This window comes from Gobio gobio, assembly GCF_949357685.1.
Source record: "Gobio gobio genome assembly, chromosome: 10".
NCBI lineage: Eukaryota > Metazoa > Chordata > Actinopteri > Cypriniformes > Gobionidae > Gobio > Gobio gobio.
Genome location: NC_137116.1, coordinates 22,403,397 through 22,547,575, shown reverse-complemented (window position 1 = coordinate 22,547,575; position 144,179 = coordinate 22,403,397). Strand labels below are relative to the sequence as shown.

Genomic DNA, 144,179 nt, shown 5'->3' with positions numbered 1-144,179 from the left:
GCGAGTGATTTGCTCGCATTGTAGAGGGTTAACAGCAGAGATGTATAAAGTACTAGATACACATACTTGAGTAAAAGTACAAGTTCCTTATCAAAAAAGTGACTTGAGTAGAAGTTGAAGTGCTCTTTAAGCACCACACTTAAGTAGAAGTACTAAAGTATTCAAAATTTTTTGTACTTAAGTATTGCAAGTAGTTTATTTTAAAATGTACTACTCAAGTACTGAAAGTAAAAGTACAAGTATTGTGTTATGTAGTTATTAAAGAAAGTAGTCAAAAGTTTGAACATCATATTGTTTTTATTATTTCAAATGATTAAGCTAAAGGACAATCACAATGTTGGTAGGTAATTTTTCTACATATTGTCATATAAATAACCTGAAAATACTGTAGTTCATTAAGATTAAATCTTACTATAACCACTCTTACTAAAAATAAAATGTGGTAAGCACACTTATATTTTCATTTCAAGAGGTGTTCTGAGTAAATGATTTGTTTGCAACACTTTACAATATGGTTTGATTTGTTAACATTACATTAGTTAAAGGTGAACTATGTAGGATTTTTGCAGTTAAATATCCAGAAACCACTAGGCCAGTGTTATATATTTTGTTCAGTTGAGTTCTTAGAATATCCCAAATGTTTCCGACTATTTGTAAATCGTGAGAAAATTGCTATTTTAACCAAGGAACCGGGACGTGTGAGCTATGCGTGTGAGGGAGTCGCCTGTCGATTGCATCATATCTGCGTCACCCTCGGTCTCCGGTTTTATTCAGTTAAACACTTTACTCTCACTGCATTGTGAACAAGTGTCATAGCAGCCGCCGAGCGAACGTCATAACTTCCTTTTCAACACACTCAGATATATCTAATACGATAAACAGAGTTGCGTTACCTCAAACTCATGACTGGAAAAGAGGAAGTGGCGCCAGCAACCGTGTCATAATAAAAGTCCCGCCAGCGACTATGCCATAATAACAGTCCCGCTCTTCAATCGCTCCTGCGGCCTTGCTCCGCTCCACAACACTCGGTCCTGCTCTGCTTCATACTACAGTAATGTTAATAATCGCATCCATGAACATGATTTCTGCCCGAGTCCTATCCTGACTGTTTCCCACCGGCTGTGAGGTGAAGACCACATGTCCCGAGATTCTGCGCTCAAATGTGGCGTCATCAAACTACGCCTTTGTTTTGAACAGGCGACCTCTAGTGGACGGAAAAGTTACATAGTGTAGCTTTAATGTATTAGACTAATAACTATGAACTAAACATGATCAATACATTTTTTACTGTATTTATTAATCTTTGTTAATCTTAGTTAATAAAAATACAGCTCTTCATTGTTTGTATATGTTACTTCACAGTGCACATTAACTATGTAAACAAATAGAGAGCAATTTGAGCACAAGACGCTCGTGTTGGAATGCGTGAATGCGCGTTTGCGGGGCTCTCTCGCGCTCTCTCTCTCTCTCTCTCTCTCTCTCGCGCACTCTCTCTCTCTCTCTCTCTAGGTCAGTCTCAATGTCAAGGATCCTTCCTCTGTAGGACTAGTCCTTCCAAGTCACTTCCTTCAGAGGCTAGGTGAGGCTCCTCTTTAGCATTCGGAGAACAAGTAAATGGAACAGGCTTGCAAGTGCGCGTCAGCCTCATTGTGTCAGTGAAAAGGTCCGTTAGCCATCAATAACGTAATTTGTATAATCAATACGGTTGTGATTTGTACTGGCATTTAAAAGTTAAACTTTACTTATATTTACTACGGTTATAACAAATGTTTGGTAACATAAATACTTACACTTGAAAGTATATTGCCCCGTTAACACTCTGACTCCGTCAACGTCCGATATTTTGTATTTTTTGAACAAGATAGCAAGCTGCGCGCATAGGATTGTGGGTGATTTGAGAACGCTAAGTGCGCGAAGTCTACTCGTATGCATCCTTTCCTGTATATGGCATATTTTTCGAACGAAGGACTCAGACCTTGGTTGAAATTCCGAGGATCCTCGACATTGGAACAGCCCTTCGACGGACGTCGATGACGTAGCTTCTGGCTTCCAAGGATCCTTCCTTGACATTGAGAAACGGTCTCTGTCTCTCTCTCTCTCTCTCTCGCACTCTCTCTCGCACTCTCTCTCGCACTCTCTCTCGCACTCTCTCTCTCTCTCTCTCGCACTCTCGCGCGCGCTCTCTCTCTCTCATGCGCGGTAATGTGGTTTTGGAATGGAATGATTCGTAACATTTTTATAATTGTAACGTAACGATGCAGCACATAAAAAAATATCGGAGTAAAAGTATTAAACTCATCGAAAATATGTACTGAAGTAAAAGTGGAAGTAGGAGAAAAAAATAATACTCTAGTAAAGTACAGATACTGCCTTTTAGTACTTAAGTACAGTAGTGAAGTAGTTCTACTTCGTTACTATACATCTCTGGTTAACAGTTATAATTAAACTGATCAGAATTAACAGCATAACTTGCTTTCTTTTAAGGTCGACTCCACAGGGAAAGATGCACTTATATTCCCGCTGTGGACACAAGGCCATTTTTTGCTATGTGTAAGTTAGGGCTGCACGATTAACCTTTATCGCATCGATATTGAGGTTTTAACTCCCGCAATAACCTAACCTCAGGAGTCGGAGGTTTTTTCCCCCGCCTCTGACATTTGAGTTACAAACCTATTAGCCAATCAAAATGGTCGAATCTCGCGTTCGTGGCTTGCTGGCCAATTAGAAATGGCAATGGAAACAAGGTTGTATGATGCGATGCACCGGGTGTGGCAGGCGGCTTTCTGTCAGCAGCAAAGCAGCTAACACACAATGTGTCGTGTAAGTTACCTCGAATTGTGCCAATAGAAAAAGCTTGTAACTAGGGTAGGTAGATAATAGGTAAATAGGTAGATAATATACTATCTTTACATAAATAGCTACTATTCTCTTAAAACTATAATTTCGTTATTTTTACTAACCCAAATAATGATTCATCCGCTAGTTTGCACGTGAGGGGGAAAAATAGGTTCCTTCCACTTAAGAGTTGAGCTCTTTTTATTTTAATATATCTCTTTACATAAATTCTATTTTCTACTTTTTTTAAAATTACTTCGTTATTTTACTAACCCAGTGTTTTGTATGTGAATGCTGTTTCACGTGAATATTACCACAGGAGTGAAGCACAAAGCTTAGCCTAGAAAGGATATAATGGTCAGAGAGCACTTTTTCATTCTGTTTTGCGATCTGGATCTGGATCACAGTCTCGACTTTCCGTGAATTTTAACAATAGGCCTAGTCCATTTTATCCCAATGGACATGGACATCTAGTTTCTTTTCCCAAATCTTCACTCGCGTCGCACCCATGTTAACAGGGGATTATAAACGTTTCTTCCTTTCGTTTGCTTATAATTAAGTCTATTATTCACATCCTTTACTGTGGTAAAGTATAAAAAACACTGTAGGACGAATACCTTATTACTTCAAATTTTATTTAACACAGTTTGTTATTAAACTTGGTAAGGCGCGTCAAGTTTGGTTTATTTGAATAGCGCATTTCACACACACACACACACACACACACACACACACACACACACACACACACACACGCGCGCGCGCGCCGGTGATTTTAGTTTCGTTTTCTCTGGCAGTGAATAATCAAAGATTGCCTAAATGTCTTGACCCCGTGGAAGATAAAATCCGCTCTTCAGACCTTTTACAACAAGTGTTGCTTTGCAACATCAGTAGAACATATGAAGATGAAGATATTCGAAAAAGTGTCTATCCAGCTTGTGTCCCATTCCTCTCAAAGCGCAGAGCGGTAGGCCTATATGACGCATCTTTGCGGGGAAATAGTATGAATCAAATATTTTTCTAACAAATATTTAATTCTCTTATATTCTTGAGGTTACCATTATTTACTGAAAATCGTTTAAATGTTTTATAGGCTGTGTTGTTTCACTGACGGAAGTGCTTAAATAAACACGCATTATGGATGTTTCAGCCTCAAATGATTTCAAAATGTAGGCTATATATCTGGCATAGACTACAGTATTTAAAATTGCATGTATGCATTAGTTACATTCTCAATTTAATTTACAGAGCAATCCCTGCTAAGTTTTTAGTTTAACTAATACTAGAAGAGGATTTGTGTGTGTCGCACTCACAACAGACTCGCAACGGGGGCGTGGCATCACGATGGTTGCGCTCCATCGTGATGTCGGTCAGCCATCCATCGGCACACAACCCTACTTGTAACTGCGCAGAAATGGCCGAAGGCACTTCTTCGGTGACGGGAGAGGAAGCGGAGCACTTGGTTAACAAGAAGGGTGGTTCAGCTGTTTGGACTTATTTTGGATTCGCGAAGAACGACATGGAGCAAAAGAGTGCTAAATGTAAAATATGTCGACGTGCCGTGGCCAGATCCAGAGGAAACACTACCAATCTATACCAGCATCTTAAAAATGTTGGTGTTTTATAGTAAAAAACCTTTAATGTAGCACTCTGACACAGTTTCTGATTTTGCACTTTCTTATCTTGCAGAAGGCTGGATAAGGTGTTGTTAGGGGCCAAGCACCGAAGGTGCGAAGGCACCTATTGAAACCGTTCCCGTTCTTATTATTATTATTCATCTTCTTCTTCTTCTTCTTCTTCTTCTTCTTCTTCTTCCGCCACGAAGTCTATGGCAGCCCATAGAACCGTATGGTAAAAAGTTGTGAAATTTGGCACACTAATAGAGGACAGTCTGAAATGTCACCGTAGCAAATTTGGAGTCTCAAACTCAATCCCTCTAGCGCCACCATCAGTCCAAAATTTGACTCATGTTTATGCTAATAACTTTTGAACCATAAGGGCTAGAAACAAAATTCTTTTTTCCTCTGATTCCTTGGCTCAAGACGATTCGATTGCACCCTATGACGTCATTTTCCGTCATAAAAATTTTCCCGCCATTTTGAATTTTCCGAAAAACCTACTTTTACGAACTCGTCCTAGACGGTTCATCCGATTTGCACGAAAATTGATCCAGATCATCTTCAGACCATGCTGACAAAAAATCTTGCAAATCAAGTTGATTCGTCAAATCATTTGCGATAAACGCGCAAACAAATTTTACGTAGCGGTTGCAAAAACACTCTTAAGGCAATATCTCCGCAACGCTTTATCGTATTTAAACCAAACTTGGTACATGTCATCACAAGCATGACTTGAGGCAACATACAGCGTTTCGGCGCAGCGCCACCTACTGGTCCGGAGATACGAAAAATTGCTATTTTTGCTTATAACTTCTGAACTGTTTGTCCAAAAATCATAAAAGTGGTCTCGTTACATTCAGGACGTCATGCCGAGTCGTCTGATATTCAATTTTACCATATCGGCCATTTTGGCTGTCGGCCATTTTGAATTTTGTCAAAAAATGCGATATTTTACAAATGCATTAGTATATTGTTACTAAACTCGGTATGTGACTTCCTTGCTATGCCCTGAAGGTACTCAAAAAGTTTTAGGGCAGTGCCACCTTGTGGTCAAAAGATATAACAAACTTGACAAAAATGCTAATAACTTTTGATTAAATTAGCCTAGTATATTGAAACTGGTCATAATAGAGTCATTGGCTCATGCCGATTCAATTGCAACCTATGATGTCATTTTCGGTCATGATAATTTCCCCGCCATTTTTAATTTTCCAAAAAACCTACTTTTACGAACTCGTCCTAGACGGTTTGTCCGATTTGCACGAAAATTGAACCAGATCATCTTCAGACCATGCTGACAAAAAATCTTGCAAATCAAGTTGATTTGTCAAATCGTTTTCGATAAACGCGCACACAAATTTTGCGTAGCGGTTGCAAAAACACTCATAAGCCTATATCTCCACAACGCTTTATCGTATTCAAACCAATCTTGGTACATGTCATCACAAGCATGACCTGAAGCAACATGCAGCGTTTCGGCGCAGCGCCACCTACTGGTCCGGAGATACAAAAAATGGCTATTTTTGCTTATAACTTTTGAACTGTTTGTCCAAAAATCATGTCTTCCGCACCATGCTTTGAAGGTACTCAAAACGTTTTGGGGCAGTGCCACCTTGTGGTCAGAGGTTATAACAAAATTTACAAACATGCTAATAACTTTTGATTAAATTAGCCTAGTTTAATGAAACTGGTCATAATACAGTCATTGGCTCATGCCGAGAACAGAGATACTAATTTTTCCACATTTGGTCAAACATCCTGTCCTCAATGTTCTTATTTGATCAAAACCTACTTTTTCAAACTCATCCTAGACCGTTTGTCCAATTTCCACCAAAATCGAATCGTATCATCTTCAGACTGTGTCAACAAAAAGTTAGGGATTTTTCATCAATAGATGAAACCGTTTTTGTAAACCGCAGCGACGAAGTTGAGCCATCATGCCAAAATTACTCTTGAGGCTGTATCTCTGCAATGCTTTGACATATTGGCATCAAACTTTGCATGTGTCATTGTTCCCTTATTCTGACCACACCACATCAATTTCGTATCTGTGCCACCTATTGGTCAAAAGTGATAAACCATTAACTTACATTATCAGTGACTCAATATATGATATTTCAGTCATTTTGCCTAATCTTCTTAAACTGTATAATTGTTAATTGTTGCAGTTGGTCTGACACTCTCAGACTACAATGCATTTTCAGCCTTTTGCTTAAAATCATCTTAAAACGTGATTAATTGCTCATTGCTCCAGTTGATCTGACACTGCCAGCCATTTTGGCATGTCTTGTCTTCTTCTTTGCGCTTGGCCCCGGTATTGCTGCTTGCAGCTATATTTATTATTCATCTTCTTCTTCTTCTTCTTCCGCCACGAAGTCTATGGCAGCCCATAGAACCGTATGGTAAAAAGTTATGAAATTTGGCTCACTTATAGAGGACGGTCTCAAGTGTCTCCATAGCAAGTTTGGAGTCTCTAACTCAATCCCTCTAGCGCCACCATCAGTCCAAAATGTGACTCATGTTTATGCTAATAACTTTTGAACCATAAGGGCTACAAACAAAATTCTTTTTCCCCCTGATTCCTTGGCTCAAGACGATTCGATTGCACCATATGACGTCATTTTCCGTCATAAAAATTTTCCCGCCATTTTTAATTTTCCGAAAAACCTACTTTTACGAACTCGTCCTAGACGGTTCATCCGATTTGCACGAAAATTGAACCAGATCATCTTCAGACCATGCTGACAAAAAAACTTGCAAATCGAGTTGATTCGTCAAATCATTTGCGATAAACGCGCAAACAAATTTTACGTAGCGGTTGCAAAAACACACTTAAGGCAATATCTCCGCAACGCTTTATTGTATTCAAACCAAACTTGGTACATGTCATCACAAGCATAACTTGAGGCAACATACAGCGTTTCGGCGCAGCGCCACCTACTGGTCCGGAGATACGAAAATTTGTAATTTTTGCTTATAACTTCTGAACTGTTTGTCCAAAAATCATAAAAGTGGTCTCGTTACATTCAGGACGGCATGCCGAGTCGTCTGATATTCAATTTTACCATATCGGCCATTTTGGCTGTCGGCCATTTTGAATTATGTGCTAAAATGCTGTATTTTATGAACACATGAACGGATTGTTACGAAACTCGGTATGGGTCATCAACACGGTGCCCTGAATGAGCCCAAGAAGTTTCGAAACAGCGCCACCTAGTGGAGATTTTTTTTTTTCAAATGCTTATAACTTTAGGTGAGATTGACTTATTTTCATGAGAGTAACTTTTTTTGTCTCCTGAATCCTTGCCGAGTCCAACGATACCAGACTTGCCAGGTTTCGGCGTATTATTTGTGCAGCGTTGTAATTTAGCACTTTAAAAACATTAGCTGATATCTTCGAAACCGCTAGTCCGATCGAGACGAAACCAGCATCAGAAGTTCGAAAACATAGGTCGATAAATATACAATAATGCCCAAATGTCAAAATATTGATAGTAAGGGGGTGTAAAATCCAATCAAAGTCAGGTGTCAGTCATTTTTCATGTGTTTTTTCATATAAATGTCTATAACTCCAAAACCAAATGAGATATTTTCACCAAAATTGATACAGACATGTATGGGCTCACTACGAGGACACGTAAAAAAAATGGTAGGATTGTGCCACTTGGTGGCGCTATAATAGAACAAAACATGAAATTCCCATTGACTACAATGCAGTATTATGATATAAAATGCTATGCTTTACAAATGAATTGGTGTATCATTACGAAACTTGGTATATGCCATCAGCACCATGCCTTTAAGCTGCTTAAACGGTTTCAAAACAGCACCGCATGTGGTCCATTCTTATATTGAAAAGGCCTCTTGAGGCTAAATTTTTGCAATGACATATTGACACATACAATGCATTTTTCATATTAGTCAAGAAGACTTTGTCTTCTCGACTAATATGTTTCATTTAGATTGTTATTATATTTCATTAAGCATGTCAAACACTTTTGTGTTAGTATTGTATATTAATACATGTATAATTAATATTAGTCAGTGTTTGAAATATTTTTTTTTTTACTTGGTAGCATTAGTGCTCCCAATTAAAAATTTAGGAGCACCAGCAAAAATGTAGGATTACCACAACTAACATGTTTATATATATATATTGTGTGTTTGTGTGTGTCTGTGTGTGATGAAAATATAATGTTTATTTTATAAATACCATTTTTTTAATCAATATTCTCACCATTTTTTATGAAGGCCATTCCCCTCTAATGTTATTAAATGCATTTTTATTTTCAATTCTTTAATTTAATCAATACATTAAAAGAATTAGAATAAAAGTGTCTATTAGAATAATTATTAACTATAGGGCTGTTGCCAATCAAATTAAATAATTTACACATGAACATAAACATCCAGTAGGTGGCGGAAGGTGACCATCTTAATGGGTGAGTCATTGAGTCATTTATTCAAACGATTTGTTCAAACGGCTGATTCATTGAATGAGGCAGTTGTTTATGAAAGGGTAATCACTAATGATAAGGTGCTGTCATGACATGCTGCTGTGATTTGTTTCTAACTATTTTTTTCTGCTGAAAAAGAACAAGTACATATTGTGTCTAAAATGTAATTCACTTCATTTGAACTGTTTATTAAACTGTTGTATGAAACTAGTGTTAATTTCGTCAGACGAGACGAGACTAAATATGTTCGTCAACAACCTTTTTTTCCCTGACGAAGACGAGACGATGACGAGACTGCATCAATGTCCAAAAACGCCGACTAAGACTAAATTAACATGCACTATTGTTGACGAAAAAGGACGAGACTAAAATGTTTTGCATAAAATAAAAACTAAGATAAAATCTCTCTTCATTTTCGTCTACAATCGTCTCTACTTTTTCATCATGAGATGAAAATTCAGCAGTTCAAAATATTCCGAAAGAGTTCGCGCTGTTGCTCGAGTAGGCTACAGGTCTCTCTCATTCTCCTCCTGTCATCTAGCTGCGGCGCGCGCGGTCAGTCACGTGGTTCACGGAGCGCTCAATACTTCTGCGCAAGTTACACAACAGCCGCGCAAGTTACACAACAGCTTCACTACACAGGTGTTTGCATCAATTTTTGGTAAACAGTAGCCTACAGCATATAGTGTGCATTAATTATTACGTCAGCCACATTTACAGTATCATTTTATTATGGAGAGTGGTAGTGGAGATGCAACATTGTTAACATTAATGTTAATGTTTTTCTTGTATTTAGCCCTCAGGTATTCTAATTAAGTCACACTTATACTCATTGATGGTCAAATGTGACCGTACATCTTAACAATTTTTTTAAATAAATAGCCTATATTTTAGTTCAATAATATTTATTGAATATTTGGAGGTGATCTTTTGGTTCTAAATACTATTTGTGCAATACTTATGGTCCATTAATGACCACTTAAAACATTTTTCTTCTAATATTTGTATTATTTATATTACAATTAGTGTATTAATCAAGGTTAAAATAGAGAATTCCAATGCAAAGAGGCAAATTAGAGCCATTTTGTGGCTGGAACAATAAAAAGTTTCACTTGTAATGCCTTTACTGGTGCCTGTATGGCTCTTTAATAAATATACATGTAGTCTAGTTGCTCAAAAAAGTATTGCAGATTATAACTGCTTACTTATTTGTTACATTTTAAGATGTTAATAATAGTGAATAGTGAATGCAAGCAAATATAATATAACCCCCAAAAAAGTTTAAAATAGTGCTAAAAGGCAAACTTGTTTTCCTTATATGTACAGTAGGCTATAGGCCTATACATATGTAATTCATACTGAATCAAGATCGAAATCAATATTTGTGCCCATCGTCTCATAAGCTAATGCTGATTTTAGGCATCTACACTGTAAATCATCCAGTTAGCTGTGGTGTTGTGGCACATACATTATGCAGGTTGTATGCAGAGTTTTCCTTTGACTAAAACTAGACTAAAATGACGAGACTTTTAGTAGACTAAAACTTGACTAAGATACCTTGAGTTGTTTTTTGACTAAAACTAGACTAAAATGACGAGACTTTTAGTCGACTAAAACTTGACTAACAAAAAAAGATATCTAAATGACTAAATATGACTAAAACTAACAAGGACATTTGGCACAAGACTAAGACTAAGACTGAATAAAAAATAGGTGACAAAATTAACACTATATGAAACTATCACATTTTCAATCTTTGTGTGTGCTGTTGATTTGTTTTAATTTCTCCTTGAGAGGCTGCACCAGCCTCAACAGGGCAACCTTGTTACCGTCAGTAACATTATAGTAGGCCCTACATACATTATTATCCACTATCACTTACACTAAATTAAATACAATCTGAATCATTATTGCGTTTTGGTTATTCTTTAGTTATGTTTGTTATTCAACAGTTAATCAGACTACTTATGTCTGGTCGGGCAAGTAAAATTCTTTCAGCTCTTTAGATTAGATTCAACTTTATTGTCATTACACAAGTACAAGGCAACGAAATGCAGTTTAGGTCTAACCAGAAGTGCAATAGCAGCAAGTGCAGGATATACAAAGGTTGCATAAGTGCAGGACATGGAAATGTACTGAATATATATAAATATATATAAATAGAGAGATGGTTATTACTATAAACAGAACAGAATTTACAGGTGAATATGTACAGTGAATAAATATACAGATGGCTATATTGCTATAAACAGAATTTACAGGTGAATATGTACTATGAATATAATATACAGATGGCTATTACTATAAACAGAATTTTACAGATAGAGTTATACAATGATATGTTAGGCTAAACGAGGAATATAGCAGTGGATTAAGTTAGTGCAATAAATTATGGACAGAAGCTATCCAAGAAAGTGTAAAAGTGCAGTGGAAAGTGATTGCATATTACAGTTAGAAGTATGGTGCAAAATGCAAATGTAAACAGTAGGTACTGTAAATAACAGTCGGCAGTGCAAATGAGCATAATCCAGTTAAGGTATTTTAGTGCAAAATGCATAAGTAAACAGTTGTTACTGTAATAAACAGTCGGTAGTGCAAATAACAAAGTGAATGTAGGTGTGAGGTAGGAGAGTTAGCAGTTTATGAGGGAAGTGGATCAGCTGGGGTTTGAGTTCAGTAAAGAGACAGCTCTGGGGAAAAAACTGTTCTTAAGTCTGCTGGTCCTGGTCCGGTGGATCCTGAAACGCCTGCCGGAGGGCAGGAGAGAAAACAGTCTGTGGGCTGGGTGAGAGGAGTCCTTGAGGATGCTGCGAGCTCGATGCAGACAGAGTTTCCTCTGGATGTGCTCGATGGCAGGTAGTGGAGTCCCTGTGATGCGCTGGGCAGTTTTCACCACCCGCTGCAGTGCCTTGCGCTCCGCAACAGAGCAGCTCCCATACCATACTGCCACACAGTTGGTCAGGATGCTTTCTATTGGGCAGCGATAGAAGTTCACCAGGATAGCCGAGGAGAGCTGATTCTTCCTCAGTGTCCTCAGGAAGAAGAGGTGCTGGTGAGCCTTCTTGACCAGGCTGGAGGTGTTGGTCGTCCACGACATGTCCGCCGAGATGTGGATTTACATTTTGCGTGCTGCATTTAGCTCTCTGTCATGTGCACAAAGCACAGTGAAAGGAAGTAACTAATTAAACAACCTAAAGCCTGCTTTAAAGTTTAGAGTGTGAAGATGAAGTTGAATTTGTTAATTATAGAATGGTGGTTCAGTCAGTGTATCAGCTCACAGCAGGCACAGTAATTACAATTTGTAGAAATGAAAAAAAAGTTTGCACCACCACAATTATTTGCACTTGCATATTCAACTTGCATATTCAATTTTACCATATCGGCCATTTTGGCTTTCGGCCATTTTGAATTATGTGCTAAAATGCTATATTTTACAAACTCATTAGTCTATCGTTATGAAACTTGGTATGTGTCTTCCGCACCATGCTTTGAAGGTACTCAAAAAGTGTTGGGGCAGTGCCACCTTGTGGTCAAAGGTTATAACAAAATTTACAAAAATGCTAATAACTTTTGATTAAATTAGCTTAGTTTAATGAAACTGGTCATAATACATTTATTGGCTCATACCGATTCAATTGCACCCTATGACGTCATTTTCGGTCATGATAATTTCCCCGCCATTTTTAATTTTCCAAAAAACCTACTTTTGCGAACTCGTCCTAGACGGTTTGTCCGATTTGCACAGAAATTGAACCATATCATCTTCAGACCATGCTGACAAAAAATCTTGCAAATCAAGTTGATTTGTCTAATCGTTTTCGATAAACGCGCACACAAATTTTGCGTAGCGGTTGCAAAAACACTCATAAGGCAATATCTCCGCAATGCTTTATCGTATTCAAACCAATCTTGGTACATGTCATCACAAGCATGACCTGAGGCAACATGCTGCGTTTCGGCGCAGTGCCACCTACTGGTCCGGAGATACAAAGAATGGATATTTTTGCTTTTATCATTTTTTTAACCGTTTGTCCAAAAATCATAAAAGTTGTCTCATTAGATTCAGGACGGCATGCCGAGTCGTCTGATATTCAATTTTACCATATCGGCCATTTTGGCTGTCGGCCATTTTGAATTATGTGCTAAAATACAAACGCATTAGTCTATCGTTATGAAATGTGGTATGTCTTCCGCACCATGCTTTGAAGGTACTCAAAAAGTTTTGGGGCAGTGCCACCTTGTGGTCAAAGGTTATAACAAAATTTACAAAAATGCTAATAACTTTTGATTAAATTAGCCTAGTTTAATGAAACTGGTCATAATACATTTATTGGCTTATGCCGAGAATATAGATACTAATTTTACCATATTTGGTCAAACATACTGTCCTCAATATTCTTATTTGATCAAAACCTACTTTTTCAAACTCATCCTAGACCGTTTGTCCAATTTCTACCAAAATCAAATCGTATCATCTTCAGACTGTGTCAATAAAAAGTTAGGGATTTTGCATCAATAGATGAAACCGTTTTTGTAAACCGCAGCGACGAAGTTGAGGCATGATGCCAAAATGACTCTTGAGGCTGTATCTCTGCAATGCTTTGACATATTGGCATTAAACTTTGCATGTGTCATTGTTCCCTTATTCTGACCACACCACATAAATTTCGTAACTGTGCCACCTATTGGTCAAAAGTGATAAACCATTAACTTATATTATCAGTGACTCTATATATGATATTTCAGCCATTTTGCCTAATCTTCTTAAACTGATAGATACTAATTTTGCCATATTTGGTCAAACATCCTGTCCTCAATGTTCTTATTTGATCAAAATCTACTTTTTCAAACTCATCCTAGACCGTTTGTCCGATTTCCACCAAAATCGAATCGTATCATCTTCAGACTGTGTCAACAAAAAGTTAGGGATTTTGCATCAATAGATGAAACCGTTTTTGTAAACCGCAGCGACGAATTTGAGACATGATGCCAAAATGACTCTTGAGGCTGTATCTCTGCAATGCTTTGACATATTGGTATCAAACTTTGCATGTGTCATTGTTCCCTTATTCTGACCACACCATATCAATTTCGTAACTGCGCCACCTATTGGTCAAAAGTGAAAAACCATCAACTTATATTATCAGTGACTCTATATATGATATTTCAGCCATTTTGCCTAATCTTCTTAAACTGTATAATTGTTCATTGTTGCAGTTGGTCTGACACTGTCAGACTACAATGCATTTTTCAGCCTTTTGCCTAAAATCATCTTAAAACGTGATTAATTGCTCATTGCTCCAGTTGATCTGACACTGCCAGCCATTTTGGCATGTCTTGTCTTCTTCTTTGCGCTTTTCTAATTGTAAATCTAAATCTAATAAGAATTCATTTTCTATTTTTCAGTGTTTAAGATTGTTAAATTTAAAAACAAAATAAATGACCAAGTGGTTAAGTTAATTTCCATTTGTTTTTCTAATTGTAAATCTAAATCTAATAAGAATTCATTTTCTATTTTTCAGTGTTTAAGATTGTTAAATTTAAAAACAAAATAAATGACCAAGTGGTTAAGTTAATTTCCATTATGTCGTCTTTTTCTTTGGTATTTAGGTTCAGGTATTTAATAATCACGAAGCATCAAACAATCTCATTACCTCAATCACTATGTATGTAGTTTATTTAACCCTCTGTATCGTAAAAGTAACAACATATTTTATTCATAATTTTAGGTTTTATGCACTTAAAAGTATCGAACGCAAAAATCGAAAATCGCACAGCAATCGCAATATTTGTCAGAAAAACCGCAATTAGGTTTTTTCTCAAAATCGTGCAGCCCTAGTGTAAGTAATGCATGCTTTCAAAGAAAGTTTTTCAAGCTATACTGTTGATATGGAAAAGAAGCATATGAAGATTTCTTTTTACAACGCTTATTGAAATATTACACATGAAAGGTTTACTCATTGCCAAGAAAATTCTCATAGGTGATGATGCCACTCAAAAGAGGAATACTGTTCCTCGATTCGCTGTTTGCACAGTGGGAACAAGGTTTTGGCTACAAGCCCTACCGAGACATATTGAGGTTACAACACGATGATATATTTCGGCAGTCACGTTCCCCTGACTTGCCCACATTAATACAACTACAATTTTGGCAGTCGTGTTCTTCTGACTTGCCCACGTTTATATACATGTACTCTCGGCAGTCGCGTTCCTTTGACTTGTCAAGGCTGCTTGCACATACTTCATAGTTATAGTACCTCACGTTCAGAGGATGTAAGCATTGTTGGCATTTCATGTTCAACCAATTTCTTAATTTTATTCTGCATTTCTGAAACCGTTTATGTTTCCCAGCTGAATTGTACTGTGTGTATTTGAATTGTAAGTATTCGTAACACTGTCTTGATTTTTATCAGGGCTGTTGCACAAAAGCTCATGCCTGGGCCATGGGAAGAGCAGTCAGGCCTGGATGTTGAGGTAATCATTTGCAATGAAAATGCACAAGAACATTGTATAAGGCTGATAGTCATTGTAAATTCTTCATAATGGGTGTTCTTTCTTCAAGCAGGGGCTACCCCTACAACATTTTGGGATTGACTGTGGAATATTTATGGTTATGGTGAGTTGCCAAGCTCATTTTCAGGATGTTTAGTGATGTCCACACAACATCCATTGTTCATTTTCATTCATCTTGATTAATTTATGCTCATACAAATGGCATGGCAACATAACAGCCTTTCTGCCTTTACAGTATACCTGGTACATAACTATGGAGGCAGCATTTGATTTCACCACCGTAAGTGCAGACTTGGTGTTGACAAAGATGTTTAACGTTAATTGTGGTGAATTACATTACAACTGTTCTTATCTTCAGTCTGACATGCCATATCTGAGGAGTTGGTGGTGCAAGGTTTTGCTGGAGAACCTTGAAATTGAGGGGTATGGTTTGTGAAATGAAAAGTAGTACATTAATAGATAATACTGTCAAAGTGGGAAAGCATGATGAACAAAATTTACAAAAATGCTAATAACTTTTGATTAAATTAGCTTAGTTTAATGAAACTGGTCATAATACATTCATTGGCTCATACCGATTCAATTGCACCCTATGACGTCATTTTCGGTCATGATAATTTCCCCGCCATTTTTAATTTTCCAAAAAACCTACTTTTGCGAACTCGTCCTAGACGGTTTGTCCGATTTGCACAGAAATTGAACCATATCATCTTCAGACCATGCTGACAAAAAATCTTGCAAATCAAGTTGATTTGTCTAATCGTTTTCGATAAACGCGCACACAAATTTTGCGTAGCGGTTGCAAAAACACTCATAAGGCAATATCTCCGCAATGCTTTATCGTATTCAAACCAATCTTGGTACATGTCATCACAAGCATGACCTGAGGCAACATGCAGCGTTTCGGCGCAGTGCCACCTACTGGTCCGGAGATACAAAGAATGGATATTTTTGCTTTTATCATTTTTTTAACCGTTTGTCCAAAAATCATAAAAGTTGTCTCATTAGATTCAGGACGGCATGCCGAGTCGTCTGATATTCAATTTTACCATATCGGCCATTTTGGCTGTCGGCCATTTTGAATTATGTGCTAAAATACAAACGCATTAGTCTATCGTTATGAAATGTGGTATGTCTTCCGCACCATGCTTTGAAGGTACTCAAAAAGTTTTGGGGCAGTGCCACCTTGTGGTCAAAGGTTATAACAAAATTTACAAAAATGCTAATAACTTTTGATTAAATTAGCCTAGTTTAATGAAACTGGTCATAATACATTTATTGGCTTATGCCGAGAATATAGATACTAATTTTACCATATTTGGTCAAACATACTGTCCTCAATATTCTTATTTGATCAAAACCTACTTTTTCAAACTCATCCTAGACCGTTTGTCCAATTTCTACCAAAATCAAATCGTATCATCTTCAGACTGTGTCAATAAAAAGTTAGGGATTTTGCATCAATAGATGAAACCGTTTTTGTAAACCGCAGCGACGAAGTTGAGGCATGATGCCAAAATGACTCTTGAGGCTGTATCTCTGCAATGCTTTGACATATTGGCATTAAACTTTGCATGTGTCATTGTTCCCTTATTCTGACCACACCACATAAATTTCGTAACTGTGCCACCTATTGGTCAAAAGTGATAAACCATTAACTTATATTATCAGTGACTCTATATATGATATTTCAGCCATTTTGCCTAATCTTCTTAAACTGATAGATACTAATTTTGCCATATTTGGTCAAACATCCTGTCCTCAATGTTCTTATTTGATCAAAATCTACTTTTTCAAACTCATCCTAGACCGTTTGTCCGATTTCCACCAAAATCGAATCGTATCATCTTCAGACTGTGTCAACAAAAAGTTAGGGATTTTGCATCAATAGATGAAACCGTTTTTGTAAACCGCAGCGACGAATTTGAGACATGATGCCAAAATGACTCTTGAGGCTGTATCTCTGCAATGCTTTGACATATTGGTATCAAACTTTGCATGTGTCATTGTTCCCTTATTCTGACCACACCATATCAATTTCGTAACTGCGCCACCTATTGGTCAAAAGTGAAAAACCATCAACTTATATTATCAGTGACTCTATATATGATATTTCAGCCATTTTGCCTAATCTTCTTAAACTGTATAATTGTTCATTGTTGCAGTTGGTCTGACACTGTCAGACTACAATGCATTTTTCAGCCTTTTGCCTAAAATCATCTTAAAACGTGATTAATTGCTCATTGCTCCAGTTGATCTGACACTGCCAGCCATTTTGGCATGTCTTGTCTTCTTCTTTGCGCTTGGCCCCGGTATTGCTGCTTGCAGCTATATTTTTTAATTGTCATTGTCATTTATTTTAAAATGTCTGCAATATAACAGTTTCATGTTCAGTAAATTGCAGTGGACTACAGAATTATTTTGTTTTTCTAATTGTAAATCTAAATCTAATAAGAATTCATTTTCTATTTTTCAGTGTTTAAGATTGTTAAATTTAAAAACAAAATAAATGACCAAGTGGTTAAGTTAATTTCCATTTGTTTTTCTAATTGTAAATCTAAATCTAATAAGAATTCATTTTCTATTTTTCAGTGTTTAAGATTGTTAAATTTAAAAACAAAATAAATGACCAAGTGGTTAAGTTAATTTCCATTATGTCGTCTTTTTCTTTGGTATTTAGGTTCAGGTATTTAATAATCACGAAGCATCAAACAATCTCATTACCTCAATCACTATGTATGTAGTTTATTTAACCCTCTGTATCGTAAAAGTAACAACATATTTTATTCATAATTTTAGGTTTTATGCACTTAAAAGTATCGAACGCAAAAATCGAAAATCGCACAGCAATCGCAATATTTGTCAGAAAAACCGCAATTAGGTTTTTTCTCAAAATCGTGCAGCCCTAGTGTAAGTAATGCATGCTTTCAAAGAAAGTTTTTCAAGCTATACTGTTGATATGGAAAAGAAGCATATGAAGATTTCTTTTTACAACGCTTATTGAAATATTACACATGAAAGGTTTACTCATTGCCAAGAAAATTCTCATAGGTGATGATGCCACTCAAAAGAGGAATACTGTTCCTCGATTCGCTGTTTGCACAGTGGGAACAAGGTTTTGGCTACAAGCCCTACCGAGACATATTGAGGTTACAACACGATGATATATTTCGGCAGTCACGTTCCCCTGACTTGCCCACATTAATACAACTACAATTTTGGCAGTCGTGTTCTTCTGACTTGCCCACGTTTATATACATGTACTCTCGGCAGTCGCGTTCCTTTGACTTGTCAAGGCTGCTTGCACATACTTCATAGTTATAGTACCTCACGTTCAGAGGATGTAAGCATTGTTGGCATTTCATGTTCAACCAATTTCTTAATTTTATTCTGCATTTCTGAAACCGTTTATGTTTCCCAGCTGAATTGTACTGTGTGTATTTGAATTGTAAGTATTCGTAACACTGTCTTGATTTTTATCAGGGCTGTTGCACAAAAGCTCATGCCTGGGCCATGGGAAGAGCAGTCAGGCCTGGATGTTGAGGTAATCATTTGCAATGAAAATGCACAAGAACATTGTATAAGGCTGATAGTCATTGTAAATTCTTCATAATGGGTGTTCTTTCTTCAAGCAGGGGCTACCCCTACAACATTTTGGGATTGACTGTGGAATATTTATGGTTATGGTGAGTTGCCAAGCTCATTTTCAGGATGTTTAGTGATGTCCACACAACATCCATTGTTCATTTTCATTCATCTTGATTAATTTATGCTCATACAAATGGCATGGCAACATAACAGCCTTTCTGCCTTTACAGTATACCTGGTACATAACTATGGAGGCAGCATTTGATTTCACCACCGTAAGTGCAGACTTGGTGTTGACAAAGATGTTTAACGTTAATTGTGGTGAATTACATTACAACTGTTCTTATCTTCAGTCTGACATGCCATATCTGAGGAGTTGGTGGTGCAAGGTTTTGCTGGAGAACCTTGAAATTGAGGGGTATGGTTTGTGAAATGAAAAGTAGTACATTAATAGATAATACTGTCAAAGTGGGAAAGCATGATGAACATATTTGGTCAATGTCAATTACAGACATGGTCGAAGATTTGCACATTTTACAGAGGAAGGCAAGAAGATGGGGGATGGGAGTCTGCTGCCTGTCTTTCGTGTCCCTAGGAAAAGGAGACACAGCACTTTGGTAATATTTCAGTAAAAAGTAGTGAAAGTAGCATGTATAAATGTGCAGCTGTTTCTTAAATGATCTGTTTTACTTGTTGAAGGTACCTACACTCCCAGCAAAGATCAAAAGGGTTTCACAGGATGGTGCAGTGGCCACTGACATTTTGCAGGCATGGGTTCATATTCACTTAAATGTTGATGAAATGGCTTGCAATGACTACATATTAAATCATGTTTCAAATCTACAGTTGCCCGATGACATTCTCCAGAGGATCCTTGTCTTCGTAGTTCTAGAAGACGGCTGCTCTGCAATCCTGAGGCTGGCTCTGGCATGCCAGACATTTAACAAAATTGTCAGCCAGGAGCGTTTTCAGCAGGAGGCACACTTCAGATGGCTTGATAGTGAGTTCAATAAATGTGGTTGCCCCATCTTGTTTCTTGTCTAAACAATTAGGCTAGGTTAATCTCACTCTCTTCACAGTTAAAGATTTGTTCATTTATTGTCTGAATTGTGTGACTGTCATTGTCATTTTGATATTGGACAGGTGTAGTGAATTGGGAAAGACTTTCAAAGAGACACCGGCAAAGCTACAGAAAGCCATACACCATCTCTAGATGCAGCCGCCTACAGTGCAGCCAGCTTTACAAAGACTGTGGGTCTGGCTACCAGGGAAATGGACAACGGGGAGTGCTTGTGGGGTTTTACTCCTCAGATGACCACCCTGGCTACTGTAGCTGGGATTGTTTTTTGGACGATGGAGGTCTTGAAGAGTGAAGTGTGTGTGCGTGCAATGTGTCTTATGTAACAATTTGTCTTTTTTTTTTTGTAGTTCGTGTGTCATATATATTACCTTTTCTTTAAAAAAAAAAACAATTAAATTTACTGGAAATTATTCTTCATTTTACTGTGGTTGATGTGTATGTTATTTTGCTGTAAATACAAAATTCTGATTAATTATTTCATTATATAAACAAATTTTACAGTATGGTCCCTTGCAGTTATTGTGTGTTGTCAAAATAATTTAAGATTTTTGGTTGGTTTTTTTTTACATAAAAACAATTAAAACTTAATTTGTGGAAATTATTCTTCATTATTTTACATTGGTTGATTTGTACATGTTATTTTGCTTTAAATAGAACATTCTGAAATGATTTTTATTATAATATTATTAAATATTAAATATATAATATTATATTCTTATAATATTATAAATGTATAATATAAGTCATAAAACGTAAAAGCTTAGTATACCGCTTCGATATTTTGCGTGAAGATTAGGTAATTTATACATTTATAATCGTTTATATCCGCTCGGGCGCAGTGGAGGTGACGTATATGCGCTCCGGCGCAGTGGAGGTGACGTATTTCCGCTATTGAGTGGAGCTCCACTTGCCCCGTAAGTCTGCAGCCAGACCCTATTGGGTAAGTCTGCAGCCAGACCCTATTGGGTAGTTCTCGCCCTATGGTTCTCGCCTACTCTTTCGGTTGTTCTCCAGTACAGTAGGTGGTGACATTGCTCCTAAAGAGTGGATCGCCATTAAACAACAAGAAGAAGAGTTATAGCCTCACGAGGCGTATCTCAGTCCTTCATAGTGTTAACATGGCTACCGTCTGTAACTTCCATGTGGTGTTTTTTTGACCACAGTTGATTGCGCTATTCTTAACATTTTTATCGCTAATTTCATTGTATCAAATTAGCGCTGGTATTTACGTTCTGGTGCCACAATTTACGTACTGTACACAACTTTCAAAGTGACGACCGTACAAACAAGCTGTCGGAATGCAACACGACGACGTAAGTACAGTCTTACATTATATTTTCATTGTATGATATACGAATGTATAGACAAACAGCAAGGGTGAATTGAATTATATTTTACAAAATCTTACCAAAATAATTTCATAGGTGTTGTTTTTGTTTAAGCAGTAAACACCGGTCGTTGTAATTGATAAAGGAATTACCTATGTACATCAATTAGTTTATTTTACGTTTGAATTTAAATTGAATGACCTGTGTTTTAAAGGTTATATGGGATCTTATCGGCAATAAGAGTTTTTGTTCCTACAAAGTTAAGTAAGTATATGTGATTGTGCCTACTAATTGTTTTCTTATATTCATTCCCCAAATTGTAGAAGAATATGACATCTAACTTTTTGATTTGTTGTCGTTGAAGAACGAAAACTCAACAGTTCTGTCGAAATGAATATAACATCACAGGCCTTTGCAATCGGTCTTCATGTCCTCTTGCCAACAGTCAGTATGCTACTGTAAAAGAGGAGAAAGGTAAGCTAATCATTAAAAAAAAAAAAAAAAGCTTTTGCAACCCTGTGGACTTTAAACATCAGCAAAATGTTTGAATATTTTTTTGTGATAATTACAACTCTTCTGTTTCATTAGGCCTGTGTTATCTTTACATGAAAGTTATTGAGAGAGCAGCATTCCCTGCTCGCATGTGGGAGAAGGTATGGGAATCAAAATGAGTAAGAAACATGGATCATTTTATATAATTTGCATTGAAATGTTTATTATGCTCGTGCTACTCTTATTCTGTCTTAGGTGAAACTTGATAGAAACTATGCGAAGGCTTTGGAACAGATTGATGAAAACCTTATCTATTGGCCGCGGTACATCAGACACAAGTGCAAACAGCGTTTGACGAAGATCACACAGTATCTAATTCGAATCCGCAAACTCACACTGAAACGACAGTGAGTACCTTTCTTCAGTTCACACATGCTGCATTGCGCAGTGCTGTGAAGGTTGTGCTAGCTAGTTCCATGTATCATTAAACTGATCTCTTCCGTTTCACATCATATAATTTTAGCTCAAAATAATATTTAATGTCTATTTCTTTGTTCTAAGTAGCCATGTAATAAGGTAGATGACACTACCATTCTAAAGTTTGAAATATCTTAAGATTTTTGTTTGTTTGTTTCTGAAATGTCTCTTCTGCTCACAAGGCTGCATTTATATGATTTAGAATACAGTACAGTAATATTGTGAAATTTAAAATATTTATTGGATTTTAGAATTTTATTTTTTCCTGTTTTGGCAAAGCTGACTTTTCAGCAGCCATGAAATAATTATAATATACTTATTTGGTGTTCAAGAAACATTTCATTTTCAATGTTGAAAATGGTTGTGTTGCTTAGTATTTTTGTGGAAACCATTTTAAAGATTCTTTGAATATAAAGTTTAAAAGAATGGTATTTATTTGTATTCATTTGTCTTTTATTGTCACCTTTGACCAGTATTCATTAAAAAAATGGTTGAGTAATGGTTTATTGCCTATTATCATGGTGCCTTTTTTGTATCCAGGAGAAAACTGGTTCCACTCAGTAGAAAAGTAGAGAGACGAGAAAAGAGAAGGGAGGTGAGTGATTTATTGATGATGCATGCACACCTGATTTGTTTTGAGTGTTTATACAGACTTAGCTGAGTTCTCTGATATTTACTCACTTTTCCTTCTCACCAACAGGAAAAAGCCCTTATTGCTGCTCAGCTGGAAAATGCTATAGAAAAAGAACTGCTAGACCGTCTAAAACAAGGAACAGTACGTGGATCTATGGCACATGCTTTTCCTGCTTTTGTGCCAGATCAGTGATTGCTTTTAAAGTTTCCTTTTTAATTTTAGTATGGAGACATATACAACTTCCCCATCCACGCCTTTGATAAAGCTATGGAAAAACAGGATGAGGAGAGTGAATTGGAATCAGAGGAAGAGGAAGATGATGAGGTATTAACTTTTTTTCCTGTCAGTAGTGTGTTTATGACCTGTATGTATTTTACAGGACAGTGTACACTACTTTTCAAAAGTTTGGGGATGGTGAGATTTTAAAAATGTGTTTGATTTTTTTTTTTTTAAAGTCCCCTATGCTCACCAAGGCTGCATCAAATTATTTTTATAATTTAAAATTACTTGTATATATTTATAATTTATTCCTGTTTTTTTTTTCCTTTCAGGTGTCTGGGACGAGAGAATTTATTGCTGAGGATGAGATTGAAGAGAGTGATCTCAGTGATTTTGAGGTAATATTGATGCTGTAAAACGTTACATAAAAATAAAAACATGATTTAATATCTCAGTGAAATTATTTAAATTCTGATTTATTTTACAGGATATGAACAACCTGAAGGTAAGCAGTGATGAAGAAGAGGAATCCAGTGAGGAAGAGTCAGAAGAAGAGTTTGAGGAAAAGAGCCAGGCCAAAACAAAAGGAAAAGCTCCACTCAAAGGCCCAATCAGGAAAAAACGGGCCTATGTGGAGATAGAATATGAACAAGAGACAGAACCAGCTCAGAAAAGCAAGGCCACATAGAGACTAAACTGATGATCACACCAACAGTAGTAACTCTGCTGCCTCGTAGAACATTTCCAAATCATGGAACTTGATCTTGTATTACATCTGCATTTATTAAAGGGTTAGTTCACCGAAAAATGAAAATTCTGTCATTAATTACTTACCCTCATGTCGTTCGACACCCGTAAGACCTCCGTTCATTTTCGGAACAGAAATGAAGATATTTTAGTTGAAATCTGATGGCTCTGAAAGGCCTCCATTGGCACAATGGCACGGTTCACTCTCAAGACCCTTAAAAGGTACTAAAGACGTTTTTACAAAGTCCATCTCACTACAGTGGTTCTAAAATAACTTTATAAATCGGCGAGAATAGTTTTTGTGTGCAAAAAACCCTAAATAACGACTTACATAGTGATGACGATTTCAAAACAAGGCATCATGAAGCTTCGAAGCGTTATGAATCAATGAGCCGAATCATGATTCGGATCGCGTGTCAAACTGCTGAAATTTGGCGATTCAAACCGCTGATTCATAATGCTTAGAAGCTTCATGATGCCGTGTTTTGAAATCGTCATCACTATGTAAGTCGTTATTTAGTCGTTTTTTTTGCGCACAAAAACTATTCTCCCCGATTTATAAAGTTATTTTAAAACCACTGTAGTGAGATGGACTTTGTAACGACGTCTTTAGTACCTTTTAAGTGTCTTGAGAGTGAACCGTGCCATTGTGCCAATGGAGGCCTTTCAGAGCCATCAGATTTCAACTAAAATATCTTCATTTCTGTTCCGAAGATGAACGGAGGTCTTACGGGTGTCGAACGACATGAGGGTAAGTAATTAATGACAGAATTTTCATTTTTGGGTGAACTAACCCTTTAACAACGTACACTCATCAAAATCTCTAATGTGATGGGATTGTTTGTACTTTGACCTGTTTCATCTGTGCTTATGCATCAGTATTTTTTATGATGTTTTATTGTGTACTTTTGGGTCAACTTTGACCCATATTCATGCAATAATAAACTTTATTTGAAATAGCATAAACAACATTTATATATTTAGTATGTTCCCATTAGAACACCAGCTATAGTCAAACTAACCAGCTATAAAATATATAGCTATAGCTAATTTAATAGATAAAATGTGTGTTGTTTGAATGCATGTTTTATTTGGATCATCTTTTACATCTTGTTCACCCACCAGCAATTACTGCAGGCAGTTTGCTACAACACAAGTATACATATTTTCAAAGCATTTATTGCCAAGAAAAAATTTGTGGAGAAACCCCAAGCAAGACATGTTTTATGTCCAAAAAGTTATAAGTTAGGTGAATATTAACGGGTTGTAATTTCAATGTGTGTGTAGCATCCATCCAGCTGCAAGAGACTTGACTCATAATTTAGTTTTCTCACCAGCGAAGAAGATGAGAAAATATTTAAAATAAAAGTCACTCAGGCCCATGATGTATGAGCAAAATATATTACATCTAAAAGAAACCATTGTTCTCTTTCATAGGTTCACACGACGCTGCGTCACTTTATGTCGTAATGGGAACGCCCTCTGGGTGTGCCGATTGTCTAAAGCCCTTATAGAATCACGGCAATTCATTTGAGAAATCTGAGGAGCAGATGGCGCGCGCCAGTCTAATGTGGCGACGTCGGGGCGGCGCCCGCGCCATCAGCCAATGAATTGCCGTGATTCTATAAGGGCTTCAGACAATTCTATAAGGGCTTCAGACAATCGGCACACCCAGAGGGAGTTCCCATTACGTCATAAAGTGACGCAGCGTCTCGTTCCCTACTCAGAGAACATAGGTTACGCAAATAACCTGAGACGGTTTTTCTTTAAGCCAGAGGTCTTCATCCCTGTTCCTGGAGTCCAACCTACTTCAGCACACCTTGTGTGTTCTCAAGTGATCCTGAAGAGCTTAATTAGCTGCTTAAGGTGTATTTGATTAGTGTTGGAACTAAACTGCAGGGCAGTGGGTCACCAGGAGCAGGGTCAAAGACATCTGTTCTAAGCATTGCAATGCTGGAGAAGAACCATTGTCAGACAAATAGAAAAAAACTTTCCTCCAGCAATATATATAATTCAGCTATTATTCAGTCACAAAACACGTTCCAAATTATGCGAGGAGTTCTATACAATAAACATTCAGATTTGAGTTTTTTTAAATAAAGATGTTTTATTAAATATTGTAAAATATTTGTAATAAAACTGGTTTCAATCTCAGACAGGTTGTTTAAATAGTTTGCCAGACTAGTAAATGGAAGTCTAGAGGTCCAGTAAATGGAAAACCGGTTTAAGGTTGTTCCACATTATTAAGCATCACAGTTCTCATGCAATATGGGAAGAAAATTCTTTCTGAAGATGAAAAGGTGCAATGCATCGAAAAAGGCATGAAATCACCTAATATTTTGTGAAAACTAATAGAGATTGAATTATCAAAAGATTTAGAGTGATTTAGAGCACTAAAGAAAGGCTTTTTAAAGAATCAAATCAAAGAAATGATTTGTATTAAAAGGCCAGCTGTAAAAAAGGCACTGGTGAGCAGCAAACAGGTATTTGAAGATGCTGGTGTCTGGAACCTCAGTCTCCATGCAAGCTGGCAGTCGTGCATAAAGTTGCATTTCTTCTACCCCTAACCAAGGTTCAGAGAAAAGTAGACATAATTAGCAGGATAATTCCCACAATTGATATCACCCCAAAGAGGTTTCTTTTGCATAATCTTCTGACTGCACACCTTGCCATGTCCCACAACTTGGGAACCACTGTTGTAGAAGATATAAAGTCAATATAAAACAGGTAAAATATGTTTTAAAAACGTATCTTATAAACAATGTTGATCATTTAAGATTCTAGAACATGGTGGGACAAGAGCATAACTGTCCAAGGAATCTATCTCCAAAAAATCTATAATAATACTGATGGGAAACAAAGCTGTTACTACGTTCCACATATTTATTCAAGTATTTAATTCAACCAGTCAATTAAAATATTTTACTAAATTATTTTAAATATTAGCAATTATATGCTTTATAATATCTGTAGTGAGAGCAGGGAGCAGGTGGAGGAAAGTCTAGAGAGGTGGAGGTTTGCTCTGGAGAGAAGAGGAATGAAGGTTAGTCACAGCAAGACAGAATACATGTGTGTGAATGAGAGGGAACCAAGTAAAGAAGGGAAGAGGTAAAGAAGGTGTAGGATTCTAAGTGCTTAGGGTCAACAGTCCAGAGCAAGGTGGAGTGTGGAAAAGAGGTGAAGAAGCGTGTGCAGGCAGGTTGGAATGGGTGGAGAAAAGTGTCAGGTCTGTTGTGTGATAGAGTACCAGAAAGAATGAAAGGAAAGGTGTACAGGACAGAAGTGAGACCAGCGAAGTTGTATGGTTTAGAGACAGTTGCACTGAGGAAAAGACAGGAGGAAGAGCAAGAGGTAGCAGAGCTGAAGATGTTGAGGTTCTCTTTGGGAGTGACTAGGATGGATAGGATCAGGAATGAGTACATCAGAGGGACAGCACATGTGAGATGTTTTGGAGACCAAGTTAGAGAGGCCAGGTTGAGATGGTTTGGACATGTTCAGAGGAGGGAGAGTTAATATATCGGTAAAAGGATGCTGAGGTTAGAGCTGCCAGGCAGGAGGCTGATAGGAAGATCAAAGAGGAGGTTTATGATGTAGTGAAGGAGGACATGAAGGTAGTCGGTCTGAGAGAAGAGGATGCAGGGGATAGGGCTAGAGGAGGCAGATGTTTCGCTGTGGCGACCCCTGAATGGAATAGCCGAAAGGAAAAGAAGATGATAATATCATTATGTATTAACTGAAAATGTTTAAATTGGATAATACTCATGCAAAGTTGTTTTGCTATCTAAAACCATTATATATTACATGTGTTTGCCAAACAGTGGACAGTATCAGCCATTTATAGCAAATTTCAAGGATTAAGTTTCCCTCTCATAAAACACATAAAAACCTGGATTTATCTGAAGCAGATCCCAAGTATAGTGGTCATGTGTTGCTCCAAATTGTACTGTCTGCCACACAATTGGGTTCTAGTGTAAATTTGTAGTGGTAAGTTGATTGACAATTACAGTTTTTTCAAAAGTATTCTTTTTTTTTTCCAAGAGGCCCATTCAGTGAAACCATTCACTTATGTACCTAATCTTCAGACCAAGTCTGCAAAACTACAAGCACATTACACGCTTTACACTCAGTTTGTATTTGAAAAACTACCTTTTTGCACAACTCTACATTAGACACCACTCAAAACCAACAGTTCTTGTGTTTCATTTTGGAAACAATGCCATTTAAATAAATTACTGATTATCTACACCCATTGATCATGTGTGAAACACATACATTAATTGATCACTTTGAAATCAAAACTTTTTTGAGAAAGATTAAAAAAATATTTTAACCCCCTTGCATTTCTGGTTATTGTGTAAATATACAGTGCCTTGCAAAAGTATTTACACCCACTGACCTTTTCCACATTTTGACACGTTACAACCACAAAAAAAATGTATTTGTTTAGGTTATAAATCAATATCCCAAGCCTTGAACATCTCACGGAGCACTGTACAATCCATCATCTGAAAAAGGAAAGAGTATGGCACAACTGCAAACCTACCAAGACATGGCCGTCCACCTAAACTGACAGGCCAGGCAAGGAGAGCATTAATCAGAGAAGCAGTCAAGAGGCCCATGGTAACTCTGGAGGAGCTGCAGAGATCCACAGCTCAGTTGAGAGAATCTATTAGTCGTGTACTCCACAAATCTAGCCTTTATGGAAGAGTGGCAAGAAGAAAGCCATTGTTGAAAGAAAGCCATAAGAAGTCCCGTTTGCAGTTTGCGACAAGCCATGTAGGGGACAGCAATCAGATGAGATCAAAATTGACTTTTTGGTCTAAATGCAAAACGCTATGTGTGGAGGAAACCTAACTCTGCACATGTCAAGTCAAGTCAACCTTATTTATATAGCGCTTTTAACAATGCATATTGTTTCAAAGCAGCTTTACAGTGTTAAACAGAAAAATAATGCATCATAATTTTATTCTGCCGTATAGCCATTCTGGAGAAAACGGTGATGTCATCAGTTCATTTTAATTATCATACAGTGACAGTGTGGGCTTTAGATCAGTAATTTAGTTTATATGGTTAATTTAGTTTAATAAATAGTTTTTTTTTGGATATTTAGTTGAAAAATTTAGTGTCCCCAACTGAGCACGCCAAGCCAGAGGCAACAGTGGCAAGGAAACCAAAACCCCATCAGGTGACCTAATGGAGAAAAATAAACCTTGGGAGAACCAGGCTCAGTCGGGGTGCCAGTTCTCCTCTGGCCAATTAACAAACAGCGTATGATTATTATTCTGGCAACTTTACAGGTCAGAGGTCATAATACATCGGAATATTATATTATATCTGATCTGGATACGTCCCGGATCCGGCTGACTGCAGTAAACCTTGGGATAAAACAGAGAGACTATCATTAGCGTAGATGCCATTCTTCTGATGATGTCATGAGTACATCATGTGTTATGGGAAGTGTTCCCGGTTCCGGCTGACCTAGTTAATGCAGCCTAACAATCATTTAATTGAAAAAGGGTTTTATGTGTATGCCACAGTAAAGAGATGTGTTTTTAGTCTAGATTTAAACTGACAGAGTGTGTCTGCTTCCCATACAATGTTAGGAAGACTGTTCCAGAGTTTAGGTGCTAAATAGGAAAAGGACCGCCTGCAGTTGATTTGGATATTCTCGGTATTATCAACTGGCCAGAATTTTGAGACCGCAGTAGACATGATGGAGTATAATATGTTAAGAGCTCGCTCAAGTATTAGGGAGCTAAACCATTTAGTGCTTTGTAAGTAATAAGCAAGATTTTAAAATGTATGCGATGTTTAATAGATTGCCAGTGCAGTGTTGACAGAACTGGGCTAATATGGTCATACTTCCTGGTTCTAGTAAGAACTCGAGCTGCTGCGTTTTGGACCAGCTGGAGTTTATTTATTAAGCGAGCAGGGAAACCACCCAGTAGAGCATTACAATAATCTAACCTTGAGGTCATGAACGCATGAACTAACTGTTCAGCATTTTTCATTGAGAGCATGTGCCGTAATTTAGATATATTTTTAAGATGGGGGAATGCAATTTTACAGATGCTAGAAACGTGGCTTTCAAACGAAAGATTGAAATCAAAGAGCACCCCGAGGTTCCTCACTGATGACGAGGACTTGACAGAGCAGCCATCAAGTGTTAGACAGTATTCTAGGTTACTACTTGTGGAGCTTTTTTTGTCCAATAATTAAAAATTTATTTTTTTCTGAATTGAGTTGCAGGAAATTACTGGTCATCCAATGTTTTATATCAGCTATGCATTCCGTTAATCTTGTGAATTGGTAAGTTTCGTCAGGGCGTGAAGAAATATAGAGCTGAGTATCGTCAGCATAACAATGAAAACTAACACCATGCTTCCTAATGATATCTCCCAGTGGTAGCATGTACAGGGTGAAGAGCAGCGGTCCTGGCACTGAGCCCTGCGGCACTCCATACTGAACTTGTGATTGGTGGGACATCTCTTCATTTACTGCTACAAACTGATAACGGTCACATAGGTATGATTTAAATCATGACAAAGCAATTCAACTAATGCCTACATCATTTTCGAATCTATTCAAAAGAATGTTGTGGTCGATAGTATCAAATGCAGCGCTAAGATCGAGTAACACTAACAGAGAGATACAGCCACGATCGGATGACAAGAGTAAATCATTTGTAACTCTGATGAGAGCAGTCTCAGTACTATGATACGGTCTAAATCCTGACTGGAAATCCTCACAGATACAATTTCTTTCTAAAAAGGAACATAATTGTGAAGACACTGCCTTTTCAAGTATTTTTGACAGAAAGGGTAGATTTGAGATTGGCCTATAATTAACTAATTCTGTAGGAAAAAGTTGCGTTTATTTAATAAGTGGTTTAATAATAGCCAACTTAAAAGTTTTCGGTACATATCCTAATGACAAAGTCAAGTCAAGTCAAGTCAACTTTATTTAAATAGCGCTTTTAACAATGCAGATTGTTTCAAAGCAGCTTTACAGTGTTAAACAGGAAAATAATGCAGCATAATTTTATTCAGCCGTCTAGCCATTCTGGAGAAAAAATGTCATCAGTTCATTTCAATTATCATACAGTGACAGTGTGGGCTTTAGATCAGTAATTAGAGCAGTAATTTAGTTTATATGGTTAATTTAGTTTAATAATTAGATTTATTTGGATATTTAGTTGAAAAATTTAGAAAAATGTTGTATCGCCAACTGAGCACGCCAAGCCAGAGGCAACTGAAGGGTCAAGGGTCAAGCCAAACATCACTCGTCTCTTCATCAGACACATATCCTTCAAGAATGATTTTATGTTCAATATTAAAATAAGAATGAATGATAATCAAGTTATAACAGTGTCCTACATTTGATAAATCAGTTCTCTATATTCAAGGAGTGATTTAGGATATTGTAGTGTTTTAGTTGCTCTGTGCTTTTGAATCCAGACTTTGATATACTTTTCTTTCTTACTAAATAGAATAAATTCACTTCTGAACTAGAGTTAGTATCAGCATGTTTTGGAGAATTGCTTTGTTGATAGTTAGTTAAGATGCTCCCGACCTTGAGGGGCGATAGAAAGTGTCCTGACTCAGTGCATCACAGCGTGGTACGGGAACAGCACCAGTCACGATTCCAAAGCCCTGCAAAGAGTGGTGCGCTTATCCGAGCGCATCTCAGGCTCAGCTCTCCCGTCTCTGCAGGACATCTACACCAAACGCTGCAGAGGTAGAGCTACTAAAATCATCAGAGACATTAATCACCCTGCAAACTCTCACTTCACCCTGCTGCCATCTGGTAAGCGCTTCCGTAGCCTGATGGCAAAGACTGAAAGACTCAGGAGGAGTTTCTTCCCCCAGGCCATCAGACTCCTGAACTCAGTCACGTGACTCACTTCACCCCCGCACACACATAAACATACAGTCTTTTAACATTAACATCCACATACTGCAATTGCACTGCACTTTACGTCCCTATTGTTACTGCGTAACAACCTGTAATAAACCTTGCACATTATACTTCTTTATATATACATATTATATATTTTATGTTAACCACTTATTTTAAGTCTACAGTTTATCTCACTTATCATATCCACATATTTTTTATATTTTTATTTTTATCTTATTTCCTATTTTTATCTTTACTTGATTTATTTATAATTCTACTTATGTTAATACTTTTTATTCTAATTTTATTCTATTTCTATTTAATTTCTTGTAACTGTTATTTGCACTGTCCATGGAGCGGACCTGTTTACATTTCACTGCCAGTTGTATATTGTGTATATAACTGTGTATGTGACAAATAAAACTCTTGAAATCTTGAAATCTTGAAATCTTGATGGAAACTGTTATTCTGTGAAGCTTTGTGTGTGCGTCTCATGATTCTGTGCAGATCCAGTATTGGAGATGGTCCTTTCGGCAGACGATTCTAGACTTGAAGGCGTCTTTTCTATGACCTCCGAGGTCGCTAGGGACTAATCTGGGCCTGGGCGACATCAAGTCTACGCATTTTTAGTGATATATGCTCCTATCTGTCTACGTGTGGAAAGTTGCTTACATTGCATGTTGTTAGAACCAATCAGAATCATTCCACATGACAGTAATGACGTGTCTAGACCTTGAAAACAGTATAACTGTTCAGAAAATTGTATGTACGTTAGACGGAGGCGGGGAGACTGTTAGAGGGAGCGCGGCCTACGAACTCCTCTTGAAGCTGGCTTCTGCTGATGAAACTGCAAACTATTCTTCAGTAAATGTTCTTTAATTAATCTGACTCCTGACTCCTGGTCTTCATTTTTCACTACTGGTCCTGGGTCCTAAGCTGTTACCCCAACACAACAGTGGCAAGGAAACCAAAACCCCATCAGGTGACCTAATGGAGAAAAATAAACCTTGGGAGAAACCAGGCTCAGTTGGGGTGCCAGTTCTCCTCTGACCAATTAACAAACAGCGTATGATTATTGTTCTGGAAACTTTACAGGTCAGAGGTCATAATAGATTGGAATATTCGAAGGATCGGAGGCAACACGCCAGAGACGGATTTATTGAGGATGACATATCGATTTAAGTATTATTCAATTGTAATATTCGAACAATCGGAGTCATTACGCCGGAGACGGGTTTATTGAGGATGACATATCGATTTAAGTATTATTAAATTGTAATATTCGAACAATCAGAGTCATCACGCCGGAGACGGGTTTATTGAGGATGCCGTGTCGACGATGCAATTTCAGGGGAGTCTAATTGACACGGTCTCTGCAGACACTTCAGGGTCCTGTGTTGGTCTTGTCTGGGCGCAGGTCCACCATCTGAACTGGATACGGCCTGGATCCGGCTGACTGCAGTAAACCTCGGGATAAAACAGAGAGACTATCATTAGCGTAGATGCCATTCTTCTGATGATGTAACAAGTACATCAGGTGTTATGGGAAGTGTTCCCGGTTCCGGCTGACCTAGTTAATGCAGCCAAATAATCATTTAATTGAAAAAGTGTTTCATGTGTATGCCATTGTAAAGAGATGTGTTTTTAGTCTAGATTTAAACTGACAGAGTGTGTCTGCTTCCCGTACAATGTTAGGAAGACTGTTCCAGAGTTTAGGTGCTAAATAGGAAAAGGATCGACTGCCTGCAGTTGATTTGGATATTCTCGGTATTATCAATTAGCCAGAATTTTGAGACTGCAGTAGACGTGATGGAGTATAATATGTTAAGAGCTCGCTCAAGTATTGGGGAGCTAAACCATTTAGTGCTTTGTAAGTAATAAGCAAGATTTTAAAATGTATACGATGTTTAATAGGCAGCCAGTGCAGTGTTGACAGAACTGGGCTAATACGGTCATACTTCCTGGTTCTAGTAAGAACTCGAGCTGCTGCGTTTTGGACCAGCTGGAGTTTATTTATTAAGCGAGCAGGGCAACCACCCAGTAGAGCATTACAATAATATAACCTTGAGGTCATGAACGCATTAACTAACTGTTCAGCATTTTGCATTGAGAGCATGTGCCGTAATTTTAAGATGGTAGAATGAAGTTTTACAGATGCTAGAAACGTGGCTTTCAAACGAAAGATTGGTATCAAAGAGCACACACAGGTTCCTCACTGACGACGAGGACTTGACAGAGCAGCCATCAAGTGTTAGACAGTATTCTAGGATACTACTTGTGGAGCTTTTTTGTCCAATAATTAAAAATTCAGTTTTTTCTGAATTGAGTTGCAGGAAATTACTGGTCATCCAATGTTTTATATCAGCTATGCGTTCCGTTAATCTTGTGAATTGATACGTTTCTTCAGGGCATGAAGAAATATAGAGCTGAGTATCGTCAGCATAACAATGAAAACTAACGCCATGCTTCCTAATGATATTTCCCAGTGGTAGCATGTACAGGGTGAAGAGCAGCGGTCCTAGCACTGAGCCCTGCGGTACTCCATACTGAACTTGTGATCGCTGTGACATCTCTTCATTTACTGCTACAAACTGATAACGGTCACATAGGTATGATTTAAACCATGACAAAGCAATTCCACTAAAACCTACATAATTTTCGAGTTTATTCAAAAGAATGTTGTGGTCGATAGTATCAAATGCAGCGCTAAGATCGAGTAACACTAATAGAGAGATACAGCCACGATCGGATAATAAGAGTAAATCATTTGTAACACTGATGAGAGCAGTCTCAGTGCTATGATACGGTCTAAATCCTGACTGGAAATCCTCACAGATACCATTTCTTTCTAAAAAGGAACATAATTGTGAAGACACTGCCTTTTCAAGTATTTTTGACAGAAAGGGTAGATTTGAGATTGGTCTATAATTGACTAATTCTGTAGGGTCAAGTTGCGGTTTTTTAATAAGTGGTTTAATAATAGCCAACTTAAAAGTTTTCAGTACATACAGTCAGGTCCATAAATATTGGGACATCGACACAATCCTCATCTTTTTGGCTCCATACACCACCACAATGGATTTGAAATGAAACGACCAAGATCTGCTTTAACTGCAGACTTACATCCAAATCAGGTGAACGGTGTAGGAATTACAACAGTTTGTATATGTGCCTCTCACTTTTTAAGGGACCAAAAGTAATGGGACAGATTAACAATCATAAATCAAACTTTCACTTTTTAATACTTGGTTGCAAATCCTTTGCAGTCAATTACAGCCTGAAGTCTGGAACGCATAGACATCACCAGACGCTGGGTTTCATCCCTGGTGATGCTCTGCCAGGCCTCTACTGATCCAGTCTTCAGTTCCTGCTTGTTCTTGGGGCATTTTCCCTCCAGTCTTGTCTTCAGCAAGTGAAATGCATGTTCAATCGGATTCAGGTCAGGTGATTGACTTGGCCATTGCATAACATTCCACTTCTTTCCCTTAAAAAACTCTTTGGTTGCTTTCGCAGTATGCTTCGGGTCATTGTCCATGTAACAACAATAAGTTCTGGGGAATAATTAATTCAAATGGTATGAATATTCATGAGTTTATGAATATTATTAGCTTGTTGTACAGAAAAATTAACGTATAACGGAACCTTTAATCATTTAAAAGTAACCTTTATCCAAATTGATTTCTTCATCAATTATCAATCTTACAAACCTTAAGAAACATTGATCTGTTTGATCAGGACAAATAATATCTCTTATGTTTGCACAATTTGTATTACTGAAGTAGTAATACATGAAAATCAAGCTTAAATGGGTAGCTTAGATCTTACGCTTCAGTGACTTCGAGATTTGTGAGCAAAACAATAAGGATTCAGTTTAATGCAATTATTGAGTTTTAATAAAACACTATAGAATACGAAGCTACGAATCACACGGGGGTAAATATGCATATATATAGGAGAAACAAAACGATATGGTACAAACAAGGAACAATCAAACTAACGAATAAAATCAAAGGGAAAAGAATGATGGACAGAGAGAATCCACGAGGGAGAGAGAGATGAGATGGAGAGAGAGAGAGAGAGAGAGAGAGAGAGAGAGAGAGAGAGAGAGAGAGAGAGAGAGAGAGAGAGAGAGAGAGAGAGAGAGAGAGAGACAGACAGACAGTTCAATCACTTCACCAAAACCCTTCAGACATTTATGATTTTGTGAATCAGGATTAATTAAGACAACCTCGTACAAGCAGTTAAAGGTGAAATATAATACTTGCATTAGGCTCTCTCGTGTACGTGTCTGAGTTCGAATCGTCGTGGAAGTTCGCTAAGGAGGTGAGTCCGGAGAATTTCTGTGAAGTTCAGGAAAGTCGCTCCAGAAGTTGCAGGTCCGTCTCTCTCTTTTGGCTTGGGGCCAAAGGGGTCCTTCTCTCAAGGGGAGGGGCCGAAGGCCAGGGTCGTCTTCTCCTCGTAGTGGCAGAGCGCAAGGAGTTAATGATAACTTCTGCATTTATAGATGGACTGGCCGAGCCCGACTTATGGAAAGATCCAATCACGTACGTGGAGAGATCTTCTCGAGAAGGCGCGAGTGTTCCATTGTTCTCTGAACCCCCCTCCTCTGAGTTAATCAATAGGGTGGAAATTCTAAAGCCTCTTTTTCTTTAGAAAGCTGGTATTTCTGAAATTATGCATCAAAATCTGATTTTTGAACCAAATTTGGCCTAGTCATAATTTCGCGATAACAGAGATACTAAGAACGGTCATTCTGTGATTTGCGCGTCCAGATATACAAGATTATCACAGTTACTGGCATACAGGTTTTGATTGGCAACAGTAGACATCCTAGTTATTCTAATACATTGTATAAAGACATGAAATCAACGGATTATATATATTTGAACATTATTAAAACAGTTCTTTAAGTCCCATGTTTTAAGTAACACGTGTTGTGCAAGAATTGTCTTCTTTCAGCGCTCTCCGTGTATGTGTGTTTGCGTGTTCGAACTTCACGTGGTCAACCGCGTGTGTGTGTGTGTGCGCTGAAGTCAGCAAAAGAGTTCTGTGTCTATTGTATTGTTAGCCCGTTGCACACAGGATATGTGTGTTCGTTTGACGAGTCACAAGACTTCCCTGAGGCTGTGAGGTCAAACTATTCAACTCTTGAGCCGTTCATTAACTCTAGATAGCCATTCACATAACGAACCTCTGTTTGGTATGATCTGATCAACCGAGTCATGAGATAATGATGATGAGTCCAAGATTTAGACTTCCTGCCAGCTGCCAATGCTGTTACAGTCCCCCTTTTTGTCGGATGATGTCCGATGGACATTATCGGACAACCCCTCATCACAGTGATCGGATGGCAGGTGAATCGGGACGGTTGGAGAGTAGCTGTTCGTTATGGCTGAGGAGCCAGCTCGATGAGGTTCGCATCTGCTTCTGGCATGGTACCCTCCCTCCGGGGTTTCCATCGGAGACCTCCAGACACGGCTGTCGTGAGTTTGGCTGTAGAGGTTTTCATCTCGTTGAACTTCCTGTACAGGAGAAAGGCTATGCCCAGGGTTAGGGTATTGCCGATGATCATGGAGATACACAGCGCAGTGTCGGCGGCGGTCCAGGTTTGGACAACAGGTGAGGTATTCAGGATAGGCAATCGAGACAATGCTTGGAGGGCTGTGTCGAGGGGAACAATGTCAATGAGCTGAGGCCCCCCTTTTTCAATCCACCGTTCTAGTTCTGGAGCTAGGGTGAAGTTGTGGTCCTTGAAAAAGGCTGGGATTTCTAGCTCTGACCGATACTCTTCACTTGGGAGATGGTACAAAGCCAAATCGTCCAGGTGGAGGATGGCCCCTCGTGGTACTTGGATCCACATGCTCTGGTCCAACAAGTTGATGCGGGTGGCGGTGTCATGCTGGTCGTAGATCAGCATAGCGGTACGCACCGGAGTGTTGACGAGCCACCTGTCACCTACGATCTCTGCCTGCGTCTCGGTGACTTGGGTACGAGGCGTGGCATCGGTAGGGCAGCGGGTGTTGCTGATCATCGGTTGTAGTCCGCAGATTCCTTCGGTGTTGTCTCTGAGGAAGGGCTTGCTAGGGCAGAGGTAGTGAATGTCTTTAGTCAGGGTACACATGTGCAGGTTTGGGGCTAAGTACAGCTGTGTATCGCTGTCGTGGTAGGCGACCACCTCAGGAGTGCGCACCTTAAGGTGTGTGTTACCCTTCCAAAAGCCCACATTGACAATGTCTTTGAGTCGGTAGATTCGGCTCGACTCGATGATGGGTAAGTTAAGAAGGAAACCCATCTCCTTCTGTTCGGGGTCCACATAAAGGGGAATGGCGCTACCCAGAGAGTAGGCCAGGTGTACCTGCAGAGGGTCGGCGGGTGTGTTGATAGCAGACGCCAGCACACTTTGCACCAGGCTTAAGGGTATGAGGTATGGTGGTATTCTACCCATGGCTAAGCTGTCGATGGAGGAGCTTATTTCCCGTAGCATGTCAGTCATTAAGGCTGTTACCAGCTGCGTTTGAGCAAAGTCATTCTGGAAGACTGTAAGCAGCTGTTTCATGGAGTTCACGGTCTGGTTCAACAGGACACTGTGGGTGTTCAGAATTACCACCGTTCCTCTTAATGTCTGGCCGACGGTTTGTAAAGCTGCACTCTGTGTGGTGAGTTGCTCTTTTAGCTGTGGGAGTTCCGTCTGAATTTCAGCCACATGCCGTCTTATCGTGGCTATGTTTACTGCGTTGACACTGGACATGCCAATGTTAAACAGAGTTCCAACGGCGGCGGCGGCTCCGAGCAACGCTCCCAGGAACCGTTTGGAGCGGCGGTTGTGTCCGCCTAACTCCGCTTGGGTGACTGTCATCTTCTCCAGTTGGTTGAGCATGTGCTTGACATCGGCCTCGGCATGGAGGAGAGAGTCTTCTGTCCACCGGGCACCGGCCCAGCTGTACTGGGCTACTGCTTTGGGGTAGTGTGCTCTGTAGACGTTGCGAGGGTCGAGTCGAACGTACACTTTCTGGGTGTGCGTCCGGCAATTGGTGATCAGGAGCCCCGGTTGTTCTCTCAATACAATGCCCGAGGCGGGGCCTGGTGTGATGAGGTCGGGTGGCGGCTGGCCTCTGGTTGACAGGAGGCATAGGAGGATGATCCACAGCCGCATCCTATTACAGGCAGGAGAGTGAGAGAGGTAGGGAGGAGCAGGGGAGAGAGAAAAGGAACAGGTCAGCAAGGTTTGTCCCGGGTTGGATGGGACAGTCTTTTCGCTTCGGTGACGGCGGTTGAGTTCTAGCTTGCATTGGCCCCTCCCTGTCTTTCTATGCTAGTGGCCCCATGTCTCTTAATCTGGTTCCGGTGGACCCATTTGAGAACTGGTTCTCTGGATCCTCGGTTTAACTGGATTTGGTACGCTACTGGGGAGAGTTTGTTCATAATCTCATGGGGTCCCGTCCAGTGAGGCAGAAATTTCTTCGACAGCCGCCGGGGGCCTGTCAAAGGTGGCGGGTTGAAGCTGTAATACAAGACCTTGTCGCCCACATCCAGTTCCTGGTGTGATGCTTTCCGGTCGTAATATGCTTTCTGACCTTCAGCGCTTTTCTGCAGGTGTTGCTGGGCAAACGCGAAGGTTGCTTTTAAGTGTCTATGGAGCTCCTCGAGGTACTGGAATGTGGTGTACGCGGTGACAAGATTGGAGTCTCCGGGTTGGTACAGCAAGTGAAGTGGCAGAGTCATCTGCCGCCCAGTCATGAGCTCGAAGGGGGACACCCTTGTCGATTCCTGCGGGGTAGCTCTGAGAGCCATCAGAACGAGGGGGAGTTTCATATCCCAGTCTTTCTGGTTAGCAGACACATACTTTTTCAACATGGCGACCACCGTTCGGTTCGATCTCTCGACCTGGCCGGACGAGATTGGATGGTGGCTGATGTGAAGTCTAGCCCGTACCCCTAGGCATTTCCAGATCTGTTGCATGATCTCGGCCGTGAAATGGGTGCCTCTGTCTGAGTTGACTTTCAGTGGCAATCCAAACCGGGAGAAGATGTGGTTCATCAGGAGGTATGCTGTGGTTTGGGCGGTGTCATTGGGTGCTGGCAGGCACTCTACCCATTTGGTAAACTGGCACACCACCGTGAGGAAGTACTTGTTGCCTCTTGCGGACCTGGGCAGGGGTCCCACCCAGTCGATTTGTAGGTCTGACCACGGGAACGTGATCCCTCTGCGTTGCAGTGGGGCTCTGTGGTTCGGGTTTGCTGGTTGGAACTGGCAGCAAACCAGGCATTCTCTGACATACTCTGCCACATCTTGTTGCATCCCGGGCCAATATGCCACCTGTTTCAGTGTGTCATACGTGGCTCTGGTGCCGTGGTGTCCAGCACATGGTGTGTCGTGGGCATACATTAGCATGACCCCCCTTTGCGACCGTGGCACCACAAGCCGTGGCGTTGTGCTGTCATCGGGCGCAAACCACAGAATGTTGTCCTGTATACGCAACATGTGTCTGGAGTTATGTAGATGTTTGAGGCTTGAGTCATCAGTGAGCTCAGAGTCAGTGATAGGGTGGCAGGAGGGGTCAGAGAGGTGGTCAAGAATTGTCTTTATTGCAGTGTCAGAGGCTTGCATATCCGCGATGTCGTTGTTGGAAATCTGCGGAGTTAGCGATAGCGGCTGCGAGGCGGGCGTTGTAGCCGGTGCCGGTCGCTTGCTGCGGGTTAGCACTGCAACGTTGGGGCTGGATGTAGGGTTTGGGGGTACCCACATGTTGCCGTGTAGTGCGCCCGTCTTGGCGAGGGCGTCTGTTTGGTCATTCAAGTCTTTGTCGAGACCTGGTAGCTTCGAGTGTGCTTTTACCTTCTTCCAGTACACTGTCAGGTCATGTGTTCTTGTGATGTTGTCACATTCCTGGAACAGGTGTTGGTGTTTGACTGGCTTGTTGTTAGCGGTCTTGAAACCATTCTGTTTCCAGCTTGGAAGGTGGCACACGAAACTGAGTCTGGCATAGTTAGAGTCTGAGCAGATGAGCAGTTCTCTGATGTCATTGGCTGATGCGATCTGTAGGGCTATGAGAATAGCTGCTATCTCTGCATATTGCGATGACTGGGGGCCCAACTTGAAGTGTTGTGGTGGGCACGGCTGATCGTTCACCCACAGCACTCCTGCACCTGCCTTTAGGACGCCGTCGTGGTTGTAGGAGCACCCATCGACGTAGGCCGTGGGCATGCCCTGGCACGCATTCGGTTCAAAGTATCTGTGACAGGTCAGTTGTTGTTGTTGGGGTTCTTGTGCATCCGCTGCAGCAGCAGGCGTGTTATCAGAGCAGTTTTGGCATGCAGCCAGGCCATTGCCCAGTGCAGACTTGTGATTTTGTGCGTACCGTGCCTCAACATTGCGTCCCTGGAGGGCCATTAACCACGTGGTTATACGTGAATTAGTGACAACGCCATCTCGGATGCGTTGGCTGTTGAGGAACATTACGGGCTGGTGGCAAGTCTCAATGATAACTTTCTGTGCCCCAATGTAGTTGGAGAATCGCTGAATGGCCCACACCGTGCAGAACAGAGCTTTTTCACAGTCAGAGAACTTGCACTCTGGTGGGAGAAGCGTTTTGCTGGCATATGCGACCACCTTTTTGTCTTGGTCATGTTGTTGATATAGGCCAGCACTGAGACATTGGTCGGAAAACCCGGCTTCCAGGTAGAATTCCTTCTGTGGATCGGGGTAAGCAAGGCATGGAGCTGTGCATAAATGTCTTTTAAGTGCCGTCATGGCGTATTCTTGAGCGTCTGACCAGACGAAAGGACAGTCTTTCTTCAGCAGGGCTGTTAGAGGTCTAGCAATGTCTGAGTAGTTTTCGATGAACTGTCGGGAGTAATTGCATACCCCTAGAAAACTGCGCAGCTCAGAGACGTTTGTAGGAGGCTTGATGTTTTGAATGGCATGAATACGGTTTGATTGAGGTTCAATGCCTTGGGATCCGATGAGCAGGCCCACGTAGTTGACCTTGGTCCGGCACCACTGTCCTTTGTGGAGGGCGATCTTGGCACCGGCTGCGGACAGTTGGTTCAAAACATAGTCTATTTCATTCAGGTGGTCGGCCACCGTTGTGCTCTTCATGAGAACATCGTCTACATAGATCAGGTTGCCTCTTACTCTGGCGTCTGGGCAGGCTTTGTTCAGAAAGATGTTGAACTCAGCTGGTGAGTTGGCATAGCCGAACGGACACCTGTTGAAGGTGTATTGTCGGTTGCCGAATGTGAATGCTAGCTTGTGTTGGTCTTCTGGGTGCACCGGAATGGTCCAGAATCCAGAGGCCACATCAAGTGTAGAGAAGATTGTGGCTCCCCTGATTCGGGGTATTTCTTGTTCTAGTTGGGTCATAGGCCATCTTGACAACGGTACCTGTTGATTCAATTTCCGATAGTCGACCGTGGGTCTCCAGGCTCCGCTGGGTTTCAGCACAGGCCACAAGGGGCTTGAAAAGGTACTGTTGCAAGGACGGATGACACCTTTTTCAAGCATGGATTCGATGATCTCCTGCACTGGTTCGTGTGAGGCGATGGGAATCTTGTATTGCTTGACAAAAGTGGGAGGCGCGTCAGGGTGCGTTGGGATGCGCACCGTGTGGAGGTTGGTGAGACCGCAGTCTAAAGAGTCTTTGGCAAAGGATTCTTTGAACTTATAAAGGACTTGTTTGAGTCTTTGACGGTCTGTCTCGCTCTGGAGCGCGTCAGCGTCTCGTAGAATTTGCTGCACTTGAGACTCAAAACCTGGGTAAGGTTCCTCCGTATGTGTGTCATCAGTCAGGTTGGTCTTGGGAGGTGTGGCAGGGTCATCAGTCTCACCGACAGGCTGGTGGGAGACTGTGTATACTGCGAGGTGACTGTTCTCAGTCAGCTCCGTTCGGCACACCTGGTCTTTGGTCATTGGCATGACAGACGTGATGGCAATGAATTTGAAGGGTGCGGTGAACAGTGTGTTATCTGTGCTCCCTTCGGGTATCAGTGCAGGTGGAATGGGCCCAATGATGGGTAGTATAAGTTCAAAGTCGTGAAAGTCATGGCTCACTAGCCATCCCAGCCGGTAGGCCTTGGGAATGTTGATGTCAGTTGCTGTGCAGTTGTTGAAGAGGATGTAGACTACACGAGATGACACTTCAGTGAGGGGTGTGGCTTCAAGTGTGAGTCTGAGTTCCACACATTCAGGTGAGGGTTGGAAGAAGCCCAGCGTGTGGTTTAAGGTTTGACCACATCGCATGTTGAGCCGAACAGCGACCCCTTTGGTGTATGCTGGTACCACCGTTCCCTGTTCGTTGACTAGGGTGCAAACCTCAGGGATGGTCTGTCCTGACATGAGGTTGTCATGGCTGATGGAAACATGTGGCTGTAAAGTCAATGGGGCCCATACCACTTCGTTAAACGTGTCCACATGAGCCCGGAGGCGAACCAAAATGTCTGCTCCGATGTAAACATCGTGGGGCGGGTCCGGAAGGACCAGGAAGTAATGGATCAGGCACCGATGATTCCATGTCAAGCGCAGTGCACAGATTCCTCTGGCGGACACCATAGAGGAGGGGTGTGAGTTCAAAGGGAAACGGGTGCGCTTGCTGGCATAAGGCGGGTCTGGTGCGTGTTCCCTGAGTGCATTGAACAGTGAGAGACTAATGGCTGAGTTGTCTGCCCATAATGCTAGAATAGTGTTCGTTGTGGTGATATCATTCAGCTGCAGGTCAGTCATGACCTTGGGGCTGTAGGTATCAGAGTCTATGGTGAGCTGAAATGTGCAGAGTAGCGAACTTGAAGTTTGCTCTGGGTCTGAGACTGTGTTCTCACGGCTGGCTGCAGGAGTTCCCGTGACCTTTGTGACTTGACAGTCTGGTTCTGTTGGGGTTGCCGTGACCTCTGTGACCTGACAGTCTTGCTCAGAAGACCTGTGTGTCTGGAGGGGAAGAGGTTCTCGCACTTGTGCCCAGAATTTCAGCTGTTTGAAGTCCAGTAAAGGTTCGAAACGGTCCAGCAGGTCTTTGCCGATGAGAAACGGATAAGTGTTCATAGGTGACACATAGACAGGATGTACAAGACTCATAGGCCCAACTGTCAGGTGAATGGGAGCTATGGTTTTGAGCTGGATGTCGTCTTGGCTGTACGACTGCACATTCAGCTTACACGTGTGAAGGTTAAGAGTGCGATTCTGTCTCTGTGCTTCAAATTTGAGTTTGTCAAACAGTTGAACGGATATCAACGTTAGGTCGGAACCGGTGTCAACCAGGGCTTCGAGCCTCAGTTCCTTTTCCAAGGTGATGGTTAGGTAGAGTTTTCGAGCCATTCCCTTCTCGATCAGGTTCCCCAAGAGTCTGGGTGTTGGGGCCTGTGTGTTGATCGGTAGGCAGTCGGGATATGTCTCTTGTGTCTCACTGTGAGTGCAGATAACCAGGACAGCACTTTCATGTACCTTGGTGTGCGGAGTGACACTGTCTCGGTCAGGAAGTGTTGCCGTCAGCTGGAGTGAGTGGGTGTTGCTGACGTGTGGGGGTGCAACAGTTAGTTCGAGAGTCTGTGGTTGGGAAACAGTGTTCTGGGTGTTAGGTTCAGTTGCAGAAAGGTCAGGAAGGTTGATTTCAGGCGTCCGGTTCAGTCATGCGGTGTCTGGTTTATCCTTCTTGTCTGTCTTGCGGGGTTTCTTTTGTAGAAACTCCTTCAGTACCTTCAGCAGTTCTGCAGTTTCGGACTCGACCATGCTTTTCTTGTTAGCCGTGGGCTCAGATCCGCTCTTACCAGTACCACGTCGAGAGTGGTCCCTCCGTCGGTTTTCTGGGCTTGGCGTTCTGGGAGAGAGGGTTCGGCTCCTTCTGGGTTGCCGGCCGGCTTCCCATGTGCCCCTCCCCTTTTGGTTGTGGAGGGGGCGAGGCCGGTCCCAGGATCCTCCAGAGCGATCGTTCTGGTACCTTGGATGGGCATTACCACGATCATGCTGCCCTCTGCTGGCTTGTAACGGTGTAGACTCTCTGTTGACGGGTCCGTAACTGTGGTTCTGTTGGGCGCCCTCTAGGGTCAGCTCTGGGCGATGCTCAGAGACAGGGCAAATGGTTGGGTGTTTTACAGTCTTTTCAGAAATAGCCTTTTGCTTGGTGTAAGCCTTGTGAGCTAAGTCTCTTAACTGTTGGGTGGACATGCTGCGTGGACAAACCAGAACTCCCAGATGGTGATTAATCGTGGGGTGAAGGTTTCGGAGGAACAGGGTTCTGAAGCTGAGGTCCTCCTCCATGCCTGGTTCGTTTCGTGCGCCGAAGTAGGTACGTCGCAGTCGATTATAAAAGTTCTGTGGGGTTTCAAGTCGACCTTGCCTGAGGTCCACAGCAGCGATGAGCCCCTGGACTGATTCTGGATCAGAGTATTCACGAATTAAAGCTCGTCGTAGCTGGCCGTAGTCCGCTTTGACAGTCTCTGGTTGGCGGTCTAGAAAGCTACGCACGTCCCGGTTAGACGTGAGTTTGAGTAGGCACAATCTGTCCCAAGTGCTCGCGTTAGCGACAGTTTGCAGGTGAAAGTCTATGTCTTGCAAATAGGCATAAACATCGTGTCCTCCTGTAGGGTCTGGGCTGAAAGTAGGGATATTTCTGGCCAGCTTGTAAAGGTCCTTATGAGCTACGTGGCTGCTGACCCTGACTTCCTGGAAGGGCGTCCCTTCCTCCGCTGCTGGCGGGGGTTCGGGGAGGCTAGCAGGTGACAGTCTGAGCAGTGGGCTGTCACCCCCCTCTTCAGCTCTTGGTTCTTGGCTAGAAGGTGCGGACCAGCTGGTCGGGGGAAACTTTGTGTGGTGCGTTCCCCCTTCCCGGTCACTTTTCAGTTTATAGGAATGTTTCAGTTCTCTGTGAACAAGGTCAAGTTCATCTTTGAGCTCATGTCTTTGCTGGACCAGCTCATTGATCTCGGCTCGGGCAGCCTGCAAGTGGTTTTCGGAGGCTTTGGCTTTAGCATCTCTGTCTTTGAGCGCAGTGTTGGCTCTCTCTAGGAGAGCTTCGCCTCGCCGGAGCTGTTCGTTGAGTTTTTCCCTGGTGTCTTTCTCCGACTGCTCTCTGCGGTCTTTGTCCAGACGCAGATCTTCCAGGGCCTTTTGAAGTCTTTTTACTTCTTTCTCTCGTTCTGTGTCCGTTTCACCCTTTTCCTCGGTCTCTAGAAGTAGCTGGTCTAGATGACGCTGGGTGAGGGCCTGGTTTCTCCGGGCCTCCTCGGCTTGGAGCTTTAGTGTTGCCGCTTCCTGTTCCAGGTCGGTGTGGCTCTTTTCTCTTAGCCGTGCCTGGGCGACAAGGTTGTGGGCGAGGCTCCCGAGGATCTTGGCCAGTTCTTTGTGAGAGTAACTCTGCGTCGGGTCGTGTGCCGTCAGCTTGTCTAGCTCTGTGTCCAGTTCCTCCTGGCTCAGCAGTTGCAGATCACTGGTGTCCTCCGACGGAACAGTGCTCGTCATCGCTTCCAACCATACCGCTAGGTGATCCCAAGGGACAGCGGGACTGGATGAACGGGACATACTGGTTCACTGTGGACGAGAGAAACACAGCACACACACAAAGAGGCCAATGCAAGTTTGTTCTAAGGTTTACGAGCTCTTGTACGGACTATGCCGTCGACAAGAATTTTGGCTAACTGATGTAGACAGTTAGACAGTTAGGCAATTAGGCGGGCCAATTTTTGGATCGGCCTGAAATAGAGGCTTTGACAGGCGATAGCCCTGTGGGTCACCTGGTGACGCCGGCTGCTTGGTTGTCACTCTATTAATTTGCTTTCCTTGGGGTCTCTTGGTGAACTGAAAGAAACAAGATTACGACAGTCCGGACAGTGAAGGTAGGAAAGAACACAGTGAAAACAAACACAAAATGAATTGGTCTGCAATAACAAGGAGAATAAGCGCGAACGCTGGGAGTGTTAGAGAAGCACTAAAGGGGTTAAGCCTGCTACCTTTCGTAAGAGTTTCCGATAGGGCCTACAGCATGTGTGACTATCGGGGTAGGAAACCTAGGAAAAGGGTGCGGCTTAGAGAGGAAAGGTGGGCCAAACGTTTAGGCTATACTCGGGGAGTATCTAATATTTGGCTTATAATGTGGATTTTATTACCTTTAGTTTATCCGGGGCGATTTGAGGTCGCTCAGGTGGAAACCAGTGGCGCAGTCGGCCTTCCGGGCGTTCCCAAACACCCAACTGCCGTGTCCTCGGTCCTTGTTACTCTGTCGCGTTACGCCCACTCAAACAGTTTAGACTTTAAACACGACCTGACAGCACCCACCTGTCAACCGCCAGCCAGCACAGCAAAGTTGGCCCGCTCCCCAGAACCCTCTTTTTCAAGAGTGGCTCCCAATAAAGCCCCGGTTTAGGTACTGGTGCCAGAAATTGCCTTGTGTGTGTCAGCTGAACTGGTTGACTGGCTTTGGAGTGTCAGATTGCTGATGTCGCCACTGCGTGCCGCAACGGCGGACAGAGGTAAAAGAAACCGAGATTCACACACAGCCGGTGCAGGTCACGTCGGTTGGACAACCTTGCTCGTGGAGACCACGTTGAGACGATTCTCAGTTCACCACAGATGCTTGTGAGCCTTACGATAAATACACAAAAGAGGGTAAACAGGCGAAATCAAAATTAATTAAGACTCTATTGTTTACCGGATCAAGTGATTTATGGTTGCAGGCGAAAAGGAAATGCAAAATCCTATATCGAGAGTGATTTAGAAAAAGGCAAAGGTTTCTATCAACTAATGATAAAACAAAAGGCAATTTTGATAATGTTGGTAACTATCAAAATGAACCTAACCCAAATGAGAGGAAGAAAATTAAAATAAAAAAAAAATTTAACTAATAAAAAAAAATTAATTAAATTAAATTAAATAGAAAATTAAAATTAAAATTAAACAAGACAAACTTAATTCAAATTAAATTCAAAACAAGTTTACAATTTAAATTTAAATAAGCCTGTAGGGAGAATGTAAATAAAAGAAAGCAAGTCCAAATAATATCCTATAACAATTTAATGCTAAGTTGGAGTATCATTAATAACCAAAAAAAATTAATAATCAGCAAGGGAAACAGGAATAAGCACTTCACACAGAATTGGAAGAAAGTGGAAAAGAGAGAGAGAGCTGTAAGCTGACTTAGCAGGGTACGGCCACACGGTGGCGTCCTTCCAAGCGGACTGTCAGTAACTTTCATTAATTTCAATTTAAGTTAGAGGAAATTCATTTTTCCTTTTAAACCCAAATTCAAATAAGTGTTTTTAATCAGCGAGAATGAGACCTGGTTGCTGCCTAATGCTTAGTAAAATTGCATAAATGAAAACGTTCCTAACAGTAATCATTAACAATTCACATGCTCAACTTAGGAAGGAAAATTAAGTCTGTCAAGACAAAATTACTAGCGGAGAGTAGAACTATCCGCAAATACCCACGAGATGGCGTTGTTGCGCTCACTCGGGATAAAGCTATGAGGAAGTGTAATTCGAGAGCTGTGAGCTCGCGCCCTCGGGCGTCTAGCACGCGGAGTTGCAACACACGCTCGTGGGGTTGAAGACCAAAAATCATATAATGGCACCCAGAATTAACACACAATGACTTTTAGACCACGGCGGGCCTTTTTGTGCTATAATGGCACAAGAAACATGTGGCTACAGGAATTAACATCTGCTTTGCTTCACATTTAAAAGAACTCCAATAGACATTTATCAAACTGGCTGACGGTCCGTCAGCATTTATGAGTCATGTGTTAGGTCTGGCTTTGGATAGCTACCCCAATGCGAAACCAGGAGTTTTATCGTTTATCTTTAACGATTTAATATTATATTAGGCCTATTATTGAATAGAGGAGACTCGCCCTATTTCAATCTTCCGCTTGAAAGAAGATTTCGTCGTTCAAGTCAAGCGGGACAAAACAATATTACTCATGTACGGACTGAACAGAGATTTCTTTATCTCTGCAGGACATTTAATATTGCTAATTTAGCATCTGTTAATATGCTTTAAACTGAGCTCGGCGTCGTGCCTTAGTGAGTGAGTTTCGCTTTGCGCGATTTGTCTCACAGTTCAAAGAAACGAACGAAAACGCGCGTGCATAATATTAATACCCAAAAATTACACATGAATATGAATATTAATATTGCTCACAAAAACGAAGTTTGAAACTGCCCGTATTCTCCACCACCTGTAACAACAATAAGTTCTGGGGAATAATTAATTCAAATGGTATGAATATTCATGAGTTTATGAATATTATTAGCTTGTTGTACAGAAAAATTAACGTATAACGGAACCTTTAATCATTTAAAAGTAACCTTTATCCAAATTGATTTCTTCATCAATTATCAATCTTACAAACCTTAAGAAACATTGATCTGTTTGATCAGGACAAATAATATCTCTTATGTTTGCACAATTTGTATTACTGAAGTAGTAATACATGAAAATCAAGCTTAAATGGGTAGCTTAGATCTTACGCTTCAGTGACTTCGAGATTTGTGAGCAAAACAATAAGGATTCAGTTTAATGCAATTATTGAGTTTTAATAAAACACTATAGAATACGAAGCTACGAATCACACGGGGGTAAATATGCATATATATAGGAGAAACAAAACGATATGGTACAAACAAGGAACAATCAAACTAACGAATAAAATCAAAGGGAAAAGAATGATGGACAGAGAGAATCCACGAGGGAGAGAGAGATGAGATGGAGAGAGAGAGAGAGAGAGAGAGAGAGAGAGAGAGAGAGAGAGAGAGAGAGAGAGAGAGAGAGAGAGAGAGAGAGAGAGAGAGAGAGAGAGACAGACAGACAGTTCAATCACTTCACCAAAACCCTTCAGACATTTATGATTTTGTGAATCAGGATTAATTAAGACAACCTCGTACAAGCAGTTAAAGGTGAAATATAATACTTGCATTAGGCTCTCTCGTGTACGTGTCTGAGTTCGAATCGTCGTGGAAGTTCGCTAAGGAGGTGAGTCCGGAGAATTTCTGTGAAGTTCAGGAAAGTCGCTCCAGAAGTTGCAGGTCCGTCTCTCTCTTTTGGCTTGGGGCCAAAGGGGTCCTTCTCTCAAGGGGAGGGGCCGAAGGCCAGGGTCGTCTTCTCCTCGTAGTGGCAGAGCGCAAGGAGTTAATGATAACTTCTGCATTTATAGATGGACTGGCCGAGCCCGACTTATGGAAAGATCCAATCACGTACGTGGAGAGATCTTCTCGAGAAGGCGCGAGTGTTCCATTGTTCTCTGAACCCCCCTCCTCTGAGTTAATCAATAGGGTGGAAATTCTAAAGCCTCTTTTTCTTTAGAAAGCTGGTATTTCTGAAATTATGCATCAAAATCTGATTTTTGAACCAAATTTGGCCTAGTCATAATTTCGCGATAACAGAGATACTAAGAACGGTCATTCTGTGATTTGCGCGTCCAGATATACAAGATTATCACAGTTACTGGCATACAGGTTTTGATTGGCAACAGTAGACATCCTAGTTATTCTAATACATTGTATAAAGACATGAAATCAACGGATTATATATATTTGAACATTATTAAAACAGTTCTTTAAGTCCCATGTTTTAAGTAACACGTGTTGTGCAAGAATTGTCTTCTTTCAGCGCTCTCCGTGTATGTGTGTTTGCGTGTTCGAACTTCACGTGGTCAACCGCGTGTGTGTGTGTGTGCGCTGAAGTCAGCAAAAGAGTTCTGTGTCTATTGTATTGTTAGCCCGTTGCACACAGGATATGTGTGTTCGTTTGACGAGTCACAAGACTTCCCTGAGGCTGTGAGGTCAAACTATTCAACTCTTGAGCCGTTCATTAACTCTAGATAGCCATTCACATAACGAACCTCTGTTTGGTATGATCTGATCAACCGAGTCATGAGATAATGATGATGAGTCCAAGATTTAGACTTCCTGCCAGCTGCCAATGCTGTTACATCCATCTGCACTGTGAAGCGCCGTCCAATGAGTTCTGAAGCATTTGGCTGAATATGAGCAGATAATATTGCCCGAAACACTTCAGAATTCATCCTGCCTCTTTTGTCAGCAGTCACATCATCAATAAATACAAGAGAACCAGTTCCATTGGCAGCCATACATGCCCACGCCATGACACTACCACCACCATGCTTCACTGATGAGGTGGTATGCTTTGGATCATGAGCAGTTCCTTTCCTTCTCCATACTCTTCTCTTCCCATCACTCTGGTACAAGTTGATCTTGGTCTCGGTCTCATCGGTCCATAGGATGTTGTTCCAGAACAGTGAAGGCTTTTTTAGATGTTGTTTGGCAAACTCTAATCTGGCCTTCCTGTTTTTGAGGCTCACCAATGGTTTACATCTTGTGGTGAACCCTCTGTATTCACTCTGGTGAAGTCTTCTCTTGATTGTTGACTTTGACACACATACACCTACCTCCTGGAGAGTGTTCTTGATCTGGCCAACTGTTGTGAAGGGTATTTTCTTCACCAGGGAAAGAATTCTTCGGTCATCCACCACAGTTGTTTTCCGTGGTCTTCCGGGTCTTTTGGTGTTGCTAAGCTCACCGGTGCGTTCTTTCATTTTAAGGATGTTCCAAACAGTTGATTAGGCCACACCTAAAGTTTTTCCTATCTCTCTGATGGGTTTGTTTTGTTTTTTCGCATTTCCCTGGCCTAAAGTCTAGTACTGCCACCTTGCTGTGACATCGTGAAACTGCATGATTTGTAAATGATCCGTGGCGGGCCACATATAATACATTTTAATAGACGCGCTGCGGGCCGTTTGAAATTCATCCCCGGGCCGCATTTGGCCCGCGGGCCGGACTTTGGACACCCCTGGCGTAGTCGGTATAGGGTCTGATGTGATACTGTAGTAGACGGCTGCATGGTTAAAATTTTCTTCCTAATATTATCAATCTTACATGTAAAGAAGTTCATAAAGTCATTACTGCTGTGCTGCTTATGCGATCATGTGCTCTTTCCACGAATTACGAAAGACCTCTAGTTTTGTTTTCTTCCAGCTGCGCTCCATTTTTCTGGCTGCAGTTTTAAGGGCCTGAGTGTGCTCGTTGTACCATGGCGTTGGACTATTTTCTTTAATCTTCTTTAAGCGCAGGGGAGCAACTGTGTCTAAAGTACTGGAAAAGAGAGAGTCAATAGTTTCTGTTGCAACATCGAGTTCTTCTAAGCTATCTGGGATGCTGAGGAGATGATACTGATGAGGAAGATTATTTAAAAAGCAATCTTTAGTGGCGGCAGTGATTGTCCTGCCATTTTTGAAGCGAGGGGACGGCTTTGCAGCCTTAGCTAAATTAAGTATACATGATACTAGGTAATGATCTGAGATGTCATCGCTCTGCTGCAGAATTTCAACGGTATCAACATTTATTCCATGTGACAATATTAGGTCTAAAGTATGATTATGACGATGAGTGGGTCCTGACACGTGTTGCCTAACTCTAATAGAGTTTAGAATGTCTTTAAATGCTAATCCCAATGCATCTTTTTCGTTGTCTACATAGATATTAAAATCGACAACAATTAGTACTTTATCTACGGCCAGTACTTACTCTGATAGAAAATCAGCAAATTCTTTGATAAAGTCTGTATTATGCCCTGGTGGCCTGTATACAGTAGCTAACACAAATGTTAAACGGGGTTTATCATGTACACTAAATAACGTTACATAAAGCACCAAAACTTCGAAGGAATTATATTTGAAATTAGACTTCTGAGTAATACTGAAGATATTATTATAAATTACAGCAACCCCTCCCCCTTTACCTTTCAGACGCGGCTCATGTTTATAACAATAATCTTTGGGGGTGGACTCATTTAAAGTAATGTAGTCGTCAGGTTTTAGCCAGGTTTCTGTCAAACACAGCACATCTAAATTATTATCTGTAATGATATCATTAACAATAAGCGCTTTTGGGGAAGGGGATCGAATATTCAGCAACCCAAGCTTTATCAATTGTTCATCTGTATTATATCTGTTGTTTATTTGTTGGACATCAATTAAATGTTTACTGTTGAATGGTTTAGATGTTTTTTTGTATTTACTAATTCGGGGAACAGACACAGTCTCTATATGATAATATCTAGGTGAAAGAGTCTCTATGTGCTGGGATTTATCTGACTCCGGTGACGTGAGACAGCTAGCAGACGGTCGGTTTATCCAGTTTGTCTGCTTCCTGACCTGGGCCCTAGTGAGTCAAGGTTTAGCTCTAAGACTATGTGCCAAATTACTAGAGAGCTGAGCGGAACCACCCCAGGAGGGATGGATGCCATCCTTCTTCAACAGGTCAGGTCTGCCCCAAAAGCTTTTCCAATTGTCTATGAACTGAAGGGTCAAGGGTCAAGCCAAACATCACTTGTCTCTTCATCAGACACATATCCTTCAAGAATGATTTTATGTTCAATATTAAAATAAGAATGAATGCTAATCAAGTTATAACAGTGTCCTACATTTGATAAATCAGTTCTCTATATTCAAGGAGTGATTTTGAATATTGTAGTGTTTTAGTTGCTCTGTGCTTTTGAATCCAGCTTTGATGTCTGTGTCAAGACGTGCTGGCAGGCAGATGTCCTTGGTGTAGTAATAACACTCCAGGGAGTCAAACGAGATCAGCATATGTTAACTATATGTCTTCCTGAGGTGACCCCCCGGGGTCATCCCTGAAACATCTATGGGATTCTTTGGGGACTCTTTTGGGGAGAAATGTACCTCTCTGATACTTTTCTGTCTTTATAGAATAAAGTCACTTCTGTACTAAATGTAGTATCAGCATGTTTTGGAGAAGCTTTGTTGATAGTTAGTTAAGATGTCCCGACCTTGATGGAAACTGTTTTTCTGGGAAACTTTGTGTGTGCGTCTCATGATTCTGTGCAGATCCAGTATTGGAGATGGTCCTTTCGGCAGACGATTCTAGACTTGGAGGCGTCTTTTCTATGACCTCCGAGGTCAATGGGGACTAATCTGGGCCTGGGCGACATCAAGTCTACGCATTTTTAGAGATATATGCTCCTATCTGTCTACGTGTGGAAAGTTGCTTACGTTGCATGTTGTTAGAACCAATCAGAATCATTCCACATGGCAGTAATGACGTGTCTAGACCTTGAAAACAGTATAACTGTTCAGAAAATTGTATGTACGTTAGACGGAGGCGGGGAGACTGTTAGAGGGAGCGCGGCCTACGAACTCCTCTTGAAGCTGGCTTCTGCTGATGAAACTGCAAACTATTCTTCAGTAAATTTTCTTTAATTAATCTGACTCCTGGCCTTCATTTTTCACTACTGGTCCTGGGTCCTAAGCTGTTACCCCAACAGAACCCTATGTTATTTTGTGGACACCTCTTAGACAACCAGCCATTGAGTTATGATAGTCTGCTAACTATCTCATCACTCCTTTTTACAGGGAGCGGTCCAGAACAATAAACAGCCTCTGACATCGTACTAGCGAGTTCACACTCCTCTTTAATGTTAATTTTGGTGATCTCCGACTGGCGAAGTCGAACATCATTAGTGCCGACGTGAATAATAATCTTAGAGAATTTACGATTAGCTTTAGCCAGCACTTTTAAATTTGCTTTGATGTCAGGCGCTCTGGCTTCCGGTAAACATGTGACTATGGTGGCTGGTGTCTCTATTTTCACGTTCTGTGTAATAGAATCGCCAATGACTAGGACACTTTCAACAGGATACTCAGTGGGTGCTTCACTGAGAGGGGAGAACCTGTTTGATGTTCTAACCGGAACGGAAAAGCAATTTTTAGCTCCGCGACTATGCCGTCTCACCGTTACCCAGTTTCCCTGCTGCGGGGGCCCTGCAGCCGGAACCGAAGAATGTACAGAGTTCACTAAGCTATTCGCATCCAAATCAGTGTCTAAAGCTGTAACATCACCCTGAACACACCATCCCCACTGTGAAACATGGTGGTGGCAGCATCATGTTGTGGTGGATGCTTTTCTTTCTGGGGAAGTGACAGGGAAGCTGGTCAGAGTTGATGGGAAGATGGATCGAGCCAAATACAGGGCAATCTTAGATGAAAACCTGTTAGAGTCTGCAAAAGACTTGAGACTGGGGCACAGGTTCACCTTCCAGCAGGACAACGACCAGAGCTACAATGGAATGGTTTAGATCAAAGCATATGGAATGGAATGGTCTAGATCAAAGCATATTCATGTGTTGATCGATTTGCTGATCGATTGCTCCTGTCTGCCTCCTGCTGTGTCTGTTGCTCTGTAGCTCAAGTCTGTAGCTCTGTAGAGCCTTGCTTACGTTTGAATCTTTATTTTGATATTTCCTCTTTCTTCTACTGCTAAATATAACTTACTCATCACCATACATTGTTAAAAAATTGCCTAACACGTTAAATTTGACATCGCTAGCTTTTAATCTAAATCACCGTCACACGTTAGCATTTCACTAGCCTGTTAGCTTGTTATCTCTGCACCCGGGTCTCCCTTTTTCTGAGTTCATAAGTTGGATTAGTAAAAAGTGTCCAGCAAACGATTGTGGTAAGTGGTAAATTGGATTAAACAACAAACAAGGTAAGTCATGTCTTCTCCTGTCATTATCACTTGCACCACATGCTGTATGTTCAGTATAGGCTTCTCCGCTGGCGAACAGGGCTTCACATGTGATAAATGTAAGGAGATAGTTAAGCTGACAGAGAAGATTTCAGAATTAGAAACACGCATCCATACTTTATCTGAGAGTAGTGAGGATGTAACAGCTTTAGACACTGATTTGGATGCAAATAGCTTAGTGAACTCTGTACATTCTTCGGTTCCGGCTGCAGGGCCCTCGCAGCAGGGAAACTGGGTAACAGTGAGGCAGCATAGCCGCAGACCAAAGAACCGCTTTTCCGTTCCGGTTAGAACATCAAACAGGTTCTCCCCTCTCAGTGAAGCACCCACTGAGTATCCTGTTGAAAGTGCCCTAGTCATTGGCGATTCTATTACACGGAATGTGAAGATAGGACACCAGCCACCATAGTCACTTGTTTACCGGGAGCCAGAGCACCTGACATCAAAGCAAATTTAAAAGTGCTGGCTAAAGCTAATTGTAAATTCTCTAAGATTACTATTCATGTCATGAATAGTAATGAATAACAACGTTGAATTCGACATGAATAACGTTCATGTCGGCACTAATGTTCGACTTCGCCAGTCGGAGATCACCAAAATTAACATTAAAGAGGTGTGTGAACTCGCTAGTACGATGTCAGAGGCTGTTTTTTGTTCTGGACCGCTCCCTGTAAAAAGGAGTGATGAGATAGTTAGCAGACTATCATCACTCAATGGCTGGTTGTCTAAGTGGTGTCTGCAAAATAACATAGGGTTCATAGACAATTGGAAAAGTTTTTGGGGCAGACCTGACCTGTTAAAGAAGGATGGCATCCATCCCTCTTGGGGTGGTGCCGCTCTTCTCTCTAGTAATTTGGCACATAGTCTTAGAGCTAAACCTTGACTCACTAGGGCCCAGGTCAGGAAGCAGACAAACTGGCTAAACCGACTGTCTGCTAGCTGTCTCACGTTACCGGAGTCAGATAAATCCCAGCACATAGAGACTCTTTCACCTAGATATTATCATATAGAGACTGTGTCTGTTCCCCGAATTAGTAAATACAAAAAACATCAAAACCATTCAACAGTAAAAATTTAATTGATGTCCAACAAAAAAACAAAAGATATAATACAGATGAACAATTGATAAAGCTTGGGTTGCTGAATATTAGATCCCTTTCCCCAAAAGCGCTTATTATTAATGATATTATTACAGATAATAATCTAGATGTGCTCTGTTTGACAGAAACCTGGCTAAAACCTGACGACTACATTACCTTAAATGAGTCCACCCCCCAAGATTATTGTTATAAACATGAGCCGCGTCTGAAAGGTAAAGGGGGAGGGGTTGCTGTAATTTATAATAATATCTTCAGTATTACTCAGTAGTCTAGTTTTAAAATATAATTCCGTCGAAGTTTTGGTGCTTTATGTAACGCCATGTAGTGTACATGATAAAACCCGTTCAACATTTGTGTTAGCTACTGTATACAGGCCACCAGGGCATAATACAGACTTTATCAAAGAATTTACTGATTTTATATCAGAGTTAGTACTGGCCGTAGATAAAGTACTAATTGCTGGTGATTTTAATATTCATGTAGACAACGGAAAAGACATATTGGGATTAGCATTTGGGTAGTTGACAGATGACCAAGAAAAAGTACTTTTTTTGGAAAACAGAACTTTTAAAGAAAAATTACATATATTTGTGGAGTATGAAAACTGCAGTTTCAGAAAATAGTAGTGGTCACTCATTTTGTCAATGACTTCACATATTTTTTTCACTGAAAAGTACTGTAAATGTGTCCTATGGTGTGACATTTAAAAAGTACTAAGAAATTATATTAAATAACAAAAATACTTGAGACCGAATTGTTCACATTATTAAAACATTATTTTCTTAAAGTGATATTTATTTTAAATGAAAATACTAATTAGAATCATTTTCACCATGAATAGATGAAGTTGATAAACTTTTCCCTACGAATGTCAATAAAACTTTTTCGCCAACCTTAAAAAACTGTTTGAAATTGTACCTATCTAAGAGGAGATATTATTGTAACTCCCCTAATGCCAAACTTGACTCTTTTTTTAAAAGATATTTTAAAATAAGAATATTTTTCTGTTGTTTTATGTTTGTCACACCTTAGAACAAAACGTCACACCAAAGGACAAAATAGTCATTTCATAAAAAGAGTAAGAATATGTAGTGTTTATTGTAACAATTACAAAGGAGGACATTTGTTTTTATTTTTCAACAATATAAACTGTGCAAAACATAGCACACCAAAAGTAACTTTGATACTTATATATACATCAATAAGGAAACATTGATGCATATACACTCACCTAAAGGATTATTGGGAACACCATACTAATACTGTGTTTTACCCCCTTTCGCCTTCAGAACTGGTCAGAAACAATGCTCAGGTAGGCCGTGGCATTTAAACGATGCCCAATTGGCCCTCAGGGGCCTAAAGTGTGCCAAGAAAACATCCCCCAAACCATTACACCACCACCACCAGCCTGCACAGTGGTAACAAGGCATGATGGATCCATGTTCTCATTTTGCTTACGCCAAATTCTGACTCTACCATCTGAATGTCTCAACAGAAATCGAGACTCATCAAACCAGGCAACATTTTTCCAGTCTTCAACTGTCCAATTTTGGTGAGCTTGTGCAAATTGTAGCCTCTTTTTCCTATTTGTAGTGGAGATGAGTGGTACCCGGTGGGGTCTTCTGCTGTTGTAGCCCATCCGCCTCAAGGTTGTGCGTGTTGTGGCTTCACAAATGCTTTGCTGCATACCTCGGTTGTAACGAGTGGTTACTTCAGTCAAAGTTGCTCTTCTATCAGCTTGAATCAGTCGGCCCATTCTCCTCTGACCTCTAGCATCAAGAAGGCATTTTGGCCCACAGGACTGCTGCATACTGGATGTTTTTCCCTTTTCACACCATTCTTTGTAAACCCTAGAAATGGTTGTGCGTGAAAATCCCAGTAACTGAGCAGATTGTGAAATACTCAGACCGGCCCGTCTGGCACCAACAACCATGCCACGCTCAAAATTGCTTAAATCCCCTTTCGTTCCCATTCTGACATTCAGTGTGGAGTTCAGGAGATTGTCTTGACCAGGACCACACCCCTAAATGCATTGAAGCAACTGCCATGTGATTGGTTGATTAGATAATTGCATTAATGAGAAATTGAACAGGTGTTCCTAATAATCCTTTAGGTTAGTGTAGTATCTTTGAGAAATTCAGAACATTTCAAAACAATACTGTACAAATCTTCCTTAATTCAGTTTGTCTCTTCCTTCCTAGTGCTTTAATGTTGAATGTATCCAATTCCCCGAGAGCCTTCTTTTCATGATATCTGTTTAAAATAATGATAGAATATTGATGAATTGATCAACAGAGAAATTAATGTACTGTATACTCAATTATGAACTCATGACCTACTGTGTTTTCCCTACAAATGTAACCACTTACTTGTCAATTTATTATAAAACACAATATAGATTATTATTCTGTAATAACAAGTTTATTATGTAACTATTGTTGAACCTGAACCTCACACAGGTCTATTCTGATACTGAATAATAAGCTGTCATTCAGTCACTCAGCAAAATCCCTAAATTATTTTAAGATGTATATGGCAACATTTCAGTTTGATTTACTTTCTTTGTCGTTCTCTTAGGATCGCCTCCTTTCTCTGTGGATCCTTTTTAATTCGCTCCCTATACTGTCTGGTCCTCTCTTTTGGACTCATCTCTCCCTCAGTTCTTTCTGTTCTAAAAAAAAAAGTTAAGTAGCATTATAAGTAGTAGCACTGTATTTATGTACTTTATATTTGTTTAAAGTTGTTACATTACACATTATAGTTGTTTTAGTAACACTTCAGAACATTTTATGTAGTCTCCAAAAAACGGCAATAAACATTAAAATGTAAGTCATTATTGAATTTAAAATCATCAAAACTGGTCAAAAAAGAATGAAAAGTATGTAAACAAACTTTATCTATTTGCTTTAATAGCTTCTTAAGGAGGTCTTGTCCTTTGGTGTGACATCTGTGTCCTATGGTGTGACAGGCCAAATTGTCACACCAAAGGACATTTCCTGTCACACCAAAGGACATTTGAGCTTTTGTGGCAGTTAATAACAATGCTAATACTAGCTGAACTGTCATTAGCAATTAGCATGATACATTTGCATTAATATTACATAGTCCTGCTGTTAAAAATACAAATTTGAATTAAAAAATGAAATTTAGGGGTGTCACACCAAAGGACAAAAAAAACTTAACAACTTCAGTGGTCTGAAAACATTGTTAAATATTTAAACAATTCTGAGAGAAATACTTACCATGTGCACTGCTCATGGCCTTCATAGGGGTCTTCAGTCACATGACCTTGAATGGGGTCTTTTAACTAAATGTAGTTGTCCATGATATTGGCCAAATTAATATCCGGTTTTTGCATAACACCAAAGGACATTTTTTTCTGTGACAAACTTTATGAAATTCCTACACTTTTAGAAATGTATGTATAGGAAAAGTGATGGCCACTTAGTGAAATAGACACTTACACAATTATGCCAGGAGTGTTCATTAAGATTTTTAAACATTATTTTCTTTATTTATCAAATAAAGATATCAAATAAAATAATGTTGTCTACCGTCACACCATAGGACAATTTTGAGATTTGGCTCAAAGTTGTAAAAAAACTAAAAATAACTTGGGTATTAAAACAACAAATTCATGTAAAACAAGAAAATGTTTAACCATTTACAGTATTCTAAATGATGAAAATGTGAAATAAATTATGTTTTATCTTCTGTGACAGTGAAAAAGCCACGTCACGTCACGTCACGTCACGTCACGTCACGTCAACTACCCATTTAAAGACACTAAACTCTATTGGAGTTAGGCAACACGTGTCAGGAGCCACTCATCGCCATAATCATACTTTAGACCTAATATTGTCACATGGAATAAATGTTGATACTGTGAAATTCTGCAGCAGAGCGATGACATCTCAGATCATTACTTAGTATCATGTATACTTAATTTAGCTAAGGTTGCAAAGCCGCCCCCTCGCTTCAAAAATGGCAGGACAATCACTGCCGCTACTAAAGATTGTTTTTTAAATAATCTTCCTCATCAGTATCATCTCCTCAGCATCCCAGATAGTATAGAAGAACTCGATGTAGCAACAGAAACTATTGACTCTCTCTTTTCCAGTACTTTAGACAAAGTTGCTCCTCTGCGCTTAAAGAAGATTAAAGAAAATAGTCCAATGCCGTGGTACAACGAGCACTCCCGGGCCCTTAAAACAGCAGCCAGAAAAATGGAGCGCAACTGGAAGAAAACAAAATTAGAGGTATTTCGTAATTCGTGGAAAGAGCACATGATCACATACAGAAAGGCCGTAAAACTGTTAGATCTGCTTATTTCTCAACTCTCTTGGAAGAAAACAAACACAACCCAAGGTATTTATTCGATACAGTGGCTAAATTAACCAAAAATAAAGCTTCAACTTCTGATGATTATAAACAGCACAGCAGTAATGACTTTATGAACTTCTTCACATGTAAGATTGATAATATTAGGACATTTTTTTTAACCATGCAGCCGTCTACTACAGTATCACATCAGACAGAGCATTGTAGTGTCACTGAGGAAAAATTACACTCATTCACTGCTATAGGAGAAGAAGAATTGGCTAAACTCGTTAAATCATCAAAATCAACAACATGTATGCTCGACCCTATACCGACTAGGCTATTAAAAGAGATGCTACCAGAGGTCATAGATCCTCTTCTTAATATCATTAATTCATCTTTGCCATTAGGATATGTACCGAAAACTTTTAAATTAGCTATTATTAAACCACTTATTAAAAAAACGCAACTTGATCCTACAGAATTAGTCAATTATAGACCAATCTCAAATCTACCCTTTCTGTCAAAAATACTTGAAAAGGCAGTGTCTTCACAATTATGTTCCTTTTTAGAAAGAAATGGTATCTGTGAGGATTTCCAGTCAGGATTTAGACCGTATCATAGCACTGAGACTGCTCTCATCAGAGTTACAAATGATTTACTCTTATCATCCGATCGTGGCTGTATCTCTCTATTAGTGTTACTCGATCTTAGCGCTGCATTTGATACTATCGACCACAACATTATTTTGAATAGACTCGAAAATTATGTAGGTATTAGTGGAATTGCTTTATCATGGTTTAAATCATACCTATGCGACCGTTATCAGTTTGTAGCAGTAAATGAAGAGATGTCACACCGATCGCAAGTTCAGTATGGAGTACCGCAGGTCTCATTGCTAGGACCGCTACTCTTCACCCTGTACATGCTACTACTGGGAGATATCATTAGGAAGCATGGCGTTAGTTTTCATTGTTATGCTGACGATTCTCAGCTCTATATTTCTTCACGCCCTGAAGAAACTTACCAATTCACAAGATTAACGGAATGCATAGCTGATATAAAACATTGGATGACCGGTAATTTCCTGCAACTCAATTCAGATAAAACTGAATTTTTAATTATTGGACAAAAAAGCTCCACAAGTAGTAACCTAGAATACTGTCTAACACTTGATGGCTGCTCTGTCAAGTCCTCGTCGTCAGTGAGGAACCTGGGTGTGCTCTTTGATACCAATCTTTCGTTTGAAAGCCACGTTTCTAGCATCTGTAAAACTGCTTTCTACCATCTTAAAAATATATCTAAATTACGGCACATGCTCTCAATGCAAAATGCTGAACAGTTAGTTAATGCGTTCATGACCTCAAGGCTAGATTATTGTAATGCTCTACTGGGCGGTTGCCCTGCTCGCTTAATAAATAAACTCCAGCTGGTCCAAAACGCAGCAGCTCGAGTTCTTACTAGAACCAGGAAGTATGACCAAATTAGCCCAGTTCTGTCAACACTGCACTGGCTGCCTATTAAACATCGCATACATTTTAAAATCTTGCTTATTACTTACAAAGCACTAAGTGGTTTAGCTCCCCAATACTTGAGCGAGCTCTTAACATATTATACTCCATCACGTCTACTGCGGTCTCAAAATTCTGGCCAGTTGATAATACCGAGAATATCCAAATCAACTGCAGGCGGTCGATGCTTTTCCTATTTAGCTCCGAAACTCTGGAACAGTCTTCCTAACATTGTACGGGAAGCAGACACACTCTGTCAGTTTAAATCTAGACTAAAAACACATCTCTTTACTGTGGCATACACATAAAACACTTTTTCAATGAAATGCTTGTTAGGCTGCATTAACTAGGTCAGCCGGAACCGGGAACACTTCCCATTACACCTGATGTACTCGTGACATCATCAGAAGAATGGCATCTACGCTAATGCTAGTCTCTCTGTTTTATCCCGAGGTTTACTGCAGTCAGCTGGATCCGGGCCGTATCCAGTTCAGATGGTGGACCTGCGCCCAGAGAAGACCAACACATGACCAACACAGGACCCCGAAGTGTCTGCAGAGACCGTGATTAGACTCTCCCTGAAACTGCCTCATCGACACGGCATCTCAATAAACTCGTCTCCGGCGTGTTGACTCCGATTGTTCGAATATTACAATTTAATAATACTTAAATCGATATGTCATCCTCAATAAACCCGTCTCCGGCGTGTTGCCTCCGATCATTCGAATATTGCACTTTAATAATTATTTAATCAACATCATCCTCAATAAGCCCATCTCCAGCATTTTGCCCCCGGTCCCTCGAATATTCTGATCTATTATGACCTCTGAGCTGTAAAGCTGCCAGAATAATAATAATAATACACTGTTTGTTAATTGGCCAGAGGAGAACTGGCACCCCGACTGAGCCTGGTTTCTCCCAAGGTTTATTTTTCTCCATTAGGTCACCTAATGGAGAAAAAAAAGCGGACCACTTGGAACTACAACTAGCTGGTAATCGTTACGTTCGTGATTGTAGTGTTTTGATTATCACTGAAACCTGGCTTCATCCAAGGATACCCGATGCTAGCATACAGCTAGCAGGTCGCACTCTGCTCCGCTGGGACAGGACTGAGGACTCAGGTAAGAGCAGAGGAGGGGGGCTCTGTATGTATGTGCATGAGAACTGGTGTAATAACGGAACAATGATAGATAAACACTGCTCCCCTGACCTCGAGTACATGTCTGTAAGATGTCGGCCCTTTTTTCTACCGAGAGAGCTAACCGTAGTGATCATCACGGCTCTGTATATTCCACCCGATGCCAATGTGAACACGGCGCTCTCTCTCCTGTTGAACATCATAAATGAACAGCAGCGGGCCCACCCCGACGGTGTTCATATAATTGCAGGAGATTTTAATAAGGCGAACTTGAAGACTGTACTCCCGAAATTTTATCAACATGTCAAGTGTTCTACTAGAGGGGAGAACACTTTGGATCATGTTTACTCCAACATTAAGCATGCGTACAGAGCTACACCGCTCCCCCACCTCGGTCAATCAGACCATCTCTCCCTCTTGCTCTCCCCAGCCTACACCCCCTCAGACGCAGTGCCACGCCCACCATAAAGACTGTTACCATCTGGAGCTAGAAACATTCACAGGAACGGTACTGGACTATGTTAAATTCTGTATCGGAAATGTGACTGTGGACAAAAACATTCGGGTTTTCCCAAACCAGAAACCCTGGATGACCAACCAGGTCCGCAAACTCCTCAGAGCCCGCGATGCTGCCTTCAGGTCTGGTGACAGAGCTCTGTACAGAGCCGCTCGTGCAACCTGAAAAGGGGTATTAAGGAAGCCAAGGTGGACCATAAGAGGAGCATAGAGTCCCACCTGTCTAGCAACAATACACGGGAGGTGTGGCAGGGCATACAAGACATCACAAACTATAGAGGCCGTGATGCGACAACAGGAGACCTGAGTGCGCCGCTGGCAGAGGAGCTAAATTGCTTCTTTGCTCGCTTTGAAACATCAAAACAGCAGCACTCATCTGCTCCAGCCCTGCCCCCATCCCTTCCTGGTCCCTGCACCACTCCACTCTCTGTGAGGGAGCACGATGTCCGACGGATGCTCCTGGCAGTGAACCCCAAGAAGGCTGTTGGCCCAGATGGAGTACCTGGTAAGGTGCTCAGAGCATGTGCTCACCAGCTCGCCCACATCTTTACCAGAATCTTCAACCTCTCCCTGGCCCAAGCAGTCATCCCGTCCTGCCTAAAATCAGCCACAATCATCCCAGTGCTGAAGAAGTCTCCCATCACCAGCCTAAATGATTATCGTCCTGTGGCCCTCACTCCGGTTATCATGAAGTGCTTTGAGAGACTGGTCCTTCGGCACATCAAGGATTATCTCTCCTCAGACTTCGACCCTTATCAGTTTGCATATCGCGCAAATAGATCAACAGAGGATGCCATCGCCGTAGCTCTCCACTCTGCGCTGAGCCACCTAGAGCAGAAACAGAGCTACGTCCGAATGCTCTTTGTGGATTACAGTTCGGCCTTTAACACAATCATTCCGGATATTCTTATCACCAAATTGGTCACTCTTGGCCTCCCCCCCCTCACATGTGCCTGGATAAAGGACTTTCTCACTAACCGGCCCCAGACGGTGAGACTTGGACCCTACCTCTCCTCCACTTGCACGCTGAGCACCGGCTCCCCACAGGGCTGTGTGCTGAGCCCCCTACTGTACTGTCTCTACACCCACGACTGTAGTCCGGCCCACAATAACAACCTCATTGTCAAGTTTGCTGATGACACCACAGTGGTCGGACTCATCTCAAAGGGAAATGAAGTAGCCTATAGAGAGGAGGTCCTGAAGCTGGCAGCCTGGTGTTCAGAGAACAACTTGGCTCTAAACACTAAGAAAACCAAGGAGATCATTGTAGACTTCAGGAAGCATAACATTGATCTGGCTCCCCTTTTCATCAATGGTGAGTGTGTGGAGAGGGTCCACACCTTTCGGTTTCTTTCGGCGTCCTTATCTCCGCTGACATCTCCTGGACAGATAACATCACAGCGATCATTAAGAAAGCTCAACATCGGCTACACTTCCTGAGGGTTCTTAGGAAGTATAACATGGATTCCAATCTGTTGCTGACCTTCTATCGCTCGTCCGTTGAGAGCCTGTTGACATATTGTATCACAGTATGGTACGGCAGTTGCACCGTGGCAGACAGGGAGAGGCTTCAGAGAGTAATAAGAGCAGCACAGAAGATCATTGGCTGCCCTCTCCCCTCCCTGATGGATATTTACACGTCACGCTGCATCAGCAGAGGAAAAACCATCATTAAGGACAGCTCCCACCCTGGTTCTGATCTGTTTAACCTGTTGCCCTCAGGGAGACGTTACAGGTGCATCAGAACAAGGACAAATAGATTCAAGAACAGTTTTTTCCCAAAAGTCATAACCATTCTAAATTTACATATGCACTGACTTCATAGTATAGGTATATAGTGTCTCAGAACTGTGCACCCCCCCCCCCCCCCTCCTGGGCACTACTTATCTTATCTTATCTTATTCTTTACGTACATGTTGACACTGGAAAAAGGAGTGGCTTTTAATCTCATTGTATATGTGTATAGTGACAATAAAAGGCATTCATTCATTCATTCATTCATTCATTCATTCATTCATTCATTCATTCATTCTAATGGGGTTTTGGTTTCCTTGCCACTGTTGCCTCTGGCTTGGCGTGCTCAGTTGGGGACACTAAATTTTTCAACTAAACATCGAAATAAATCTAATTAATAAACTAAATTAACCATTTAAACTAAATTACTGATCTAATTATTGATCTAAAGCCCACACTGTCACTGTATGATAATTGAAATGAACTGATGACATCCGCGTTTTTTCCAGAATGGCTATACAGCTGAATAAAATTATGCTGCATTATTTTCCTGTTTAACACTGTAAAGCTGCTTTGAAACAATCTGCATTGTAAAAAGCGCTTTATAAATAAAGTTGACTTGACTTGTTAGAATTGCCCAGTCAAAGTCCAGACCTAAATCCAATTGAGAATCTGTGGCGAGACTTGCAGCAGTAATTGCACCGAAAGGTGATTCTACAAAATAATGATTTAGAGGGGCTGAATACAAATGCACACCACACTTTTCAGATATTTATTTGTAAAAGATTTTGTACACCATTTATCATTTTCCTTCCACTTCACAATTACATGCCACTTTGTGTAAGTCTATCACATAAAATACATTTTTGTTTGTGGTGGTAACGTGTCAAAATGTGGGATAGTTCAGTGGGTATGAATACCTCCAGTGGGCACTGCATACTGTATATATATATATATATATATATATATATATACATGGGCGTAGATTACGCGGGGGACGGGGGGGACATGTCCCCCGCACTTTTAATAAAACGTACATCCGTCCCCCGCACTTTTACCGGGTCGCACCGGTCCTAGTCGACCTGCTCTGTGCGGGATTCGAACCGGCGTCTAGTCGCACCGCTCTTACTTTTAAACATTTATGATTATAATCATTGTTGAAAACAGCTGTGGAAATCATGATGCATTTTATTTTTCAGGATTTTTTTATTAATAGAAAGTTAAATGAACAGCATTTATTTGTATTGAATAAAGCATGTATAAATCTTTTGTTATATTATAAATGCCACTTGATCAATTTAATGCATGTTTGATGAATAAAAGTATTAATTTCTCTCTTTTTTTATCTTACCACAAATGTTCGAATAGTTTCATGATTTCCACAAAAATGAAGCAGCACAACTGTTTTCAACATTGATAATAATCATAAATGTTTCTTGAGCATCAAATGAACATATTAGAATGATTTTTGAAAGATCATGTGACACTGAAGACTGGAGTAATGATGATAAATTCAGCTTTGATCACAGGAATAAATTACAAAGATTTTTTTCTTTTTTTACTATATATTCACACAGCTGCTTTACATATAATATATGTGATAATACTTCATACTGCATTTTTTATTAAATAAATGCAGCCTTGGTGAGCAGAAGACTTATTTCAAAAACATTTAACAATTGTAATGTTTCCAAACTTTTGATAGGTACTGTATATTTTCTGCCTTATTCAGTGATTTTTTTTTTTTTTTGTACAAAACATAAAATCCAAGGGGACTTAATGCACAAGTTTTTGTAGTACATAAACCAATCATAAAATTGGCATAACATATAGGGAAAACATTATAGATATTAGTGGTTATTGTTCAGCAGTGTATTTTGATATCTTACTGAATTAAAAGCAAGAGATGAGATCAATTAAATCTGTCAATTAGACAAAGGTCAGAAAAAAACTGGTATTACACCTGACATTTCTGTCCCCCTCACTTCTGAAAAGATGGCTACGCCCCTGTATATATATATATATATATATATATGAACATATGTAAATGTGTGTATATACATTTACATACATGGATATACACTCACCTAAAGGATTATTAGGAACACCATACTAATACTGTGTTTGACCCCCTTTCGCCTTCAGAACTGCCTTAATTCTACGTGGCATTGATTCAACAAGGTGCTGAATGCATTCTTTAGAAATGTTGGCCCATATTGATAGGATAGCATCTTGCAGTTGATGGAGATTTGTGGGATGCACATCCAGGGCACGAAGCTTCCGTTCCACCACATCCCAAAGATGCTCTATTGGGTTGAGATCTGGTGACTATGGGGGCCATTTTAGTCCAGTGAACTCATTGTCATGTTCAAGAAACCAATTTGAAATGATTCGAGCTTTGTGACATGGTGCATTATCCTGCTGGAAGTAGCCATCAGAGGATGGGTACATGGTGGTCATAAAGGGATGGACATGGTCAGAAACAATGCTCAGGTAGGCTGTGGCATTTAAACGATGCCCAATTGGCACTAAGGGGCCTAAAGTGTGCCAAGAAAACATCCCCCACACCATTACACTACCACCACCACCACCAGCCTGCACAGTGGTAACAAGGCATGATGGATCCATGTCCTCATTCTGTTTACGCCAAATTCTGACTCTACCATCTGAATGTCTCAACAGAAATTGAGACTCATCAGACCAGGCAACATTTTTCCAGTCTTCAACTGTCCAATTTTGGTGAGCTTGTGCAAATTGTAGCCTCTTTTTCCTATTTGTAGTGGAGATGAGTGGTACCCTGTAGGGTCTTCTGCTTTTGTAGCCCATCCGCCTCAAGGTTGTGCGTGTTGTGGCTTCACAAATGCTTTGCTGCATACCTCGGTTGTAACGAGTGGTTATTTCAGTCAAAGTTGCTCTTCTATCAGCTTGAATCAGTCGGCCCATTCTCCTCTAACCTCTAGCATCAACAAGGCATTTTCGCCCACAGGACTGCCGCATACTGGATGTTTTTCCCTTTTCACACCATTCTTTGTAAACCCTAGAAATGGTTGTGCGTAGGCTTGCTATGATAGTCGGTGTTGCCGGTGTTACCGGTGTCCAGACTCAACACCGGTTACATTACTTGCCCACCGTGGCACCGCCCACCGTCTTTTTGATTTTTTTATAGGCCTAGTAATAAAATAATTTAGTTCAGTTAGAGAACAGACAATACAAATAAAAACTGAACGTATCTGCTTAATAAAGCAGGATCCGACCATGAATCTCGGCAGCTGCAGGAGTCATTCATCAGATTTAAGAGTAAGGAGCTGACTGAGATGATCGCGGAAGATTTGGTTTCAAAGCGAAACGCAAAAGCGTTTGTCATTTGTTTTGTTGTTGTGTTTTTCATAAAAAATAATAGGCTAATGAACCCACAATTCAAGCAACCCGCAGCCGAATTGGTGCTAATTCAAAACCGAAAGTAAAATGTGCACGGCCGCACAGAGCACGCATTGTTTACTTTCGCCTGGCTCCGCAGTGCGAGCCTCCGCGCTACGCTGACTGCGCGCATTTATTTTTGCCACGCGCACCCTCGTGCTCGTCGAGTATAAACAAGGCTTTACGGACGAACTGTTATTCATTCATGGCGTGCATCTCAATCATAGACTGATCAATACTTGATCAGTGCCCTGACTACTGAACTAGGGAACTGATTGAGACGCACCCATGGCCTCACAGAGCGCACATTTACAGACGAGCTGTCATTCACTGTGTGTGCGCACTGGCGCGTTTTCAGTTCAGAGCGGTCGTGTGCATGTTACTTTCGGTTAGATAGAATTAGTGATTTAAAAGCCTCCACCGGTGATACCGGTATTACCGGTGTTGTCACACATAAATTAACCGGTGGGGAAATTTCCTCACCGTCACATCCCTAGTTGTAAGTGAAAATCCCAGTAACTGAGCAGATTGTGAAATACTCAGACCGGCCCGTCTGGCACCAACAACCATGCCACGCTCAAAATAGCTTAAATCACCTTTCTTTCCAATTCTGACATTCAGTTTGGAGTTCAGGAGATTGTCTTGACCAGGACCACACCCCTAAATGCATTGAAGCAACTGCCATGTGATTGGTTGATTAGATAATTGCATTAATGAGAAATTGAACAGGTGTTCCTAATAATCTTTTAGGTGAGTGTATGTGTATGTATATATATATATATATATATATATATATATGTATATATATGTATATATATATATACACACACACGTACTGTACACCACACACACATCAGAAAGTCCATTTTATTTCTAAGGCACTTTATACAATATAGATTGTTTCAAAGCAGCTTCACAATAGTTACAAATTCAAGTTCAGATGCTGTTAAGCAGCTCTAGCAAGCCAATAGCGTCATTATTCAGCTCAAGTCAGTTCATTGTTGATTCAGTTCGGTTCCATAACTGTGTAAAATTCATCAGTTGTGCATACAATGCAGTATATTTGTGCACATGTACATGTAAGTGCTATGACAAACTCCTGCACTCTACTGAACAAGCAAAAGACACAAGATAGTATTTTACATTATTCACATCTGTGTTGAATGGAGCCACAGTTTCATTTAAAAAAACATATAATTATGCAGACATCATAAGCAAGGCATGTGACACCCAATCCCACAACAAAGCACAATGAACAAAGATGTACTTTCAGGTAACCTGCACTAACCAAACAGTAGCCACTGGAATGAATGGGGATGCTAATGGAATGCACTTTCCAGGTCTTTTAGTTAAAATGTAAAATATTAAAGATTAAAATATTGGACACATTAGAATGAATGCATTATTTACAGGTTACCTGAAGGCATTTAGATCAAAAGTATGTGTATTTGGGTGGTTGACGTGACGCTACATTTTTGTGTTCATGGTGACAAATATAAATAAAAATTTATAATATTTCATTCAAATATCTGTTGTTATATACAGTTTAATCTTCCAGAACTAATACATCTAATTAATGAGTATTATAATTCAAATATGTAAATATTTTTTTTTTTAAACATGACATTTGTCCACTGGCGTGACTGTCCGGGGTAGCGTTGCTTATCTTAAAACTACTGTAATTAAATGAAAAATAAGTCTAAATACATTCAAATACTTGAATAGATGTTATACCGGTGTTAACTTAATGAAACTAAAGGTTATAAGTCATAAGGTCCCCATTTAGAATAATTGTGACACATTACATTTTGTCCGCAAAACTGGTGTCCACCTGGTGTGACACCATTCTGTAGATTTAAATGGGCATTCATTTGGGCACCCTATTACTGAGAGGGAGTCTTCTTCAATCCAGGAAGTACAGTAGACCTCACTGGAGCACATGGACTGCCCAGAAGGTAAGTTCTGTTTCAAATATTTTCACAATATTGCTATTTCCGTGCACTGTTGGAAATGGGATCCATTATGCAGTCCTTTGGTGTGACATAATTTAAGTATTGATCTGAAAATTTCCATCAATTTAAATTGATTAACTATTGAAAATAAAGTAAACCTTAACACTCTTAGTCAGGATTGAAGAGTGTCTCTCATATAGCTAGGCCACAAACTGGCCTTTATCTTGAAAATGTCCACTGGTGTGACAGCACTGTCCTATAGTGTGACATGAAATCAGTGTCACACCATTTCCATTTCCAGTGTCTGGTGGAAATGGCTGTTACACCAGTGGACGTAAACATTCTTTGTTCAGTGATGTCCGGTTCGTGAACGAATCGTAACCACAGACTGTTAACAATTGTTTTTAATTAGTAGGCTATTTAAACATTATGATAAACATTTTTTGTAAAAAAAAATCTCTGACTCTGTCAGCCACAACGAACGTGCTGTGTGGGCCCACCTCAAACCAGTGGTACAGGAAATTATAGCAAACTCTGGCCACAAGATTGACACGCTTCATGTGTTGAGTGATGGTCCAGTCACCCAATACAGAAACAAGGCAAACTGTTACCTTTTGAGTAGTGTACCCTACACATGGAGGCTGAAGCGAATCACCTGGAATTACTGCGAGAGAGCCCATGGGAAAGGTGCACCCGATGGAGTTGGGGGATCAGTGAAACGCATGGCAGACAACTATGTCCATGGGGGGCAAGACATACAAAGCCCTAAGGACCTCTATGAGTTCCTAGCCCGAAAAGAGGTCCCAAACATAAAATTCAAATGGATCGATGAGGCAGATATCCAGGTGTTCAACGAGATGTTGCCACCTTCTGTCCCGAAAGTACCTGGCATCTTAAACACGCACCAAATACTTTCCTTCTCTGCTGGAGAGATCTTCTATAGGTCTCTAAGCTGTTTCTGCCGCTACCCAGAGATGTGCGATTGCTTCTCTCCAAGCAAGATGAGGCCAGACAATCGGCCAAAAGATTCAGAGGAACCGCTTGCCTGTGAAGTCCAAGAGACCCAACCTGAGAGTCCCAGAGGTGGAGAGGAAGAGGAGGAAGAGTATGACGACAAGTACACTGTAGGGAAATTCGTCATCGTCCGCTATGACAAGAAGCCATTTGTTGGCCAGATCACACAACTAAATGCTGAGCACATTGAGGTCAATTGCATGGTACAAATTGGCTGGATAACACATTCAAGTGGCCTGCTAGGCGAGACTGCATTATGTACAGCGAGGACCAACTTGTCAGTGTCATCTCTGAGCCAGAGCCCCACCAGCGTGCAGCCCAGCTCACCAAATATGACTGGCTGATGTTCAATGCGGTGTGAAAGGAGGAGGATGAGTCCTTAAACTCTAAAACTACTGTTTTTTTATTTGTTTGTATTTCATGGTGTACTCTGTTGTACAGCACAGTTCCAAAAGAAAATAATCAGTTTACTATGAATTATTATTTGTAAGAACTACAGGATGTTTTGCTGTTTTATATAGGTCAATTCCATTTAATTATTTATTCCATTATTTGTTTACATGTTCATGTTATGTTGCTAAATGTTATGATAGCGCACAGGTTTTTTTTTTTTATAGGAATGTTGGTTTCTTCTTCTTTATTGTACAAAAAACATTTGAGCTTTAAGTTGTAACTTTATTTGAATGATTTTTTATAATTATTTGAACAAAAAATAATAAATGTGACTGTACAAAACCGGGGCATATCTGTACTTTTTGTTGTCCAATGATGTCCTGTGGTGTGACAAAGTGAATTATAAGTGGAAAAGGCACTTAAATGAACAAATTTATGTAAAAGGTGTTGAATAGTATAATAATGATATCATCACTATGCACATATAAGGATGGAATGAAGCTTCATTAGGTTTTATACTAATTATAATTAATATAATCCAGACATTTGGGTAAAGTCCCTATGTGTACATCTTATAGTGGGATAATAACATGATTGTGAATTTTTATTGGCTACTTCTGATGTGGGAATGTAATTAGGACAAATTCATATTTGTCTTATCGTTCACACAATCTCTGAATTAAATATTAACATAAAAAATGTTGTCACACCAGTGGACAATATTTGGGACTACCACACAAAAAAGTCAATAAAATGCAAAATAAATAAGGAATTAGAAAGGGACACATTCAGTTTTTAATTATTCACATATTAAGCAATATAATTAATATAATTAAATTTGACATACATTTTAGATTTTTTTTTTTCCCACTTTGGATTTTAGTTCACGTCAACCACCCATTTACAAATGCATTTACTAAGGACAAAAACCTGTACTTTGAAAGAGATCTGGCTGTGTACAGCAAGAAGTACAGTTTATTCAAAAATGTTATTTAAATGTAACTGAGAAAAGTCTTTGGGGGAAATCAACTTTCAAGTCAGGTTGTTTTAGATATATTTTATTTCTCTCTCAATCAGATTCTACTCAGCCAACTTCACCTATATAAATGGGAAAAGTGGCAAGTAGTCAAACTGCTTATAGACACAGAGGTGCTGCAGTGACTTTCTGGATACACATAAACACAGGGTCAGGGACACAACTGCTGTCTACCTCTCTCAGAAGAGGCTGTAGAAAAAAGGGTGAAAAAGCAAGGAGAAAATAGAAGAGTGGCTTAAACATGTAGAAAATGCATGCAATATGTATCAGTAACAATGTCACATAAAAGCTTTGCAAATTCTAATTAGTCACTTATAAAGAAGATTAGGCTTATAAATCTTCCATTATTATGTGTTAATTTTTTTAATAAAACTTATATAAATTATAAAACAAGCACGGGATGACAGCTTGAGGTTAGTTTCTATAATTCACAAGATTTCACAAAATTAATAAAAAATATTATTACCTGTAGCTTTCCCTTTGTGCAGTGGTTGAGCAGCAGTAAACAGTGGGATGCTTCGGTCATGAGGTGCTCTTTCAGCTGAGTGGGTATTGAGTCTGATGAGACGTCAACCAGAAACCTCAGAAGACTCCGAGTTAGTAAACCTATCCTCTTCTCAATACTAGAGAAATATTGAATAAACATTGTGTTTACATGTTTACTGTGTTTAGTAAAATACATCTGAAATAAGCATACAAGAGAGTGACTATAAATCAGTTCTTAGATTATTCCAATTTCATGTAGTTGAACTGAAGCATTGTGCATGTTTGATGCTTTGGATGGTTACCATGGCCAAGCAATCTGCAGAGTCTTTTGCAGAGCATCCAGGATACTCAGTCTGCATTCCTCCTCAGGAGCATCTGAGACTTCCAAGTATCCTACAATCACCCTCTCCAGCCTTTTCAGGTGACGAATAATTACTATACCCATCCTTTAAGATAACAACATGAAATAATATGTGTGAAAATATAATATAATGACAGACAACTTGGAACAAAAAATTATCTAAAGATGAGCAATATTATCACAACTATGCAAATCTAGTTAAGAATATTCTGAATGTGCAACGTAGTAAATATATCAACATGAAAATTGATTTATACTGTGGAGTGTTATAAGTGAGGAGACGGGAGACAGAGATGCGTCGAGTCAGCTTTACTCTCCACTTCAATAATTGTACAATTCTTCAAAACTGTACAGCGAGATGTAAACAACAGTCACACAACGTTAACCCGGAAGCGCTTAACTAGAAACCCCGCTCCCTTAAAGGTACAGTCTCTCGGTGAATGTCTCTCTCAGTTTACTTGTGGTTCACCACAATACTGCATTTTTCACCCAAAATTTTCTGGACAATTTCACCAAAAGTGGTCCCGGCTATTAGCTAGATTTTAGAAAGGCTTCATTACCTACAACAGTTGCCAAATGTCCATTTGAATATTAAAGGAATAGTTCACCCAAAATGTTCTAAAAAACATTTGGACCTAACCTAGAAAAATCTAATCAAATACGGTAAATGGAAGCTTGCTTGCTTGGCACGCGATAATCAATGAAGTTTTTCTCGTGTCATCAAGCACTTCAGCAAGAACCAATGGTGTTTGTTCTTATGTGTCAAATATGGTATATACATACATACATACATACATACATACATACATACATACATACATACATATATATATATACACATATATACATATATATATATATATATATATATAAACATATACACACACATACATACAGGTGCTGGTCATATAATTAGAATATCATCAAAAAGTTGATTTATTTCACTAATTCCATTCAAAAAGTGAAACTTGTATATTATATCCATTCATTACACAGACTGATATTATTCAAATGTTTATTTCTTTTAATTTTGATGATTAAAACTGACAACTAAGGAAATTCCCAAATTCAGTATCTCAGAAAATTTGAATATTACTTAAAGGGTAACTAAACCCTAAACCAACTTTTTTTAGTTAATGATCTGTAATACTGGGGCTTTATTAATGCTGTTCATTGATTCGAGTAAATGTTTTGACATTTGAGTATAAAGTGTTTTAATTCTATAAAATATGGTGTAAAACCGCCAAAGTGCTGCCCTCTTAAGGTTGAACGGTGGCTACTGCAGTTGAATTTTCCTATTGGACGTTGTGGTACATCGTGACGTAGGATGGTACCTCCAACGGCTCACTATCCGCGCCCCTGGCACGAGCTCACCACGCCCTCAGAAATGTTTCCCCCAATCACACGATGAGAACGGCTTTACTCCAGTATGAACTGTCATATTACATGAAGTGGAAACATTATGAATGAAACTCACTTGACACATGCTTTAACATTGTATTGAAGAAAATACGGTTAAATAATGAAGTTGTCAGTACACGTCAGGCTTTTCTTGCGATTTTATTGCCGCCCGTCATGTGTACAGATAATTTTCATACATGAGACGCGCTTTCAAACCCTGACACGCAAGTGGTTGCCGCGGACGCAGATAGATTAGGTCGGTTCTCTTGCGCGGCTGCTTCACTAGCATCGTCGGCATCGGGAGTTAAAGCAGTTTGAGCAGCGGCTCGCATTGATAAGGCTCCGGGTTTATGTCTACAGACAATCCACCCTCCTCCACTTCAGGTGAAGGTAGGAGAAATGACCGCTCTGTTGCAAAGCTGGCGTCACTCCAGTCATTCTCCATCTTCGCGACTCGCGAGTCTGACAGCTGTCAATCAACCCGTCCCTGCGGGTCTCAGGTGCACACCCTCCGCTCAGCCCCGCCCTCGGTTCGTCCCCTCTGTGTCCGCCGGGCTCTGCCCACTTTTCCAGCATTTTTTGAAAATTGCCAGTGGGTGGAGTTAAGCTCTGAGCAGGGGTTTAGTTACCCTTTAAGACCAATACAAAGAAAGGATTTTTAGACATCTTGGCCAACTGAAAAGTATGAACATGAAAAGTATGAGCATGTACAGCACTCAATACTTAGTCGGGGCTCCTTTTGCTTGAATTACTGCAGCAATGCGGCGTGGCATGGAGTCGATCAGTCTGTGGCACTGCTCAGGTGTTATGAGAGCCCAGGTTGCTCTGATAGTGGCCTTCAGCTCTTCTGCATTGTTGGGTCTGGCATATCGCATCTTCCTCTTCACAATACCCCATAGATTTTTTATGGGGTTAAGCTCAGGCGAGTTTGCAGGCCAATTAAGAACAGGGATACCATGGTCCTTAAACCAGGTACTGGTTGCTTTGGCACTGTGTGCAGGTGCCAAGTCTTTTGGAAAATGAAATCTGCATCTCCATAAAGTTGGTCAGCAGCAGGAAGCATGAAGTGCTCTAAAACTTCCTGGTATATGGATGCGTTGACCTTGGACCTCCAGGGCTCGACATAAGCAATGGCCCGATGGCCCGGGGCCAGTAAAAGAGTATGTCGGGCTAGTTGAATGGCCAATCACTGGCCAGCGCGGGCCAGTGATTGGCCATCCGCAAAGGCAAAACAAACGCCATACCGTCATACAGAATTGCGAAGATGTTGGCTCTCAGTACCTCACCGATGTAGCATGTCGAAGGTAAGTTACTCAACTAGCTAGCTAATATATCACCGTAACTTTGCTCATAAATGATAGATCCAAAGTGCGAGTGCTTGACTTGTGTCATGAGTGAATTTGGGTGTCATTCCAAAGGCTTCGGGCGCTCTGAAACAGACCGAGAGGAGACGAGTAAATTATACTTTCGGTTTCATATGCACGTCAGGGATGGCTGACGCAGAGGTCGAGAGGTACCGACAAGAGATAGTCAGGCTCACCTCCACGCACAGCTTGGGCTCTGGAACCACACTTCTTGAGAGAGGCTGGACTCTCTACCACTCAGGAGTTGCCCATGGTGAGAGGCAGAGGGCTGGAGTGGGTTTGCTTATAGCCCCCCAGCTCAGCCGCCATGTGTTGGAGTTCACCCCGGTGAACGAGAGGGTCGCTTCCCTTCGCCTTCGAGTCGGGGATAGGTCTCTCACTGTCGTTTGTGCCTACGGCCCGAACGGCAGTGCGGAGTACCCGGCCCTCTTGGAGTCGGATGAGGGTGCTGGAAAGTGCACCAACTGGAGACTACATCGTCCTACTGGGGGACTTCAACGCCCACGTGGGCAGTGACAGTGACACCTGGAGGGGCGTGATTGGGAGGAACGGCCCCCCTGATCTGAACCCGAGCGGTGTTCTGTTATTTGACCTTCGGCCATTTGTCTTGGACACTCGGGTGAAGAGAGGGGCGGAGCTGTCAACTGATCACCACCTGGTGGTGAGTTGGATCCGATGGCGGGGGAGGAAGCTGGACAGACTCGGCAGACCCAAACGTACTGTGAGGGTCTGTTGGGAACGTTTGGCCGAGCCCCCTGTCAGAGAGATCTTCAACTCCCACCTCCGGCAGAGCTTCAACCGGATCCCAAGGGAGTCTGGAGATATTGAGTCCGAGTGGACCATGTTCTCCACCTCCATTGTCACTGCAGCCGTAAGGTCTCTGGTGCCTGTTGAGGCGGCAATCCCCGAACCCGGTGGTGGACACCGGAAGTAAGGGATGCCGTCAAGCTGAAGTAGGAGTCCTATCGGGCCTGGATGGCTTGTGGGACTCAGGAGGCAGCTGACAGGTACCGGCAGGCCAAGCGGACTGCAGCCCGGGTAGTCGTGGAGGCAAAAAAAAAAAATCGGGCCTGGGAGGAGTTTGGTGAGGCCATGGAGAAAGACTATCGGTTGGCCTCGAAGAGATTCTGGCAAACCGTTCGACGCCTCAGGAGGGGGAAGCAGTGCCCTACCAACACTGTTTACAGTGGAGATGGGCAGCTGTTGACCTCAACTGGGGATATCGTCGGGCGGTGGAAGGAATACTTCTAGGATCTCCTCAATCCCACCGACATGTCTTCCATTGAGGAAGCAGCGGCTGGGGACTCGGAGGAGGACTCGTCCATCACCAGGGCTAAAGTCATCGAGGAAGTTAAAAAGCTCCTCGGTGGCAAGGCACCGGGGGTGGATGAGATCCGCCCTGAGTACCTCAAGTCTCTGGATGTTGTGGGGCTGTCTTGGCTGACACGCCTCTGCAACATCGCATGGCGGTTGGGGATAGTACCTCTAGGCTGGCAGACCGGGGTGGTGGTCCCTCTTTTCAAGAAGGGGGACCGGAGAGTGTGTTCCAACTATAGGGCATCACACTTCTCAGCCTCCTCGGGAAAGTCTATGCCAGGGTACTAGAGGGAAGAATTCGGCCGATAGTCAAACTTCGGATTCAGGAGGAACAGTGTGGCTTTCGTCCCTGTCGTGGAACACTGGACCAGCTCTATACCCTTTCCAGGGTGCTGGAGGGTTCATGGGAGTTTGCCCAACCAGTCCACAAGTGTTCTGTGGATTTGGAGAAGGCATTCGACTGTGTTCCTCGTGGCATCCTGTGGAGGGTGCTCTGGGAGTATGGGGTCGGTGGCCCCCTGCTTAGGGCTGTTCGGTCCCTGTACGACCTGAGCAAGAGCTTGGTTCGCATTGCCGGCAGTGAGTCAGACCTGTTCCCGGTGCATGTTGGACTCCGGCAGGGCTGCCCTTTGTCACCGGTTCTGTTCATAATTTTTATGGACAGAATTTCTAGGCGCAGCCAAGGGCCGGAGAGTGTCCGGTTTGGGGACCATACGATTTCGTTGCTGCTTTTTGCAGATGATGTTGTCATGTTGGCCTCCTCAGACAAGGACCTTCAGCGTGCACTGGGACGGTTTGCAGCCGAGTATGAAGCGGCTGGGATGAGAATCCTCCAAGTCCGAGGCCATGGTTCTCAGTCGGAAATGGGTGGATTGCCCACTTCAGGTTGGTGGAGAGTTCCTGCCTCAAGTGGAGGAGTTCAGGTATCTTGGGGTCTTGTTCACGAGTGAGGGAAGGATGGAACGGGAGATTGACAGACGGATCAGTGGAGTTTCTGCAGTAATGCAGTCGATGTACCGGTCTGTCGTGGTAAAGAAGGAGCTGAGCTGTAAGGCAAAGCTCTCGATTTACCGGTCAATCTACGTTCCTACTCTCACCTATGGTCATGAGCTGTGGGTCATGACCGAAAGGACAAGATCCTAGATACAGGCGGCCGAAATGAGCTTTCTCCGTAGGGTGGCTGGACGCTCCCTTAGAGATAGGGTGAGAAGCTCGGTCACTCGGGAGGAGCTCAGAGTAGAGCCGTTGCTCCTCCACATCGAGAGGAGCCAGCTGAGGTGGCTCGGGCATCTATTTCGGATGCCTCCTGGACGCCTTCCCAGGGAGGTGTTCCAGGCACGTCCCACCGGGAGGAGGCCCCGGGGAAGACATAGGACACGCTGGAGGGACTATGTCTCCCGGCTGGCCTGGGAACGCCTCGGGGTTCCCCTGGAAGAGCTGGAGGAAGTGGCTAGGGAGAGGGAAGTCTGGGCGTCTATGCTTCGACTGTTGCCCCCGCGACCCGGCCCCGGATAAGCGGATGATGATGGATAGATGGATGGTGTTTTGAGTTAATTAGCTGATTAGAGTGTGGCACCAGGTGTCTTTTAACCTTTTCACAATGTTCTAATTTTCTGAGATACTGAATTTGGGATTTTCCTTAGTTGTCAGTTATAATCATCAAAATTAAAAGAAATAAACATTTGAAATATATCAGTCTGTGTGTAATGAATGTAACATACAAGTTTCACTTTTTGAATGGAATTAGTTAAATAAATCAACTTTTTGATGATATTCTAATTATATGACCAGCACCTGTATATATATCACTGATTCTTGAGATGAGGGACGAAACATGTCCCAAACACAAAAGCCCTATTTATGTTAAAAAGTAAGAATGTCAACACAACAAAAATACTAAAAAAGTTACATCTAAGGGAAATTTGTATACTCAGGACATTTATTGCTTATTCTTTTAAATAATTTCTTTAGTATTCATTTCAAAGCACACTCTATAATAGGAAACACAAGTAATTGACCCTGTTCTCACCATGAGGTCACAATGTAAAACTGTCAAAGTGTTTAAAAATGCAACAATTTAAAAAATACAGTTACATTAAAAGGCAGAAATCTTTAAGATATCAAACCATACAACAAGTAAATATTGAATTTTATTTGCCATTAAAAATTAGCTATAAAAGTTGTGTCCTCACTTTGCGTCAACTCCGTCAGGATATTTTATAATTCTGAATAAATCAGGCAGTGTCATGGCCAGTGATGGGAATAACGGCGTTATAAATAAACGGCGTTAGTAACGGAATTATTTTTTCCAGTAACGAGTAATCAAACAAATTACTGTTTCTCCCGTTACAACGCCGTTAGCGTTACTGAGAAAAAAAATGCGGCGTTACTATAATTGAGCTCACTGAAGCGGTTTTCATCCGAACAGGCTCTGTCAGTCTGACCTGCAACGTGTGTGTGTGTGTGCGTGTGCGCGCGCGCCAGCCATGCGTGTTTTGGTACCATAGACATAACTAATGATGATGATTGGTGGGTGGGAGACAAAGTTGAAGTTGATAGGTTGAGTTCACACCTATTTTTTTACGGTCTATGGTTCACACACACACACACACACACACACACACACACCTATGACGCACACGCATATGCATAGTCAGCGATGGCAAGTCCAACGAATTCAAAGGTAGCTTTCGCTTACTGGAAGTATAAGCGCTACTTTTCCCTCGTTGAGGTGAAAGGTAAGAATGTTTATGTAACGTGCAACTTATGCCCAGGAAGAAAGAGTCTCTCCACGTCGGTGGCAAGTAATTCTAATCTAATGAAGCCTCACATCATCATATGCCGCCACAAAATTAGTGGCTAAAAACCCAGGTGATAACGTGAGCTCCACTACCAAAGGAGTAGTATAGCACTAATAATATTTACACAATATGTTGTGTAAATATTATCAGTGCTGTCACCTACCCCAAAGTTGATAAGGTGTTAAATATTAATTCTGAATTATTCATATAGGTGATTCGGTTCTTTTAATTGTGAATCAATTCCCCCAAAGAGTTATTTGATCCGAATATCCCTTACACTGAGAATAAAACCGGTAAAACATTTAAACTTTAGTCTTAGATCTTTTTAATGATGTATAGTTTGTCAAGGTAATTACTTGCATCGGACAGTAATTTTGAGCTAATTCAGCAAAGAAAGCTTCAGTGCGTCCACGTCCTCCTGCAGGTTATCAGGTTAATCGAATCACATCAAATTTGAATGTGAATCGTCTCGAATCGAATCGTTCTGAATTGGCAAAAATCCTTTCTTGAATCAAAAACCTATGAATCGTGAATCGAATTGATTCGCGGCCTCCCCAAAGATTCACAGCCCTAGTTAGGTCTCATCCTTGGTGGACAGACTCAGAACTTGGTGATCTGTTTCAGTCTCATCCTTGCAGGGCAGACTTAGTACAAGGAGTGTCTGTTGAAAGGGTACCCTTTATCCCCTTCTGATGAGGAGGAGATTAAGGCTCTTCACCTTAGTTTCAGAGAAACAACAGTTTATCTTTCCATAAGATAAAGCAACTCTTCCATAGCCACACTCAACTTAATCACATGTATTGTATGCATCTTATGCACTTTATTCTTTTCTCATTCATTGTAGAAATTGTTTGCATTCATTTAGTAGTTGTGTTAGTTATTCTTGTTTATCTTTTGTAAATAAAATGTATTTTAAAATGTAAAATGTACAATTGTGTCTTCCTTGTGCTGATAGAAGAGTCTCTAGAAGTTAGAAACCTCACCAATCTTTCAGATAAATCAGCTGACCAACTCTCCCCACATTACATTCATTCTAAATGATTGGACAGCCTCCTGTTTGGAGTGTTCTCATTAGGGATGCACCGAATCCAGGATTCGGGTTCGGATTTGGACGAATATTGGGCTTTTTGACGGGGTTCGGTTTCTGCCGAAAAAATATGCTCTAACGTTATAGCTTTATTTGTTCACTCACGGAAACAAATAAAGCTATAATGTTACAGCATATTTTTCTTAACCATGCATCAAAAAACAAACAAACAAAAAAGCGTTAAAAACATTTAAACCGTTTAACTGGTAGTTAGTTACTTTTGTTTAACGGTTAAATGGTCAATAGCATCCCTGCACTGCTGTGGACGTTGTTTACTTCGTTAATGTGTTTACTGTGATAATGGACTGAGGATGGGAGAAAGATTCGGTATTCGGTTTCGGATTCGGCCGAATCTTAACCAGTGGATTCGGTATTCGGCCGAACCCCAAAAATCTGGATTCGGTGCATCCCTAGTTCTCATACAGCCAAGGTAAAAGACCTTGACTAGTGTCCCAAACTAAGAGAGGGGGAAGGTGGTCATCTGATGTACTCATAACCACACCTTAAGTGACGTGTGATCCAAAAATCACAACGTCTGTGGTGACGTGAGTACCAATTACAACCTTACTTAGCGTCCTTGGATGGATGAAAGTAAAATCCCTACACTACCTAAATAATATAGGCCTCACCTCTCAATAAGTAAGACAAGATTTTTGGCATATACACGTCGAAGGTCAAGCTTGTGCTCCATTTCCATGTATGTCAAGACGTGCCGGAGGATATTGTCAAAGCGATTTGGTTTACGTGGTATACCTGAAAAGGTTGGAGGTTTCTCGAGGACTGACAGCAGGTCTACAAGGCAGGGCAGCACAACCTGAAGATAATACACAAAAATATGAGATAACCTAATCTAAAAATGAAAACCACAATCTGCATTCAAGTATGCACATATGAAAGGATCACCTGTATAAGTGCAGCCTCAGATGTGTGTAAGTGATTGAATACAGCATGATAGAGCAACTGAGCTCTGTTAAACTGCCTCAGATCAGCAGCTGGCTAAGGAAGGAGAAAGCCAAATTAACACACATCAAATACTTGAACATCAATTAAAAGAACTACAGTGACTTATGTTCTCCAGGGTTTGATGTCACTTATGAATGTCAGGAGCACATTATTTAAGTGGGAGAAAAGGAGAGGGGACTCAATTGCAGGAAGGTGAAGGTGATTTATTAACAATACAATAAAACAAACACAAATTAACACCCAAGAGGGGGGGGGGGGCAAACCAGAAATACCATAAACACTAGGAGCACGATGGGAAACAGACGACAACAATCCAGCACAAGACTGCATACACAAGGGAATTATAAAGAGCACAAACAAAGCAGGAAATTAGGGAGAACAGGTGGGGCAAATTAACAAATAACCAGATAACAAGATGGGCGGGGTTAGACAATAGACAGGAGACATGACATCACAAGCACATGCACAGAAATGACAATTACAAGACATGTTCTTAACAAAACAAGACAGACATGTGACATTACCCCCTCCTTACGGAGCGGCTACCAGACACTCCACCAGGAAAAAACAACAACACTTAGGATGGAAATGGGAAACGGACAGAACAGGTGGGACAGTTCAGGAAATCCTAGAAGGGAACAGAGAGGGACAGGAGGGAAAAACCAGGGCGGGACGGGAGGGACAGACCAGGGCGGCGCACACAGTTCAGGAGGCCCGGGCGGCGCACACAGTTCAGGAGGCCCGTTCAGGAGGCCCGGGCGGCGCACACAGTTCAGGAGGCCCGGGCGGCGCACACAGTTCAGGAGGTCAGGGCGGCACACACAGTTCAGGAGGTCAGGGCGGCACACACAGTTCAGGAGGCCCGGGCGGCGAACACAGTTCAGGAGGCCCGGGCGGCGAACACAGTTCAGGAGGCCCGGGCGGCGAACACAGTTCAGGAGGCCCGGGCGGCGAACACAGTTCAGGAGGCCCGGGCGGCGAACACAGTTCAGGAGGCCCGGGCGGCACACACAGTTCAGGAGGCCAGGGCGGCGTACACAGTTCAGGAGGCCACCTCTCTGGATTCGAAACGGGAGGTGGAGTCCTCTCTGGGCTCTGTGCAAGGGACGGAGTCCTCTCCGGAATCGCGACGGGAGATGAAGCCCTCCCTGGACCCTTGACAGGAGTAGGAGCCATCTCCGGACGCTGGTCAGTGGCAGGAGCCATCTCCAGATGCTGGTCAGTGGCAGGAGCCATCTCCAGACGCTGGTCAGTGGCAGGAGCCATCTCCAGACGCTGGTCAGTGGCAGGAGCCATCTCCAGACGCTGGTCAGTGGCAGGAGCCATCTCTGGACGCTGGTCAGTGGCAGGGGCCATCTCCGGACGCTGGTCAGTGGCAGGAGCCATCTCCGGACATTGGTCAGTGGCTGGCCACGGCAGGGCAAGGTGTCTGTGCGTCGCGGATAGAGCAAAATGCCTGGGCGGTGCAGGCAGAGCAAGGCCCCTGGGCGGCAAGGGCAAGGCAAGACGCCTGGACGCCGCATTAAGGTCAGCAGTGACCTCGGGACCAGGACTGAAGCCTTCCTCTTCCTGTGCCTACGCGGCCTAGGCGAGGTGGAGACCATTTCCTCCACTTCTCTAGCCGCCTCTGTGGTAGCTGTAGCAGCTTCGGCCTCCCTTGGAGGAGTCACCGCCTCTCGGCAGCCTTCTCTACCTGGCGAGCGAGATACTCCACTGCCGCTTCAAATCCTGTGTCCAGTCCCCTCAAAACATACCAGTCAAACGGCTCATCGAGGGCATAATTAAAAAGGTCCTTGAGAGCCCCATCATTGGGCCTCTACTGAATTCTACCGCAAACTTTCTCAGATCCACCCCTTGTTGATGGAGGGAACATAAGGCCTCAAACTGGAGTATGCGCTGTAGCGGAGGCACGGGACAGTGGATGAGGCGAACCCTTCTTCTGCGGAGTCCTCATAGTTTGCTGGATTGTTATGTGAGAGACGGTTGGGAGAAAAGGAGCGAGCGAGGACTCGATTGCAGGAAGGTGAAGGTGATTTATTAACAATAAAATAAAACAAACACAAATGAACACCCACGAGGGGGGGGGGACAAACCAGATGGGGAAAAGACGACAAAACAACGATCCAGCACGGGACTGCATATACAAGGGAATTATAAAGAGCACAAACAAGGCAGGGAATTAAGGAGGGGGGCAAATTAGGTGGGGCAAATTAATCAATAACCAGATAACAAGATGGGCAGGATTAGACAATAGACAGGATACATGACATCACAAGCACATGCACAGAAATGACAAGTACAAGACATGTGCTTAACAAAACAATACAGACATGTGACAAAGTGACTTAAATTCAGAGACACTACAATATTTGAGGGTATATGATCAGCTGCAGAATGCTCAGTATTTATTGAAATACAAGCATATTTATCATTGACATTGCTCTCCTCTGCCATCAGCTTATTTCATGGAGCTTACTTTAATGCATTCTAGGATTACCTTTTCCATTCATGTCAGCAGTCGCATCCATGTTGCATTTTTATAATACTGCTCTGTAGGCAGATTTAGATTCTGGAACATTTGTTGCACACAAAGACAGTTGTGGTGTCAAAATATTTACCAAAAAAAATTACTTACCACATTGAGAACAATGTGATGCAGGCAGTGCACACCCAATACTTTGTTTTCTGTGCGATAATCATCAGATATAAGCAAAGATGGTGGAAACACCTTCTCCAAATACTCTACTAACCAGGCTGGTCCAACCTGAACCAGCACCCAGGAGAACACATGCTTCACTGCCTGGTTACGCTTCCAGCTCTCCCTGAACAGAATAAAGGACACGCTTGAGTGCATTTAATACCATCGTTACGACTGCTAGGGGTCAGCTGTAACAGGAAAAGGAATAGTCTCTGTTTCTGTTAAATAGTTTTCATCAAATTAGAGGGCTTGACACCATTTTATTTTGTATATCTATAATTTTTTATAACAGTTTTAGTAAATGTAGAGATTAAAAAAAGATTGTTTTGTTTGTTGCCTTGTCTGCCCCTGGCGCTAAACCCTTGTTGAAGAAAATAAAACTAATTTCCCCGGTTTCACAGACAAGGTTTAAAAGATTATTCCCAGACTAAAATACATGTTTGAGCTGTTTTCATTAACATATCTTAAATTAAGTCAGTTCCATTGTTTGGTCTCAATATGCATACCAGTAATGTTTTTTTTCAAGGCATGTTTATAAAAGTTACTTAAAATGTCCTAATTGAACTAAGGCCTAATCCTGGCTTAATCTAAGCCCTGACTGTTAAACCCAAAGACTGTATAAAAAAAATAAAAAATATGGCTAACACACGACTTCACTCTCTTCCATTGTAGTAAAGTGAAGCCACAGCCATGAGAAATTGAGTACCCCCCCCCCCCCTTTTAAGACCCCAGGTGATCCCATTGGTTCAGCAGACTATAAATGGGGAGTATTTTTAGCGCCTGATTAAAATTAATCTAATAAAAGAATTTACATGTCACAGTATATAGTATTTTTTAGGTATTAATTACATTCTACATTATATTATGTATATTACTAGGCAATTAAGTTTTATTAATATTGTGTTTATCAAGTGTAAGAACTTACATTATATTAGGCATGTTTTTTGCTTTCAATATAGTTCCAAGTTTCAAATTATTTACGTCTCTGTGTACTTTAAGTCAACTCAATTCAAGTCAAGTCAACTTTATTTATATAGCGCTTTTAACAATGCAGATTGTTTCAAAGCAGCTTTGCAGTGTTAAACAGGAAAATAATGCAACATAATTTTATTCAGCGGTATAGCCGTTCTGGAGAAAACGGTTATGTCATCAGTTCATTTCAATTATCATACAGTGACAGTGTGGGCTTTAGATCAGTAATTAGATCAGTAATTTAGTTTATATGGTTAATTTAGTTTAATAATTAGATTTATTTGGATATTTAGTTGAAAAATAAACTTTAGATCAGGTATTACCGCCTGGGTGTTAAAGGAGACGCGATTTCTGGGGGGACTCGATTTCTCATGACACCGCCAATGTCCAAATATGGCATGACATCTTGGAGTCTGAGTCTGTGTAGTAGTAGGGATGCACCGGTTGACAGGCCAAAAACCGGAACCTGCCGGTTTTTGCTTCTAGCGCTCGATCGGCAACCGGGCGGTTTACTTTGTATTTTTCTGCCGATTTTTCAGGAAGTGCGCCCACCTGCACATACGCCTATATTGCAATCATTCGCGAACACGAACATGTCACTTGTGTGTTACAAACGGAAACTGGAGAACTGAGGGAAGAGACAAGATACGCTGAAGGGAATGAAGAGCCGCATTCCTGCGCGAGCTGAAGTTGCGCAAGCTTACCTCTCTGCGCCCTGCACAAGCGCAGATAGTGGGCGTTTGTTCAGCTCAGCTTCTCACGAGTTGGATCAGATGAGAACGAAACAGACTAACTTGTAACAAAGCCGAAATACTTCTTTTTGAAGCCTAAAGAAGAACATACATGTACTTTTGAAATGAAATTTCAACTTAATTTGATTTAAAAAGCACCTGCTGTAGCATCTTAGTTTTTTTCGTTGCACTAAACATTATTTGATTTAACATTTTGGAACAATTATATACTTTGGTTTTATTTAATTTCACTGGTAAAGACTTTTTTTCTTTACACTGAATTTAAAAACAAATGCTGATTTAAGTAACATCTTTGTTTGGATTGCAGAATATGCAGTTGTTGCCTTTAATTTCACCTTTGAGCCTTTTAATTTCCAATTCAATTTCTCGTTAATTTCAGATTGCGGACTTGTTTTCATTAGCCAAAAGGCAATTTAGCCTGTTAAATACCAAATAAACATCTTGTTCATGTATACATTCTTTCTTTTATTGTTTAAAAATTATTTTATTTTTTTTAATCGGAAATCGGTATCGGCCAGTTTTCTTGAAAAAAATCAGTATTGGAATCGGCCATGTAAAATCATGATCGGTGCATCACTATGCAGTAGTGAGCGTGAAGTGGATCCGTGGTATCAAGGCCCCGCCCACACTCCTGCAGAATCGGTTAGTACAGTTTACTGCAGAACAGCTCATGTCAGTGTAAAATAAACAGTTATGGAAATGTAAAAATTAAAGTTAAAGCTCCAATCTCCTCCCGAAGATCCCGAAAAAATCCTGTTGGGCTCAGAGAAGTTGTCAATCATCATGTCACACCCCCGTTTTTATAGCATCAAATAATTAAAACCAAACTTTTAATTTTTTTAAACAAAAAACACTTGAACTTACATCAACGCAATAAAAATGACCTAAAAGGACAGAAACCATCTTTGGAAAAAAAATATTTAAAGTGTAATTTGATTGTTTAGTTTGTCTCACAACTCATTAGATTACATGGAGAGGGCAGGGTTTATGACATATACTGCATTCAGCCACCTGGGGGCGATCAAAACATTTTAGCTTCACTTTCTCAGAACTTGTGCAGCACACTCTGGCTGTGTTCCACTCCATTTTTAGACACGCACTCGCAAGTTTATATGGACAGACAGAGATGGGCATAAATACATGGAAATGTATTTAAAATACAAATACAAAATACTGTGTGGAAAAATGTATTTAAATACAAATACAAAATACTGTGTGGAAAATTTTATTTAAATACAAATACAGTATTTTATATTTTGAAAATACACAAAATACATGTGAAATTGGCGATTCAGTGCAGGTATCCCTATTAGGATGAAATCTGTCTGGGCCTATTCATTAATATGTTTTGTTCTAATGTCACAACAAGTCACAATTTTAAGTTTACTGGGTTTAACTTAATTATTTGGTTAGGGTTTAAGAAGTGTACTAAAAAACTTTTTCACATGTGTCCTCAAAATGACCCACAACCTAATCAGTTTATACATGAAAAAATCAATTTATTTCACAAACTTCTCACGAGACAAGTGTTTGACAAATTATTCAGCAAACTACTTCCTCTCATCGCTGCTTTTTGATGGTTTGTAGAACAATTACTCGGAGTCGCCCTCTGTCATTTCACAGAATTATACAACTAAGAACTTGTCATGCATACTTTACTGAGGAGTGCACGCAGTAAGCAAGTTCGCGGCGTAGAGCCATGCGAATTGCAAAAGTATAAACAAGGCTTCAACCAGTGTTGCCAGCAATTTTGTTGGTAGATTTAGCAACTTTTCAGACTACCTTAGCAACTTTTTTTTCTAAAAGCATCTAGCGACAAATTTAGCAATTTTTTTTATTTATTTGGCAACTTTTAGCAACTTCTGGAAAATGACTCTAATCCAAACAACACACGTACAAGCTAGCTCAATAGGCCAAGCAGTTCATTCATAATTCCTTAAGATCGCTGTGGAAATGTGGAAATCGCTGTAAAAAAATGGAAGATCATTTAGGTAGCATATTTACAGAACCCTGTATATGACATGCAGGGAAAAAACTAGTAGGCTAAATCGTGCACACGATTTATAAATCGAGGGAACAAATGAGTAAATCGTGTGGACGGTTTAGAAAATCGAGGGAACAAATTTGTCAATTTTGCACACAATTTACTTTTTTTTTTCTTGTACGTCATGTGTGGGGCTCGATCCGTACATATTGACTAACACATTGCTTTAATTTATTTTACAAACAAATCTAAATTAGCATTTGAAATAATATCTAAGCGTTACATAATGGTGTAGTTTTGCCTTGCGATTAAGTAATGACGTCATAGCACAATGACGTCACAACGTCATTTAGCAACTTTTAGCAACAACTCGATCTGCCTTTAGCAACTTCCCCTGAAAATTAGTTGGCAACAGTGGCTTCAACTGCACAAAGCTAAAGAGAAAGCGGCAACTGTGTGCTGATTCCACCGCTTGGCCTTTAAGTCAAAAGTGTAGGCCTATTTGTCAGCGTTCCACTCCGTCTCGGAGCGCATGCGCAAAAAAACTGCCTGCCAACGTGCAAGTGTGAATTTGAATTTCCTTTCGCGGCAGTTATGATAACACAAATCACATCACACCCAATAACTCTTTCACCCTTGCTTCTTTTTCCACTCCAACATTCCAATTATTCCTGCCCACTAAAAGCTGCACAGATATATTTGCTTACCCCGATAGGCCTATGTAAACGATTTAGAAAAAGTTCCATCGATTCACAATTTGTATCTGCTACGAATCTACAATATGTATTGTCATATGATATCATCACCCATCCCTAACATGCAGTAACGTTAATGCTTCAAACACATTTGACAAGCTATCAACAAGTAGAATTGACCATGACATCCTTATTTCAGAAAAGTTGTTCATGAATGTGCATAAAAACAGCACCCTGATAAAGAGGTTGACTGGCTCAAAGTATTTTGAGTATTTTGAAAATACAAAAATACTCATCTTAAATGTATTTAAATACAAATAACATTTGATTTTTCCAAAGGCTTTAAAATAAAAATTAGTATTTTGTATTTCAAATACATGTATAAGAATAAGAATTCTTAGCTTTCTAATATTTCACACATTAATCAAAATGTTGCACGTGGCGCTATCAGACGATGTTTTCCTTTAATTACCGCGGGGTGTGAAATGCGCTCAAAAAACATTGACTGATTCTCTGACCAGCTGACATAAAGCATACTTTCAATAAACGGGAAACAAATCCTATCCGGTTATGAAGTGTTTGCTGTGTGTTGACATCTTTCGCGATGTTCTAACAGAAGGGATTCACACACAACGCGTCTGGTAGTGTCCGATTCGCCACCTAATGACTCCTTTGAACCGAATCATTTTAACGACTGGTTAGAACAACTGATCAGTCCAACACTGAACTCATGAATCAGTTTAATCATTTACTCAGAACACCTGAAATGAGAACACAAGTGTGCTTACCCACTTTAGCAAGAGTGGATAGTAAGAATTAGCTTTAATCATCCACAGTCTTTCAGCTTATTTATTTGGACAATGTGTAGTAAAATAAATAGCCTAAAATCATTTAGTTTAGACTGGAGTGAGGTGAACCCAGAACAAGTTGTTGTTAGCTAGCTGATAATTTTATGAAATTGTATATGGCAGAAAATTAGGCTATTTGTTCATTTTTTAATACTACTTTTTAATATTGATATGATTATATACCAAAACAATTATCAGTATACAGGGTATATACAGAACTTCTTAAGTTGAATTTAATACCTTTTACTACCTTTTTTAATACCTTCAAAATATTTTTTAATACCAGCGTGACTTCAAGCTGCAACTATAGTAGCGTAAATGAAATATCTTTCCAAATGGAATAACATATTGCATCACAATGTAACGAGGTCATTATAACTTAACATCAACTGCCCACAGAGATGAGAATAGAAATAAAGACAGAAGAGGAAGGAGACATCTTCTTCATAGTTTGTGCAGTGAACAGAGGGAAACGAGAGCAATTTTCACGGCGCAATATAGATTTTTTTCTTTTTCGTTTTAAATCATGAAGGCGAGTCAGTGGATATCACACAAAAACGCAATGTGCGCGAGAGTCGGTGAAGTCTCAAACCTAGTCAATTATTCACTACAGAAAGTGAAAGTAAAATCTGACAAGCTTTCGGCGCATATTCTCACAGAGACAAGAGATATCTCGTTATTTATATAAATCTGCTTTAACATTGCTGATAACGTATAGCCTATAACTGTCTGAATTTATATTCTTAATATTTCTCTTGTGGCCCATATTGTGAAACAAATTAGAAGAGAAGTATAGGCCCATTTCGTGTTAAACAAGTTGTTTTTGAAATAAAGCTGCTCTTACTTTCTGATAATACTGATATTATTGTAGTGTTCTGACATATTATAGACTGATAATCATTTTAATTATAGGCCTATAATTCCTTGTTTAATCGGGCAAAATGTATTTAAATAATGAGGAGTAAGCTAATCTATCTATTCTTTTATTATGCAGCGTCGGTTATGCATTGATGCATTATGAAATTATCACGGGGGCAAATTAAATGTAATATCAATTTAATAATAAAAGTAGGCCTACCCTAATAATAATAATAATAATTTATATACATAAATTGTAAATGCTAAATCCTCTTGTTATCGATAGCAAATGCATTTGATAGGCATTTGATCATTGCATACATTTGATCTCTCTGTTATAGGTTTTTCGCGCATATTTCACTCGTAAAGTGGGCAGACAAGTCGCGCTCGACGATCCGAGCCATGGTGTGAGCACATAAACCGTGAGCTTTGGCTTTACATCGCATGCGATCTACTCGTACAGTGTGAGTAGATAACCTTGCTGAAATCGCACAGTGTATGCCCAGCTTTAAGCAACTTGCATATATCGAAACAGCTCTTCAATGCCATCGCTCAAATATAAAGAGTGGTGTTTAGTTGCAAGGTCTAAACACCACAGCACCTCAGCTCGCAATGTAGCGGTGGTGATAGGGCATAGCTTCTGCTGTCTGACTGACACGCACCTGTTGATGATGCTGCTAGAGTCTAGACTAACGTTACTGCTGGCAGTGGTTTGAATCGGGAGAGCAGTCGGGGTTGAGGGCAAAGCAGTGGAGGTTGGGGTTGTTGATGCATCCGTAGCGCAGAACATTGATATGGGAAGCTGCTCGCTACGTCCGCGCATCCTAGCTTGGTGGCTATTTGATTACATATGCGATTTGACGCCATTCACCCCCACCCAGGTTATATTAATTGTCTTCTTGCAAACGTGGCAATAAGCCTCGCGGCTGTTCCAAACGACTGGCCTAAGCCAGTCTTTAAATCGTGAGTCCTCCAGCCAGAGGTCCGAAAACTTGCATTTCCCCATGCTTTACTTACTGAATGGAAGCAAGCTCGCATTCATGTTTGGCAGCAAGCCAGCCGGGTACCCAGTTTGTTTCAGCGCGCGCGCGAACGAACACCACCTCACATGATATCGTGCAGGTCCTACTCTCAACATATAAATAAATCCACGCAAATTTTAGAAAAAAAAGGCCTGTACTTAACACATTGAAAATGTATCTAAAAAAAATTGGGCTCGAAAATGTAATACCTCGTCAGATGACGTTTACTACTTTTTAATGACCTTAATTTTGGCTTATTTAATTTACTACCTTTTACAACCCCACGGACACCCTGGTATAGTGTAAAAATGAGGAACAAAAACAAACATCAAGGTATCAAAATTAGATAAGCAAAAATTACAAACTTTCTTTGAATTTATTTAAAATGTATTGTCAGTATTGCACTTGCAGATCACGTGGGTAGGGTACTTTTTTACTGTGCGTGTGTGTGTGTGTGTGTGTATGGATGACCATGTCTGTCAGCCACCACCGAAGACCATTTTTGACCCAGGAAAAACCCTGTTTAAGCAGCCATATATCCCACAAATCAACTTGATTGTGACATCACCACAGACACAAGGTGCGTTCCATTCGACCGTCAGTGGACTGCGAAGTCGACTTCACAGGGTATTCCGCCATCTTAAGTGAGATTCCAATCCGAAGGGAGCGAACATGTTCAGTTCGAAGGGCACTGCGAACGGCGTAGGGAAGAAGGGAACATTGGTACATCACTTCACAGGAAGTGCAGAGAGAAAATCACCCAACTGTCATTGCGCGTCGCATCACCAGTCTGAACTAACGATGGAGCAGAGCCGTGTGAAGAGTTTTTAAACGGCTCTCGGGTGGGAGTTTACGTATGCATTTGAATATTCATAGTTATTATTATACAAAACTAGAGTATGAATTATGGCAATGACTGTTGTATTCGCATATTATATTGTATGAATATGTAAACAAATTAAAAGTGTTCAGAAGCAGCTGAGGCCTTTCATTTTTTACTTTATTTATCTCGTTTACTTTGCTGCACGTGGGAAAGAAAGCGCACGGGATGAGAACGCTGCAGTTATTAAAACCATTGATTAAGAACACATTAATACATACAGTGGGGAGAACAAGTATTTGATACACTGCCGATTTTTCAGGTTTGCCCACTTCCAAAGCATGTAGAAGTCTGTATTTTTTTTATCATAGGTACTCTTCAACTGTGAGTAACGGAATCTAAAACAAAAATCCAGAAAATCAAATTGTATGATTTTTAAGTAATTAATTTGCATTTTATTGCATGACATAAGTATTTGATACATCAGAAAAGCAGAACTTAATATTTGGTACAGAAACCTTTGTTTGCAATTACAGAGATCATACGTTTCCTGTAGTTCTTGAGCAGGTTTGCACACACTGCAGTAGGGATTTTGGCCCACTCCTCCATGCAGACCTTCTCCAGATCCTTCTGGTTTCTGGGCTGTCGCTGTGCAATACAGACTTTCAGCTCCCTCCAAAGATTTTCTAATAGATTCAGGTCTGGAGACTGGCTAAGCCACTCCAGGACCTTGAGATGCTTCTTACAGAGTCACTTCTTACTAGTCACAGAGTTGCCCTGGCTGTGTGTTTCGGCTCATTGTCATGCTGGAAGACCCAGCCACGACCCATCTTCAATGCTCTTACTGAGGGAAGGAGCAATGAATGTAAGGATCTTGTTGGCCAAGATCTCACAATACATGGCCCCATCCATCCTCCCCTCAATACGGTGCAGTCGTCCTGTGCCCTTTGCAGAAAAGCATCCCCAAAGAATGATCTTTCCACCTCCATGCTTCACGGTTGGGATGGTGTTCTTGGGGTTGTACTCATCCTTCTTCTTCGTCCAAACACGCCGAGTGGAGTTTAGACCAAAAAGCTCTATTTTTGTCTCATCAGACCACATGACCTTCTCCCATTCCTCCTCTGGATCATCCAGATGGCCATTGGCAAACTTCAGACGGGCCTGGACATGTGCTGGCTTGAGCCGGGGGACCTTGCGTGCACTGCAGGATTTTAATCCATGACGGCGTAGTGTGCTACTAATGGTTTTCTTTGAGAATGTGGTCCCAGCACTCTTCAGGTCATTGACCAGGTCCTGCCATGATCATTGATGCCCCACGAGGTGAGATCTTGGATGGTGCCCCAGACCGGGGGAGATTGACCGTCATCTTGAACTTCTTCCCTTTTCTAATAATTGCGCCAACAGTTGTTGTCTTCTCACCAAGCTGCTTGCCTATTGTCCTGTAGCCCATCCCAGCCTTGTGCAGGTCTACAATTTTATCCCTGATGCCCTTACACAGCTCTCTGGTCTTGGCCATTGTGGAGAGGTTGGAGTCTGTGCAGTTAATACAGGTAATGAGTGGAGAACAGGAGGGCTTCTTAAAGAAAAACTAACAGTTCTCACAGGGTATTCCGCCATCTTAAGTGAGATTCCAATCCGAAGGGAGCGAACATGTTCAGTTCGAAGGGCACTGCGAACGGCGTAGGGAAGAAGGGAACATTGGTACATCACTTCACAGGAAGTGCAGAGAGAAAATCACCCAACTGTCATTGCGCGTCGCATCACCAGTCTGAACTAACGATGGAGCAGAGCCGTGTGAAGAGTTTTTAAACGGCTCTCGGGTGGGAGTTTACGTATGCATTTGAATATTCATAGTTATTATTATACAAAACTAGAGTATGAATTATGGCAATGACTGTTGTATTCGCATATTATATTGTATGAATATGTAAACAAATTAAAAGTGTTCAGAAGCAGCTGAGGCCTTTCATTTTTTACTTTATTTATCTCGTTTACTTTGCTGCACGTGGGAAAGAAAGCGCACGGGATGAGAACGCTGCAGTTATTAAAACCATTGATTAAGAACACATTAATACATACAGTGGGGAGAACAAGTATTTGATACACTGCCGATTTTTCAGGTTTGCCCACTTCCAAAGCATGTAGAAGTCTGTATTTTTTTTATCATAGGTACTCTTCAACTGTGAGTAACGGAATCTAAAACAAAAATCCAGAAAATCAAATTGTATGATTTTTAAGTAATTAATTTGCATTTTATTGCATGACATAAGTATTTGATACATCAGAAAAGCAGAACTTAATATTTGGTACAGAAACCTTTGTTTGCAATTACAGAGATCATACGTTTCCTGTAGTTCTTGAGCAGGTTTGCACACACTGCAGTAGGGATTTTGGCCCACTCCTCCATGCAGACCTTCTCCAGATCCTTCTGGTTTCTGGGCTGTCGCTGTGCAATACAGACTTTCAGCTCCCTCCAAAGATTTTCTAATAGATTCAGGTCTGGAGACTGGCTAAGCCACTCCAGGACCTTGAGATGCTTCTTACAGAGTCACTTCTTACTAGTCACAGAGTTGCCCTGGCTGTGTGTTTCGGCTCATTGTCATGCTGGAAGACCCAGCCACGACCCATCTTCAATGCTCTTACTGAGGGAAGGAGCAATGAATGTAAGGATCTTGTTGGCCAAGATCTCACAATACATGGCCCCATCCATCCTCCCCTCAATACGGTGCAGTCGTCCTGTGCCCTTTGCAGAAAAGCATCCCCAAAGAATGATCTTTCCACCTCCATGCTTCACGGTTGGGATGGTGTTCTTGGGGTTGTACTCATCCTTCTTCTTCGTCCAAACACGCCGAGTGGAGTTTAGACCAAAAAGCTCTATTTTTGTCTCATCAGACCACATGACCTTCTCCCATTCCTCCTCTGGATCATCCAGATGGCCATTGGCAAACTTCAGACGGGCCTGGACATGTGCTGGCTTGAGCCGGGGGACCTTGCGTGCACTGCAGGATTTTAATCCATGACGGCGTAGTGTGCTACTAATGGTTTTCTTTGAGAATGTGGTCCCAGCTCTCTTCAGGTCATTGACCAGGTCCTGCCATGATCATTGATGCCCCACGAGGTGAGATCTTGGATGGTGCCCCAGACCGGGGGAGATTGACCGTCATCTTGAACTTCTTCCCTTTTCTAATAATTGCGCCAACAGTTGTTGTCTTCTCACCAAGCTGCTTGCCTATTGTCCTGTAGCCCATCCCAGCCTTGTGCAGGTCTACAATTTTATCCCTGATGCCCTTACACAGCTCTCTGGTCTTGGCCATTGTGGAGAGGTTGGAGTCTGTGCAGTTAATACAGGTAATGAGTGGAGAACAGGAGGGCTTCTTAAAGAAAAACTAACAGTTCTGTGAGAGCCGGAATTCTTACTGGTTGGTAGGTGATCAAATACTTATGTAATGCAATAAAATGCTAATTAATTATTTAAAAATCATACAATGTGATTTTCTGGATTTTTTAGATTCCGTCTCTCACAGTTGAAGTGTACCTATGATAAAAATTACAGACGTCTACATGCTTTGTAAGTAGGAAAACCTGCAAAATCGGCAGTGTGTCAAATACTTGTTCTCCCCACTGTAGTTACCCAAATCAAAATGTATTTTCATATTGAGCTGTTCATATTCAAAATCATGTTGATTTTTATATTCAGCATCAAATCTGTTTATAGTCAATTAAATATACAAGTATATTACCCCTTTTCCACCAGAATGAACCGGGTGCTAGTTCAGAGCCAGTGCTAGTCCCAGTTCATAGTTGGTTCGACTGAGGAGCCTTCTAAGAACCGTTTGCTTTTCCACATGCTGAGAGCCCCAGAGCCAGGTCTTACGTCACGGTATACGTCTCATCTTTCTCAGCAACGCTAGCGAGGCAGCAGGAAACACTAACACACCAGGCTTGTTCGAGATGCATCGGCGCTGCGCAGACCGATCCACGTATGATATTAAAAAAAAAAAACGCATGAGTGAATCAAAAGCATAAGGAGTCATATGCTCTCGCTGGACTCGTTGTCATACGGCGATCGATCTGCACAGCACCGCTGTGAACAAGCCTTCCATCAATAACGCAAACGTTGCGTTACTATTGATTCACATGGCTTTACTATCCTACATCGGCATCAAAACACAACGAAAACACAGCAAATCCAACGCATTCATGCAGTTTGCCGTAATTTGTATAGACGGAGATTACAAACAAGCAGCAGCTGTTAGCTCCATTAGCTGCTATTTCAAAAATGGCGGATCTCAAGTTTATGTTCGTCTTGTAGACCCCGCCCCCAGCGCCTGACGTAATCGGTTCTTACTTCTAGCCCAGCAATGTTTTGGTGCTACTTAAGAACCCCTTTTCCTGGCTCGGAGCTGGTGCTTTGGGTGTGGAAACACAAAGAACCGATTTGAAACTAGGCTCTGGCGGCAAACTAGCACCAGCACTGCCTTGGTGGAAAAGGGGTACATGTAAACTAATAAAACGAATAGACTAATACAATGTTTTGATGATATTTTTAGATACATACTGTGTTTTTTGTAAATGTATATTTTAGGGGTGTAACGGTACACGTATTCGTATTGAACCGTTTCGGTACAGGGCTTTCGGTACGGTGCGCGCGTGTAACGAAAGGTTATGAATGCAATCTTTAACAGTTAACAGTCGGCTTGTTTAAAACGCGGAACACACTTCAATCCGAGTTCCCACACAAACATATTAAGTATTCAGTCCATTTTATCGCGAAATTCAAACGATAAATGCCGTTTTAATGCTCTATAATGTGACATGACGGATAGACGCGTATCAGTTCAACTTCAAGCAGCAGCGCGCGGCGCGCGAGTGAACGCGATCATCTCTTCTAAAGAATAAACATTAATTAATATCTTAAGGTATGTTGAGGATACATTACAACTTACTGAAACGTATCATATGTTGTGTAATCGCTCCATCTGTGTTTCAACCGTGGAAAGACAATAAAACGGCTTGTAAACAATGTCATGTAGAATCACGTTTAGGCCTACCTAAGTCATCCAGTGTCCACAGCTGTGAGTTCACTAGAGAGATTAACTCTTTCACTGAATACATGCACTATATTAGCCTATATATTTGTTATATTAGCCTATATATATTCATTATATACTACTTAGCCTGTTAGTGATGTCTTGTTTGTTTAATGTATGTTTAAATAAACCGGTAATGAAAATTACAGCCACTAAATGATTATATTTCAACAACGAATTGGAGAAAAAAAAAAAAAATTAGATTTAGAAGTTAATGCAAAAACTGCCTTATGTGAAGCTTAGGAGTATTGATTATTATATCTAAAAATAAATAGCAAATTAATTTAGGCTAATAGTTTGGGCTCTGTTGTTAATCTTTAATAGCAATATGTAAGTAAGGGCTCCCTATATAGTTTACAGTATTATCTTTAAGAAACTTTTAGTTATAACTGAATTCATTTAAGGACAGACACAATTTTTTTTTTCATTAAACCACTGTTGAATAAAAATTAATAAAAAGCAATTTTGTAAAACTGCTGTACCGAATCCGTACCGAACCGTGACTTCAAAACCGAGGTACGTACCGAACCGTCAGTCTTGTGTACCGTTACACCCCTAGTATATTTCTATTATATGGTTTTAAATTGGAAAGTTAAGTAAATTACAATATGTATGTTGCATCATAATCTGCGTGACCCCGCAACCCTCTACGCATACCTTGGCAATAGAATCGCCATTGACTAGAAAAATGTTTTGTTTAGTCGCCAGACTGATATTCTTTATTATATTACACTTATATATATATATATATATATATATATATATATATATATATATACACACACACACACAGGGAGTGCAGAATTATTAGGCACGTTGATTTTCTGATCATATTTTTTTTCCAGGCACATTTGACCAATTCCAAACCACAGTAATCCTAATAACTACTATTAATTTAGTATTTAATAATGTATAAGTGATATATAATTGTTCATGAAGGCTGGAAATGAAAAACACCTTATATTCAGGTGTGCAGAATTATTAGGCATGTTTTCTTTTACAGATAAATTGAGCCAAAAAAGAGATTTAACTCAGACTGAAAAGTCAAAAAGTATTAAATGCCCATGAGAAGGATGCAATACTAATGCAATACTAGACATTGCAGTTAAGGCATGACCATTGGACAGTGAAATGCTCGTTGGGTCAGCAGGGTCAGACAAAAACATGTGGCGGAGAAAAGACACCTGTTAACTGCAAAAGAATTAAGAATTAAGGTGAAGAATTAAGGGTGAAACCATCAGGAACCCTTTAGTCTCCAGCGCCACCATTTTCCAAAGCTGCAACCTACCTGGAGTCTCCAGAAGTGCAAGGTGTCAGGATCTCAGAGACTTCAGTTAGGTAAAGAATCCTAAAAAATGACCCCCACTAGATAAGAATCACAAGCTGAAGTGTTGTAAAATACATGAAGAAGGTTTTTTTATAGGCTTTATGGACAGATAGGTTGAGAATGACTCTTGAAGGACCAGCACCACATCCTCTAGTACCACTGTTTGAAGAATTCATCTTCCAGAATCTGGCAGTACGTTTTGGGAGTTCATTTTAGTCCATCCTGAAGTCCGTTTTGCAGAGATGGACTAAAAATGAACTCCCAAAACGTACTGCCAGATTCTGGAAGATGAATTCTTCAAACAGTGGTACTAGAGGATGTGGTGCTGGTCCTTCAAGAGTCATTCTCAACCTATCTGTCCATAAAGCCTATAAAAAAACCTTCTTCATGTATTTTACAACACTTCAGCTTATGATTCTTATTTAGTGGGGGTCATTTTTTAGGATTCTTTACCTAACTGAAGTCTCTGAGATCCTGACACCTTGCACTTCTGGAGACTCCAGGTAGGTTGCAGCTCTGGAAAATGGTGGCGCTGGAGACTAAAGGGTTCCTGATGGTTTCACCCTTAATTCTTAATTCTTTTGCAGTTAACAGGTGTCTTTTCTTCACCACCTGTTTTTGTCAGATCTTGCTGACCCAACGAGCATTTCACTGTCCAATGGTCATGCCTTAATTGCAATGTCTAGTATTGCATTAGTATTGCATCCTTCTCATGGGCATTTAATACTTTTTGACTTTTCAGTCTGAGTTAAATCTCTTTTTTGGCTCAATTTATCTGTAAAAGAAAACATGCCTAATAATTCTGCACACCTGAATATAAGGTGATTTTCATTTCCAGCCTTCATGAACAATTATATATCACTTATACATTATTAAATACTAAATCAATAGTAGTTATTAGGATTACTGTGGTTTGGAATTGGTCAAATGTGCCTGGAAAAAAAATATGATCAGAAAATCAACGTGCCTAATAATTCTGCACTCCCTGTGTATGTATGTATGTATATATATATGTAGGGCTGGGCAAATTAACGCGGGCAATTAATTTTTTCAGCTTAACGCATTAAAAATATTTTACGCAAATAACCGGCGTCCATTTTTATATCCATTTTTGCCTAGCGTTATATGATCATGCTCCTATTCATGTAAATGCTTCCAAGCGCAACAATACACAAGAGAACGCGCTGTATGTCAATGTCCTGTCTGTGTGTGTGTGTGTGTCTGACAGTGTCCTGTCTGTATGGCTGCGTCCAGGGCCGTGCACAGACCTTTTGAGGGGCATGTGTTGAAACTGAAAAAGGGCACCCCTTTTTTTATTATATATAGGCCTATATATATATATATATATATATATATATATATATATATATATATATATATATATATATATATATATATATATATATATATATATATATATATAGGCTATGATTATTTATTAAGCCTACATACATGGAAGAAATTGTCATATCTTCTTAACACGATTAAATGTTAATAAATCAAGTGTATCATCAGCAATCATGAATCAAATATTATGTTACCTAGGTGACGACGAGGATCACACTAGTCGCTTTGTGTAAGTTCCAGTATGAAACAGCGCAAGTTCCAGTATGAAACAGCGCGGGGCGAACAAAAAACAAATTATATGTTGTTCAGATGTTTTATTACTTATCAATATATTGTTAAAATTTTACAAAAGTCAAACTCAAATGCTATGCAGTTAAGGGGGTTTTGACCAGCGAATGTGTGCAAATGTGCAATTTGTCCGTCATTAAAACGGCGCCGGCGTAACGTTACATTTTTATCAGCAGGTTTCAAACTAGTTTGTTGTAGCTATAATGAGCAGTTGGGCACTCTGTCTTTCCGGTTGTAAAATAAAATACATTTGGCCAAAATCTAATTTTATAAAAGATGAAATGCTACTATGTATGCACAGGCTATTTAAGTGTAGGCAAGTCTACATATGTATTGACTAGCTAGTCTCTACTTTTCAGTCTCAGGTGGTAGGCGGTAGTGGTGGTCCCACCACGTCTTAGTCAGACTCAAATTCAAATAAATAAAATATGAGCCAATAGATATAGTGTTTGTTTAATACTTATTCAAACAACAAGATCTTTATTTACCCTACACTTCGTCCAGCTGCGGTCTGCTGTGCGGCTGCTGCGGAACGTCAGTTCGTTCAGTCGAGAATGATAGAGGGGGCGGAGTTATGGTTAACTGACAGTTTGAGGAAACTCGAATAATATTTACTCAAGCTCTTTTTAAGAACTTTCATTGGCTAAACAATTGTATAACAGACAGACGTGAAGGGTGACCAATAGCATTGATTTATAAAAAAAAAAAATTTTTTTTTTTTTAAAACGCCACCAAAAAAAAAGGGCACTTCGGCATGGGCACAAAAAAGGGCATGTGCACTGCACAGGTTGAGCCCTACCTGTGCACGTGCCTGGCTGCGTCTCATGTCAGCTAATCGAGGGACACTCTGACACACACACACACACACACAAACACTCGACAGAATCGCGTCTGTCACCTGCTCACATCAAGTTCTCTTTTGCTCTTGAACAAACAATCAAAACAACACAGAGAATTTTCCGTATTCTCATATTAGGAGTCTTAAATTAGTTAAATAACATCTTAAATGAACTTAAAGAGTTGTGAGGGAATGAGATGCGCGGGACAGCGCGTGAGATCCGCGTCATGTTCGTCAGCGGCCGTTCTTAAAGTGACAGGAGCACTGATGATACCTGAAGTTACAACGGGAACAGAGAAAATTGTAGCTTTAATGATGATTAATCTATATTTCATTTATTATTTATGCAGTTAAGAAAGGTGTTTCATAACGGTTACATTTCTGTATATGTCTAACAGGGAAGGCCAAAGGTAGAAATAACATTTATTATAATGGGTTTATGTAAAGATTGTTTTAAATTCACTTAAATTAAAAGCTGTTTTATTAAAGCCTAATAAATGTTGAAATTGGGAGCTTTCAGTTATACTATAATGTAACGTCATTATTGTTTCATAGAGACATTAGTATCAGTGATACTGGCCTTCATTCATACAAAGATGCCATTACAACTAGGGGTGCACCGATCCGACTTTTTCAGTCCCGATACCGATACCGATGCCTGGGCTTTGTGTATCTGTCGATACCCGATACCGATCCGATATATTGTTGAATTAATAATAAACTGTATATCTTCCACCTTATACCTTCCTTGAAGACACTAAAGGCACCAGACTTTACTAACTAAACATAACTAAGACAAAATAACAGATGCATGTAAGGTGTTGAATTCTTATTTATTTAAAAAACAATTGTGCATTCAAATCTAAAATAGAATGTAATCTAACTTCTTTAAATAAATAAAATGTAGCAGTGGAAACAAAAAACAGTGTATTGGTCAAACATACAATAGTAATCTGACAGTTACCAAACATTTTTTACACTACAGATAATTGTTTTGGTATATAATCATATCAATATTAAAAAGTAGCATTACAAATTAACAAATAGTCTAATTTTCTACCATATGCAATTTAATAAAAAATTTCAGCTAGCTAATAACAACTTTGTTCTGGTTTCACCTCACTCCAGATTAAATGATTGTAGGCTAGACCTATTTATTTTACTACACATTGTCAACAGAAATAAGATGAAATACTGTTGATAATTAAAAATAATTCTTACTACCCACTCTTGCTAAAATGGGTAAGCACACTTGTGTTCTCATTTCAGTTGCGTTCTGAGTAAATTAATAAACTGAGTTCATGAGTTCAGTGTTGGACAGATCAGTTGTTCTGGCCAGTCGTTAAAATGATTCGGTTCAAAGGAGTCATTAGGTCACGAATCGGACATTAGCAGACGCGTTGTGTGCGAATCCCGTCTGTTAGAACATCGCGAAAGATGTCAACACACAGAAAACACTTCACAACTGGATATAATTTGTCTCCCGCTTATTGAAAGTATGCTTTATGTCAGCTGGTCAGAGAAGAGTCAATGTTTTTTGAGCGCAATTCACACCCAGTGATAATTCAAGGACAAAATTGTCCGAATGTGTCACGTGCAACATGGTTTCGGTCTTCCGAGCTTTTGATTTGGATTAATATGTGAAATATGAGAGCGAACACTGATTATTTTGAAGACCCAGAGAGCGCGCGCGGGGGAGGAGCTCTCAGATCGGTCTCTCTGTCACTCAGTCACAAGCGCAGCATCTGTTCTACATCACTCGTAAATCACAATAACTCATCAAATTAGGCTTTGGCCGTCAAAAAAATGTCAATGCAGGAAAGACCCTGACTTTGCAGTAATACCCTCGAAACAGCGACGAACTAGTTGGCGTGGCAAGCGTGAAATATCTCCTCCACACAGCCGACTCTCTGGCTCGCTCCCTTCTAGCATGCGACACACGTGAAGCTGACGAATGACGTAGGTTCTGCTGCGACGGAAAAAAACATCTGGATCGGCTTGTGGATCTGTTAATTTTTCCGATCCCCGATCCAGCTATTTTGTCAGTATCGCGGCCGATATCCGATCCTAATATCGGATCGGTGCACCCCTAATTACAACACATATTTAAAATATGCTGTCTTTAAATTGTTTCTACATTATTTTGGAGAGTAACTAAAATTATTACAATTTCAAAATATTAAAAACTTGCGATTAATCACAGAATAAAATGTGATTAATTAGTTAATTTTTTTAATCGATTCCCAGCACTAATATATAATATATAATATATATATATATATATATATATATATATATATATATATATATATATATATATATATATATATATATATATATATTTATTTATATTTATTAGGGATGGGCAACAGTGGTCGAGTAATCGAGTACTCGAACGTGACAGCGATCATCGATCATGAGAACGATGATCGCCCTGAAAAAAAAAAATATTTGTCTCTTTTTTTATTGGTTATTGCGTCGTTTTGCGCGGTACCGGAGGTCTGATTGGTTAGCGTTATACAGCACGCCTCCAGACCGCGACGAAATAAAGTGAAACTGAGGCATGCACTGCAGTGATGTCTGGAATCACTAGCCGCGTTTCCATTACAGATTTGGAGAGCGTCAATCTCTATACTCTATACGGAAAACGTATCCGTTCAGTGCTCAGCTTTTTTCTGTGACACAGAGAGCCGAGCAGTGTGTCGCGTCTCTGACAACATGCGCGCGCCCTGAAGGCAGACCTCTTTTCACGTGAAGATCGCGCGCAGAGAGCAGCGCAGAAACGCAGTGTCAACGCTGTCCTGGCTGTGACTAAAGTAAAGTCACTAAAGTATCTTAGAAACTCAACTCAACCGTTATAGGCATATATTTGAATACCATTGAAGTTAGTACAAACCACAGCTTCATAATGAATAGAGACGGTATGAGAAATTCACACACACCATCTCTCTCTCATTAATGCATTCAAATAAATGTAGGCCTACTGTGTTAATTTATCTGTAGCCTATCTGATGTAAAACAAACATAAATCTGCCCCATAGACAATAACTGCTGAAAGTAAACCGTTTCCTTCAAGTATTTTAAAATCACAAAGAAATGCACTTTTTGCATTTGTTGGAAAAATTCCAACTTTAATAGTATGTATTAAAGATGAATGAATGTATGTATTTCTGCTGTACCAAACTGCACCAAACTGTACCAAACAGCAATGAAGTCCAAACACACACACACACACACACACACACACACAGGATGCTAGGTTACCATAGCAAATACCCAGCAAACATTGGTCAGACGGCAACGTCGTGTCCCTGGCCAAAAATAGTCGCGGTAGGACGGCATAAATCGGTAAAAGTATGTAACACAGAACATTTCTTAAAAATGCACTCAGATACATTTGTACATGTCTACAGTTCTCTCCGGTTGCATGTATAATAGTTACTTTGACTTTTAGCTACGTGTCGTTCAATATATACCCTGTTGTGAATCCGTCATGAGAGGACGTCACTATGGTGACATTTATAGTCCATGATGACCCTCTATGAAATCATTGTGAAATATGCAGAAGCTGCTTACACCTTGCATGGTTAATACTGCAATAATTAATTTAAGTGCCCCAAGTAGTTTTTAAGAGGAATAGACGTCCACTGACGTCCCATACACGTCTAGTCAAGGTTGTGTGAATAGACGTCCACTGACGTCCCGTACACGTCCAGTCAAGACCCATACAAGATTTAGCCTATATTTAATTAATCTTTAATATAGGCTAAATATATATTTAAAATCACAAAGTGCTCTGTGTGGTTAAGTGATTGTGAATGTGAACCCACTGCATTTTAGTCATTATTTCAACCCGTTTTATGTATTCGTTGTTATTATTTTTATGGAATGTATGCATATACATATGTAAAACAGTAATATATCCTATAACCAGGGACGTCACTAGGATTGGAATACAGGGGGGGCTTAGCCCCCAGGGTATTTGTAACTTGCGTTTGCTAAATCTTTGCACTCATATCTAGAGCTACACTGACGTCAACAACCAGTCAAGAAACCAAGATTTTAAGAAGTAAAACGTGACAGACATATCCTCTTCTTCCATTTCTACTCTGTTAAAGAAAAGTTACTGTAATGTTAGCTTTTAGACACATCAAAGCTGATTGGGGAATTTACTTAGGTCAGATTTTGCTCCTGATGAGTTACTATAAGCAATGACTTATATTGTCTGTCTGCTCATGTAAATGTATGAAAAGGTACTAGCATACTATATCTAATTCCTCTCTATATAAGATAAGTTGTCCACAGAATGCTATTTAATTACACAGAACCGCATGTATTCAACCCATTTTTTTTCAACCCTAAAATACAAATATACCGCTAAACCTAAAATTGAGCTAAACCTATACAAATAACACAGCTGCTCAGTTTTCACACCCTATACTAAATTTACCTTATACAATAGCCTAATGCGATAACATTGTTTAATATTTGAATCACAGCTTAGGCTATAGTGTTTTGACATCGACAAGACGACAACCCAAGTGCATTTTACCTCAAACTTGCGACTAGTTAACTTTCTAAAATAGCAATCGCTTCTCGGGTCGACATTAACTCACTGACAAAATTATATTCTGAATTAAAAATATTTTATACCACTTTTTAATGTGTGATTGTGTAAAGGTGTTCACGAGATGCCAACCTTTCGCGAACTTGCTTTCAACGTCGAACACTCGTTCTCAAGAAGACGGCGGTGAGCACGGGCTGTGTGTGTGTGTGTGCGTGTGCGTGCGTGCCTGCGTGTGTGTGTGTGTGTGGGTGTGGGGCGCGCGTGAATGAGAGACTCAGGGAAAGGAGATGCAGCGGAACGTTATTTGCTCTATGAAAGACATTGATAAAGACAAAAACTTAGGACATTTAATCCATCATTTTATTTTAGCTAGTTTTGCCAAACACATTATAGATTTGGTTAGTTATCGTTTTTTTGTAATGCCTCGTTTTTATTTTTATTTCAGTTAACGACAACCCACCTAGTTTTTTCGTTCATTTTCGTTAACGATTATAACCTTGGTAACGGAGATGAATCCTCCTGGCAGTTTCTTGCAGGAGCGCTCCGGTCTGCAACGCTCTGAAAGCTGCCACAGTTCACCAACGAGACGCGATCATCTTAATAGCACAAGGACTCTTTGTACTTCTGTCCAAATACCTACTTTTCGGCTATTTTTTTGTAGCTGGATATATATAATTTGTTGCATCTAAATATGAATGAGGAGGATACGGTTATTGATAAATCAAATTGTTATTGTTGTTCTTATTATCATTTAGGGGGGCTTAGGAACATTTTGGGGTAGCTTCAGCCCCCCTAAAATAGGCCTAACGACGTCCCTGCCTATAACCATTAAGTCTGACTTGAACTGTGCTGCCAAGATGTAGTAACAAAAGATATTAATAAATCTAGCGATATTTCAAAATCCCGCGATATTATAGATTATCTTGCGAGATAGCGTTCTCCCGTTCCTGTCTACATTACAACCATGAGAAGAAGAGGACTTGAGGAGAGAGTTTGATATATTATTAAAAATCTACTGTTGGGTAAGTACATTTTGTAGTATTTGATACATTTACTTGAGTTTTACTTGTTTAACATGAAGGAACCGAAAGAAATGATGCCCACGTTGTCAACAGAGAATTACTTTGAGTTTTGGCTAGAATTAGCTAGTAGGCTAAACGTTACTTTCAACTTAAACACATTTAATTATACAGTACAAGTTATTACTGTAACCTATTAATGTAGCCTTTTGAGAGTTTCTTTCAGAAAGTAATGCTTCCATCCCCCACTAACACCCATTTAGAGCAGAACATCTTTTATAGAGTAAAATAAAATGTAATGCATGGTGATTACATTTTTCTAATGTTTAACTCATGATTCATTCATCTTGTTCCATGTGTTTTTTTTATTTTATTGAGCTGTGAGATCATTTTTCAATACATTTTGAAAATAAGTGCATGTCATTTACCTCAAATTTTTCCTGTTATTTTAAAAAGAAATATATTCTCTTCCCTCAGATGCTGTGAATAGGTGGACTCTGAGATTGATGCAGCAATGGCAGAACACCTGAATCACTCTCCAGGAAGAGCTGTTGGTGATGGTTACAAAAAATTACAAACAAAATAACTACTTTAATGTGTTTAAGGGATAGTTCCCCCAAAAATGAAAATTGTCGTCATTTACTCACCCTCATGTTTCAAACCTGTACACCTTTCTATGTTCTGCTGAACATAAAGATGTTTAACCCTTGTTTAACCCTTTTCATTAGGGAATTACACAGACCCCAGGCAACAAAATGTAATTTTGTAACAAAATTGTAATTTTACTCTGTTTATTAATGTTTTTACTCAACATCTGTGCAGTTTTTAGAGAATTTATAATAATTGTTAAATTTATATAAATAAATTAAAACACAAAATCAGTTTATGTAAAATTCACTTTATAAAAGACCCAAATTTCTAACTTTCATTCGTGGGGATAACATGGATAATTTGACATTGTTTAGTGTAAGATTTTTGCCCATCCTTTGGAAAATACAGTTTTATAATAATAATAAAAAAGACTTTTACCAGTAAATGGCTGCAAAGCTCCACTATTTGCTTACTATTTGACTTTTTTCAGTATTTTTCAGTTGGATTCATATCTAAATGTTATGAAATCACAATTATAACAATTAAAATTAATTAATTTAGTCAAAGTTTAGTATTTTTTTTGTACTGAATTTTTTTTCAATGTTACATTATGATTAGAATCAAACCAGAGTCTTTAGAATTCATCATTTTATTTCAAACATCTGATTTTCTTATAATTCTACAAATTGAATGTACACTTCAGTTACTAACTGTAACAGAACAAAAATTAACAGAAATTAAGTTATATTACATATTGAGTAAAAAGTACACAACATGAACATCAAAATGGTATGAACTGAACAGCAATAACAAATTGAACAAATATTCCTGTATGTGTGTGTTTGAGCATGATCATTTTGCATTGTGGATGTTTTATGCATTGTTGGAAGTGTGCCACTTCATTTCTGTATGTGTGTTCTGTTGTTTTTGAGGATGAATTTTGTCCATTTTCTAAGCGGCCTGAGTGTGACTTTTTTTGTCACACGAACATAAAAACAGATATCAATCCAATTAATTGTTTTTATTTGTAGATTTAGAGAGTGTTGACAACCGTACAAAGTCTCATGCCATTTGCACAAAGGGAACATTTTTTTTTTATTTGAGCAAACGTCCCTTGGGGTCAGAAAAGACCCTAGAAGAATGTTTGTAACCAAGTAGTTCTCACCTCCCATTAACTACCATAATAATTTTTCCCTACAATGGTAGTTAATGGGAGGCGAGACCTGCTTGGTTACAAAAGAATTTTAAAACATCTTTGTGTTCAGCAAAACATAGAAATGTGGAATTCATAGGTTTGAAACGTGAGGGTGAGGAAATTAATTTAAATTTTTGGGTGAACTATCCCTTTATATAATGATAATTCAGTATTTTGTAATTGTTATTTTAGTTTGGTTAATGGATGTTAAACATTAATGAAAGAAGAAAATCTGTGGCTGTTCAAAAACAAGAAAATGTTTTGCTAAATCAGAACATGCTTCTTTTTGCTTATGTCCACAAATGTGTTCTTGTTTGTGATGTACACGTGATTAAAACGTTTCATGGACGTTCAGGTCTGACTGGACCAATTTTGAACCTTTTTAGAACCTGTCAAAATGTGTAAACCAAGACATAATTGATTGCATTTTACGATGTTACACAATGGGTGTGTGATTATTTTATATGCAGGCTTATATATACACACTTAAATTATGCAGCAACACATTTAAACATCCAGAAGACGACACATTTAAACATCCAGAAGACGACGCATTTAGACGTCCAGGGACGCGCAGAAAAGACATGGTATTCACGGCCAGATGACGTCGAAGACGTCCGTTCAACTTTCATTTTGGAACTATTTTTCAACCATGACGGGACGTGTCGGAGGGATGTCTTTTCAACGGTCATTAAACGTCAAAATGTTTGCTGGGTAGGCTCACCCCAGAAATGATATATTATTTTTTAGCAATCTAATGGTAAATGCTGCATGTGTAGAAATCCACATAAAATATATTTACTTTGATGTCAGGGCTAGATTACAGCATGAAACCTGTTGTGCATATTAATAAATTAAATTGCTTTTCCTCTTCATTTTCGTTATGCATTATTTGTTTTGGTTGCTTAAAAGCATGCAAAAAAATGTTTTATCCGATTAATCGATTATTCGATCGATTAAGTGCTAGATTAATCGATTACAACAACAACAACAAAAATCGATAGCTGCAGCCCTTATATATATATATAAATAAATTCCACCAAATGTATCAATATTTTGTAAAAATGGCACAGCTTTTTAAATTTCTGAGCATACATGCTTAACATCAGTCAATCAAGCATTAGACTATGTTATGATATTATGATAATCAAGCACTATTTAATGATAGAACTTTAGTAATTAGAACTAAAACTGTTGGTAACCATTTATGAATGCACATTTGTCATTTAACTGAACTTTGGACTGGTGGTGGTGCTTAAGATATTGCTGGTGTTTCTGTAAAAAAATAGATAATAGTAATTATATTATATTATTAAAAGATAATAATACTACTACTAATTCAACTACTAATGACAATATACAACGCACTAAGGATTGATGAGCTGCTGGGTTCATGAATATTAATCACGTTGACAGCATTCACTCAAACTAATTTGCTGAAATCAAAACAGGGACAGGAAAAGATGAGCACCAGCCAATGAGATTGCCGTTTGCGCATTAAGGCCTGTACACACCGGGACGAATATCGCACGCGCTTATCGCCAGCGTTTTTCGTGACGTTTTTCGGCGCGTCTTGAGTGTTTACACCCAAGCGATTTCCACTGGCGATGCGCCGAGTGAACGTGCACATTCAGTAGATGCGCTCCCGGTACACAAGGTGGTGCTGCGGCACTTACGCTTCTGACACTCGCTTGTCACACAGAAGAAGAGGAGAGACAGTATTTATGTGCTTGCCAAAACCACAGATATATTATGCAAAACCATTCACATACTTTTTGCTAACTGGCAAGCAGCATTAGCAGCCCATCTTCTTCTTTGTCTACTTACTACTTCTTCGTCGTATCAATGTGTGCTCGGCAAGACCGATTTTGTGCTTGAGCGCCACCAAGTCGTGTTTTACTGTCACTTCTCGGGCCTGATCGATTGCTCCTGTCTGCCTGCTGTGTCTGTTGCTCTGTAGAGCCTTGCTTACGTTTGAATCTTTATTTTGATATTTCCTCTTTCTTCTACTGCTAAATATAACTTACTCATCACCATACATTGTTTAAAAATTGCCTATCACGTTAAATTTGACATCGCTAGCTTTTAATCTAAATCACCATCACACGTTAGCATTTTGCTAGCCTGTTAGCTTGTTATCTCTGCACCCGGGTCTCCCTTTTTCTGAGTTCATAACTTGGATTAGTAAATTGTGTCCAGCAAACGATTGTGGTAAGTGGTAAATTGGATTAATCAACAAACACGGTAAGTCATGTCTTCTCCTGTCATTATCACCTGCAGTGCATGCCACATGTTCAGTATAGGCTTCTCCGCTGGCGAAAAGGGCTTCACATGTGATAAATGTAAGGAGATAGTTAGGCTGACGGAGAAGATTTCAGAATTAGAAACACGCATCCATACTTTATCTGAGAGTAGTGAGGATGTAACAGCTTTAGACACTGATTTGGATGCGAATAGCTTAGTAAACTCTGTACATTCTTCGGTTCTGGCTGCAGGGCCCTCGCAGCAGGGAAACTGGGTAACAGTGAGGCAGCATAGTCGCAGACCAAAGAACCGCTTTTCCGTTCCGGTTAGAACATCAAACAGGTTCTCCCCTCTCAGTGAAGCACCCACTGAGTATCCTGTTGAAAGTGCCCTAGTCATTGGCGATTCGATTACACGGAACGTGAAGATAGAGACACCAGCCACCATAGTCACTTGTTTACCGGGAGCCAGAGCACCTGACATCAAAGCAAATTTAAAAGTGCTGGCTAAAGCTAATCGTAAATTCTCTAAGATTATTATTCACGTCGGCACTAATGATGTTCGACTTCGCCAGTCGGAGATCACCAAAATTAACATTAAAGAGGTGTGTGAACTCGCTAGTACGATGTCTGAGGCTGTTTTTTGTTCTGGACCGCTCCCGGCAAAAAGGAGTGATGAGATAGTTAGCAGACTATCATCACTCAATGGCTGGTTGTCTAAGTGGTGTCTGCAAAATAACATAGGGTTCATAGACAATTGGAAAAGTTTTTGGGGCAGACCTGACCCGTTGAAGAAGGATGGCATCCATCCCTCTTGGGGTGGTGCCGCTCTTCTCTCTAGTAATCTGGCACATAGTCTTAGAGCTAAACCTTGACTCACTAGGGCCCAGGTCAGGAAGCAGACAAACTGGCTAAACCGACCGTCTGCTAGCTGTCTCACGTTACCGGAGTCAGATAAATCCCAGCACATAGAGACTCTTTCACCTAGATATTATCATATAGAGACTGTGTCTGTTCCCCGAATTAGTAAATACAAAAAAAAAACATCAAAACCATTCAACAGTAAAAATTTAATTGACGTCCAACAAATAAACAAAATATATAATACAGATGAACAATTGATAAAGCTTGGGTTGCTGAATATTAGATCCCTTTCCCCAAAAGCGCTGATTGTTAATGATATTATTACAGATAATAATCTAGATGTGCTGTGTTTGACAGAAACCTGGCTAAAACCTGACGACTACATTACCTTAAATGAGTCCACCCCCCAAGATTATTGTTATAAACATGAGCCGCGTCTGAAAGGTAAAGGGGGAGGGGTTGCTGTAATTTATAATAATATCTTCAGTATTACTCAGAAGTCTAGTTTCAAATATAATTCCTTCGAAGTTTTGGTGCTTTATGTAACGCTATGTAGTGTACATGATAAAACCCGTTCAACATTTGTGTTCGCTACTGTATACAGGCCACCTGGGCATAATACAGACTTTATCAAAGAATTTGCTGATTTTCTATCAGAGTTAGTACTGGCCGTAGATAAAGTACTAATTGTTGGTGATTTTAATATCCATGTAGACAACGGAAAAGACGTATTGGGATTAGCATTTAAAGACATTCTAAACTCTATTGGAGTTAGGCAACACGTGTCAGGAGCCACTCATCGCCATAATCATACTTTAGACCTAATATTGTCACATGGAATAAATGTTGATACCGTTGAAATTCTGCAGCAGAGCGATGACATCTCAGATCATTACTTAGTATCATGTATACTTAATTTAGCTAAGGTTGCAAAGCCGCCCCCTCGCTTTAAAAATGGCAGGACAATCACTGCCGCTACTAAAGATTGCTTCTTAAATAATCTCCCTCATCAGTATCATCTGCTCAGCATCCCAGATAGTATAGAAGAACTCGATGTTGCAACAGAAACTATTCACTCTCTCTTTTCCAGTACTTTAGACACAGTTGCTCCTCTGCGCTTAAAGAAGATTAAAGAAAATAGTCCAACGCCGTGGTACAACGAGCACACCCGGGCCCTTAAAACAGCAGCCAGAAAAATGGAGCGCAGCTGGATGAAAACAAAATTAGAGGTATTTCGTAATTCGTGGAAAGAGCACATGATCACATACAGAAAGGCTGTAAAAACTGCTAGATCTGCTTATTTCTCAACTCTCTTGGAAGAAAACAAACACAACCCAAGGTATTTATTCGATACAGTGGCTAAATTAACCAAAAATAAAGCTTCAACTTCTGATGATTGTAAACAGCACAGCAGTAATGACTATGAACTTCTTCACATGTAAGATTGATAATATTAGGAAAATTTTTTTTAACCATGCAGCATCACATCAGACAGAGCATTGTAGTGTCACTGAGGAAAAATTACACTCATTCACTGCTATAGGAGAAGAAGAATTGGCTAAACTCGTTAAATCATCAAAATCGACAACATGTATGCTCGACCCTATACCAACTAGGCTATTAAAAGAGATGCTACCAGAGGTCATAGATCCTCTTCTTAATATAATTAATTCATCTTTGTCATTAGGATATGTACCGAAAACTTTTAAGTTGGCTATTATTAAACCACTTATTAAAAAACCGCAACTTGATCCTACAGATTTAGTCAATTATAGACCAATCTCAAATAGGGCTGTGCAATTAATCGAATTTCGATTTCGATTTCGATTTTGCCTCCCAACGATCACCAAAATAGTACAATCGAGAAAAAACGATTATTTTGCCTTGCGTTCTGAATGAAACGCGCACGCGCACATCCGCCCCTCTCGAACCCACAAATCTCTCTCAGGTCGTGAGTCTCGTGTGCATATCATCCGCTGGAATTTAAAAACTCGGCGCGAGTAAAGATGGCAGAAGGAGGGCAGTTACAGCAGCGTTTGGTGAGCAAAAAAGGCAAAACCAACTCCGTTGTCTGGGAACAGTTTGGCTTCGAGGAATCAGACGACGAGCAGAAACATGCTAAGATTTGCTACATGGTAGTGGCTGCAACGCAAGGGAACACCACGAATTTGTTTAACCACTTGAAAATTAAACAGAGTGACCTATGACAATCTAATAAAGAAACAAAAACTGACGAGAGCAGGGGAGCCGTGTAAACGTCCTTTTTTTCCTTCATATTTTTCAAATAATTCTCTCTTTGTAAACTTTGTTCAATGCATGCGAGATTGCGAGTGCTGCCATATTTTCGAATATGACCAGTCGTTTTCACCGTCATCACCCGGGTTTAGTGCTTTAGGGTTTAGGTTTAGAATGAGAAGTAGCGCGCGCTGTGAGAAAATGTGTCTGTGCACTCATCCGGACACGTCTCTCAGCGCGCAAATATTGAGTTCTCTTTCAAGTCTTGCTCTTAAACGGACAAACTCACACAAAACGTATGTCAACATGTCCATCTTGATGAGTATCTTAGCAGACATAGTCTGTATATGCCTTAAGCGAACTTTATACAGTCGATAAAGAAGACGAGAGGTCTTAAAGGGGCAGTAGCCTTTACTGCTGTCTGTTTAATGTCAAACAACTGTGGCAGAACGGAAAAATCCGGATGCCACTTCTTTACTTTCACTTTCATTGCACGAACGGTAAAAGGGAGGTGTGCATATCAATTAAGGAGGGAAGTGAATATAAGGGTGGAGCGCACACACCGGAGGGGGAAGAGACGTCACAAGTGAACACAGTTGAGTTGAGAGTGGTGGGAGAGAAGTCGAGTCCGGTACCGTGGGGAGTGTGGCTCGTGTTCCTGTCGGCCGGACGTTTCCAGATCTGCTACACGAGCTTGTGAACTGGCGCAAAGTTACCTTCACGTCTAAGCATCGCTAAGCCATCCAAATGGGAACGCTGGTTGTATCCAGGATCATCGTTGAGTCCACTACGGTCCCTAGACACTCTTCAATAGCCCTGTGATCAGCTGCACTTGGGTCAGTGACGAAAATCCTTTCATTTCCCCAAACAATCGAGCACTGACGCGCTCTCTCTCCGACACACCCACACGCACACACATACATACACGCACACATACACAAACATATACAGATTGAGTCTATTGTTGGTTTATTTTTATTTTTTTGTTGTGGTGATTCTATTACCCTTTCTACGAAACTACTTATTCATTAGTGTTTTTGTTTTTGGACAAATTTGGGTTTAAAATGGACATGTGAATACATTGCATGTGAATGAACTGTGACGTCTAAATGCAAACCACTAACCAAGAGAATAAATAGTGGGGTCTGAAATTGTTCATCTGGTCTTTGTTTTGTTTTGTTTGTTCCTTATGAGTTATATATATTTTGTTGTTGATGTTTTTTTTTGTTTATGACTGTATTGTTCATATTTATCAAACTAAGTTTAAAGGGTTTTTCTTATTTGTGGTGGGTGTTTTATGTAAACCCATTTGAGTAAAAACTTGGAAAAACAAAAGACTGAATATTTTGAGTTTATTGAATGTAACGGGTGGTTATTTAAAACTATCCTGTGTTTTTTGGTGGCAGGCCTATACCTGCCTGGCGCCCGAACAAGTTTGAGTAAAAAACCAAAAACAATTTATTGAACACTGAGTGTGAATTGTTGTTTTGGGGGTCACCACCGTTACAGAGTGGCGCCCGAACAGGGACTTGAACTGTGAAACTTGAACTGTGAAACTTGAACTGTGAAACTTGAACTGTGAAACTTGAACTGTGAAACTTGAATTAAAAATCAAGAATTCTGAATGTGAAACATGAACTATGAACCTTGAACTGAATCATGATTTAAACTTGGTCTGAAAAAAAAAAAAAAAAAAAATTGTTTTTTCTTTTAACTACAAATAATACAACACTGAGATTGTGTTTGAACTGAAATACTGCTCTTTGTTGGGATTTATGTCTTTTGATTTCATTGTTTAAAAAAAAAAAAAAAAAAAAAAAAAAAAAAAAAAAAAAAAAAAAAAAAAAAAACTGTTTATTGTGATTTGGGATTTTTGTCATTTAATTTTCATTTGTGGGGAAATTGTATATGACACACGTCCCCAAATGCCTGACGTATAGTTTGACTGAACTGTGAGGAGTTATCCTTGTTATATCAAGTTAAATTACTGAAGTTTTTTTTCTCTTTTTGGTGAAACAATTGTGTGAGCAAATTGGCAAGTGTGTAACTTCTGAAGAAATTACATAAGGGTTATTTCAAAAAAGTTGTTGGAACTGTTTATTTAACCTTGTAGTTTATTATTTTGCCCCTTTTGAACATTGTAGTTTATTTTGCCCTGGTTTGTTATTTTGCCCCAGTTTATTTTTCCCCTAAAAAAAGACCCAGTTATCCATTTACTGATTTTTTTTATTTTACACACAGTTCACACTTCCATCAACATGACTTCCACACCTTCCCCATCTCCATCCATTTGTGTGGATATTGATGTCCCTGAAGTGGAAACTCCCATGTGGACAGCAACAGCCCCCATCACCCTTTTCCCTTACACCCCTATTATGCCCCAAACTGACCCCACCGGAACCAGTGTGCGGTTTGCCACTTCCCCCTTGACTGTTAGCACTCCAGTACAAACCCTCACTTGGGAACCTCCCAGCGCAGACCATATGCAGCTTTGCTCATCACCTGAATCTTCTCCACCATCTTCTGTGGGACAACAGGATTTGCAGGATTTGCCTCGTGAACTTCCCACACCTGGCAGAGGGATACAACACCTTACCCAACAGGTAAAAGGAGATTTGGACTTCTTAAAGGGGTCTAGCCAAAAACAGGGGAGTGCAATTATTCAACTTACCCAGGAGGTAAAGGACAAGGCTGCTCAACATACAACAGATCTTTCCAATGTGGTAACTAAGATGGCGGACAACCAGCAACAGTTACTCGAGTGCATCTCTAAAAACAAACAATATGTGGAAAGCGAGATGGATCAGTGGACCAAAGCTACCAAACTTATGATTGCTGATGAACTGACAAATGTAAAGACTGCCCTTGTATCTGAGGTACGTTTCTTGGTTGAACAGCTTCAGGTAGAAATTCAAAAGGATCTGAAAGTCATGCGCAAGAACCTGCAGACTAGTCAAGATGAACTCTACCAAGAACTTCATCAATGTAAAAAGGAAGTGGCAGAGCTTAGCACTAACACTCAAAAATTCCAATCAGACCTGACAAAACAATTTGAAACTGAAAGAAAAGAGATGATGGATCAACCAAAAGAGGTATCCTTATCCACACCAGTTTCCCTTTCCTCACCACCCAGCCCAGAAGTGCACACCACCACATCTTCCATTGCTACGGCAGCAAAAAGTGATCATCTTCGACTAACATTCCCCACATTTGGAAGGCCATCCGATGATGCAGATCCTTTAAGTTATTTAACTAGATGTCAGGATTTTTTGGCATTACACCCTTTGTCGGATGTGGATCTTCTGGCTACTTTTCGCACCGTCTTACACGGGACTGCACGTGACTGGTGGGAAGTTGCTCGCTCTTCCATTTTCTCCTGGACTGAATTCGAAGCAGCTTTCCTCTCCGCTTTCCTGTCAGAGGACTATGAAGATGAGTTGGCAGAGCGAGTCAGGACTAGGACTCAAGGAGAACGAGAACCTATCAGAGATTTTGCCTTCTCCTACCGAGCATTGTGCAAAAGATGGAAGAGCACATTAACAGAATGTGAAATTGTAAAAATGATTTTAAAAAATATCAAACCTCACCTCGCCAGTCAACTCCGCAGTCGTGTGTCTACAGTGGAAGAATTGGTGAAGTTGGGTCATCAATTTGAAAAGGACTTCGAGCAGCAACTCCGGTATGATGGAGGCATACACCCTAAACAACCGTCTATGGCACCACGACCTCCTGTTAATCGCTCTGTGGACAAGTCCCAAGTTCAGTGCTGGCGGTGTAAAGGACACCATTCCCCAGGGAACTGTCCTTATTTTACATCCCTTTCAAGTCAGCCATCCCAGCAGCCTCAACCCTCTCACAACAAACGACCTCCTCAAAATCCAAAACCGGGTGGGTTACCCTCCAACAACACTGTCTCAGCCACAACTGCATCGCCTATCACGTCCAGTCTGAAAACGAACCAGGTTATTGACCACAAACAGGTCACAGTACCCCAACAGCTAGTAGTCCCTATCACCATTGGGCCCTGGAAAGGTAAAGCTATTGTGGACACTGGAGCTAGCTATACTCTTATACATGAGAGTTTATGGAAGGATCTTAACCCTCAAGAGAGTCTCCATCCCTGGACCTTAGGGCCTCTATACCTAGCAAACGGCGAGGCTGAAGTTCCACTTGGGTGGATAAATGTGCAGATTAACCTTCATGACACAAATACTTCTATGCGAGCTGTAGTCCTTACGTCCACATCCCTGACTTATGTAGCAGTGTTGGGATTAGATTTCATTTTCCTGAGTGGCCTCCAACTTAATGTCGCAGACAGGAAGTACTCATTCAAATGTGCTCGGGAGGAGGAATACTACTTCCAACTGGGACAAGCGAGTGTACCTACAAGTAGAGTTCCATGCCAAAGAAAGCCAAGGAAATACAAGGGGTACCAACAGAATCTTTCCTTACTAAGTGCTGTTCCTCCGTCACAACCTCTACGGGCAGCTCGAGATGTAGACACTACCACCACAGAGGATCAAGTTTTAATTGCAAATGCAGTGAGAGAAGCAACTTTACCTCACAATGATGAAGTTCAGCTACGCCACCTGTTGGAGTCCCATCAAACAGTGTGTACCCGCCGACCCGGACGTACGACAGTTCTTCAGCACTGCCTGTACACTCGTCATCCGGTACCCATTAAACAACGGCCCTATCGGCTCACACCTGCCAAGCAAGCCATAGTAAAGGAACAGATGGAAGACATGTTGAAAGCTGGCATCATAGAACCCTCTTATTCAGCATGGGCCTCACCAGTTGTCTTGGTCCCCAAGAAAGACGGAAGTCTCAGGTTCTGTGTTGACTATAGAAAGGTCAATGCCCTCACCGAGAGTGATGCATATCCAATTCCTAATATCACAGAGATCCTGGAGTCGCTTTCTGGTGCAGCCATTTTTTCAACTCTTGACCTTAACAGCGGATATTGGCAGGTACCCATGGAACCTGAGAGCAAGCCGAAGACCGCCTTCATCACATCGGGGGGGCTGTACCATTTCAATGTGATGCCTTTTGGTCTGAAAAATGCCCCAGCAACCTTTCAAAGGCTGATGGAGATAGTCCTAAGAGAATTGCTTGGAACCATATGTTTCGTCTATATTGACGATATCATCGTTTACTCCCCGTCTATGACCCAGCATTTCCTTCACATCCAGACCATCCTCCAACGGTTGCAATCAGCTGGGTTGACATTAAACCTAAAAAAATGCAAGTTTTGTCTTCAGGAGATCAACTTCCTTGGTCACGTAGTGAACAGACAGGGGATTACCGCTGACCCAAGCAAGGTGGAAGCAATCCGCACCTATCCAGTTCCACGTAATCTTAAAGAAGTCCAGCGCTTCCTAGGGTTGGCTGGATGGTACCATCGATTTGTGCCAGAGTTCTCTAGGATTGCTGAGCCTCTCAACACCCTAAAAAAGAAAGGACAATCATTTCAGTGGACATCAAAATGCCAACAAGCTTTTGAGTATCTAAAAGCATGCCTTACCTCACCACCTATCCTTGGACACCCGAATCTCCAACTCCCCTTTACAGTGTACACTGATGCAAGCGACACCGGCTTGGGTGCTGTGTTAACTCAGCGGAAAGAACAAGGTGGTGAGGAAGTGATCGCTTACGCCAGTAGGACTCTAAATAAAGCTGAGACAAACTATGCTACCACCGAAAAGGAATGTCTTGCAGTGGTATGGGCTCTGGATAAATGGCAGCATTACTTAGAACCTCGACTGTTCACAGTAATTACCGACCATTCCTCGTTGCAATGGGTGATGAGTTCCACAAAAACAACCAGTCGACTCATCAGATGGGCTCTTCGGCTACAAAGATATGACTTTGTGATGGAGTACAGGAAAGGGAAGTTGAATGTAGCACCTGATGCTCTTTCACGAATGAACTACCTACCTGGGTGTAGTGTGTACACCAATCAGAAAGAGGAGTCAGAGTTTCCTATCACCCCTGAAAGCATCTGGGAAGAACAACATCAGGATCCTGAAATTGGAAAAATATTTCAGGCATTAGCAAAGAATGAACTCACTGAGAAGGAACAATATGCAGTATTGGAAGACAAATTGTATCACACCACTCACCTGAGCGATGGCCGAGTCCATTACCGTGTTGTCATTCCCAGCAGCCTTGTACCCAACATTCTCCAGTACTACCATTCAAATCCCATGAGTGGACATCTTGGAATTTTCAAGACGTATAAAAGAGTACAAGACGTTGCCTACTGGTCTGGCATGTGGACGGATGTCAAAAAACATGTTAAGAGGTGTGTAAAGTGTCAAACTCTCAAGAGTGATAACAAAAAAATGGCAGGAAAACTTCAACCAATCACTACATCACGACCCAATGAAATGCTGGGAGTAGATATAATGGGCCCACTGCCTAAAAGCACCAAACAACAGGAGTACTTACTCGTCTTTGTTGACTATTTTTCTCGATGGGTCGAGCTATTTCCTATGCGGCAAGCCACTGCTAAGACGATTGCTGAAATCTGGCGAAGAGAAGTGCTGACTCGTTGGGGTGTGCCTGATTACATCTTGTCTGACAGAGGAACCCAATTTGTCTCTGCAGTATTCACGGAATTGTGTGCGAAGTGGAATGTCACACACAAATTAACCACTGCTTACCATCCGCAAACGAATATGACCGAAAGAGTCAACCGTACTCTGAAATGTATGATAGCTTCCTTCATAGAAGAGAATCACAAAGGTTGGGACCTCTACCTTCCCGAGTTTCGTTTTGCACTCAATACTGCAGTTCAGGAAACAATTGGAATGACGCCTGCTGAGCTCCATCTGGGCAGAAAACTTCAGAGTCCGGTGGACAAGTTGTTGCATGGACACCACCTTTCTCCCTCTGGTCCTTCATATGATGTTGTTCATCAGTTGTCCCAGCTACAGAGAAAGGCAGCAGAAAACTGCAAAAGAGCTCAAACGAGACAGTTGAGAAGTTATAACAAAAACAGAAGAGATGTCTCCTTCCAGGAGAAAGATCGCATATGGGTAAGAAACTTCCCTCAATCTAGTTCACAACGTAATTTTAGTGCTAAGCTGGCACCAAAATGGAAGGGACCATATCGGATAATTCAACAGTTGGGGCCTCTCAACTATCAAGTTGCGCTGGAAACCACAGGAGAAGACGTGCGCACGGTGCATGTATGCAATATGAAACCTTGTTTCCCTACTGCAAAAGAAATTGAAGAACGTACTCTGGAGAACCTCCGGGAACTCTTCCATGAGACCTCGGATGAGGATGAAGATTTCCTGGGATTTTAAAATTCACAACTATGCGTTGTCTTCTCAAGGAGGGGAGAGTGTGGCAGAACGGAAAAATCCGGATGCCACTTCTTTACTTTCACTTTCATTGCACGAACGGTAAAAGGGAGGTGTGCATATCAATTAAGGAGGGAAGTGAATATAAGGGTGGAGCGCACACACCGGAGGGGGAAGAGACGTCACAAGTGAACACAGTTGAGTTGAGAGTGGTGGGAGAGAAGTCGAGTCCGGTACCGTGGGGAGTGTGGCTCGTGTTCCTGTCGGCCGGACGTTTCCAGATCTGCTACACGAGCTTGTGAACTGGCGCAAAGTTACCTTCACGTCTAAGCATCGCTAAGCCATCCAAATGGGAACGCTGGTTGTATCCAGGATCATCGTTGAGTCCACTACGGTCCCTAGACACTCTTCAATAGCCCTGTGATCAGCTGCACTTGGGTCAGTGACGAAAATCCTTTCATTTCCCCAAACAATCGAGCACTGACGCGCTCTCTCTCCGACACACCCACACGCACACACATACATACACGCACACATACACAAACATATACAGATTGAGTCTATTGTTGGTTTATTTTTATTTTTTTGTTGTGGTGATTCTATTACCCTTTCTACGAAACTACTTATTCATTAGTGTTTTTGTTTTTGGACAAATTTGGGTTTAAAATGGACATGTGAATACATTGCATGTGAATGAACTGTGACGTCTAAATGCAAACCACTAACCAAGAGAATAAATAGTGGGGTCTGAAATTGTTCATCTGGTCTTTGTTTTGTTTTGTTTGTTCCTTATGAGTTATATATATTTTGTTGTTGATGTTTTTTTTTGTTTATGACTGTATTGTTCATATTTATCAAACTAAGTTTAAAGGGTTTTTCTTATTTGTGGTGGGTGTTTTATGTAAACCCATTTGAGTAAAAACTTGGAAAAACAAAAGACTGAATATTTTGAGTTTATTGAATGTAACGGGTGGTTATTTAAAACTATCCTGTGTTTTTTGGTGGCAGGCCTATACCTGCCTGGCGCCCGAACAAGTTTGAGTAAAAAACCAAAAACAATTTATTGAACACTGAGTGTGAATTGTTGTTTTGGGGGTCACCACCGTTACACAACAAAAGACAAGGACATCACTCACCGCTCTTGATTGAATAGCTTTTGTAAGTTTAATAGGATTAATCTTTAATTTATGCACTCAAATATGCAATGTTATTTTACATTTGATACATTTCTGTACCTGAAAACTAATGTTAGACGTACATGAAAAGCATAGCCGAACCATATTGTTGATCTTATTTATTTGTGGTTATCATTTTTACGTGAATACTTTTATACTTTGATTCGAATATATGTTATATTATTTATTTTAATAGTTCAAAAAGTACAACAAATGTTACAATTTCAATTGAATTGTTGAAAGGTGTATTTTTAATAAATACAACACATTCCCAAAGTCATGTGAAATAATCGTGTTACATAATCGTGATTTCAATATTGACCAAAATAATCGTGATTATGATTTTTTCCATAATCGAGCAGCCCTAATCTCAAATCTACCCTTTCTGTCAAAAATACTTGAAAAGGCAGTGTCTTCACAATTATGTTCCTTTTTAGAAAGAAATGGTATCTGTGAGGATTTCCAGTCAGGATTTAGACCGTATCATAGCACTGAGACTGCTCTCGTCAGAGTTACAAATGATTTGCTCTTATCATCCGATCGTGGCTGTATCTCTCTATTAGTGTTACTCGATCTTAGCGCTGCATTTGATACTATCGACCACAACATTCTTTTGAATAGACTCGAAAATGATGTAGGTATTAGTGGAATTGCATTATCATGGTTTAAATCATACCTATGCGACCGTTATCAGTTTGTAGTAGTAAATGAAGATATGTCACACCGATCGCAAGTTCAGTATGGAGTACCACAAGGCTCAGTGCTAGGACCGCTACTCTTCACCCTGTACATGCTACCACTGGGAGATATCATTAGGAAGCATGGCGTTAGTTTTCATTGTTATGCTGACGATACTCAGCTCTATATTTCTTCACGCCCTGAAGAAACTTACCAATTCACAAGATTAACGGAATGCATAGCTGATATAAAACATTGGATGACTGGTAATTTCCTGCAACTCAATTCAGAAAAAAATGAATTTTTAATTATTGGACAAAAAAGCTCCACAAGTAGTAACCTAGAATACTGTCTAACACTTGATGGCTGTTCTGTCAAGTCCTCGTCATCAGTGAGGAACCTGGGTGTGCTCTTTGATACCAATCTTTCGTTTGAAAGCCACGTTTCTAGCATCTGTAAAACTGCTTTCTACCATCTTAAAAATATATCTAAATTACGGCACATGCTCTCAATGCAAAATGCTGAACAGTTAGTTCATGCGTTCATGACCTCAAGGCTAGATCATTGTAATGCTCTACTGGGTGGTTGCCCTGCTCGCTTAATAAATAAACTTCAGCTGGTCCAAAACGCAGCAGCTCGAGTTCTTACTAGAACCAGGAAGTATGACCATATTAGCCCAGTTCTGTCAACACTGCACTGGCTGCCTATTATACATCGCATAAATTTTAAAATCTTACTTATTACTTACAAAGCACTAAATGGTTTAGCTCCCCAATACTTGAGCGAGCTCTTAACATATTATACTCCATCACGTCTACTGCGGTCTCAAAATTCTGGCCAGTTGATCATACCGAGAATATCCAAATCAACTGCAGGCGGTCGATCGTTTTCCTATTTAGCACCTAAACTCTGGAACAGTCTTCCTAACATTGTTCGGGAAGCAGACACACTCTGTCAGTTTAAATCTAGACTAAAAACACATCTCTTTACTGTGGCATACACATAAAACACTTTTTCAATGAAATGATTGTTAGGCTGCATTAACTAGGTCAGCCGGAACCGGGAACACTTCCCATAACACCTGATGTACTCGTTACATCATCAGAAGAATGGCATCTACGCTAATGATAGTCTCTCTGTTTTATCCCGAGGTTTACTGCAGTCAGCCGGATCCGGGCCGTATCCAGATCAGATGGTGGACCTGCGCCCAGAGAAGACCAACACATGACCCTGAAGTGTCTGCAGAGACCGTGATTAGACTCCCCCTGCAACTGCCTCATCGACACGGCATCTCAATAAACCCGTCTCCGGCGTGTTGACTCAGATTGTTCGAATATTACAATTAAATAATACTTAAATCGATATGTCATCCTCAATAAACCCGTCTCCAGCGTGTTGCCTCCGATCATTTGAATATTGCACTTTAATAATTATTTAATCAACATCATCCTCAATAAACCCGTCTCCAGCATGTTGCCCCCGGTCCCTCGAATATTCTGATCTATTATGACCTCCGAGCTGTAAAGCTGCCAGAATAATAATAATAATACGCTGTTTGTAATTGGCCAGAGGAGAACTGGCACCCCGACTGAGCCTGGTTTCTCCCAAGGTTTATTTTTCTCCATTAGGTCACCTAATGGGGTTTTGGTTTCCTTGCCACTGTTGCCTCTGGCTTGGCGTGCTCAGTTGGGGACACTAAATTTTTCAACTAAACATCGAAATACATCTAAATAATAAACCAAATTAACCATTTAAACTAAATTAGTGATCAAATTATTGATCTAAAGCCCACACTGTCACTGTATGATACTTGAAATTTTTCCAGAATGGCTATACAGCTGAATAAAATTATGCTGCATTATTTTCCTGTTTAACACTGTAAAGCTGCTTTGAAACAATCTACATTGTTAAAAGCGCTATATAAATAAAGTTGACTTGACTTGACTTGACTTGACTTCAGCAGCTCCAGGCACGTGAACAAAAGCGCTGATCTCATTGGTCGGCCAGTTTTTAACGCGGCGCGTCAAAATAAAAAACGAACCCGAGGCGTTTTTTTTTAAATGACGCTTTTACACCTGGCGTTTTACGCGTCGGTGTGAACACTCACATTGGCGCCCATTGTTTAGTCACGAGGCGTTAAACGTCGGCGATAAACGTGAGCGAAAATCGTCCCGGTGTGAACAGGCCTTTAGTTCCGCCCACTACCGGACAAAAACGGCATATATTCTGCTTGTTCTTAAAAGCTGAATAATTCCAAATGACCTCCGTTATTTTAACAGGAAAATACAACAAATAATATTGTTAACCTGTTATGCGTCGATTTTGCGTGGTATGTAAGACTCTTGCGCGCTCTCTCGCTCTCGTCCGAGTTCTTCACACTAGAGTTTACGGTACGTCAGATGAGCCGATTTGAAATCGTATAGATCGCTTGATGAGTGCGAAACTCTCAAGCGCTCATTCAGAGTGTTCAGCGTGTAAAAATATATTTATGCTAAACTTATTCTTAGCATCTATAACACACACACTGGCGAGTAAAACACACTGGTGAGTGTTTTACTCGCATTGTGGAGGGTTGCCCCGTCGTTGCCTTTCTTTCTTTTCTGCGTGGAAGCTTCACGTTAATTTCAATCGAGTGAGATAAAATATTTAAACCCAAAACTTTGTGTCCAATTTCCCAGACGTAAATTATTAATTATTTCCCAGACGTAAATTACGAATTAATTATGTCGTAATAACGAGATGTTTCTCCTAATAAGGACATTTGATGTGTACAAAATATGCATTTATCCACATTAGAGAATTTATATAGCCCATGTGCCTTTGTCACACTTCCATGTTTGAAAAGCAGAAGCAAGCTCAGCGTAAAATAGGCTCTTCCGCTGCCTGTATCAGTGGCAGTGCCCATAGCACGAAATTGTTATAATTTATTGATGTAGCCTAGCCTACAGTTTTTAACAGATAGCCATGGGTAACAGGTGCCATGGACCGCTCATGATTAGCCTCAGTGGAGTAACTTATGGCGGACCCTGGAGCAGCTACAAATATCATGACTAGCCTATCTATAATAGGCCTACTGTAATTAAGACATATATTCAAAAAATTTATTAAAAAACAGAAAGACGGCTTAGACTACTCAAAGGCCGCGGAAACAGGCCAGTGGGTTCGTTATGAACGTCAATACATTCCCGACGATCTTGGTTTGCTTCTTATTTATTAAATATACAGCCATTTAGTGGATGAAACCTTGATCAAAATTAAAATACAATTTATAGAAAACGAAATTCATTTTAAATAAATACTTTCAACAAAACTCAATGAAGTGCACATATTGCACATCTTATAATAATTTATCTTATGCTGCTCACTTTTCATAAATAAATAAAAAATAAATAAATAAGTAATATATATAATAGGCTAATATTTAAACATAGGCTAAAGGCCTGTTCACACCGGGAGTATTTTCGCGCGCGTTTATCGCAGACGTTTAACGCCTCGTGACTAAACAATGTGAGTGTGCACACCGACGCGCAAAACGGCAGGCGTAAAAGCATTTTTTTTTTTTTAACGGCTGGGGTTTGTCTTTTTATTTTGACGCGGCGCGTTAAAAACTGGCCGACCAATGAGATCCGCGCTTTTGTTCACGTGCCTGGAGCTGCTGAAGTAACAGTAAAACACAACTTGGTGGTGCTCAAGCACAAAACGGTCTTGCCGAGCACACATTGATACGACGAAGAAGTAGTAAGTAGACAAAGAAGATGAGCTGCTAATGCTGCTTGCCAGTTAGCAAAAAGTGTGTGAATGGTTTTGGCCATAGACATAATATATCTATGGTTTGGAAAGCCCGTAAAAACGGTCTCTCTTCTTCTTCTGTGTGACAAGCAAGTGTCAGAAGCGTAAAGTGCCGCAGCACCACCTTGTGTACCGGGAGCGCTATCTACTGAATGTGCACGTTCACTCTGCGCATCGCCAGTGAAAATCGCTTGGGTGTGAACACTCAGGACGCGCCGAAAAACGTTACGAAAAAATGCTGGCGATAAGCGCGCGTGATATTCGTAACGGTGTGTACAGGCCTTAACTATGAAACTAAATAGGCTATGTTTTCTTTAACCCTCTGTCCGACGAAAGCGCCAACGTATTTTTTCCTTTATGACAGCGGAAACATCTCACACGCCGTCATTTTTAGCCATACAGATAAGTTCAAGACATAATAATTATAAACTATAAACTGTCTACTTTTATTTGTGTAAACTCACAATACCAACAAAGGCCGTGGATTCAGGGAACAGATTATTTCGCATGCGCTCCACTCCAAACGCTGTCTTAATTTCAATATTAATTTTGTTTATTAAACGCAAAGTTTTTAATTTCAAAAGCATTTCTAAATTCAGTTCATATTTCCAACAAACGAAATTACAAGCCAAAATAGCGAAATTGTAACAAAAAAACCTTTGAGTTACCACCATGCAAATTCAAACATTTCGCCCTTCTCTCCCTAAGCGATGACTACAACCCGACAGGAGAACGGCATTTAACTAAATGTTCTATATGCACATATAGCCTAATAATAATAAACAAATAAACAACTTATAATAAAAAAACTCATATATGCTAGGCCTACAACACGTAGCATAGACAAGCTACAATACCATAAATGAAGGAGTAGGCTATAAGTTGTTACGCCGCTATAGACCTAAGAGAAAATCCAAACTTCACAGTCTATTCATCATCAAACTAAAAATGCAGTCAACCAAATCGAAAAAGTTATTAGGCTCAATTTATACAGGTAATGGTCATATAATTAGAATATCATCAAAAAGTTGATTTATTTCACTAATTCCATTCAAAAAGTGAAACTTGTATATTATATTCATTCATTACACACAGATTGATATATTTTAAATGTTTATTTCTTTTAATTTTGATTATTATAACAGACAACTAAGGAAAATCCCAAATTCAGTATCTCATAAAATTAGAATATTACTTAAGACCAATTCAAAGAAATGGTTTTTAGAAATCTTGGCCAACGGAAAAGTAAGAACATGAAAAGTATGAGCATGTACAGCACTCAATACTTAATTGGGGCTCCTTTTGCCTGAATTACTGCAGCAATGCGGCGTGGCATGGAGTCGATCAGTCTGTGGCACTGCTCAGGTGTTATTAGCCCAGGTTGCTCTGATAGTGGCCTTTAGCTCTTCTGCATTTTTGGGTCTGGCATATCGCATCTTCCTCTTCACAATACCCCATAGATTTTCTATGGAGTTAAGGTCAGGCAAGTTTGCTGGCCAATTAAGAACAGGGATCCCATGGTCCTTAAACCAGGTACTGGTTGCTTTGGCACTGTGTGCAGGTGCCAAGTCCTGTTGGAAAATGAAATCTGCATCTCCATAAAGTTGGTCAGCAGCAGGAAGCATGAAGTGCTCTAAAACTTCCTGGTATACGGCTGCATTGACCTTGGACCTCAGAAAACACAGCGGACCAACATCAGCAGGTGACATGGCACCCCAAACCATCACTGACTGTGGAAACTTTACACTGGACCTCAAGCAGCGTGGATTGTGTGCCTCTCCTCTCTTCCTCCAGACTCTGGGACCACTTTTTTTCTTTTTGTCTTTAGCACAGGTGAGACGCTTCTGACGCTGTCTGTTGTTCAAAAGTGGCTGGACACAAGGAATGCGACAGCTGAAACCCATGTCTTGCATACGTCTGTGCGTAGTGGTTCTTGAAGCACTGACTCCAGCTGCAGTCCACTCTTTGTGAATCTCCCCCACATTTTTGAATGGGTTTTGTTTCACAATCCTCTCCCTGGTGCAGTTATCCCTATTGCTTGTACACTTTTTTCTACCACATATTTTCCTTCCCTTCGCCTCTCTATTAATGTGCTAGGACACAGAGCTCTGTGAACAGCCAGCCTTTTTTGCAATGACCTTTTGTGTCTTGCCCTCCTTGTGCAAGGTGTCAATTGTCGTCTTTTGGACAACTGTCAAGTCAGCAGTCTTCCCCATGATTGTGTAGCCTACAGACCATTAAAGGCCTTTGCAGGTGTTTTGAGTTAATTAGCTGATTAGAGTGTGGCACCAGGTGTCTTCAATATTGAACCTTTTCACAATATTCCAATTTTCTGAGATACTGAATTTGGGATTTTCCTTAGTTGTCTGTTATAATTATCAAAATTAAAAGAAATAAACGTTTGAAATATATCAGTCTGTGTGTAATGAATGAATATAATATACAAGTTTCACTTTTTGAATGGAATTAGTGAAATAAATCAACTTTTTGATGCAATATTTTGATGCACCGCTGCCGGCGAGAGCGTCAAACTTCATACAATATTTATTTTAAAGCCTAAACGAATTAGGCCAGCCTTTAAAGTGAAACTGACCACAGAGTTGCTCCTCTTCCATTCTGCACAAATCCAAATGTTTGTATATATTCACACTTGGATGCTAAAATGTATTATGCTTTGTATGACTCGTGTCCCAGCCTAAAACAACATTCACATGAGCAAAAACCTGTTTGGAATAACACCATTGCACTGTAGAGCGGTAGTCACGATTGTAGCTTATACAACAGACAATACAGGTGCTGGTCATATAATTAGAATATCAGACTTTCCTTTACTAAAATATTGCTATTTAAGATTAATATTCACTCTAGGAAAAGGAGCAGAAAAGAGGACAGGGGGAAACTGTACAGAAGTAGGGCAATCAAAAGGTGGTGAGAGTATGAGAATAGATACTATTTTGTTTTCTGTCATGGGTGTGGCTATGGCAATTAAAGTTTGAGCATATTGTTGGCAAACTGCAATTGATTAATTAATTAAAAACAAATTCGTTGATATGCTGTGTTGTTTTTGTTGTTTAGTAGCAGTAATATGCAGTTATTAGCCATGTCCACTGTATTTTTTGTTGGTTTTCACGAGACCCCCCTTTAAATGACCAGGACCCCCCCCCCCCAATTCTAAAAAGCACACTCACAAAACTAAATATTGTATACACAAAACTATATATTAAGACCTACAGTATAGGAGATCTTAAATGTACTGCATAGTAGGAACTGACCCTCAGATTTACATACAAAATAGTTTTGCAGTGCTTTTCATTAGTGAAAAAAAGGGGTTTAAATAATAAATCAGTACTGACTGTAACTTACTTGGTTAATTCTGGCTGCAATGTGTCAAGAACTTGCCTCAGAACTCCTTCCTGGTCCTCATCAATTTTTCCAGACAGCAGCTCTTGCACTGACCTGCTGCCTGTCAATTTTACTGCTGATGTTAAGAGCTCCCGAGCTCTTTTTCTGGAGGCTGCACTGGTCCACGGCTGCTCCTGCAAGTGTGTGATGGAGAATATACAGTAGGTGGGGGCTAGTGTGTGAACCAAAGACCTGATAGCTGGACTGTTTTGATTCTCCAGTGCTTTCTGAATCTGCTGAGACAACGCAAGTAACACTGTACTAACAGCCTGAGCTTTGGCCGGTATGTCCTCGTAATTATTAGCAGGTAAAGTGCCGCTGTCTGTGTCACATACTGGCAGGGCAGCGTAGCGGGTAAATGAGTTCACCAAGCTTACATACTGGCCTCGGAAATCAGTGTTCACTTCAGGAAAGAGCCAGGAGAGAGGTGCGTTTGCGAGCAGCTCTGCTGTGTCTTCCAAGATGCGCGCGCGATTCTGGTTTGCGTCCTTCACCTCGAACTGCACGTGAATGTGGCTCAAAGCAGCCAGCACAGAGCAGGAACCCGCTGTGTCTCCGATTTTCATCTTCTGAAGAATGCGTGTCACATCCATTACGTTGTTTTAAATGTAACTATCCGTGGTCGTAGAGAAATATTAAGATCACATGACAAAAGTGTTAATAGCGCCTCAAGACCACTGACAGTCTTAACACCTCTATCATGTATTTTTTGTAATAATTTAAATTATTTAGTCTTACTGTATGTACTATAAAAACATCTAAATTATTTACCTATATACATCACTTCGACTCAATCTATTTTATGCAACGGGAGCGGGTTGTTTAAGTGCAACCATAAAATATTTCCTCAGAAACTTGTCCCGTGCTATGAAAGTTCCCATGTTGAAACGAACATCATGGCTGCGTCCCAATTCGCATACTATCCGTACTAAATAGTATTCGAAAAAAGAATTAGTATGTCCCAAATCTTAGTATGTTGAAAAAAGTATTCCAAAGATTCCCGGATGGTTTACTATTTCCGGTCAGAATCCGAAGTGCGGATCGATGCGCACTCTAACGGCTGATATTGCCCACAACCCATTGCGAGATGGACGAGGATTCGATTAGAACTACAAACGCGGATAAAAAGTGTTAAAAAACTACAAACATGACGGTTACGCGAGTCTGACGGTTAAGTGGAGAGGATTAGATAAAGTGGTTTGAGTGAGCAATTATCAGTATTTAACCTGACGAAAAGATATTCAATATTATCCACATTATATTTCTCCTTCAGCAGCATTGAGAACTTTTGTAATGATACGTTTGGCCATTAACTTTGCAAACACATGAGAGGAGTCTCTGCATTAAAGACCCACGAAAGGCAGATCATCGAGCGACTACATTTCTCTCCGATAAGGTAGGAAATTAAATTGAAAGTGGGGGATTTGAAGTTTTGAACTGTCACGATGATTGACAGGGCAGTTTAAACGGTGACGGGTCTATGGTGACGGGACGCACGTAACAGAGTCCGTTAAAGATGACGAAGTAGTATGTCCCAAAGCTTGCATACTCTTCTGCTACACACTCAAAAGTATGTACTTTTTCTTCACAAAAAGAGTACATACTTTTAGGACGTAGTATAAGTAGGCGAATTGGGACGTAGCCCATGTTGTTGTTGTTGTTGTTCTTCTTCTTCTTCTTCTTCTTCTTCTTCTCTTGGTTAATGGCGGATTGCAAACAGTAGGTGGTGGGATTGCATACCGCCACCTACTGTACAGGAGTGTGTAACATGTTATTTTATAATAATACAAATAAATACAAATCATATAATATACATTGCAAAATGACATGTTCAACATTTTCTTTAGTCCCAGAATTTTCAGTTTTCATTATTCATTTTCCCCATTAAAAACAAGGTGCCATTTAAACCTGCGTGGTCTACTCTGTCTTATCAATATAATTGTTTCCCTCCTGTTCCTTTCCCTATAACTTTTAATACTGACAGACTTTTGTATTTTATGATATCCCCTTCCTTTCCTGTCTTCCTCCCACCATTTCTGCCATGATTCAATACCTTTCTTCTTAACTACTGCTTTTCCTTTTCCTTTTCCAAGTGGAATTTGAACTGTTAGTTCCTTTTGTAATGCTTCTTTTGCTAGTTTGTCAAGTCAAGTCAACTTCAATTATATAGGGCTTTTGCAACACAGATTGCTTCAAAGCAGCTTTACAGTGATGATAGGAAATTAATTTAGTTTTTGAAGAAAAGTTGATTAATTTCTGTTGTAAAAGCTGATTAGCTATTTAATTTGGTGCCATTTAAACAACACCATCCTCAATTAAAAGATAAAACCCCCAATGCGTCCCAGACCCTATCTGCACGGCAACAGCATTTGGTGGCCGGAGAACGCAAACCATGAAATTGGCCAAATTGAATTTCTGTTAATTTAATTGTATCCATTGTGGCAACAGTCTGTTAACGTGGGCTCAATTAGAAATAATATGTTGAGCCAATGGAAAAATGTAATTTACCAACACTGTAAAAAATTTCGGGCCTCTCCAATTAAAAAATTTCTAGTGACTGGTCACATCTAAATGTTTCAGTTGGCCAAATTGAATTTCTGTGAATTGATACAATTTAATTCAGAGACATTCAATTTGGCCAACTAAAATTTTTTGATGTGACCAGTCACTAGAAAATTTTAAATTGGAGAAATGTTTTACAGTGAAACTGTGAGGTTGGTCCAATTAAATATTTTCAATTGTAGTATCAATTGTTTACTTCTCACTGTCCCAAAAGACAAATATTACTAAAAACAAAAATATATTAAGCAAAATTAACACAGACAAAAGAGTTTACATTTTATCACATTACGTTATTACCAAGTCAATTCCAGCACAGGATATTTGGTGAAAATACCTTATTTTCAATAAGGAAAAACTCTGAATATTCAAGAAGTTTCTGCATGACATGATGTCTTAATGTGGTGTAGAAAACGCAGCACTGCATAGGCTAAAAACATGCAGATAAAAATAAAAACTATCATTAATGACAAAATTCCCCTGCATCACATCTGGCAAATGACTGAACAGAAGTTACTTCATTATATAATGAGACGAATGAATGGACGAATAAGAAAATCGCGAGCTTGACGTGTTTGATATTAAAAGGCAATATCTTAAGCCCTGTAAGAGGCCGACGCCAAATGTAATCTAACAGCACCGTGTTCATCGGTCGCATAGCGCACGTCACACAAATTACTTAATTTACTTATTACCTATTATTTTAGACATATAAGATATGAGGAAAATAAAACTATTGGCTACCATTAGATTGTGTTTTAATATCAAACACGTCAAGCTCGTGATTTTCTTATTCGTCCATTCATTCGTCTCATTATATAATGAAGAACTTCTGTTCTGTCATTTGCCAGATGTGATGCAGGGAAACTTTGCCATTAATGTTAATGTTAATTAATGTTTTTATTTTTATTTGCAGGTTTTTAGCCTATGCAGTGCCGCGTTTTCTTCACCACATTAAGACATCCTGTTGTGCAGAAGACTTCTTGAATATTCAGAGTTTTTCCTTATTGAAAATAATGTATTTTCACCAAATATCCTGTGTTGGAATTGACTTGTTAATAAAGTAATGTGAAAAAATGTCAACCTTGTTGTCTGTGTTCATTTTGCTTAATATAGATATGTTTTTAGTCATTTTTGTCTTTTGGGACAGTGAGAAATAAACAATTGTTACTACAATTTAATACATTTAATTGGACCAACCTCACAGTTTCACTGTAAAATATTTCTCCAATTAAAAATTTTCTAGTGACCGATCACATCTAAATTTTTCAGTTGGCCAAATTGAATTTCTGTGAATTAAATTGCAATTCACAGAAATTCAATTTGGCCAACTGAAAAATTTAGATGTGATCGGTCACAATAAAAAAAAAAAAAATGTATTAAAAAAATTTCAGGCCTCTCCAATTTAAAATGTTCTACACTCTAAAAAATTATTCAGTGGCTTAGTAAATATCACAGTAATAATTAACTGTATTAACTTAATACAATTTCTAAATATAATTTATTTGATGTTTTGAGTTGAACATACCAAAATAATTGGCTTTCCTGTGGCTCAAACAGTAGAGCATGGCGCTAGCAACACCAAGGTCATGGGTTCGATTCCCAGGGAAAGCAAGAATTGACAAAATGTAAAATGTGTACCTTGAATGCAATGTAAGTCGCTTTGGATAAAAGCGTCTGCCAAATGTATAAATGTAAATGTAATTGACTAAAAAACCAACATTTAATTTTGTCTCAAATTTACAGTTATATTTAAGTTTTTTTCACTAAAAGAATTTAGTGTGGTTGAATAACCAATTATTTATTTCAAATATACTTAATATATTTGTGAAATTGCTATCAAAATATTTGAGAAAGGAGAATTAAATCGATCTGTTTCAAGAACCACAAATATTACTTAATTCAAATCAAGATTATTAATATTTAACACACACTGAAGAAATGTAGTATGTTTACTTGATTATAACACTGCACCCCTCCCCCGCCCCTTGACGTGAAGACAGCTCGGCGGTTGAGTGAGCACTGCTGTTTGAATTCTCTTCAGTCTCCAGAGCAGTTCCTTCTTCTCAGCGTCGCAGAATTGACCTATCGGTAAGCCCCTCCCATCGAACGCCGATGAGCCAATGGCAGTTGAGTATCAGTTGCGCTGGGACCGGAACTCAGACATCTTTAGGTGTCAGCGCCATAGAGAAACATTGGAAAATCCGAAGCTGTCATCGGTTTGATGGTGTTTATGCTACAAAAATGCTAAACGTCGTGCCTGAGGTACTGCAACACTTATTCCAGGTGTCCTGAGAGGATTTTCTGTTTGTCATACTCTCATTAAGTTATTATTAAAGTTAGTAATTCCCTGCTAACGTACAAACCGACTAAGTTAACTATAACTAACTGTTCTCATGCAACGGTGTAGGTCAGAAACACGAAGATCTACATTTCAGTGCATTTCTCCATATTAAACTGCTGATTAAAATACAGTTAAAATACAGTCAATACAGTGACAAGTCACGTGGAATGACTCAAACGTCAAACCCGAAAGACTCGAAAGAACTAATCTTTTCTGTTTCCGTTACTGACAGCATAGACTCTATGGGACTGACAGGAAGAATGAAAGACTCAAACCCGAAAGACTCGAAAGAACTAATCTTTTCTGTTTCCGTTACTGGCAGCATAGACTCTATGGGACTGACAGGAAGAACGAAAGACTCAAACCCGAACTCGAAAGAACGAATCTTTTCTGTTTCCGCTACTGACAGCATAGACTCTATGGGACTGACAGGAAGAACGAAAGACTCAAACCCGAACTCGAGACTCGAGACTCGAAAGATGAACTAATCATTTTTGTTCCCGGACCTGTGTCACATGGCCCGGCCCAGCCCCAGATCAGAGTCAGACACAGACGAGTCGACAACTAACGTCTCGAGGAGTTCGAAGACACGAGAGGTGGAGAACAAACGTGATAAATATGAAGTTGCAAAAGAAAGAATGTCTTGGATCAGGAGGTGAGGTGAACTAACAGAGTTAGACTGCAATAGCCTGACCCAACAACTAATCTATTAATTAAACGTTTCAGTTTCTTATCATTTGGCTTTGGTTGCAGTACCCTATAGTTTATTTTTATTTCGTTTTACAAATGTAATCAACATTTTCATAAGTACTAGATGGGTTGGGCTATTTAACATGTCATTTTAATTATATTTTTCTGAAATGAACGAAATGACTCGAAAAAAGATTCGTTCATTTTGCTGAACGAGACTCAAAGATCCGAGTCAGTAAAATGATCCGAACTTCCCACTACTAACTCCTATTTTGACGGGTATTATAAGCCGCGTTTCCACCGCAGGAACTTTACCCCGGAACCAGGAAGTTTGGGGGGGAACTCGGTGTGTTTCGACCGCAGGAACCAGGGTCTAAATGAAGTTCCGGGTAAATATTTCCCCCTCCAAACGGCAGCATGGACAAGAACAGCAAGACCAATATATTCAGCTGTTACTGGAGAGCCAGGCCGAGGAGAAATGAGGAGGCAAGAGTTGGCATTCCACCAGTCAGAAGCGGAAGAAAGCTGACGGCAGCAGAGGGACTTTCAGACCGGGTTTCTGTCTGTTCTTGGACAGTTTGTCCAGTCGTTCAAGAAGTAGCCACAATGACCAGCCACTTGAATGAAGCATTTGCACTACCACATTTGTACTTTATATATTGTACGTGTTGGCACAGCTCTTGGACAGGTTACTGAAAAATACACTTATTTTTATATTGTTGTTTTCACATTTTATATTTTCATTTAATTGTTCTAGTAATTTATTTGTCTTTGCACACTTATTTTAATTTTGTAAGAACTAATCTGTCTAAAATAAAGTCAAATGTGTAAAATGTCACTGTGTCTTTAATTTCCACATTCTAACTATATAACCACATTCTAATTGTATTCATATAGTGTAGGAAGCAAATAAAAGGGCTGCTGCTCGCAAGTCTTTCTGAATATGCACATAAACATATCTAGAAAACCCAAATATTATATTTTTAAATGTATAACTATGTGAATGTAGTATAATAACTTATAACCACAACTTAAGTGAAGCCATAAGTGTGGTCCTGCTTCATTTCAAATTTGAGGAAGTCTCTAAAATTATGCATTTAATAAAGCATATTGTAATACTAGTCATGTGACTTCTTTTTTTTGTGAATGTTAAGAGATGTTATTGTGATAAAAAATAAAATACTTGAAGTCTAGTTCCTAATCTTTCAACCGCTTAATTCAGTCTATTGTTTTCATTCAATTAACTTTTCACACATCTGACATGAATGATTGAAACCTCATTATCCTTTTATAGAAAATATTTTGTTTTGGAATTGAGCTATTACAACACATTCAGATTTTGGATTGCCCATCATCCCATTTTGCATTAAAATGGTCAAACCAGGTGAAAGTGCACGTTTAAATAAGCAGTGTTGGTAATGTGTATGCAAAAGCAGCGCTGCTTGCATCTCCTCCACTTGTTATTGTTGCAGACAGTATCGCGCAAAAGTGATTCATGTCCGTCGGTGACTGGGAGAAGCAGTCGCGCGCATTGCCACGTCACCGGACTAATTTGCCTAATCTCCCCGGTACTTTAGACCGCGGTGGAAACGCAGATTGTAGCAGGTCTGGGGGAGAAAAAGTTCCTGGGAAAAAAGTTCCTGGTACAAATAGTTCCGGGTAATTTCGGTGGAAACGCGGCTATTGTCTACGGGACGGGTAGTGACAGGGAGAGCTCGCACGCAGTTTATCGGAGTTGTTTTGCAGATACAAAGTTCACCAGTTATTAACTGCACCCCCGAAAGGCATAAGGTCTGTGTATATGTCTGTTTACTGTGAGGTGTTTTTGTGTAATTTGCTGTGTATGTTAATGGTAATGCCACAGAGAGAGGGCTAGAGAGAGAGAGTTTGTGAATGAGATGTTAAGGCGCACTTATGCTTTGTTTGTTCAGCTCTTACGATGATTTTTTGAGTGAAAAACGATGTAATAAACTTCATAAACCATCAGTAAAGTTTGGCCATCATTCGGACGGGGTATACGTTACATTCTGTGTCCAAAAACATCTTGGGATAAGGTTTTCACACTGGCAGCTGTACATTGTAAGATATAGCAACTCTGTTTGTTTGTCCGAGTTAGCAACAGTAACTAAGGGGGGCAGGGCTTACCGATAGGTCAATAGGCTCTATGCACGGCCGTGCGTGATGTGTTTCCGGCAAAATATAAGGATGCTCACTTACTTCCGCCTATCGTAGAGTGCTATGCTACAACAGAACCGCAAGTCAACAAAACAATTTAGTAGTTAATTTAGTTGATGCTTTTGCTTTACAATTCTTTTTGCTCTAGACATATATATTTATATAGTATATATATATATATATATATATATATAGTATATCATAATGACATCTAAACGTTTGAAAGTATCGTTTCAAAGACGAGAGGACAGCACTTCTAGCCACCACTGTTGTGTGCCACATACCGATGCCCCCTCTATGGAAGTGGATAATATTCGGACCACGACTACTGCTCCACTGCCGAGCCTGCTGCCCTAGATTTGTCCCTGGATCACACTGAAGATCTACGCGCTGAAATAGAGAGGCTCCAAAAACACATCGAGGAGATTACCCTCAGCAGCAAGTTCTCAAGAGCGGTTTGCTGCCTCCGATGATGACATTAGGTTTTTCACAAGGTAAGCTGACAATGTCCAGTGTTTGTCATCAATTGTCATAAATTACTAGGGCTGTCAATCACAACTAAGAGAGCACTATTTCAAGAATTACTGGAAATTAAAGTAAACAAACTCCACTGACTGTCTAGATGAGGGAGTTGTGAGGTCCAGTTTCTGCTCTTGTTAAATGACTTATTCTGTTAACGCTGGCATTAGCCTTTTTTAATTCTCTGTCCTGATATGTTGTATTAATGGACTCTACAACTAGGATGCTAATAAATCTGCCATGTAATACTGTCTATGATCATCTAACATGCTATTAAAAGAAATATGGGGTACTATATTTTAATGTGTACCTGTAACAGTGTAATTATAAATTTTAAGTACTGACTAATATTATTAACTAGGCTAGGGTGGGATTAGGGTTAGTTGCATGTCATTATGCCTAATTTATCGTTTTTATTATAGTAAATGCATGTAACAAGGACACATTAAAATAAAGTGTTACCTAATATAATATTGTGGCGGAGGGGGCGTGGTTCTGCGAAGTCTGTAGCGGGAGCGAGGAAATACGGAGACGAGCGGTGAGTAAGTAGGTCAAGTGCAGATCACTAACACCTGTGTCTCATTCCAGTGATTGGCGTGGAGAGACCGTAAAAGCCGCTCCTTGGAGGGAGAGAGGGAGAGAGACTGTGACTGTGACTGCAAACGCCTGCACATCACTGCCAGAGATCAGAGAAAGATATTGAGTTTGAGAGCAACGTTGTCTGTTGTGGTTAATGTTTTGAGTTGAACGCCCTCGTGCGTGTTATAATTTGAGGATCGTGAGATCAATAAAGAGTGCAGTCCCAGTTACGCCGACCCCGTCTTCTTCCTTCCCGCATCTACACGAACAAACTTTACTACACTGGTGCCGAAACCTGGGGAGGGAGAAGAGTGCCGCCGCTATGCAGACCCCGCCAAAGACGCCGCTTGCGGACCTGGTGTCATCGCTCGCCGGTCTTCACCAACAGACCCATGAAGATCTGCTGGCCGTGAGGGCCGAACAGGACAAACGTTTTGAGGCCCTCATTCGCGCCCAGCATGAAGTCTCGAAGATGGGCTCCGAGGATGATCCGGAGGCATTCATCGACCTCTTCGAGAGGTCCGCCGAGTCCCGGGGGTGGCCCCGGTCGGACTGGCCAATGCGGCTCCTGCCGCTGTTGTCTGGAGAAGCGCAGGTAGCCGCACACCAACTGCCAGTCCAGAATCTCCTGGACTATGAAGACCTGAAGCGCGCCATCTTACAGCGGGTCGGCCGGAGCCCAGAGCAACAGCGGCAGCGGTTCCGGACCCTGACCCTCGGCGAATCCGGCCGACCCTTCACCTTCGCACACCAGCTCCGGGACTCGTGCCGCAAGTGGCTGATGGCCGATGGTGGCGACGTCGAGGGAATCATCGACCGTGTGGTGCTGGAGCAGTTCATCGCGCGGCTTCCCCAGAAGACCGCGCAGTGGGTCCAGTGCCACCGCCCGACGTCGCTAACCCAGGCCATCCAGTTGGCGGAGGACCACATGGTGGCGTGCCACGGGGTCGGCGAGCCCTTACCATCCGCGTCTCTCTCTCTCTCTCTCCCCCCTTTTGTTTCTTCCCCTTCTCTCCCCAAGCCTGTTCCCCTTCCCAGGTCGCGTGGGCTGTTGCCGCCCAGACCAGCCCCAAGGTGGAGGACGGGCGGTCCCAGCGATCCGGCAGCACTTCCCCGGCCGCTCCAGAGGGGAGGGGCGACCGTCTTGGATCCCTACGCCTCCCCCTCTGGCTCAGCGCTCTCTCCACGCCAATCACAGGATCTACTTCCAGCCACTAGGGCGGCGGGGAAGCCTGGGCCGGCTTGCTGGCGCTGCGGGGATCCGGGACATTTCATCGACCGCTGTCCCGTCATGGAGGTCGGGACACTGGTCCGGGTCCCCGAGGCTCCACAAGCCGCCCCCGATCAAGCTGGGCTGTACCTAATTCCTGTGAGTATCAAAGGGGGTACGTATCAGGCATTGGTCGATTCGGGTTGTAACCAGACCTCTATCCACCAAAGCCTGATTCGCCCTGAGGCATTGGGTACCGGCCGCACGGTTACGGTGAGGTGTGTGCACGGGGAAGTGGTGAGATATCCGTTGCTGCCCGTGGATATTCTATTTAGGGGTCAAAAACATAGTGTGGAGGTGGCAGTTAATCCGCACCTCCGGCATCCGCTAATTTTAGGGACCAATTGGACAGCTTTTAACGAATTGTTGGGTCATTTGTGTGCGGGTGCTTCTTGGGGTAAACATGTAAACCGGAAAGAGTCGGTTGCTCAGGTGGGAGAGGTGGATTCGGGACCTCTGGGAGCTGTTCCGGGGGAACAGAGCGGTCTTGAGATGCCCGTTCTCACAGACCGCGCTGATTTTCCCCTGGAACAATCCCAGGATGAGTCGCTTAAAAATGCGTTCACGCAGGTCCGTTCCATCGACGGCCACCTCCTCCACCCTGACCAGCCGCTCTCTTATCCGTATTTTTGTATTTTAAAGGATAGGTTGTATCGGGTGACCCAAGACGCCCAGACAAAGCAGAATACAACCCAGTTGTTAATACCTAAAAGCCGCCGGGAAATGCTTTTCCAGGCGGCTCATTCCAATCCAATGGCCGGGCATTTAGGTCAAACGGCCACGCTTAACCGTCTAATGGCCCGGTTCTTCTGGCCGGGCATTCACGAGAATGTACGCAGATGGTGTGCGTCTTGTCGTGAATGTCAGTTGGTGAATCCACCGGCCACCCCAAAAGCACCATTGTGCCCACTCCCACTAGTGCAGGTCCCCTTCGAGAGAATTGGTATGGACCTCATCGGGCCATTAGAACGGTCAGCACGCGGGCATCGCTTTGCATTGGTCTTGGTGGACTATGCAACGCGATACCCGGAAGCAGTCCCGCTCCGCACTATTTCGGCGAAAAGTGTTGCGAGCGCTCTGTTTTCCTTAATCTCCCGGGTGGGAATCCCGAAAGAGATTCTCACCGATCAAGGCACGGCGTTCATGTCACGAACGATTCGCGAACTTTACGAGTTGTTCGATTATCAACTTTATCGATTCGCACCAGTGTCTATCACCCACAAACAGATGGTTTGGTGGAACGATTTAATCGCACGTTGAAATCCATGATTCGTAAGTTCGTTCACGAGGACGCCAAAAATTGGGATAAGTGGCTAGAACCTCTGTTGTTTGCTGTTCGCGAGGTCCCGCAAGCCTCCACGGGGTTTTCCCCCTTCGAGCTTCTTTATGGGCGCCAGCCTCGGGGGGTGCTGGATGTCCTTAGGGAGGCTTGGGAGGACGGACCTTCCGCGAGTAAGAATGAAATTCAGTATGTCCTGGACCTGAGAACAAAACTCCACACTTTGGGGCGGCTGTCAATGGAGAATTTGTTACAGGCTCAGGACAGACAACGACAGCTGTACAACAGAGGGGCTAGGCTTCGTCAATTTGCACCGGGAGACAAGGTGCTTGTATTGCTCCCTACTTCCACTTCTAAATTACTCGCAAAGTGGCAAGGACCTTTTCTGGTCACACGGCGAGTCGGTGATCTCAACTATGAGGTAGTGCGCTCAGATAGGGACGGAGCACGTCAAATATACCACCTCAACCTTTTAAAGAAATGGTCGGAGGCGGAGTCAGTGTTGCTTGCGACGGTGGTGAGCGGAGAGGATGATCTCGGGCCAGAGGCGGTTCAAAAGCCTCAATCACTCGCTCTGGCCCCGGGGGGGGGATCATCTCTCGCCGTCGCAGCTCACTGACGTTAAAACATTGCAAGCAGAGTTTGCTGACGTGTTCTCCCTGGTCGCACAGACCTCATTCAACACCATGTTGAGACAGAGCCGGGCATGGTGGTTCGCAGCCGGCCCTACCGTTTACCTGAACACAAAAAAAAGTTGTTCAGGCGGAACTAGAGGCTATGCTGGATATGGGCGTAATAGAAGAGTCTATCAGCG

The 144,179-nt window shown here is 40.7% G+C and overlaps 2 protein-coding genes across 4 annotated transcripts; one reads left to right on the top strand and one right to left on the bottom strand.

Moving 5' to 3' along the window:
- Positions 1 to 21,002: 21,002 nt before the first annotated feature.
- On the top strand, positions 21,003 to 24,953 carry mak16 (MAK16 homolog). Its single transcript, XM_079827126.1, has 10 exons — positions 21,003 to 21,406; positions 21,636 to 21,685; positions 21,786 to 21,895; positions 22,010 to 22,074; positions 22,169 to 22,320; positions 22,931 to 22,985; positions 23,091 to 23,165; positions 23,247 to 23,348; positions 23,576 to 23,641; positions 23,731 to 24,953. Exons 1-10 carry the CDS (start codon positions 21,392 to 21,394, stop codon positions 23,929 to 23,931), a joined length of 891 nt encoding a protein of 296 aa, XP_079683252.1. The 5' UTR covers positions 21,003 to 21,391; the 3' UTR covers positions 23,932 to 24,953.
- A 1,131-nt stretch (positions 24,954 to 26,084) lies between these two features.
- Positions 26,085 to 133,032, bottom strand: tti2 (TELO2 interacting protein 2). 3 transcript variants are annotated; one of them, XM_079827895.1, is made up of 7 exons: positions 131,912 to 133,032; positions 85,979 to 86,165; positions 83,284 to 83,376; positions 83,010 to 83,194; positions 74,352 to 74,495; positions 74,030 to 74,186; positions 26,085 to 26,553 (listed from the first exon to the last, which is right to left on the bottom strand). In XM_079827895.1, exons 1-7 carry the CDS (start codon positions 132,541 to 132,543, stop codon positions 26,548 to 26,550), a joined length of 1,404 nt encoding a protein of 467 aa, XP_079684021.1. In that variant the 5' UTR covers positions 132,544 to 133,032; the 3' UTR covers positions 26,085 to 26,547. The 3 variants fall into 3 exon arrangements, with proteins under 3 accessions (XP_079684021.1, XP_079684020.1, XP_079684019.1); XM_079827894.1 differs by lacking the exon at positions 26,085 to 26,553 and adding an exon at positions 34,833 to 35,440; XM_079827893.1 differs by lacking the exon at positions 26,085 to 26,553 and adding an exon at positions 72,554 to 73,752.
- Positions 133,033 to 144,179: the final 11,147 nt, after the last annotated feature.

Coding starts and splice junctions, on each gene's coding strand:
- tti2 (XM_079827893.1), bottom strand. CDS start 132,543: ATGGATGTGACACGCATTCTTCAGAAGATGAAAATCGGAGACACAGCG. Junction 86,166..131,911: donor TTGCAGCCAGAATTAACCAA/GTAAGTTACAGT, acceptor TATTCTGTTCAG/GGAGAGCTGGAAGCGTAACC. Junction 74,187..74,351: donor CTGCAGATTGCTTGGCCATG/GTAACCATCCAA, acceptor ATATTTCTCTAG/TATTGAGAAGAGGATAGGTT.
- mak16 (XM_079827126.1), top strand. Junction 22,321..22,930: donor AAACTCACACTGAAACGACA/GTGAGTACCTTT, acceptor TTTTGTATCCAG/GAGAAAACTGGTTCCACTCA. Junction 22,986..23,090: donor GACGAGAAAAGAGAAGGGAG/GTGAGTGATTTA, acceptor TCTCACCAACAG/GAAAAAGCCCTTATTGCTGC.